This window comes from Macaca nemestrina, chromosome 5, assembly GCF_043159975.1.
Source record: "Macaca nemestrina isolate mMacNem1 chromosome 5, mMacNem.hap1, whole genome shotgun sequence".
In the NCBI taxonomy this organism is placed as follows: domain Eukaryota; kingdom Metazoa; phylum Chordata; class Mammalia; order Primates; family Cercopithecidae; genus Macaca; species Macaca nemestrina.
This window is the reverse complement of record NC_092129.1, coordinates 7196612-7340790: the sequence shown is the minus strand read 5'-3', so window position 1 is coordinate 7340790 and position 144179 is coordinate 7196612. Positions and strand designations below refer to the sequence as shown.

The following is a 144179-nucleotide window of genomic DNA, read 5'->3' as shown; positions in this document are numbered from 1 at the left end:
AAAAATGAATTAAAAATATGGATAATTGTTCAACCTTTTTAGTAATCAGAGAAACGCAAATTAAAACTCTAAGAAGATAACGTTTTGCACTTACCATATTGGCAGGCCCTCCCCATGCTTCATTTTCCTCTCTCTTTCTCACAAAAGCCTTGCTAATTTCAACCATTTGTTCAGCTTATTGCCTTACACAAAATCCCCTGTTGAAATTTTTGTTGGAGTGATGGATCAAGTTGAGGAGAACTGCAGTTTTTTATGATAGGCTTCATATTCAATAACATTGTATGTCTCTATTTAATTCGGTATTTTTAAATGAATTTCAATGAAGTATCATAATTTCATTAAAAAAAGACTTGCAGTTAATAAAATTATTTCAAGATATTTTAAAATGTTTATAGCTATTGTAAATGGCATCATTCTAATTATTAATTTTTCTATTCATTGTTGGTCTGTAGAAAGACTATATACATATTACTTATAGCTGGCAATATTACTCAATTCATTTACTAATTCTTAAAATTTCTGTTTTTATCAGGGGGTTTGTTTCTTACTACTTATATGTTGAATTTCTAATTCCCAAAGTGATAGTATTAGGAGGCAGGTCACCTAAGAGGTGATTGATTATAAACCTGTAGGGTAGCCACGGGTTTGGACCAACTGTGTGTGGTCCAAATTGAGATGTGCTGTAAGTGCAAAATACACAATGAATTTCAAAGACTTAGTGTGAGAAAATGGAAACTGCTTCATTGATAATTTGTATATTGAATGTATGCTGAAATAATAATATTTTGGACCCAAGAAGAGCCAGGCAGAACAAGCCAGGGCTGGCCCAAAGCCAGGATGACTTGATGGCGGTTCCTAGACTTGCATTAAGGCTCCATCTTGGGACCATTTCAGTTTCAGGAGGGGTGAGGATTTATTCAGGGGCTCATCTGTGGGAAGAGCTAAATTACAGGACTGTGATTCAAGAAGGGCCTGGAATGAGCTCATTGAAATATCCCAACATGATTCAACTACTTTTGTTTTTAATTAGAGATTTACAATCTGAGTCTCCATGCAAATGGAAGTTTTACAGAATACAAAAATCTCCCATTCCCGAGAATTGTCTGAGGTTTCCCCCGAATTCTCAGTGAATTATTCCTTCCTTTGCTCAGTTCCTGTCACCATCCTGTTGGAACGGACGCCTGCCCACCTGGATCCGCGGATTCTGGACGGAGACTCAGGAGAGGAAGCGGAGACAACGAAGCCACAGTGAGGAACGGGCCCCCCTCTTCAGGGCTGCAGATCTCAGCCATTCAGCTGCATCCAGGAGCGGCCCGGGAGCTTCCCTCACAGTGAACACGGACCCAGGGCTCCTTCCTGAATGAGGAAGTGAACAAGCCACTTCCGGTAAGACTAGGTGGACCCGCCTCTCTCCCACTGCCCGGTGGGCGCCGCGTTTTCTCCTCCTGAGCTGTAGCCCCCCAGCCGCGCTCTCCAGGAGCTCCCGTCATGGAAGCAGCTCGGCGTCCCACAGTTCACTCCCTGCTCACTCCTGAAACCTTTCCTCCCTATATCTCCTCAGGGAGCCCACGGGGTTTTCTCCGCTTCAGCGCCCGGTGGAGGCCTCAGCTCTTCAGGCGCCTGTCCCCTTGGCTACCAGGGAGTGAGCACCAGCAGGAGCCCGACCCTCGCTGGCTTTGCTGCCATTACTTGTTTCAGAGGCTTGTCCTGGGCTAACCATGGGCTTCCCCACTCTGCTCAACAGTTGCCCAGGGCTGCTGTGCACCAGGCAGCCACCGCGCCCTGCTCACCAGAGAACAAACCTCCATTACCAGAGGCCTCACCTGGCTCATCAGAGGCCACACCCCCTTCACCAGAGACCTCACCCCGCTCACTAGAGGCCACACCCCGCTCACCAGAGGCCACACCCCGTTCACTAGAGGCCACACCCCGCTCACCAGAGGCCACACCCCGTTCACGAGAGACCTCACCCCACTCAGCAGAGGCCTCACCCGGCTCACCAGAGACCTCATCCCGTTCAACAGAGGCCATCCTTGTCATGCGCGTCCGTGTGAAGAGACCACCAAACAGGCTTTGTGTGAGCAGTAAAGCTTTTTAATCACCTGGGTGCAGGCGGGCTGAGTCCGAAAAGAGAGTCAGCGGGGGCCGTTTTGTAGGATTTGGGTAGGAAAAGGAAAATTATAGTCAAAGGGGGGTTGTTCTCTGGCGGGCAGGAGTGGGGGTCACAAGGTGCTCAGTGGGGGAGATTTTTGAGCCAGGATGAGCCAGGAAAAGGAATTTCACTAGATAATATCATTGCTTAAGGCAAGGACCGGCCGTTTTCACTTCTTTTGTGGTGGAATGTCATCGGTGAAGGTGAGGCAGGGCATTTGCACTTCTTTTGTGATTCTTCAGTTACTTCAGGCCATCTGGGCGTATATGTGCGTGCAAGTCACAGGGGATGCGATGGCTTGGCTTGGGCTCAGAGGCCTAACATTCCTGCCTTCTTATATTAATAAGAAAAATAAAAAAAATAGTGTGACGTGTTGGGGCGGCGAAAATTTTTTGGGGGGTGATATGGAGAGAGAATGGGCGATGTTTCTCGGTGCTGCTTTAAGCGGGATTAGGGGCGGCGTGGGAACCTAAAGTGGGAGAGACTAGGCTGAAGGAAGATTTTGTGGTAAGGGGTGATATTGTGGGGTCGTTAGAAGAAACATTTGTCGTATTGAATGATTGGTGATGGCCTGCATGCGGTTTTGTATGAATTAAAAAACTAAACGGAAGACACAAGGTGTGAATAAGAAAAGGAGAGAAAACAGGTATTAAAGGACTAAGAATTGGGACTAAGAATTAAAGGACTAAGAACTAGGACATCTAATTAGAGAGTGCTTAAGGAGGTTCAGCATAGCCTTGCTAGCAAAGATTATTTATTTACTTTAAGAGGGAATTTACAGTGGTGGTTTGGGATCGCACCAGGAGATATCAGCTGTGATGGCTTGGAGAAACAGTGTAAACTAGCAGTGTAAACACGAGCAGGGCGTTTATGAGTAGTTGAGAATGTGGTGAAAAGGAGTATGACTAGACAGAAGACAGTAGGGATGAAAGTTTTTTGGGGTGCAGTCTAAGTTGGTCTGGTGTCTGGAATGAGACTGGGACCTAATAAAAAGGAGTGTCCACACAGGAGCTCAAATGGGCTGTAACCTGTAGCATTCCGAGGACAGGCCTGAATTCTGAGAAGGGAAAGTGGTGAAAGTATTGTCTAGTCCTTTTTAAGCTGGTGACTGAGCTTGGTGTGTTTTTAAAAGACCATTAGTCCATTCTACTTTTCCTGAAGATTGAGGACGGTAAAGGATATAAAGGTTTCACTGAATACCAAGAGCCTGAGAAACTGCTTGGGTGATTTGACTATTAAAGGCTGGTCCGTTATCAGGCTGTATAGAGGTAGGAAGGCCAAACTGAGGAATTACATCTGACAGAAGGTAAGAAATGACCGCGGTGGCCTTCTCAGACCCTGTGGGAAAGGCCTCTACCCATCCAGTGAAAGAGCCCAGACTAAGATATATTTTAGTTTTCTGACTCGGGGCATGTGAGTAAAGTCAATTTGCCAGTCCTGGGCAGGGGCAAATCCTCGAGCTTGATGTGTAGGAAAGGGAAGGGGCCTGAACAATCCCTGAGGGGTAGTAGAATAGCAGGTGGAACACTGAGAAGTGATCTCCTTGAGGATAGGTTTCCATGATGGAAAGGAAATGAGAGGTTCTCAGAGGTGGGCTAGCGGCTTGTAACCTACATGGAAGAGGTTGTGAAATGATGACAGAATAGAATGGGCCTGTGAGACTGGAAGGAGATATTTTCCTAGGTCTAGGAAAATAAATTTACCTTGTGTGGGAAGAGATTGATAGGTGGAAGTTTCAGCGGGGGAGTAGGTGGGAGTGGCTGATGTGAAGGAGGAAAACTGCTGTGAGGGATAGAAGTTGCAACGCTAGCGGTTTTTTTAGCTAACTTATCAGCATAAGCATTGTCCTGAGCAATGATTGGGGGAAGAAAATAGATTTTGGAAGTTATGAGAACTGTAGAGAGTTGAGCATAGTTTTTGATTTTTAGGGCCTCTAACCGTATTAAAGCAGTGGCAGCCGCTACACACAGACATGAAAGCTAGGCTAAAACAGTAAGGTCAAGTTGTTTGGACAGAAAGGCTACAGGATGCGGTCCTGGCTCTTGTGTAAGAATTCTGTCTATGCTAACCATGCCTAGGAAGGAAAGAAGTTGTTGTTTTGTAGAAGGGATTGGGGTTTGGGAGATTAGCCGGACACAATCAGCAGGGAGCGCACATGTGTTTTTATGAGAATTATGCTGAGATAGGTAACAGATGAGGAAGAAATTTGGGCTTGACTGAAGTAATGGAGGCTGTCCGTGAGGCCTTGCAGCAGTACAGCGCAGGTAATTTGCTGAGCCTGATGGGTGTCAGGGTCAGTCCAAGTGAAAGCGAAGAGAGGCTGGGATGAAGGGTATAAAGAAATAGTAAAGAAAGTATCTTTGAGATCCAGAACAGAATAATGGGTTGTGGAGGGAGGTATTCAGGATAGGAGAGGATATGGGTTTGGCACCATGGGGTGGATAGACAAGACAATTTGGTTGATAAGGCGCAGAGATCTTGAATTAACCTGTAAGGCTTGTCTGGTTTTAGGGCAGGTAAAACGGGGGAATTGTAAGGGGAGTTTACAGGCTTTAAAAGGCCATGTTGTAGCAGACGAGTGATAACAGGCTTTAATCCTTTTAAAGTGTGCTTTGGGGATGGGATATTGGCGTCGAGTGGGGTAAGGGTGATTAGGTTTTAATGGGATGGTAAGGGGTGCATGATCAGTCACCAAGGAGAGGTATCCTATACTTGTGGGTTAAGGTGGGGGGATACTAGGGGAGGATGTGAAGGAGGCTTTGAACTGGGGGAAAAGGCAGCAATGAGGTGTGGCTGTAGCCTAGGAATAGTCAGGGAAGCAGACAATTTAGTTAAAATGTCTTGGCGTATTAAGGGAACTGGGCAGGTGGGGATAACTAAAAGGAGTGCTTAAAAGAATGTTGTCCAAGTTGGCACTAGAGTTGGGGAGTTTTAAGAGGTTTAGAAGCCTGGCCGTCAATACCCACAACAGTTTTGGAGGCAAGGGAAACAGGCCCTTGAAAAGAAGGTAATGTGGAGTGGGTAGCCTCCATATTGATTAAGAAGGGGACGGACTTACCCTCCACTGTAAGAGTTACCCAGAATGTCTGTGATGGTCCAGGAGGCTTCTGAGGCGATGGGGCAGCGTCAGTCTTCAGCCGCTAAGCCGAGAAGATCTGGGAAGGAGTCAGTCAGAGAGCCCTGGGCCAGAGCTCCAGGGGCTCTGGGAGTGGCTGCTGGGAGAACTGGACAGTCCGATTTCCAGTGGGGTCCCGCACAGATGGGACACGGCTGAGGAGGAATCCCGGGCTGCGGGCATTCCTTGGCCCAGTGGCCAGATTTCCGGCACTTGTAGCAAGCTCCTGGGGGAGGAGGTTCTGGAGGAACCCGTGGCAGCTGCGGTTCAGGCGTTTGGAGTTGTGTGCTGGAGATGTGGCTGGGGTTTCTCTCACAGTGGAGGCAAGGAATTGCAACTGAGAAATAAGTTGCTACTTGGCTGCCTCTACTCTATTATTGTACACCTTGAAGGCAAGGTTCATTAAGTCCTGTTGTGGGGTTTAAGGGCCAGAATTTAATTTTTGGAGCTTTATTTAATGTCAGGAGCAGACTGGGTAATAAAATAAAATGCATATTGAGAATAAGACTGCTTTCTGACCCTTCAGGGTCTAGGGCTGAAAAGCGTCTCAGGGTTGCTTCTAAACGGGCCATGAACTGGGCTGAGTTTTTCATATTTGATGAAAAAGAGCCTAAAGGCTAGTGATTTGGGAGAGGTCGGATAAAGAAAAAGGAACATTAACCTTGACTATGCCTTTAGCTCTAGCCACTTTTTTAAGAGGAAATTGCTGGGCAGGTGGGGGAGGCCTAGTCGAGGAACGAAACTGTGAGCCAGACCGGGTGTGAGGAGGGGAGGTGATAAAAGGATTATAGGATGGGGGAGCGGAGGCTGAGGAAAAATTGGGACCTAGCTCGGCCTGGCAAAGGGGAGAGGTCAGATGTGTCTGTAGAAAAGGAAGACTGGAAAGACTCAGTGATGCTTGGGGTTGGGACTGAGGGGACAGCTGGGAGGGAAGGAAGGAAGATTTGGGACAAGTTGCATTGGGAACAGAGACTAGGGAGGGACCGATGTGTAAAAGAATGCCTGGACGTCAGGCATCTCAGACTGTTTGCCCATTTTACAACAATAATTATTTAGATCTTATAGGATGGAAAAATCTAAAGTGCCGTTTTCTGGCTATTTGGAACTACTGTCGAGTTTGTATTGGAGTTAAGCAGCATTGTAGAAGAAAATAAGGCATTTAGGTTTTAGATCAGGCGTGAGTTGAAGAGGTTTTAAGTTCTTGAGAACACAGGCTAAGGGAGAAGGAGGAATGCAGGGTGGAAGATTGCCCACAGTGAAGGAGGCAAGCCCAGAGAAAAGAGAGTAGATACACAGAGAGTTTACAAATGCCATGAAAACATCAGGAAGTTACCCTATATGGTCTAAAAAGGGGAGGAACCCTCAGTTCCAGGGAATTTCCCACCCTTTCCCAGAAAACTCATGAATAATCCACCCCTCGTTTAGCACATAATCAAGAAATAATTATAAAAGTAGGTAATCAACAGCCCATGCATCTGCTCTGTCTATGGAGTAGCCATTCGTTATTCCTCTACTTTCTTAAGAAACTTACTTTCACTTTATGGATTCGCCTTGAATTCTTTCTTTTTCCAGATCCAAGAACTCTCTCTTGGGGTCTGGATTGGGACCCCTTTGGGGTAACATCTGGACTAAGAAACTCTTTCAGTGAGGGATTTGGGAACAAAGTTCTTAGTGTCTCTAGAGACAGGAAGTTGGTTCCCTCCCTCCCCAGTTATCCCACAGCTAAGAGGGAGCAGGATTCCAGAAGGCAGGATGAGGGAGCAGCCCAGGAGCCCCACATCGCCAGGAGGAAGCCCTTCCTTCTCCTCTGGTAGTAGGGTGGGACTCTGCTTCTTCAGGTTCCCTGCTCCTCTCTCCCCTTCCTTCCTTCTTTACTCCCGGTTCCCATCCCAGTCTGTCAGACAGGAAGCAAGGCTTACCCACAGGCCTTTTTGGTTCCTTGTTCTATCTGAACATCTAATATAAATGTTCCTAAAATTTTCTATTCCTTTTGGAGCAATCTGGGTCAGTTTGGAGGTTTTCTGGCTAAGGCATTGGATGAGTCTACACATTGGCCTTTCTGTGCTTCTGCTCTGGCTGGTTCAGAAGTCTGCTTCGGAGCGGGTTTATTGCCAAACAGAATGGAATCCTTCTCCTGGGGCTTTTTTCTTGGCATCCATTGAAATGTAAATGCTACTACCCTCGTGTTTTCCAAATTGAGTGTCACAGAACACAAATATCTAATGGGATGCTAATAGAAGTTCTGCAAAGAAAAAAAAAAGTATTCTGAAGTTAAATGAGTTTGGAAAACCCCACATACCCAGAGAATTATCATGCATATTAGCACATTAAGAACCTGAGACGTTCTTTAGTGAATGATTCCATTATTTTGTGTAGCCAGAACTTGTCAAACCTATTTGATCACAGAACCTTCTTTTCTGATTAATACTTATTAACATTTTGCAGGACACTAGTATTCTGTTTTTCTCAGTTTGGGAGACACAGGAAGATTGCTTTCTCATGGTTCTTTTCCTAATCCCCTACTTAGACAGTCAAAAGAAGACTTTTTTGTTATTGTTGCTGCTGTTTAGTTATTGTCTTGTAATTCAACACAATATAATAATATTAAGGTTCAGTTTTACTAGTGAGACTCAAACTGCAGATCTATTGCCAAACCTCTGCAGGTCTCCTAAAGGTCCCAGTCACTTTGAGCAGCTACTCCCTGGCCGTTCCTTTCATAGCATGCTCTCTGAAATTGGCCTGGGAAGTTCCTCTTCAGATTTCATATCAGTTTTCATTAGCTTTCTACTTCTTTCTCGTTCCCACCCTGGAAATTGTGATGGCTGTAGGCTTTTGTATGGCTATCTTCACGGCCCATTTTTTATTCATTTATACTGATATTTCCTCCTTTATCCTCACAGAAACAGGTTTGACTTTAAACAAATACTGTTACCAGAAAGAGGTCCTGATCCAGACCCCAAGAGAGAGTTCTTGGATCTCACACTAGAAAGAATTCAAGGCGAATCCACAGAGTAAATTGAAAGCAAGTTTATTAAAAAAGTAAAGGAATGAAAGAAAGGCTACTCCATAGGCAGAGCAGCAGCATGGGCTGCTCTTATGGTTATTTCTTGATTATATGCTAAACGAGGGGTGGATTATTCATGAGTTTTCTGGGAAAGGAGTGGGGGGCAATTCCTGGAATTGAGGGTTCCTCCCCATTGTAGAGCATGTAGGGTAACTTTCAGATGTTGCCGTGGCGTTTGTACACTGTCATGGCACTGGTGGGGATGTCTTACCATGCTAATATATTATAATGAGTGTATAATAAACAGTGAGGATGACCAGAGGTCTCTTTCCTTGCCTTCTTGGTTTTGGTGGGATTTGGCCAGCTCCTTTACCGCAAGCTGTTTTATCAGCAAGGTCTTTGTGACCTGTATCTTGTGCCAACCTCCTATCTCAAGGTTGCACAGAATGTCAGCAACAGGACTTGTCAATAGCTTGGAATTTATGTCAATCAACCCTTTATCTTGTGTCAAGAATATCTGGGCCGGTGCAATGTAAAAACACTCAGGGACAGAGATGCAACACAACTCTTGCCCCTTCCTTCTGTCCTGTCTGAACACATCTTCACAAAATAGGCTTCTCCAAATATTGGAAATAATGCTTTATTCAGATTAGAACACATATCCTGACATGAATTCTGAGGCTGTCATGTGTAAATTCATGGCTTTTGCTGTAAATTGGGGATGAGGACATCCTTTTCCTCTGGGTTCTAAGAAATTCATAAGTTAGAGATAAACAGAGTCACAGCAGTTGCTTCATCATTGCCTGGAGCAAATTCAAATTTATTGAAACCTTTAGGGCTTCTAGTAACTTGTAAGATAATTTAGCTACTCAGACCTGAAGTCCACTCAGGTCTCCTACTCCTACTTCAAGTTAGCTGTTGGGACCTGCCTGTGGGGACAGCTGTGTCTGCAATGCAGAGTCACAGTCCATTTATCTGGCCAGGTGGGGGAGCACAGGGCTGCATCCTTGGATAGGACGGATGGAAGGTTGCTTAAAGGGGCTGGAGCTGCATGATTGTGCTTATTCCAGAAGTAGCAGAGAGTCCCACGGCTCAACATTCCAGAGCATATATCAAAAGACCAGGGATTCTGAACCCACTAAGAAACAGTACTGTCATGGCAGTTGTTAAAATGCTAAAATATTTCTAGAGTGGTTTATTAAGGTCTGTTACCCCCAGGTTTCACCATGATCCAGAAACTAAGGGGTTAATTAAAGCCAGGTAAGGCAGGGGCTTCTAGGCTCTGATGACCTCTAAGGCTACCAAGAACCTCACACTTCAATTCACTTCTGACTGCAGAGAGGGTTTACGGACACCTTCTTCTACGTTTCTACCTCAACCTGTTGAGGAAGGACTTCCTGCCAATCTTCTTCTAGAATATTCTCCAACAATGCCCCAGCTTTTTGCCTCTTTCTCCACACCTTATGTTTTCTTCCTGGAGCACCTGAGTATTCTGATTGTGGAACATTGGTCATATTGCATCCCTAGTCACTGCTGGTTCCCGTTAACTCCACAGAGAACAGCCCAGAGAGTGCCCCTCACCCACATTCTTTCTTTTTCCCCATCTCCCTAGGCCATAGGGAACTTCTGGGGAACATCTATGGAAGTCCCAGCATGCTAGCCCTAGGCCCTGCATTTCAACCCTTGCCTGGTAGAGAGGACAGGGGTCCCAGTAGGGAAGAATGTGCTCCTGGCAATAGACAAATGCCTGGGGTTCACATGGCCCACTGGCCACGGCTGTCTACCAGGGGCCAGTGTTAACTGGAGCTGCCTTGCTTAGCCATTCATAGAAATAGCCACCCCTGCAGGATGCTAGCTGTTATGAGCCAGGGAAATACAAAGAGCTCAGATGGCACAGGTGGATAATATTTTCAAGGTTACCTTTGGTGCAATACATATCAGATGCTTGCCTGCCCCAGGGACTAGTGCCCAATCCCTTAAAGAGGAGGAGATATTCACCAGATTTCCACAGGGAACAGCAGAAATTCATGGGGCACTTAGGGAACTGTGAGTCGTAAAACAAATTGTCAGATTGTGGGGTGCATAAGGAGGAGTGCAGAACAGAGAAGATGAAGGCAGTAGACAAAATCCTCACGTGAGGGGCCTTGCCTGATGTTCTCAGGGGTTTTCATTGTTTATTGCAGCTCAGGAGTTGTGTAGCTAGGAAAGGTTTAATTCAGACGATTGACACATGAGATACGTGTTTTGGAAAAAATCACCTTGTTGCAGAAACTAAAAGAAGGATACAGTAGGCATTGCAGTAACAATCTACACACACACACACACACACACACACACACACACACACAGACACACACATATTCAAAGGTGATGAGTCCCGTGGGGCATGGTAAGGGGGTGCCACATTTGCAGATAAATTTAGTGAGTAGAATCAACATACCTGAAAGCAGGTAAACTGTATGGATGTGGAGTAAAAGGGTAAAGAAGGCATTTAAGACTCTTCTGGGCCCTGATTTAAGCAGCTGGAGTGATGTGCCATTCAAAGAAACAAGAACTATGCTCACATAGTTCTTGTGAAGTTCTACAGGACTATGACGTTTTGGGTGCAAACCAATTCAGCATGAAGTGCTTAGGGGCCTCCAGGTTTTCTCATCCTTTTAGGAATATGGAGCTAGAGTTCAAGACATTGGAGCTGGAGATGGAGGTTGGAGAACATTCAGTATAGGAGGCACTTAAAACTGATCACAGCAAGATTCCTCGGAGAGCGCATGGAGAGAGGCTGGAGTGCTGGAATTACATAGGGTGCAGTTACGGGTTTCACATGACCCCTAGAGACTTAACATATCTCACCTGTAGCTCTGCATCCTAAAGTAATTATCTAGTAGCGCTAACTGCTTACAGCTGGAGATACTATTGTACCCACTAGGTCGACTCCTCCAGTGAAATATTAACACATAAAGGCTAGTTGAGCATTCAGATCTCTTAATTATTTCATAGAGCCATGCTTCCACCTCCCCAGGATATGTATGTGTTCTGGTCCTGGTTTTTGGAACATTCCAGCCATCCCCATTTAGCTTAAACCCTCCTAGTGTTTCCTCTCCATTCAAAGCTCAACTCCAGCTCTCTCCTTCCCAGCCTAGGTCATTTTCCTTTCCTTCACAGTGCTCTTCCTAAATTGTAGGTTTTCCTTATTTTTTTTTTTTTTGTTGGAGAACATGACAAAGTAGTAAAAGTGATGGATTAAACTCCCCTTTACCAGCTGCTAGCGAGAGCAGTCGTCAACTTGTTGCCGATTTTGATCTGTGTCCCTACCTCATTTGGTGTGAATATTTTAAAACATATTACATCAATTCCTGTCCCTTCTCCTCTAGAACTTCATTATACACTATATGTTTCTAAGAAACATCTATAATCTCTATTGTGACATCACTTCCTAACAAAATTAACAAAATATGGAGTGCCTAGTCCCTATTTAATGTCATCTGACTGCTTTGAATGTCTATTTATAGCTGGTTTGCTCAAATCAGGATCCAAACCGGTGCATCTAGTTGTTAAAATCCCTTATGTTTCTTTTATTTTATGTTTCAACTCTCTTTTTTATATTTTGTTTTTTTTTTTAGAAAAACCAAATTATTTTTCTGATAGACTTGATCACTTCCTTATGATACTTTTAAAAATCTGTTTCAAATGTTTAGGCAAAACTGATTCTGAAACATTTCCCATTGCATCTGATCATCCAGCTCATAGTATTTGGTTGATCCACTTTTTGAGATTATTGAGTTCAGGTGGTATCAGTTTGATCTGTTCTTTTAAAAGTTGCTCATCAAACTTTAGTTGGTGGTTTTTATATCCAATGAAATTGCTGCCCAGAGCCAGATTGTCATTAGAGGTGACAAAAATGATTTCCTAATCCTATCAATACTTCTATGTTTATTAGGTATAATTTTTCTTTTTTTCTTTTTTTTTTTTTTTTCTGAGACGGAGTCTCGCTCTGTCGCCCAGGCTGGAGTGCAGTGGCGCAATCTCGGCTCACTGCAAGCTCCGCCTCCCGGGTTCACGCCATTCTCCTGCCTCAGCCTCCTGAGTAGCTGGGACTACAGGTGCCCACCACCACGCCCGGCTAATTTTTTGTATTTTTAGTAGAGACGGGGTTTCACCGTGTTGACCAGGATGGTCTCGATCTCCTGACCTCGTGATCCTCCCGCCTCAGCCTCCCAAAGTGCTGGGATTACAGGCGTGAGCCACCGCGCCTGGCCAGGTATAATTTTTCTATAAGAAAAACATCCTTATATAAAAGCTGATTATACTAAAAATAGCTTGTATCAGAAAGACAGATTAAATACTCAAGTCTTTCTCTTTGTAAGTTTTCTGAATAATGACTTGTTGCCCTAACAACCTGCAACAGTGACCATTTTTAATGGTCACGTTGTCTTAACTTCAGTCACTTGTAGTCAGCGTTTCTATATTTTGCTCTGTTTGTTCTTCGACATTATTCCATTGATAATTCATTGTTTCCTTGCTTTGAAAAACTATGATGTTCAGGATCATCTTTTATTTGCCTTAGACAAGAAATTAGAGATTCCTTCAAATATCTCTCATCCCTTTTAAAGGAAAATGTTATTTAGAGACCATTATCTAAGTGCTAGGAGTGTTTGTTGCATTGTCATTTCTTCTATCTCTTTTTAGTACACGTTTTAATAGCAAAAACTTCATGAGCTCATACCAGTTCTTCCAATTCATTTTTAAGCTTATTAATTCTTTGCTTTTGTATTTTTATCTATTTTCTCTTGTCTGATAAATCTTTATTTCTCCCAGTATTAGTAAATTATGTATTTTTCTCTTACAATAGTCATTTCAAGATCACAATACTACTATTCCTGAAAAAATAAAGACTACTGAATGCAATTTCAGATTTACATACCTTGTGCCCTTCAGTGTGTATTTTATCAGAACAAAAACATTTTTATATAACTGCAATTCGATTATCAACTTTTTAAATCAGTTCTGTATCTAGTTTTCAGCTCATATTAAAATTTCGATAATATTCTTTTAGAGCTATTTCTCTCATTGGAAGCATAAAAAAAGCACTTGATGAAATTCAACACCTACCCTTGATAAAACCTCTCAAAAATTTGGAACAGAAGGGAACTTTCTCCACTTAATACATGCCATATTTGAAAAACCTACAGTTAACATTATACTTTTTGGTGACTCATTAAATAATTTCACTCAAAATTTTTCTGGCAAAATGTATCAAATGACAAGGCTATTCACTTCAGCATTTTTGTTGTTATAGCAAACACTGAGAACAAATTTAAAAATTATTTATAAAGAGAAGATTGTGGAATACCAATGGCCAACACAGTGGTACACTCCCTAGGTACAAAAAGTAATGAGAAAAAATGCTATGGGAGATCCAATATCTGGCTACTTCTGGTAATCCTACGGTCTTTTCAAATATTTATTAAAATTTTTATCCATGAATTGTAGGATTTTGTGGCAAGATGTTAGTTCCATCTTTATATTCCATTTTCTCTAGTGAGACTCCTCCATTAAGCTGTTAAAGTGCTAATAGGTTTCTCCAGACATTGCTATTATTAACAAATTAACATGAGCAACACTTAAGAAGGAGGAGTGGGAGGGTTAATGTGGGGAATCTTCTCCCTTCATATTTCTTTTATCATGTACATTTTGAAGAAAAGAATAGATTTCAATTTTATGAAATATTAATCGAACATGTTTCCCTCCTACTCACCAGCATCAAAGTTATTAATAAAATGTTCAAGAATAAGGAAGTAGGTGCTGCAGTTGCAATTCACTGTTATATCTGAACAGAAGAAAGAGTGTCAAGTGATAGGAAAACTTTACAGAAAAAATTGAGCAGGCGGTTTCAAAAGTATGGATGGTCTATCAAGACAGAAACAGAATGAAACAGAATGAAAGTAAACATAAAAAAATCATGTGCAAATTAATAGAAGATTGTAAATATTCAAATTTAAAATACAAACTGCAATTTCTTGTACTAGATTAACTAGAAGGAAACCAAAGTAAAAAGATAAATTTGGTCTAATAAATAGAATTATACATGTAAATATTACTGGTTGTGTTGGGAGCGGGGAAATGGTTATTCTGCTGGCTATTTTTCAGGTGTCTTACATGCACACATTTCTAAATAAATCTCAGTCCAGCCAAACAGATATGGTAGCCATTTTACAGACATAGTATTAAAATCTAGAGAATTTAAATAAGTTGCCCAAATTCAAAGGATTGTTAAGTATCAGAACCAAGACTCTAACTTAACATTTTATTGTTTGATTGTATCATACTTACGGATAAAGCTATGGTTCATGGGTATTTGAGTTATTTCTACTTTTTTGTTATTATAATGTGTTGCCAGGAACATAGCAAACATATGTACTAATTTAGGGGGGACCCTAACACAGAAGTGGAATTGGTGAGTAATTAAGAAAATAAATATTCACTTTAGTAGATGTTCCCAAACCTTTATGCAAAGCAGCTAAAGTATTACACTCCTCTATCAGAGCATGAGGGTTCCAGTTGCTCCACATTCTAGAGAATGTTTGATGTTTTTGTCTTTTTTCTATTTAACAATCCTGGGTTTTTTTCATTTAGTTCTTGCACAATATTAACTTTCATTATTGTCATGACAAATAAGGTCAATAACTTATTGGTCATTTAATATTCTTTTTCATGAAGTGTCTGTTTAATATTATTTACATTTATTATTTATTTATTACTATCCTCTTTTTAAATTAATGGTAGGATTCATATGTATATTCTGGGTGCATGTTCTTTCGTGAATAAATGTATTGCAGATATCTTCTCACAGAAGATAACTTCTGTGGTAGGAAGTATTAAGAGTGCCTTATCACTCTTTTATGAGTGTCTTTTTGTCGTTGTTGTTGTATTAAATTACTATAGTCGTATGAAGAATAGGTGCTGAGTAAATTTTAAATGAGATGTATGTGAAGGAAAAACAATGGTCAACTCCAAAAATCAACAGTGTAATTTTTAAAATTCTGAGCAAAGGAATATTTATATCAGTTACTACATTGGAGACCATGAATGGAGGCTAATATCAGGAGCCTTTGTTCTTATTTATGCACAAATCTTAGCTTTTCTTTGTTTTTGTTGTTGCTTACTATCATTACCAAGGGTTTTTTTGTTTGGTTTGTTTTTTTACTTTTATTTTAGGTTCAGAGGGTCACTTGCAGGTTTGTTACATAGGTAAATTTCATGTTGCTGAGGTTCGGTGTACAGACGATCCCATCATCCAGTAGTGAGCATAATACCCACAATACGTGATAGTTTTTCAACCTACATCCCCATCCCACCTTCATCCCTCTGGTAGTCCCTAGTGTTTTATGGTTGCCAGTTTTATGTTCATGTTTACCTAAAGTTTAGCTTCTGCTTGTAAGTAAGGACAGGTATTTGGATTTCTGTCCCTGAGTTAATTCACTTAGGATAATCACTTCCAGCTCCATCCATATTGCTGCAAAAGACATGACTTCATTCCTTTTTATGGCTGTGTAGTATTTCCTGGTGTATATGTATCACATTTTCTTTATTCAGTCTACTGTTGATGGACATTTAGTTTGATTCTTTGTTTTTGTTATTGTGAGTAGTGCTGTGATAAACACGAGTGCGTGTGTCTTTTTTTTTTTTTTTTTTTTTTTTTTTTGCAGAATGATTCATTTTTTTCTGTGAGTATATACCCAGTAGTAGGATTGCTGGGTCTAATGGTTGTTCTGTTTGAAGTTCTTCAAGAAGTCTCCACACTGCTTTCCACAGTGCCTGAACTAATTTACATTTTCATCAGTACTTATTTTTGACTTTTCAATAATAGCCATTCTGACTGGTGTGAGATGGTATGTAATTGTGATTTTCATTTGCATTTCTCTAATCATTAGTGATGTTGAGCATTTGAAAAATATATTTGTTGGCCACATGTTTATCTTTTTTGGAGAAGTGTATATTCGGGTACTTTACCCATTTTTAAATTGTTTTTTTGTATGTTGAATTGTTTAAGTTGTTTATAGATTATTAAACCTTTGTTGGATGCATGGTTGTGAACAATTTCTCCCATTCTGTAGCTTGTTTGTTTACCATTTTGATAGTTTATTTTGCTGTGCAGAAGCTCTTTCGTTACTTTGGTCCCAGATGTCTATTTTTGGTTTTGTAGTAATTGCTATTGGGGATTTGGTCATAAATTTCTTGCCAACACTGATATCCAGAATGTTATTTCCTAGGTTTTCTTCAAGGATTTTTATAGTTTCAGGTTTTACATTCAAATTTGTAGCCTATCTTGGCCTAATTTTTGTGTATGGTATAAGGAAGATGTTCAGTTTCAACCTTTTGCATATAGCTAGCCAGTTATCTCAGCACCATTTATTGAATAGGGAGTCCTTTCTCCATTGCTGGTTATTGTCAACTTCGTTGAAGATCAGATGGTTGCAGGTGTGCGGCTTTATATCTGAATTCTCTATCCCGTTCCATTGGTCTATGTCTGTTTTTGTACAGTACCATGCTGTTTTGGGTACTGTAGCCTTGTAGTGTAGCTTGAAATCAGGTAGGGTAATGTTTCTGGCTTTATTCTTTTTGCTTAGGATTACTTTGGTGATTCAGGCTCTTTTTTGGTTTCATGTGGACTTTAGAACAGTTTTGTTCTAATTCTGTGAATAACATTTTACTAATCTAATAGGAATGCACTGAATCTGTACATTGCTTTGGGCAGTATGGCCATTTTAACCATATTGATTCCTCCTATCCATGAGCATAGAATAATTTTCCATTTGTTTGTGTTATCTCTGATTTCTTTCAGCAGTATTCCATACTTTTTTTTTGAGACAGACAAATCAAGAATGCAATTCTATTTAAAAAATCACACACACACAAAATACCTAGAAATACAACTAACAAAGGAGGTGAAAAGACTTTACAATAAAAATTACAGGCTGGGCTCAGTGGCTCACACCTGTAATCCCAGTACTTTGGGACGCGAAGGCAGGTGGATCACTGTCATCCAGGCTGGTGTGCAGTGGTGTGATTTTGGCTCACTGCAACCTCTGCCTTCTGGGTTCAAGAGATTCTCTTGCCTCAGTCTCCCAAGTAGCTGGAACTAGAGGTACCTGCCACCACACCCAGCTAATTTTTGTATTTTAATAGAGATGGAGTTTCACCATGTTGGCCAGGCTGGCCTCGAACTCCTGACCTCAATTGAACCACCTGTCTTGGCATCCCAGAGTACTGGGATTACAGGTGTGAGCCACTGAGCCCAGCCTCTAATTTTTATTGTAAAGTCTTTTCACCTCCTTTGTTAGCTTTATTTCTAGGTATTTTTGTGTGTGTCTGTGTGATTTTTAAAATAGGATTGCATTCTTGATTTGGCTCTCTGCTTGGATGTTATTGGTGTATGGAAATGCTAGATTTCTGTACATTGAATTTGCAATCTGAAACTTCACTGATGTTGTGTATCAATTCTTTGGGCAGTGACTATGGGGTTAGGTATAGAATCATATCATTTGCAAAGAGAGATAGTTTGACTTTCTCTCTTCCTATTTGGATGGTTTTTCTTTCTTTCTCTTGCCTGATTGCTCTGGCTAGGACTTCCAGTACTATGTTGAATAGGAATGGTGAGAGTGGGCATCTTTGTCTTGTTCCAGTTCTCAAAGGGAATGCTTCTAGCTCTTGCCCATTCAGCATGATGTGGTCTATGGGTTTGTCATAGATGGCTCTTATTAGTTTGAGCACTGTGAGCAGGCAGAGCAGGGCAGGGTCCCTGGAAGGGGCTGGCAGAAAGGGAGGTGCACAGATCAGACTTGCCTCAGTATGTTTTTTTATGCCTAGTTCGTTGAGGGTTGTTAATATGAAGCAATGTTGAATTTTATTAGAAAGACTTTTCTGCATCTGTTAAGATGATCATGTGGTTGTTGTTTTTAATTCTGTTTATGTAGTAAAGCATATTTACTGATTTGCATATGTTAAACCAGCCTTGCGTCCCAGGAATAACATTTACTTGATCATGGTGAATTATATTTTTGATGTGTTGCTGGATTTGGTTTGTGAAGATTTTTGCATCTATGTTCATAAGGGACATTGGTCTGCTATTTTCTTTTCTAGTTGCTTCTCTGCCAGGTTTGAGTATCAGAGTGACACTGACTTCACAGAATGAGTTAGGGAGGAATCCTTACTCCTCAATTTTTTGGAATAATTTTAGTAGGATTGGTATTAGCTCTTCTTTGTAAGTCTGGTAGGATTTGACTGTAAATCTGCCTGGTCCAGGGCATTTTTTTATTGGAAAGGTTTTGTTACTGATTCAACGTTGGAACTTGTTAGTCATCTGTTCAGAATTTTCATTTCTTTCTGGCTTAATATTAGAATATCGTGTATTTCCAGGAATTTATCCATTTTTTCTAGGTTTTCTAGTTTGTGTGCATAGAAGTGTTTGCGACAGTCTCTGAGAAATTTTTAGATATCTTTGGGGTTGGTTATAATGCCACCTTTTTCATTTCTGATTGCACTTCTTTGGATCTTCTCTCTTTTTTCATTGTTAATCTGGATAGCAGTCTATCAGTGACATTTATTCTTTTGAAAAAACAAATTTTGATTTTGTTGGTCTTTTGCATGGCTTTTTGTGGTCTCAGTTTTCTTCAGTTCACCTATGATTTTGGATGTTTATTTTCTTCCACTATACTTGGGGTTGGTTCACTCTTGTATTTCTGTTCCTCTAAGTGCAATGTTAGGTTGTTAATTTTAGATTTTTATGACTTCTTGATGTAAGCATTTCACACTATAAACGTTCTGTTATCACTGCTTTCACTGTGCCCCCAAAATTCTGGTACATTGGTGTCTTTGTTTTCATTAGATTCAAAGAATTTTTTGACTTCTGCCTTAATTGTTTTCTTTACCCAAAAATTATTTAGAGGCAGGCTGATTAATGTGCATGTAACTGAATGGTTTTGAGAGATCTTTTTGGTGTTGATTTCTATTTTTATTGTGCTGTGGTCCAAGAGTATGGTTGGGATAGTGTTATTTTTTTGAAGTTGTTGACACTAGCTTTATGTTCAAGCATATAGTCAATCTTAGAGTATGTGCTGTGTGCAGATGAGAACACTGCATATTCCATTGTTGTTGAGTGGAGTTTCCTTGACTGTCAATTAGGTCTAGTTGTTTAAGTGTTGGATTTAGGTCCTGAATGTCTTTTTCTGCCTCAGTGATCTGTCTAATGCTGTCAATTGGGTGTTGAAGTCGTTATTATCGTATGGTTATCCAAGTCTCTTTATAGGTCTGTAAGAACTTGTTGGGTGCAAATATATTTGGAATAGTTAAGTCTTTTTGCTGAATTGACTTATCATTTTGTAATGACCTCTTTGATTATTGTTGGTTTAAAGTCTGTTTTTTCTGATATAAATAGCAACCCTGCTCTCTTTCTTTTTCCATTTGCCTGATAGATCTTTCTCCATTCCTTTATTTTGAGCCTATGGTTGTTGTTAATGCATGAGGTGTGTCTCTTGAAGACAGTAGACAGTTGAGTCTTACTTTGTTTTTAAATCTAACTTGCTATTCTGTGCCTTTTAACTGGGGTGGTTAGCCCATTTGCATTCAAGGTCAATATTAATATGCAAGGACTTGATCCTGTCATATTGTTATCTGATTGTTACGTAGACTTGATTGTACAGTTGCTTTCTAGTGTCAGTGGGCTGTGTACTTAAGTGTGTTTTTGCATTGACAGGTACTGTTCTTTTATTTCCATGTTTAGCATAACCTATAGACCTTTTGTAAGGTCCAGCGATAACAAATTCCTTTAGTGGTTGCTTGTCTAAGAAGGATTTTCTTTCTCCTTCGCTTATGAAGCTTACTTTGGCAAGATAAAGAAAAACTTGGTTGAACTTACTTTTGTTTAATGATACTGAAAATAGGCCTCTCAATTTCTTCTGACTTCTAAGGTTTCTGCTTAAAGGTCTGTTATTAGCCTGCTGGGGTTCCCTTTTTAAGTTACCTACCCCTTCCCTGTAGCTGCCCTCAGATTTTTTTCTTTCATATTGACCTTGAAGAATCTAATTATTATGTATCTTGGGAATAGTCATCTTTAATAGTATCTTGCAGGGGTTCTCTGAATTTCTTGAATTTGCATGTTGACCTCTCTAGCAAGATTGGGGAAATTTTTGGACTAAGCCCTCACATGTGTTTTCCAAGCTGTTTACTTTCTGTTTCATGAATGCTAATGACTTGTAGGTTTTGTTTTTACATAATGTCATATTTTTGGAGGTTTTGTTCCTTCTTGAAATTATTTTTAATTTTTGTCTGCCTGTGTTTACTTGAAGAAGTGGTCTTTAAGTTCTAAGATTCTTTCCTCAGGTTGATCCATTTCGTTGTTAATGCTTCCAATTGTATTATGAAATTCCTGGAGTAAGTTTTTCAATTGTAGAACATCAGTTTTGTTCTGTTATGTCATCTTCCAACTTTGGAATTGTTTTACTGTTTCCCTTGGATTGGGTTTCAACATTTTCCTGCATTTCATTGAGTTTCCTTGCCCTCCAGATTCTGAATTCTATATCTATCATTTCAGCTATTTCAGTCTGGTTAAGACCATTGTTGTAGAGCTAGTGCAATCATGTGGAGGTAAGAAGGCATTCTGCCTCTTAGTTTTGCCAGAATTCTTACACTGATTCTTTCTCATTTGTGAGGGCTGATGTTTCTATAACCTTTGAAGTTCTTGTGCTTTGATTGGAGGTTTTGTTTTTATTTTCTTTATTGTCTTTGAGAATTTGACTGTGGTGTAAGTTGGATTTAGTCTATTGGCTTTGTTTCTAGATGTTTTAAGAGTGACAAGACTCATCTTGACTCTCCTGGGCTGCATGTTCTAACCCTAAGAGGTTAGTACTGGGTCCTAGCTTTGTCCTCTGGCCTCTCAAAGTCGAGTACCAGCTGTGCTGGGGAGACTGAGATGCTTCTAGGCCACTGGCAACAGCACTCTGGTAGGGCAGCAGTGCTCCAGGAGGGTGGCAGGGGTGCTACAAGTGAAAGAGCTCCAGCAGGGGTCATCATAAATAGTGCTCTGGTGGAGTAGTGGGGTCACCAGCAAAAGCACTTTGGTGGTGGCCGTTGGCAAAGGCACTCTGCCAGGGCAGCTAAGGCTGCTCTGTGAGCAGGCAGAGCTGGGCAGGGACCCTGGAAGGGGCTGGCAGAAAGGGAGGTGCACAGATCAGACTTTCCTCAGTCCTCTGGGATAGACAGCCTTGCCGTCTCCAGGTCCAGCATTTGGCAAAAGTCAGAGACACCTAGAGGAGTATGGAGAGTCTTGGGGTATGGGAAACCATGGCTGTATTCCACTACAGCCATCGTCATACTAAATCCTGTAGGCAGACACAAGCTCTGACTCTGTCAACCTTCCAGGCAGCGCCCCCTGCCAATTGAAAGGTCCATAGAGATAGTGAGGTTTCCTGAAGGCTTGTGACAAGGATTCTGGAGGCTTGTGACAAGAAAGGGCTGTTCCGCACTTATTTCACATACAGTTTTCTTAGGAGCCATTTAGTGCCAAGAACAACTCCAGGCACTTAGCAACCCTGTGCAGCGTCCTCCCACTTCAGCCCTGGTGTCTGTGTCATCTCTCTGTCCTCTCTCAATGCATTTTCTCAAAATATCTGTTAGGAATATGCCAATCTACTAGATAGTCTGGTTTCTGTTCATGTGAGAACCTCTTCCTGATTGCATCTAGTTGACTTCTTAAGAGTATCTTTTGATAAATAATCATTTTTCATTTTAATATAGTTTACATCATCCATTTTACTCCTTTTGTGCTAGGTATACTTGTATTCTGTTTAATAAGTTTTTGCCTATTTCACATTCATATAAATATACTAACATTCTAGAAGAAACCTTTAGGAGCTTTAATGCTATCCTTTTCATATTTATATGTATAAATATGCTGGGAATGGTTTTGGTGCATAATGTAAGATAGGGATTAGACTCATTTTGCGGTCATATAATTATATCAGTGATCCAGAATAGCTTATTATTAAAAAGCCATACTGTCCATAATTTAGTTTCACATTTGATTAAATTAAAAAGTATGAGCCGTTTCTGGATTTCCTCTTATATCATATTAGTTTATTTATCTGTCATTGCATCAATAGAGCACTGTCTTAGTTATTGCCTTAATAATTAATACAAGATATCATGTGTTGTATCTCGTTACCAGCTTTGTTTTCCCTTTTCACAGTTATCTTATATGTTATTGGCACTTTGCATTTCATGTAAACATTTGAATCAGCAAGAGAGAATTTGTATGATTGCTAACCTGGTGTGAGCTTTGAGAAGTGTTATCCTTAGAGCTTCCTGGTAATATTTTCCCCTCGGAAGTAATTCTTGTCAGAAGTAATAGATAGGATTTTATCCTATATATATATACAAACTGATATTCAGCCAAAGACTCAGTTGGGCCAATATTGAAATTACTGGATGTCTTCCTCTGTGTAACCTCTGAAATTTCCCTCACAAGTTCTAGACTTTCCAGCCCCCTCAAACTCCTTCTTCTATCTCCTTACTTCAGTGGGATTGCCAAGCCCTGTTTGGGATCCTTCTCTGTCTGATGCATCTTGAAAATTGATTCTTGGCCCAAAGCCTAAGCAATGGCACAGCTTACTTACATCATGTGTTTCCTTTCTCACAAGGATCACAGTCAGAGCTGCCTGTTTCCTAATGTGGGAAAATAGTTGTTTTTATATTTCACCTATTTCTAGATGTTAATGATGACAGATTAATTCTGGACCAGCTCATTACTTCTGAGCCAAAAGTAGAATTCTAAATGTATTTATATTAAGTTTGTGCAATACATATTTATTATCTGTTGTCTTATCTGATTCATGTTTTTAGAAGTGCACTAACAGTCAACAGAGAATTACATTCTTTTGTGGTTTTAGTAAATTTGTTCCAGAGCACGGTAAGTTTAAAGTGTAAAAGGCAGAAGTGCAGTGTTTACAATTCGAAACACCAGTATGAATTCAGTCCATCTTGGTGATTGTGCATTTGACAATAATCAATGTATCAATTCTTAATTCCCCTTCAGGTGAAAGAGAATTTTCCTTTTTCTAAATAAATTTCTAAATGAACCTGTATCCTTCAATGCAGAATAGTAAATTGGGTAGATTGTTGTAACCATAAAGCCTGTAAAGTATTTATATTAGAAATCAAACCCAAACATCTTATAGAAACACAACATAATTCTATAATGTATGTCCCATGTTAATCAGTTTACCTAAATTTGAAATTTTACTAAGATATTAAAGTTGAATGTGTGTTTTTCATGCATGTACCTAGTGAATGTTTGCATTTATAGTAAGTTAAAAAATCAACTACCCTTTGATATTGAATAATTGTCACAGCAATAGATTAGCCTTTTGTATATGTCCATAAATTCAAAGTTTCAGTATTAGAGTTTAAAAAAACCCTTTATTTTACTTATTTTGTGAGTTTACTCAATGAATATAATAATTAATGTATAGACTAACAACTTTGAATAGATTATTTCTAAAAAAGATTTCCCCATGAGAAAAATTTCCTTAATTGTATGAGTTCTAGCTAATTTCATGTGTGAATGCTGATGTAAAATGCATTGTTTTAAAAATTAGATATGTGTAAAAACAGGATGTATTGAAACAAGCCAAGGGATTTATATGTTGACTTTTTATTTTCCAAGTTGCATGAACATTTAAAGACATTGCAGACTGGTTTAAGAAAAATCTACAGTTTAAATAATATTATTAAATAGCTTAGCTAAAAGAACTAGAGCTTTTTGACCAGTCCTTTAAAAATACATTGTTCATATGTTGTGCTTATATATGGCAAGAATGTTGTGCTATTTTGAAGAGATTCCAAAATGGGGAAAATGGGAGCTATATTTATTATCCACTTTCTCCGGCAAAACAATGAAGGCTTCTCCAGCAAAACAATGAAGGCTTCTTTCACATCTTTGAGTATTTGCTATTACACTGAAATATATATATATATACACACACACACACACATATATTCTTTAATCTACTGTATGCTTAAATACAATATTAGAGATAATTTAATAAATGTTTAATTAGATCACAAAGTGTAAAACTATTAAAACAATATTAACAGACTTGCTTAACCATCTTTTAGATTTGTATGATCATTTGAGAAATTTTATTTGCCACTATTAAATAACCAATTCGCCTAAATAATGTAAGTTACATGAAGAAGCTACTCATGTTTCTCATATTGTTGATAATCTATATTCTCCATATATGTCTAAATTATTTGTACCAATAAGAAATAAACCTGATTCTTATTATATATAATTTGGCAGAACTCAATAGCATATGGAGGTATCTTGTGAAACATAGGCATTTAACACAGAGGCTTACAGCTCAAAAACTGCACTGTGCAAACATTAATACAGCCTGCCATTTGCCAAGGGAAATACTTTTGTGAGCCTCATTAATTTAATTGGTCCCTGCCATCTAGTTAAAAAGGAGAAAAGAAGAGCTTTTTCTGACAAAACCAAAGATGGTTAAAAGTCCTATTAGATTGTGTAGCACTTCAGAAATTTTCGAGTTAGGAAGGAAATTGAATTGAGAACATTTAATTCAGCATTTTGTAACAGCTGCCTCCCCGTTTTCACTCCCCCCAATCTCTCATATGGCGAATCATAAAATTTCTAACTCAAAAGGAGTCAGAACTCTTAAATATTAAGAGCTTGCACTAATTAATCTCTTCTTTTTAATTGCATATAAATGTATTTTATCTCATGAGGTATAATTGCAAGATTGTATCAATTCCACTGGGAATGTTCTAACATCTCTCCAAGCTCCTAGCCTGAAAATCAACGTGGACATCCGTCTGCCTCCCAGAGCTGGATGTTTTGCAGATTCAAAATTGTTTCCTTCTTCACTCAGTCTCTATTCCCACCAGCATAGTTCTAAATTTCACCTTGCACCCCTTCTCCATCTTGATATGGAAAAGGCAAGAAAACCTAATCAACCAGTTATTTCCCTGCTCCTGGCTCCCAGTTGGTAATGCCACAGTCTTTTGGAGATGAGACGGGATTGTTTCCTTGACCTTAACCCCTTTTGTGGGCAGGAACTGGAGTGACTCGTTTCACTCAGCCCACTGCTGGCCTCTCCTTGTAAGAGGGAGCATGCGAGTAAGCAAGTATGTGAACTGGAGGAAATGAATTCTGGAACCAGTTGGTCACTCCTCTCTGGTGGAAGCAGGCTCTTTGTGGGTCCTGCAGCAGGGTCCAAGCCCCTGCCCTCCTGGCACCTGGGTTCTTGTCTAGTGTCCAGGAAGAATCAGGTCACATGAACGGATTGAAGTGTAATGTATGCAGAGGATTTTATTGGGCAGTGGAAGTGGTTCTCAGTGAGAAGGGAGTTGGAAAGGGGATGGTGTGGGAAGAAGGTGATCTTTCCCCAAAGCTGCACCATCTAAAGTTGGCCGCATCTATCCATTGTCTCTGACGCTCAGCTTCTTCTGTTCCCACCACTCAGCTCCTTGTATTCCTGACACTCAGATGCTTTTATCCCCAATGCTCAGCTGCTTGTGTTACTTTGCCAGCTGAAGTCTTTTTATGGGCACAGGATAGGGGTGTGGCAGGCCAGAAAGGCCACATTTGGATGGAAAAATGGGGTCAGTTCTTTTCACTTAGGGCTATGGTTCCAGGCTGAAGGGTGGGGTTGAGCCAGGAGCTCAGCTGTTCTGTATCAGAAACAGTTGTTTGGATGCTTCCAGGAAGGGCCTTCCAGGTTTTGTTCCTGGGAAAGAGCCACAATGAACGTTCTGCTTAGTGTTTGCCCCTCTACTTGTAGAGCATAAAAATCCTTCCAAGGGAATACGGGACTACTTTTGCTTCATCTCTCCTCCAGACCCTAGCTTCCTGAAAGACACTGAAGGCTATGTCCAGTGCGTGAGAGTGTTCTTTTTAGGCTCTCTTCTAATCTGATTTTGAATCATCATCCTTCTTGGTTTTTTTCAACATGCCTGCCACTAACTCCTGGAGTAGGGGTCAGCAAACTACAGCCTTTGGCCCAAATTCTGACTTCTGTCTATCTTTGTATAGCCCACAAGCTAAGCATGATTTTTGCATTTGCTAATGGTTAACGCAAAATTAAATGGTGAATAATGTATCACACATGAAAATGATATAAAATTCAAATTTCAGAGTCCATCCACAAAATTCTGTGGAAGCACAGCCACGCTCATCTGTTTAGGCTTTGTCTGTGGCTCCTTACCTGTTGTAATGGCAGTCGAGTAATTATCAATGAGATGATGTGGCCCATAGTAGCTAACATCCTTCCTATCAGGCCCTTTCAGAAAAAGTTTGCCAAACTCTGTCCTAGAATATTACCTGAACACAGGTTTGGGGACTTTATATTATTTCAGGCAAGTCCATTAGGACATTAAAGGTTTGGCCTTTAGAACCAAGAGTTCCCTAATGAGCCAACTAGAGATTGTGTTTGCACACAGATCTAGACCTCCAAATTCTCCTAATAGAAGTACCTCTACTGTAATGTCCTCACACACCACTGCACCGCTCCCCTTAACCTCATCAGGTAGGTGGTTGTGGCTCAGCAGCCAGAACCAGCCAAAAAGTGTATTCAGCACTAACAGTTGTGTCTTCTTGTGATAGCTTATTAAACCTTCAGTGCTTTGGTTTCTCCATCCATAAAATGAATTCTTGAAATAAATGGTGTCTGTGTTTTTTCTTCTTCCAATATTCAAATTTTATGATTGTACTGACCATGAAAAACAACTTTTAAAATTAAAAATTTCAAACCAGTTGTTGAGTTCAAGTTGGAAACATTTGATAGAAAAAGATAATTTTGTCTCAGTTAGGCATCTCATACTGTGATAATTGTGTTTTATTTCTAAAATACCCCTTTCATTCCAAACTGCCTGGAGCACTTTGGCATGAAACATTAGTCTCTGGGAAAGTCCACCAGCCTGAAACCCAACATAGCTTATATCAGAGCCTCATAAGCTTGTCCCTCAATTATTTTATACCTCCCTCACTGATAATGCTTTCTATAGAGGATAAGTGATACAATTGAACTTGTTCACATACACAGTCTGCCCCCTAACTCCATTAAGCCAAAATTTGTATTCTACTTTCTAACTTAGTTAAAATATGTAGCAAATTTAGCAATGCTATTTTGGTTAATTGCCCTAATCCAGGGAACACTGGCAGCTCCTCTGGGTCACCAGAGAAGTCTCCTTTGCATTGTAAATGTTTTTTTCCTAACTGAAAATGCACAGTTTCATTGGACGTTCAAGTTGTACCAGGCTACCTGTGGATTTTAAATGTAGTAAACTACTGCTGCTGTATTTTAAAGGACAGTGTTGAGTCATCCTTTAACACATTGTCACCTGCAAGTTGTTCCTTTGCTTTGCTTAAGAGCCCTTGCTGAAAATATACTTGTATGAGCAATTATCAGGGTCTTTTTTGGTTCAGCAAGTGGTCTTTCTACTGTAGATTATACTTTCCAATAGACTGGCTGTGCCTTATTTTCTCTCTTGTTTGTAACCAAAAGTTGGCTTAGTCATTCAGATCTTCCTTTGTTCATTAGCTGTAGATGTATTGATTCCTCTTGAATTATTCAAATGGGTTTTCTTTTTTGTATAAGGCACACCAGTAGTAGGAAAGTTCAGTTCAACATCAAAGACCTACTGCTGCCCCTTTAAGGACACTCTTTAGGATCCCTGTATTCACTCTTCTCTGCAGGTGTGGCTGCACCTGCACCTTAATTGTTCAGAGTACTTGGGTGACTATTTTCAATGTGCGCTCTAGGAAAAGCAATTGCACCACCAACCTTGATAATGTCTCCCATGATTTTATAATCCTTGCAACAAGGGAAAGTTTAGTTTTTTCTACACATTTAGTTAAAGACAACATTTTGTTTTCTTACTCTATACAAATTGTATCTAGAAAACTGGGCAACATCATGGTTTTTATAAGACAGATATGACTTGAACCGCTCCCAATCAAAGTTATTTACTCAGTTAAGCAACAAATGCAGAATAAATATTGATTGTTTCTATGCATTTCTCTTAGGCATTATTTGAAGAACAGTTATACTTGATAGTCATTATAGAAAATCTAAAAACGCATACAACCTTTCTCACTGTTGACAATTAAGCAGAATGGCTTTGAATGGCCAGACATCTGCTTTGTGCTGTTTTTACTTTACTTTCATTTCCTGGAAATTCACTTACAACATCTCTGTTAAATCCCTAAGAAATGGTCCCTTAGTCGGCCGGGCGCGGTGGCTCAAGCCTGTAATCCCAGCACTTTGGGAGGCCGAGACGGGCGGATCACGAGGTCAGGAGATCGAGACCATCCCGGCCTACACGGTGAAACCCCGTCTCTACTAAAAAATACAAAAAACTAGCCGGGCGAGGTGGCGGGCTCCTGTAGTCCCAGCTACTTGGGAGGCTGAGGCAGGAGAATGGCGTAAACCTGGGAGGCGGAGCTTGCAGTGAGCTGAGATCTGGCCACTGCACTCCAGCCTGGGCGACAGAGTGAGACTCCGTCTCAAAAAAAAAAAAAAAAAAAAAAAAAAAAAAAAAAAAAAGAAATGGTCCCTTAGTCATAAGTATGGCTCCTTTGTAAACAAGACGCAGGTGGAATTGATGAAGAATTCCTGTTTTCCCATCTGCTGTATAAATTTAAGATTTTAAAGGTTTGATATGGAGAATGCAGAGCTCTCTATGGGCCACTTGGAATTAAAATGGTATTATAAGGAATTCAGACAAAGAACTAGGGCTCAAATCTTTCCTGTTAAAAGTATCTCAACTGAAATCTACTTGTTCACTTACTGCTGTCTCCTTACATTTATCATGTGAGTTGTTAGGAACTTGGAATGGGATTACTGTGGAAAGAGTGGAGGAAACTGACTTGAAACTTTTTCTGAAATTCTTTCTTCCATTTAGATGTGTACCTGGTAGCCTGTGGAGCTAATGACATTATTTAAAGTCCACTAAAGAAAGCTCTATACTTGCCCCAGATTACAAAAATTTCTATGGCATAATGCAGGGAAGGGAGCCCACACAGAACCCAGTAAACTTCCTACGTCAAGGAGAGGGAACCAAGATCCAGAGAGACCAAGAAGGCTAGAGTTTTCAGAACAAGATACAGGAAAGAAAAGGGTTGTACAGAGAAGGAATCAGCACATGTGTGGGATAAAACTGCTCAAGGCCCAATAAAAATCTGTAAAAGGATTAGCGGGAATAGTAACTGGTGCCTACACAAGGCTGGGAATAGTGCCTCTTTCCACCTGCCATGGAAAATTCATCATTTACATGGCTTGAATAAAGTGCTAGGGTCTTGTGTTAGAAGAGGGATGTGACTAGCCCTAGACTAAACTTTGCTCTGATCTTACTAAACAAATCTTAAAGGCAAGATCCAAAAGAAGAAAACAATTCTTAGAGTTATATTTCATATGTTCAAAAAGCTAGAGACATAGTAGATACAAAGATACAAAGACATAGTAGATACAAAGATCAAAATTGAAGCTCCAGAAATAAAAACTACAAGGTGTAAGGTGAAAAACACACTGAATGAGATTAACTGGAGATTAGATGAAAAATAATTTTCAAAATATATGCAAAGCATCAGTGAGCTGTGGGACAATTTTGAAGAAAATATGTAAGTGAAATTTGACTCTTCAAAGGGAAAGGAGACAGAAAAATTATTTAAAGAATTAATAGTGGTAAAAATTTCAAAATTTGAGCCACAAAGTTACACATAAAAGACAAAAAAAAAAAAAATCATGGTAATACTATCACTAAGCAAAGTAAAACTTGAGAGATGACATTAACACCAGAAAAATATTTAATAACAAAAAATTACCAATGAGAAAGAAGTATTTCAAAATGATACAAGGATCAATTCATTAAGAATATGTAACAATCCGAAACTTCTTAGCCTCTATTTAATCTACTTTTGCATCTTCAAAATACATGAAGAAAAATATGGTAGAACTGTGAGGGAAATGTTCAAATTGATGATTCTATTTAGGGACTGCAGTATATCTCTCAATAATTGATAGAACATGTAGACAAAACATCAGAAAGAATACAGAAGAAATGAACAATACTATCAACCTAATAATTGATAATTAATATTTATAGAACTCAACTGAAAAACAGTAGAATACACATTTTTTTTCAAGTGCTTGTTCACCAAGATATATAATATTCTTGGCCATAAATCAGATTACAATACAATTTAAAAGAATTCAAGTGATACAGATTATTTTCTCTGACTGCAATGGAGTTAAATTAGAAATAAATCACCAAGGAATCTCTCAAAAATGATCAAATATTTGGAAATTAAAAAATACACTTTTAAATGACTTATGATCTAAGAAGAAATCAAAAAGGAAATAAAAAATAGTTTATATTGAATGAAAATATAAACATGGTATAAGAAAATTTGTGGCATTCCAGTAAAGCTGGGCTTATGCTAAAAGTTATAGCATGAGATAACTATATTAGAAAAAAAGCAGTGTCAGATCAATAACTTCAGCTCCCACTCTCAAAAACTAGAAAAAAGGGCAGATTAAATACAACATAAGCAGAGGAAAGGAAGTAATAAAGATAACAGCAATGATAAATGAAATACCAAACAGAAACATAATAGAGAAAATCAATGAAACCTAAAGGTGGTTCTTTGAGAAAATCAATACAATTGATAAACCTCTAGCCAGAGTGGTCACCAGAAAAAAAAGAGAAGACACAAATTGCCAATACCAGGAATAAGAGAGATTCTAAAAATACTAAATGGATAGTAAAATATCATAAACACATTTATTTCAATAAATTTGAAAATTTGGATGTAATAAATTTCAAGTACATACATTACCCAATTTCACCCCTTAAGAAATAAATTGTTCAGATAGCTATATAGATTGAAGAAATTAAATCTGTAGTTAAAACCATTTTCCCAAGGAAACTTACAGGCACAGATGGCTTCATGGGTAAATTCAATCAAATATTTAAAGAAGAAATAATACCAAATCTGCATACATTTTTCCAGAAAATTGATGAGGAAAGAATATTTCCAACTTATTCTATGCAACCTGCAGTGTCCTAATATGAAAACTAGGACAAAAATATTACAAAAGAAGAAAAATATAGACCCGTCTTTCTTATGAACATATGATGTAAACGTTTGAACAGCATTTTGGTGAATTAAGTCATGCAATATTTACAAAGAATGACATATTATCACCAAGTGGGATTCATTCCAGAATGCAAGGATACTTTACCATTCCAAAATCAACCAATTTAATTTCACCATATGTATCAGTTTTCGAATGTTGCATAACACATTACCACACATTTAGCCATTTAAAGCAACACCCATTTATTAGTATATATTCTGTAGGTCAGAAGTTCAGTGTGATGTAGCTGAGTCCCTTGGTCGGTATATTACAAGGATGAAATAAAGGTGTTGGGTGGTTTGAGTGTTTTTTTGGAGGGTCTGGGGAAAAATCTGCTTTCATGTTCATTTTCATCGGCAGAATTCAGTGTGTTGTGGCTGTAGGTCAGAGGTCCCCATTTTACTGTGGCTGTCAATTGGGGGGCTACCATCAGCTTCTAGAGGTGATTCATACTTCTTAATATGTGGCTCCTTCTATCTTCGAGCCAGCAACAGTGCATGAAATCCTTCTCATGCTTCAAATCTCTGATTTGCTCTTCTGCAATTAGTTGGAAGAAACTCTCTGCTTTTAATGAGCTCATGTGATAATCTCTCTTTTTTGTGTGTGTGTGAGATGGAGTCTCACTCTGTCACCAGGCTGGATAGCAGTGGTGTGATCTTGGCTCACTGCAACCTCCCCTTCCCAGGTTCAAGCGATTCTGCTGCTTCAGCCTCCCAAGTAGCTGGGATTACAGGCCTGTACAACAATGCCCAGCTAATTTTTGTAATTTTAGTAGAGACGAGGTTTCACCATGTTGGCCAGGATGGTCTCGATCCCCTGACCTCTTGATTGGCCCACCTTGGCCTCCCAAAGTGCTGGGATTACAGGCATGAGTCACCATGCCCAGATGCCCAGCCCTCTCTTTCCTTTTTTTTTCTGAGACGGAGTCTCGTTCTGTCGCCCAGGCTGGAGTTCAGTGGCACAATCGCGGCTCACTGTAAGCTCCGCCTCCCGGGTTCACGCCATTCTCCTGCCTCAGCCTCTCGAGTAGCTGGGACTACAGGCGCCCACTACCACGCCTGGCTAATTTTTTGTATTTTTTTTTGTAGTAGAGACGGGGTTTCACCCTGTTAGCCAGGATGGTCTTGATCTCCTGACCTCGTGATCTGCCCGTCTCGGCCTCCCAAAGTGCTGGGATTACCGGCGTGAGCCACTGTGCCCGGCCCGAGCCCTCTCTTTCTTAAAGTCAAAAGTGCCATGTAAAAATCAGGGCAGTAAAATCCATCACACTCACCATATTCCCAGTTCTACAGATTATGCAGGGCCTATATCCTGGGAAGGCAGGGGGAATCTTGGGGAACATAATCAAATCCTGCCATTATCACCATATTAATAAACTGTAACAGAAAAATCATGATTCCTACAATAGATGGAGAAAATACTTTTTTCCAAATCAAACATCCATTGCTGATAAAAATTCTTAAATAAAAATAAAAGAGAATTTACTCGAACGGATAGAAGGCATCTATAGCATTCTATTTAATATTAAAGGAGCGAAAGCTTTTCTTCTGTTATGGACTGAACTGTGTTCTCCCGCTCTAATCCCCAGTAGCTCAAAATGTGGCTGTATTTTGACGTAGGGGCTTTAAAGAGGTAATCAAGTTAAAAAGAGGCTGTTAAGGTGTGCCCTAATCCAGCTGGACTGGCGTCCTTATAAGACGAGGAGATTAGGACATGGAAGGGACACCAGGGATGCATGCAGACAAAGAAAAGACCATATGAGAATGCAATGAGAAGGTGGCTGTCTGCACACTGAGGCAAGAGGCCTCAGGGGAAATCAAGCCTCTAGCTTGGACTTTTGGCCTCCAAAACTGTGAGAAATAAGTTTCTGTTGTTTATGCTACCCAGTTTGTGGTATTTTGTTATGGTGGTCCTAGCAAACTATTATACCCCTTAAGACAGGAACAAGATAAGCATGTCTGTTCTTGCCATTTCTAGTCAACCTATACTGGCAGTTCTAGCCAACATGACCATGCAAGAAAAATTAAAAAAAAAAAAAAAAAAGAAAAAAAAGTGTGACCAATTCTATCCAATGTTACCAAAAATGAGAGAAAGAAGTAAAATCCTATTTATTTATGTACAATTTTATTTATGTGACATCTAGATAAACTGAAAAAAAACCTATAAAAATCTGGAACTAATAAGTGATTTTAGCAAAATTGCAATAAACAAGATTAATATACTGAAACTAATTATATTTCTTTATACTAGCAATACAAACTTGGTAAAAAATTTAAAATGCCATTTATAATAGCATGAAAAAATATGAACTACTTTAGGAATAAATCTGACAAAAGTTTTAAAGGAATGTATACACTGGAAACTATATTATTGGAAAAAATTATAAAACACACCAAAAAATAGTGTGTGTATGTGTGTGTGTGTTTGTGTTTTCTTTTTCCTTATGTCAGGAGACAATATTGTTAGGATGCCATTTTTTTTTTCCAGTTTGAGCTATAGATGCTATGCAATTTCAATCAAATATCCACAGAAAATTTTGTAGAAATGCACAAGGAGATTCTAAAGTTTTTATAGAAATACCAATAAACTAGAATGGCAAAAACTACTTTGAAAAAGCAAATAAACAAGTATAAAGTTGGAAGATACAAACTATCTGACCTACCTTGTTCCCTGTCCCAAGGCCAGTGTCACTTGTCTTAAAATTTTGTTATGGAAATACCCCATTTCTGGTAGCAATTTTTGTTTCAGGTATCTATTAGCATAAAATAAACTGTCTCAAAGCTTAGTGGCTTAAAACAATAATATTTTATTATTTCTCATGATTCTGTGGGTGAATCAGTATAGTGGTTGTTTGAGGCCGCTGTAGTGGCTGGAAGCTTGGTTTGGGCTGGAGCATTAAAAAGAACCTCCCTAGGTGTCTGGGTTGTGGCACGGACTGTTGGCTGGGGAACCCTGATTCTCTTCCATGTTGCTTTTCTCCTTTCCAAGTGGTCTCACTTTTCAGTTGTCTAGCCTCAGCTTTATACCATGGTGGCTGGTTTCCAAAAAAACAAATATGTTTCCAGGACTCTTATGGACCAATCACTTTACATGGATCAAAACTAGTCAACAGGTTAGTCTAAGACAAGAAGTGGACTTCATTGATGGAAGTAGCAGGCATATGCAAGAATGGGAGGAATCAGCCTTCTCTGGAGACCATCTATTCCTAACCCTTCATCAACATGATCCAAATAGAACACCTATTTTCTACTTCACCTTACCACTGCATGACCGTGGTGGTATTTTTTATTTATTCTCAGCCCAAACTGTACCTCCTCTTCTGTAATTGCTATTTGCTATCTTATTGTGTTACTATAATCACTTTCCTGTTTGAAGAATTTCCCACCTTCTTTATTGTGACCCTGTTCTTTCAGCTTCCCTTGCAACTAAGGTATGACTACATAGCTTAGAGTCTGTCAAGTGGATGAACTTACCTCAAACTTTAAAGACAGAGTTGGTATAGCTCTGACCAACTTTCCCTACAAGGAGTGGATGATGAATCAATATTAATTGTCTTGGAAGGTAACGTTGGTGATGCTAGGTGCAGCATACATGAACATCTAAATATATGAGTGTTACAAGCTGCTTGCCAGTATTGGCAATATGTCCTCATCAGACCAACCCTTTGGTGTGTCTGGGCATTATGTCTGGCTGGATGGCCATAAACCTGATTTTCCAGTCGTCCCAGTGACTCTGGACTCGCCTGATAGAATTCTCATAGTTTTATTCTTCTTGAATGAGTCAATGGTACCTCCGAACATGGCTCCCCTCCATCCTATTCAAAGGTGCTCCCATAACCCAGTTTGCTAGGACAGAAAAACAAGTTAATCAGTATGTTTCCTTTTTCTTCTCCCTCCATATCTAATTTTTCAATGTCTTAGGTTGAGTTACCTAGAAATAGAACTAGAGACAGGGATTCAAGTGCACATGCTTTACTGAGGGAATCTTTAAGGGTGGGCGTGAAGCAGGATCGGAAAGAGGGAAAAAGCTGAGTAAGGTTGTGCTCTTAGGTCAAGCTTGTCATTGGTCTGATCTAGGAGTGAGCTATGAATATAAATCTCAGTTCAGGATTGTTCTCCATGCAGCCAAAGGTAGGGTGGCCAACCATCCTGGTTTTCCCAGTCCTTTCTGGGTATTAACCCTGAAATTTCCATGTTGCAGAAAACTTTCCAGTCCTGGGAAAGCTGGGATAATTGGTCATCCCAGCACACATTTGTACCCCTGTACCACTCAGCTATTGACTATGGGCAACCACCTATCCAAGGATGGGGCATATCACTTCCTGGGAGAAGCAGATCCCATCAGTTAAGGGCAATTCTCAGGATAGGGGTTACAGCTGTGAGCCATTAGCAGAAAATGCCAACAGCAGCTGGAAGATGGGTCTTGGCCCTATGAGAGAAATTCAGGCAGGGAACCAACATAGCATCTACAGCAATCAATGGTGATATTAACCCTTTTCCTGTCTGCTGCGAGAATACTTGCTGGCAGTGCTTGCAGCTGCCACATTTACCCCAAGATAACTTTGCCACGAAATATCTTGCTTTTATTATTATTTTTGTGTTGCTTTAGTATGTTGACTTTGGAAACAAAAGATATCATTCTATTTACACCATTCTGGTTTTAGTAGTAGTACTTCCATTTACAAAATATAGTCATTCCTGATTGCCGAAAATGTTAAATCCTAGAAAACGTGGCATTCCTATGCAAGATGTTAACATGGTTCTCAGTTGTTGGCCAAATATTCATTTGATGAATTTAATTTTTCTGAAATAGACAATTCTGATGATTCAGGTGATTCTGATGTTAGTTCTCTTTAGAAATAACTCCAAGAACAGGTTTTACATTTTATTTTCACATTGAAAATCCATCAGGGCCGGGTGCATTGGTTCACGCCTGCAATCCCAGCACTTTGGGAAGCTGAGGTGGGTGGATTACTAGAGGTCAGGAGTTCAAGACCAGCCTGGCTGGCATGGCAAAACCCTGTTTCTACTAAAAATACAAAATTAGCCGGGTGTGGTGGCGGTTGCCTGTAGTCCCAGCTACTTGGGAGGCTGAGGCTAGAGAATAGCTTGAACCCAGGAGGCAGAGTTGCAGTGAGTGAGATTGTGCCATTGTACTCCAGCCTGGGCAACAGAGTAGTGAGACTCTTCATCCAAGTGTGGAAATGGTGGAAGTACCTACATTATATGGATTCTGTGAAGTTTAAATGAGTTTCTCTATTTGAAAAGTTAAGGACAACATCTGTCATATAATAAGTCACATCCAGCGAAATATAATGTCATACCATATCATACTGATAAATGTTAGTTGTTATCAAAGCCATGATTAAAACATTAAGCAATCTGCAATGGCAAAGCTGCCCACAAAGAAGCTTCCAGATGATGCTGACTACTTAGTGCCCTTCTTCACTGAGGTTATAAACAGGGAAATGATATCGTGAAACTTCAGTATAATTCAATAAAAGAATGTACTGTGAGTGGGGTGATGAGGTGCAGGAAATGCGACTATATGGCATCTTGGCATTCTGAGTATTTTAAGAAGGAAATAGACAACATCACGTAAACAGAGAGGTTACCTTCTGGCCTTTCTCCTCTGAAGCAGGCCATAAAAGAATGATCTGATCTACCTTCCGTGATAGTAGGTCCTAAGACCCTTGCGTTCTCTGTACATGGAGGAAAGGAATGAAGACTCAGAGAAGAGATGCCAAGAAGACTCTGAACAAACTGGTCCTCTAAGCCCACCCCCCAAGTTTATTGCTTTCAGAGTCTACTCTTTGGCAGTCAACCAAACTTCTGCATGACTGTTCACAGACATAAGATGTTTCCCTCGTCTTCATTTCTGAAAGATCCTTTGCCACATAAAACTTTTATTAAATAGATTTGTTATGCTTTTCTCTCATTAATCTGTATTTTTGCTATAGGGGTCTAGGTCATGAACCTAGAAATGGTTAAAGATATGTATGTTTTTCTTCTCTATAGAGGCATGCTAAATAATAAAGAAGTTTATAAGAGTTTTCTTCCCAGGAAATAAATTTCTTTTTGAAAAGAGTATTAACTTTTAATAAAACAATTATGAAAATAACTCAGCCAACATAGAAGAGTTAAGTTAAAAATAGAAAAAGAAAAGGAAATATCTTTCTAAATCATTTCACTCAGAAAATGAAATTGCCAATATCTGGTGAACTTGATTTCAGATATAGCTCTAAGCTTACTTACAGTTGAAGGCTTGATAGATGAAATACTTTTACAAAAATTACACATAATATACATGATTCTTAAAATAACATTTTAAATGTAATTCTACTTGAATTTAAAGTGGATAATAGACTAAATAGGCACTGACTAAAAGAACTTACTGAAATGAAAGAGATCATTAGCCTCTGAGAGAGCTCTCAGAAGTTAAGGTGATAAATTAAAAGCTTGACGTTATCATGTTATTGTAGCCATATGAATCCAGTTTGTTCAATAAGTATTGATCTAAAATGGGGTAAGAAGAGGAAATGTGCACACTGCATTTTCCTCTCATCACTGATCGTGAATGCTGTCTGGCTTTTGTTTAGTCTTTTTGTTTTGTTTTTATTTTAATGCATTGAATTTTCAGTATCAGTCCCTTTTATGATATTTCTTAAAAAAAGATTATTAATTTGTATTTCATGTTTTCTTTGGCTGAATATCATATTCAAGATTATATTCTCCAAAATTGCTCATCGGTACAGTATACTTTGAATTTTTAAATGTTGCCTTTTATTTTTAAATATAATTTGGTTGATGTAAATTTCTCAAATCTCTTTGTTTATGAGCCATTTTTGTACAGTGATTCATATAATTCTTGATTAATGGCGTTCAGAACTTTTATAGATTATATTGGTGTGAATTTTTTTTGCGTCATTCCCTCCCCAGTACTGACTATACAAATTTGTACAGATTTTTCTCTTTCTGTACCAGAAAAGTTCCCTACTTTTACATTCACAATACTTCTATGTATTACTTGTAAACTTGTCTTCTTAATGTTCAATCACCTTATTGAAAATTATATTTATGTTCATTTCCATTTCAAATCAACTACTTCTCACTTTACTGTATTCTTGACACATTCATTATATATTTTTTCTTCTACAGCAGCTCTTACTTCTGTAATAATTTAATGTATCTTGCATCTATTATTTTCTTATTTCTGCTGGTTTGCTTTTCATTCTCATACCATTATCTTACTTTCTTGAAGTCATTTTTTAATGATGAACATCACATTTTAAAATAATTTATTTAAAATAAATCTATTTGCTCAATTCTCTGTTAATTCTTTTCATGATATATGTTCTTCAAACTTTTCTTAAATCACCTTCTCACGTCAATATTTTTTATTATACTCTGTTATATTAAAACCCATTGCTCTCACATTTTCAAAGGACAATGTACCTGAGGATAATTTTGCAACATCATGCAATGGTAATTTGGAAATTATTGGTTTACTGAGTTATGCAGATCTTCTAAAAGTTTCCAAATTTCATAATCCAGTATCAAAGAGATCACATTCATTCATATCACCACAACCTTATCAAGAAAGTCTTTAAATGATGGGAAGTTATTGGTCTCAGAATGGTGGATATGATTTTTCCAAAATTTGAATTTTTCACGTGAACCCTTGAATTTTATCATTAGCAACTAATGTCAGTTGTTTTCCTGTATGTGACAGGTTCTCTTTACTTATTTTTTTTTGACAAAATACCTGCCAAACTCTTAAGTCAAAATAATCAGTTTGTCAGTTTCTCAAGTAAAAATGACATTAAATGAAAGAAGCAGTTTGCAAATGTAACAATGACACATGATTTTCCTGGAGACAACCATCCCACTTTGGTAGGTACCAGAAATCCTTTATGTACTTCACATTCCATCAAATGGGATATTAAAAACAACATGTACCCAAGGGTTGATTTTAATAAAATTAACACTTTTTATTGCTTCAGTGAGGATATTCTTAAGTGAAACTGGCATCTTTCCCCACTGCAATTGCTATGAAAAATACAATGACTGCTCGTTCAGATTGCTGACATTGTCTTGATTTGTCCTAAGCCCCCAGCTGTTTTACTCATTGCTTTTGTATCATCATTTGCAAATGTCAGCACAACAACTAATATCTCAATATTGTTGTACAAACAGTTTTGACTTTATGTACTTTGGAGATGGTCTCAGGGAACCTCAGGGGTCTACGGATCCTTTTAATTACTAGCTTTAGCAAAAGCTGTGGAAGAAACTGCTATCCCCTCATGGTGGTGGAATTAGTAGTAAGAAGGAATCAAACTATTCACCTATCTCTTTGTATTTTTAATTGCTTCCACTCATATGTTACTTTTATAAATTATTTTGTAAAACTCAATAAAGAGAAATAATTTAAAACATTACCATCATAATCAGCAACAGCAATTTAGCCCAGGTCAAAACATAATTTTATCTCAACTATTCTGATATCTGCCTTAATGTGACCTCTATTTTTAAGATAGATGTCTAATACTCACTCAACTGATGCTTAGAAAAATGCTAAGGAATCTATAACTGTGCTTTCCAATTATATATTTTGTACTTTGGATACATGCTTCATTGATTTATATAATCTAAAGTTTAACAAATAACCCCATTCAACTTATTGGCAAAATCAAAAATATAGTTTGACTCTGTGATCATCAGTATGTAAATAAATAGGCAGGTGAAATCTTAATTTAATCTTTTAGAAAGAAATATATTTAAAATTGCTTGCTGCATAGATAAGTTAATAAGCTTCACCAAAGCATGCAATAATGTGAAAAAAATTTAAGTCCCCTAAGAGTGCCAAATATATGCCATTATTCAACAGCCAGCTCCATTTTTAATGATTTCCCTGAGCTACAAAGGCAAGTTGAATTGAATGATTTAATCAGCACACTATTTCCTATTTTCACATTTATGTATATCAAACTGAGAATATAATCACCCACATTATATAGAAATTCTTTTATGTCCTGAATAGGTCAAGTGTATTATTATGAGCTTATTTGGCTGGAAGAAACCCGGATTGTATCTGTTCTACATGAACTGATTACATTTTAATTGCATTTACCATATTCCTTATAGATTTTGTTTGGTATAATTAAACCAATTAAACTTATAACACACTTACTCACAGAAGGTACTAAGAAAAAAAGAGTAAAGAAAAGGTATATTTTTCACTACCTGATAGTGGTTTGAGCTTTTTTAGTACTAGATTAGACATCATTGCAATTAATTGAGTGTAATTAAAAAGTGAAGTGATGTTGCTACTGTGGTCACTCATCAAGTAGCGTGATAGCAAGTGCTGAGGCACTGTTGACTAAACGCTATTAAGGAGATGTTTTGATGTCATTTATCTCAATAGATACTCATCTGACTTAGGGTTCCATGGACAAAGCTGTAGACACAATGGGTATTCAAATGTTAATTGAAAATTCTAATAATATTATAAGGATGTGAAATTTAAAAAATTATCTCAGCTGTGCAGAAGTTGGCAAACGTTTCATTAAAGAGCTATGTAGTTTCTGTTGCAACTATTCAACTTCACCAAGGTGGTGTGAAAAGAGCCATACAAGATGGCAATAAAACTTTACTCACTGCAACAGGTAGACAACCAGCAGTCATAGTTCACGCAACAGCGTGTCCTCGAGAAGTAACCTCTAACCTAGTGATTGTTATAAACTGCATTCATTCTTAGAAGAAAACATGTCAGAAGTGAAAAGCAGGTATAAGGGTGGAATAATCCATTTCTCAATCCGTCTTAGGTTGTCCAGCTGGGGCCCCATAAATGAAATGAGACTGGCAAAAGACAAATTGACAAGAGAACAAACGTTTGTTAACAGGGGATAAGTGACTTGAATGTTTGGTTATATCTTGGACTTATATAATATTTTAGCAAAGGATCAGCAAAGAGAAGGGACAAGACAAAGGAAAAAGGCCTTGAGTCTCCAGGGGTATTAAATTGTCAGAAGGCAAATATATGAGAAAGGAATGAAACATAAGGGCTAGCTAGTAAAGCTTGTTATATAGAGTCTTCTGGTGCAGATTCCAGGCTAATAAGGGTCTAGAATGATCTCTGCTGATTGACTCTTGTCCTTCCTGGTAGAGAAGGATAACTTTGTAAATTTATGTCCTGTTTTTGGCAAATGGGAGGAGAGCAGAGAGCTTTTCCAGAGGTTTCTGCTTCTTAATTGCCTTCAGCTCAAAATAATTCTTATGCCAAAGAGGCATATTTGGGGTCAATATATTCTGGTTACCTTTATTGGTTTGCATTTTATTTTGGCAGAGGCATATGAAGCATCACCAACAGTCCCTGATATATAACACTATTCTAAAAGCAAGCAAAAGTTGGACTTAGTGTGGGAACAAAATGAAAGGCACTATTCCATTTGGTCTTTCTTTGAGTTTGTCCATACAAAATAGATTCACCCAAAATTTCAAAGAAACAAGGCAGGAGTTAATGAATACTGCTTTGTTTTTCCTCCTTTTACAAACTGATATAAAGCAAGAGTTAATCAAGACCTTTCAAGGAGGCTCTGCTTAAAAGTCAGCAGTTTCTCTGCTCATTATCTCCTGAGTGAGATGCACACAAGTAAGTCACCCTGCCTATATTTTAAGGGATTAGTGTGGGAAGCTCCTGAGATGCAAACAGAAACTTCAAAGTGACATTATTTTATGACTATGGTTTAGGGGAAAGGATGTAGAAACTAAGACATCTGTGAAAGCATTTGCCACACTGATAATGGAAACCCCTTCCACATCTGTTTTGAAATCTGGGAGATAATTGTCCAAGCAGAAGCTCTGTTTCAAGTAACCGTCCAGCCTCCAAACTGAAGAAAGCTCTTCTAATTCAGATTCTAAGCCATTAGCTTTCTTCTGGAAGGTCATGTGCCCATCATTGATATGAATACATTTCCTGTCCTCGTGGCCTCACAGCCCTGGGCTAATCCAAACTGCTCTTTCATTCCTTGCGTAAAACCTTAAAATCACTTTCTTCTTATCCATGAAATGCAGTTTCTAGGGCAATGCCTTTTCTCCACTTTGAGAGGGGTAACATCTTTGAGAGGGCTACAGATACAGACATCATTTGAGTTTTTTTCTCCATACACGAAAAGTTTCCTTTCCATGCTGGCAACCACGGTGATGCCCTTTGTGTTTGGAGAAGACTCCTGTTTGAATCAAATCTTTAAAAAATATTATTTACACATTAAATGAAGTAAAACACTCTCCAGCTTCTCTCCTTTGCCCTTGCAACTGTGAACACAACACTATGCTCACAGAGCTCCTATATCTCACCTTACAAGTCATTAAAATGTAATAACTAAGCCTGTACAGCTATTGTCCTCAGGAACACACACACACACACACACACACACACACACACACACACACACACATGCACACACCCCAACATAAGCACAGTGTACTCAGCTTTGAGGCTATAAGTGCTCCTTGCAAATGTTTAAACATCTCCATTCCTTAGAATAGATACACAAAGCAATTGTAGATGCCTTCATTCTTGTTCACACAATTTACTAATTCACATAACAGGTCATCCAAAATGGGTCATTCAGTTATTGGCATAATTATCCAGGTTCAGTTGTTAATATAATTAGGGATAATGTAAATGTGAGCAATTTTCCAAACCATAATTAATAGGGCACAACAATACACAGAGAAATAAAAGCCACAATTTTCCTAAATTGCTAGTCTAGTGCTCATTAGAGTAAGCTGTGTGGGAGCATTTGCCATGCACCAGGCCCTAGGCAGGGGATTTAAACAGATCATATCATTCCGTCCTGGACAGTCCCCACTGTACACATCAGAAACTGGAGCTGATAGAGGTTGAGCCCTTTGTTCACATAATCGGTAAGTGGTAAATTAAACATTTGTAGTTGGGTCTGTCTGATTTCGATCACTGTGCCATAGTACCTACTCCTAGATTAAACTTTTGAAAATAAATAAATGGTTTGGAGTTCCAGGGCCATCCTTTCTGAGACTATTCATTTGGATATGTTCTTGGGGGAAAATGAAAAGAGGAAAGGAAGTTGAGGGAAACACCCCTGCCTCCTGGATGCTCTTTCTACCACCTCTGCGGGCTTCACCACCTCTTCTCACTCATCCCTTCCACGGAGAATGGTCAACCTGATCCATTACACTGCAGAACAGATTGCTCCACATCTGCTAGGGAGTAGTGCCGCCGTATGCTAAGAGTTTGTTGATAGAGCACAGTCAGCCTTCCCTCTCACTTATCCCGGGGTCACTTTGTAAAATGTGGCTGCCCTCTCATCACTCCCTCTTCACTAGCAGGACTTCTGCCAAGAGGGGGCAGCCCATTAGGACTGAGGCGAACTGCACACCACATTCAGACATCTGTAATCACACCTAAAGCAGTGTTTTTATGTGACTCGGGCTGTCTTTAGTATACTTAGGGTTACAAATGGCCGCACAGACTGGGGAACAGTGAGAGAAAAAGGAGCAGGTGCAAAGAGAAGTAGAATTGAGATAAGGAGAAAGAATAGCTGAGTCCATACATTTTCTACTTTCCTGAACTCGCAAGACATTCTTTCCTTGGTTTCCGAGAGACACAGGGTAACCTCACAATAAAATCCCCATGTGGGTATAAATGAACTTTAATAGGGTTTTATTTATTTCAACAGAAGTGTTCTAAGGCATATACTAATCAATGTTCAAAATGTCCCCACTAATAAACTCGAGTGAACTCGAATCTCTGCGAGGTCCTTAGCACAGATCTGCAAACTGTTCACTTGTTCTCGGGTCCATTCTTTTGAAGGCACCTTCCACGGCTTCACGATGCTTCTCAAACATTTTTGAGACAGTCAAACAATCTGAGAAATATTTTTTAAATAGTTTAAAACTTATGGGAATTCTGATTAATATACATTCCCGGCAAGAGTTATAGTTCTTAGATGCAGCAGAGTCAGGATATTTTTTTCCTATAATAAGATCCCTAACAATAATTTTTTATACAAGTAACTGCTTCTTTAGTGTAAATAATGATACGGAATTTACATGGAAAGCTTCATTTAATAAATCATCTTTGTGAATGGATATTTTCAACACTAGTGTTATATTTTACAATGCAAAATGTAAACACTTTTTATGCTTTCTTTTAGTGTTATGAATTATCTGAAAGAATATTTTGTTGATTGTTCCGCCATGGCTTATGCCCTTTTATTCCTGGAAAGATAAATCAAATTTTATCTGCATTAGTCATCTCCTTCTTGGAAATATTTAATAATGAGTAATGACAGAGTATGACTCTATGAACCAAGCCCTAAATGATGGTTCTTCAATATGGAAAAAATCTACAAGCATGTGGTAAAATGTGAGGGACTCTGGAAGGAACATATCACATGGTAAGATGAGGAGAAAAGCTTGAAGATGTTAAATTTTGGAGTTTCACAGCTCATTAATCTATCAGATGTGTTCTATGAGCCAGACACTATACTAGGTGCTGAGATACAAATATTAACAGAGGAAGAGCTCATAGTCTATGAAAGAAGACTTAAAAATAGAGTACAGATTTAAAAGCCTCTCCTGTAGCTCATTGCAGCCTCAGATTTCCGGGATAAAGTAATCCTCTCACCTCAGCCTCCCAGGTAGCTAGAATGACAGGCATGCACCACCATGCTGGGCTGATTTTATTTATTTATTTTTTTGAGACAGTCTTACTCTGTTGCCCAGGCTGGTGTGTAGTGGCATAATCTCAGCTCACTGCCACCTCTGCCTTCCAGGTTCAAGCGATTCTTCCACCTCAGCCTCCGGAGTAGCTGCAATTACAGGCATGTGCCACCAGGCCCAGATAATTTTTGTATTTTTAGTAGAGATGGAGTTTAACCATGTTGGCCAGGCTGGTCTCGAACTCCTGACCTCAACTGATGTGCCCGCCTCAGTCTCCCAAAGTGCAGAGATTACAGGTCTTGAATTTCTTGTCTCAAGGGAGCTTCCTGTCTTGGCTTCCTAAAGTGCTGGAATTATAGGTGTGGGTCACTGTGCCTGGCCTGACAGCCAATAATTTTTTATAGCTATTTACAAGAAGGAAAAAAATTGTATATACCTTTATCGTTTGTGGGAATATCTCTTTGTAGATCAAACTTTGGTATTATCCTTCTGTTTCAAGAAATTTCTTTAATTTGTCTTGTAATGAATGTTTAATTGATGAATTTTCTTTGACTTTGCTTGTCTGAAAAATTTTTTCCTTATTCTTAATTTTTAAAATACAATTTGTGACTGTAGAATTTTGGAATAATAATTATTTTTTTCTTTTCGTAATTTAAAGATGCCACACCATTGTCTTCTAGGTTGCATAATTTCTGATGAAAAGTCTCCTCTAATTCTTACCTTTATTCTTTTGTAATGCTTTCTGCTTTTGGCAAATGTAGGAATTTGAATGTAAAGTATCCCAGTGTTGTTCTTTCTTTTTCTTTGTATTTATCTGGCTTGATGTTTGCTAAACTTTTTGAATTCGTGCTTTTATATTTTCATTTTATCTGAAAAATTCTCAGCTATTATCTCTTCAAATATTTGTTTTGGCCCATGTTCTCTCTATTCGCCTTCTAGAATTGTAATTCCATATAAATTACACCTTTGGGTGATGTTTCACAGCTTGTGGACGCTCTGTGTCTCCAACCACTTTATTTTTTACATTGTGTTTCAATTTGGGTAATTTCTTGTTTTTATTTCAATAGCTTTGGGGACACAAGTGGTTTTTGGTTACATGCATGAATTCTATAATGCTGAATTCAGAGATTTTAGTGTACTTATCACCTGACTATTATACATTGCACCCAATATGTAGTTTTTATTCTTTACCTCCCTCCTATACCCCTGCTTCTGAGTCTCCAAAGTCTGTTATATCACTCAGTTTCGGTAATTTCTATTCAACAGTTTTAAAGTTCACTGATTCCTCAGTTGTGTCATGTTGACTGATGAAGTTGTTAGAGGCATTCTTCATCTCTCTTAACATATTTTTTATTTCCTATGTGGTAGGCAAAACGATGACCCCTAAAGATATCCATATCCTAATCTCTGGAGCCTTCAAATATGTTATACCGTTAATAGGAATTAAGTTTGCAGATGGAATTAAGGCAGCTAAACCACTGAATTAAAAATAGGAAGATTATCCTGGATTATCTGGGTGGGCCCAGTGTAAGGGTTCTTCATTGTGAAAGCGGGAGGTAAAAGAGTTGGAGCACTATAAGCCAAGTCATTCCTGGCTTCCATGATACAAAGAAGGCATGGAGCAAAAGAATGAAGTCAATCTCTAGAAGTTGGAAAAGGCAAGAACAGTTATTCTTCCCTGAGAGCCCCTAGAAAGCACTATTATCCTGCCAATACCTTGATTTTAGCCCAGAAAGATACATTTTGGATCTCACATGTGGAACTATAAGAGAACGCATTTGTGTTCTTACCAATTTTGTGGTAATTTATTAGAGTTACATGTTGTTCATAGTTATTTTGTATTCTCTTACAGATAGTTTCAATATCTATATCATTTCTGTGTCTAATTCTGTTGATTGCTTTTTTCTATTGGAAGTATTTTTTGTCTTTTTTAATTTTATAATTTTTGATTGATGTTCATAGTGTACATGACAATGTAGTAAGTAGCATTTATGTCTGGAATTGGGCATGCTTATTTTCTGCTATGCTATTAGTGATGAGGTAGGGAGGATTAAGTCAATCTAGTTAAAAGTCAGTCTGGGTTTGCAATTAGCTGTTTCCATGTCTGCCTTCAGTATACTGCTATCTTCAAATTCCTCCAGCATTACCTTGTGCTTGGATTCTGGATAACTTTCCTAAGCATTTTTCTCAATGTTCCTCCTCAACCACAACTCCAAGTTTGCCTTTGTATCTAGACCTAAGAGAGGATCTAGTTTCAGGTTCCTTTTTTTCCCCCAAAGTAGAAATTCCTTGTTACTTGGTGCTTGGTAGCCTGGGCGACAGAGGCAAGGGGATTCTGTTTTCCTTGTTTAGTCACTATCTTAGGCTCTGTGTCATGGTTTCCGAGGCAGAGTTTCCAAGTGACCCAGCTCCTCTCAATTACTCCAAGTGACCCAGCAGTAGGGGAGCTCAATTTCCTGGGTCTAGGATGGTTTTCTGCAACTCTCTGAGGAGTAGAGAACATTTACTTTTACCCTCCCACCAATCATTGTGAGTCTTCATCAACTCTCTGGTTGATGGTGCTTGTTGCCTTTCTTCAGAGGCAGAAGGTTTTGTTCCTTATGGGAGAAGTAACTGGGTGCCGTTTCATTCTCTCCTACAGCAGCTTCACCATCTTCCAGGACTCAACAACAAGTGTTCTCCTCTCTTTGATGCTGCTCCTTCTCATGGGCACACAGTAGGTTGTTGGAGAAAAACCTACAATGGACTATCAACTTTCCTTGGGTCTATAGCTCGGTGGTGTTCCATACAATTGCTTTATCTGACTCTCAGTCCTTAAGCAATTGGATACAATTTTTAGCTGAATTATTTCTACCCACATATATTGAGACCTTCTTCCATAGGTGAGTATTCTGTTTCTCCCTGGAGGTACATATCTTTCCTTAGATGTGGGTGGCTACCCTATTACATCAGCTTTCTGATAAGTTGAGAAAAGTTATCGTTCTGTAGATTGTACAGCTTTTTATTTTGGTTTGTGTGGGAGTATAATCTAGTACACTATTATATAATATAGCATACTATATAAGACATATGTACATGTAGTGTATAATATATAATAATATATGTAATAATATATGTAAATATACAATATACTATACTGCAGTCTATTCTGGTGGTGCATTTATTGTATTTTTTTGTGATCTGTTGATGTGCTCTTTTAACGTGTATTTCTTTATTGTCTCAGTGTTGTAGTTTTTTCTTCTATGGCTTGCATGTGTTCCTTAGCTTTGCTCACTGATCCCTTTTATCTCTTGTTATTTCTGTTTCATTTTTACTTTATTTAGGTGTTTTACAGATGAATTTGCTGACTCTCACTTGTAGGAAAATCTAATTGCTCTTTTCTCATATATTTTCTTATAATATCCGTGTATGAATGCCACACAACCCTTTTCATTTATTTTAGAAAAAATGATCTATAGAAATTAGTAGGCAATTCCAATGTTGGAAGAGGCAGATTAGCTTTGTTGATTTTTTAGTTCAAGTGCTCTCCTCTTAGTTGCTATAGAGATAAACCATTGTTTTTAAAGATGTGAAACCTCTGTGCATAATTGTGTATTTCATGTTTCAGACCTTTACACATTTCAGAGCCTTCTCAATCAGCCTTGTGTGCTTATTCTTTCACTGGTCACTGTTACCAAGTAGAGTGACTCCTGCCTTCCAGAGTGATCCATTTGCTTCAGAAGCAGTGTTTTTGTTCGCCCTTTGAGATCTGTCACCTGTGAGATGCTGAACGTTTTATTACTTTTCTTCTTGTGTCTCTAAGTATTTTACCTTTTTTCAATCTCAGCCCAACTCATAGCAGTTCTAAATAAAGTGGAGCACTCTTATTTTAGAGTGTACATTTTCTGGGAACTTATGACATCTTCCTCTACTAGACCCTTCCTCTTCTTCAAATTCTTCTCTGACTCAATATCACGGCTTTGGTTTATTGCTTTATGAGTTCTTACCCAGCCCTGATGGTCTTAATAGCTTTATACAGCATTTTCATATAGTTCAAATTTTTTGTTTTTTTCTGTTCCCTAATTTGGCCAATCAAGTGTTTTGTAGTTTATTATTGCATTGTTTTCCCTCATTATCATACATGGTTTCCTGGTGAAAAGGCAGAAAAATTCTTAAATAACTTATAAGTTGATCTTACTGGAAGCTGGTAATATTTTTTAAATTGTTTTGATCATTACATAATTAAGAATGCAGTTGCATATGATGATTGATGGTTCAGTGATTCTCAAAACGGTTATTAGCAAGCACAATTTTAGTTAATATTCTTTTCTGGACCTTTTGATATAAAATATACTGATTACTAAACAGACTGCATTTACAAAGTAATCATTCATTGTCAAACACATATTTATAAATTTTCAGTTAAAGTTCCTAATTAGCATGAACATCATGAGTTACTCTCATTGAATTGATACGGAAATAGACAAAAGAAAGAAATAAAGAATTTTAATTAGTCTATGCAACCTTAATGTTGATAAATTTGCATTCTCTGTTGCGGGAAGTCAGGGACTCCAAATGGAGGGACCACCTGGAGCCATAGCAGAGGAACATACATTGTGAAGATTTCATTTTAATATGGACATTTACCAGTTCCCAAATAATACTTTCATAATTTCTTACATCGTCTTTAATCTCTTAATCCTATTATCTTTGTAAGCTGGGGATGTACGTCACCTCAGGACCACTGTGATAAGTGTGTTAACTGTACAAATTGATTGTAAAACATGTGTGTTTGAACAATATGAAATCAGTGCACCCTGAAAAAGAACAGAATAACAGCGATTTTTAGGGAAGACAACCATAAGGTCTGACTGCCTGCAGGCTTGGGCAAAAAGAGCCATATTTTTCTTCTTGCAGAGAGCCTATAAATGGATGTGCAAGTAGGGAAGATATTGCTAAATTCTTTTCCTAGTAAGGAATAAATTATATTAACACCCTGGGAAAGGAATGCATTCCTGGGGGGAGGTCTATAAACAGCCGCTCTGGGAGTGTCTGTCTTATGCAGTGGAGATATGGACTGAGATACGCCCTGGTCTCCTGCAATACCCTCAGGCTTACTAGGGTGGGGAAAGACTCTGCCCTGGTAAATTTGTGGTCAGACCAGATCTCTGCTCTTGAAACCTGTTTTCTGTTGTTTAAGATGTTTATCAAGACAATATGTGCACCACTGAACATCGACCCTTATCAGTAGTTCTACTTTTGCCCTTTGCCTTGTGATCTTTGTTGGACCCTTGTTAGTAGTTCTGCTTTTTGTCCTTTGAAGCATGTGATCTTTGTATCTACTGCCTGTGCTTACACCCCTCCCCTTTTCAAACCCATAATAAAAACTTGCTGGTTTTGAGGCTTGGGTGGGCATCACAGTCCTACCAATATGTGATGTCACCCCTGGTGGTCCAGCTGTAAAATTCCTCTCTTTATACCAAATATCTTTATTTCTCAGCTGGCTGACTCTTAGGGAAAATAGAAAGAACCTATGCCAAAATATTTGGGGTGGGTTCCCCTAATATTCTCCTCTTGGTTTTTTAAAATAACACAAAAAAATTTAAGACATCAATTATAATCAATATGGATAAATTCTGAAGGAATCAGAATCTATGTTGGGAACCATGGAGAAATAACATTTAAATTTTCTGGTTTTTTGAACTTTAATTGCTTTGTAGTTTTTTTTTAAATCCAATTTGATTAAAATAAAACTGCATAAATTTATACATGGTGATATTGCAATTAGGGAATTAAAATGACAAATATAAATGTTTAAATATCTTACTGATTAAATAAGAAACTTCTGACAAGAAAAGCAGTTACCACATTGACCAAGTTCATCATCTAGATTTCCGTATCACCAGAAATGTCCAGGCTTTTGGAAGCTGATAGTTTGTTTTCCCTTTGACAAAATTTCTCCAAAATAAGTAGTAGCTATGAGTAAATAAATAAGTTTTGTGTTTATAATTTACATAACATAATTAAAATCTTAATGTATGAAAATACTAATGTACAAACAATGTAGTAAGTATGATATAGTCCCTATCCATACTAATAAAACATTACCGATACAATTGAAAACACTTAAGCACTTTACCAACAATAAATCTTTCTGTTTGTTCTGGGTTAAACAGTACCTTAAATTTAGACTTTATTATTTTCACATATTTCTGTCTATACTTACTATGTATGTGGGTTTCTTTGATGAATATATAGTATTATTTTTAATGTTTCAATTACATGCAAATAAACTGTGCGTATTCTTTTGAATCTAGATTTTTTTTATTATACTAGGATTATGAGATCGATTTTTGTTGAAAAAAATGTAGTGTTGCACTAGTTCATTACTTTTTAATGCAACATGCTATTTTAATATATGAATACAACACAATATAGTCCTACACTCAGTTCATGATCAATATTTGTGTAGTTTGCAGTTATTGTTATTACAGTCAATATTATTATGAATGTTCTTTTTTTAAAAATTCTTTACCTATTTTAGATAGTAGCTATTGTCTATTTTATGTGTTGCAAACATTTTCTGGTTCCTGTCTTAGTTTTGCATTTTCTTGAGGAGTGCATTTCTTGGTGAATGTATATTATTAGTTTTGATGTGGTGAAAATAATCATTCTTATTTGTTACGTTTTGCACTTTTATTTACTTGTTGAAGGAAATTTTCCCTATTCTGAAGATGTGTAGGTGTAATTCTGTATTTTTCATTAAAAGTTAATTTTGTGCTTATGTTGGTAATGTGCACAGAATTGATTTTTATATCTTGAATATGTCAATATATTTTTATTTCTTTCCATATTGATACAAATCATCCCAATATAATTTGTTGAATAGTCCATCCTCTCCCCACTGATCTGCAATACTACTATTTTGTTGTATATAGAGTTTCCATCCATGCATGAGCCTGTTCCTGGGCGTTTAAATCTTAAACCTAAAATAATCAATTCAAAAGTGTTTGGATTTTGTATGTGAACAATAGGCAATCATATTGACTACTCCTAATGGTATTTTCTTTTTTCCTCTGTAATACCAATACTTTTCATTTCATTCTTTTGTTTCTCTGTAGTTGCTAATACTGCCAACATTTTGTTAAACATGAGCAGGAATTCAATTTGGTAGTAATATATTTTTTAACACCTGATTTTTTCCAGAAATTATTGTTTTAAATATTTATATCTATGTGAAAATAAAATTTGTGTGTAATATTATTTTTAACTGCCATTGTCCAATTATGGTACTAAAACTAGTCGTGATTTTTAAAGTTATTTAGAAAGTATTCTTTTTCCCCTGTTTTCCTGGGTAATTTTTGTAATATTGATATTTTGTTTCTCATGGGATTTGAGTAGAACCTGTAAAACCATCTAAATTCGGTGTTGGTTTGCATTTTCAATGAGTGAGCTTTTGGATAATACATTTCTTTAATGATTATACGAACAGTCAGTGTTATTTTTCTAATATATCAGTTTCATTGTTATCTTTTTCAGAAATATGTCTGTATTGATCAAATTTCAAATTTATCACAAATATTTTGATGTTATTTACTTGTGCTTAAAAAATAACTCATGTTATTGATTACTTCTGTCAACTTAAATTTTAAAGACATTACTTTTGTCTTTTTAAAAAAAGTAATCATGCTAGATACTACGTATTTACTAAATTTTGTTATGTTGTTCTTTTAAAAATATTTTGGGTTGGATGTTTAGCTCATGTATTATTTCTTTATTTTCTAATATAAACATTTAGGAAAACAGCTATTTATCTATGTTACATATATATGTATAATTTTAAGGATTTTTTAAGTGCTGCTAAAATTTTCTTTTACCAACCTTGAATTTAATATCATTTTTATCACTATTGCTTTCTCTCTCTATTTTTAAAATTTCTATTAATGTTACATCTCAATCTACGAGCTATTTAGCATTCTAAAAAGTATTTCCCATATATGGAAGTTTTCCTTAATTCAGTATTAAATTTACTATGTTGAGAAAATGTGTTTTGTTCCTTTTACATTTATAGTCATTAATACTATTTTTAAAAATAACTTCTATAATTTTATGTGTGGAGTTTTTGCTACTTTTCCGGTGTTTCTTTTTGTTTTTTTTCTGCCTTAATTTTATTTTATTCTTCATTTTATTTTGTTTTCTCTCCTAATCTTTGACAATTACATTGCTAATTCAATTTCGTCAGTGTTTGTTCTTAAGTTTTTGTTATGTGTACGTAAAATCAAACATTAATCATTGTATCTTTCTCCTCCCAAGCAATCAAAACACTTAGACCACTGTAACTCTATGCTCATCTATCTCACAAGTTTTCTGACATTTCAGGCCAATATGTCTTTTAATTCCAGAATTCAGATATTATGATTGCTATAAAGAGTCAATTATTTTTATTCTAAAACCTATTTGCTAATTTGTTTCTTTTCATTTTTTATCCCATTTCAGATCATTATTCTAATATCATTTTCCTTCTTTTTGAAGCATATCTCTTAAGTTTCCTGAACGTCCATCTGTTAGGAGTAAACCTGAAGTTTTTATTCAAAAATTTATTTATTTTTACTTGGTTTTAAATGATTATTTAGTATTGTATACAATTTTATGTTTATAGTTATTTTCTTTAAGTAATTGGGACGTGTTATTTCTTATCTTCTGGCTTCTTCGCTTCTGCTGGTAAATCTGCTGTTAGGCCAACTACCCTTTTTGTGGCTTATCACTTTCCTTCTCTCTGTGGCTCAATTTTTTTTCTACTCTTAAGATTTTCGACTTTGATGTCTTGCAGTTTCATTACACCATGGTTTAGTATAGAATTCTTTTTAAATTTATATTGCTTGGATTCTTTTTATGTCTCTTTTTCAAGTCCTGTTTCTGTTTCTCTAATATTCTTTCAATTCTAATTTTATGTTCAACTTAAAGACAGATTTTATTTCAATAGGGTTATGTATTGTAACATTTTCTAAGCAGTCATTTTTCAAATCAGTATGTTTATTAATTTTTATTGAATCTTATTACTTATTTATCTTGCTAATGTTCTCATGTATTTCTTTATATTTTAAAACCCAATTTAGTTTATAATCCAGATCTGTGGCTGTTCATTGTTTCATCTGACCCTTATTCATGGTGAGTTTTTATGTATTTATAATTTTAAAAAACTTTGAATACATCTTCCAGATTACCCAGGCTTGTAGTACATTTGAAGAATGTGTACATCGACTTTCTTGAGGAAACTTTTCTCTAGAAAAGATTTGCTTTTGCTTCTACCATGTGCTTAAGATGCCAGGAATATGTGATCACTTTAAATGATTTTATTGAATTTTTGTGTAAATTTGAACCCCATGGCCCAGTGATGTGAGGTTTAGGGCTATAATTTCTCAAGAAAACATTGTATTTCTTTTCTTCTCACTTGAATGTAATGCCTGTGGCTTGTAAGGTACACTGTAGAGTCCTTTTCCAGTGGGAAGACATTTGCTAACTTACTTTTTCACTGAAGAGTCCTGGCTTTGGTCAGCAGAACCTCTTTTATTTCACTGTTTGGAGTGAGCCCAGCATCTTGTCTCAGTGCTGTCAAGTATTCTGATCATGGTCCTCTCTTTAGCCAAAGGTCTTTAGATAACAAACGAGGGTGTCATTGACAGCTTGTCACTGTGGATATCAGTTTCCAGTGCTTTTGGTTTTAGCCCCTGGAATTTATTTTCTTTCTTGTGAGCACTGATATACATGAGTTTTATTGAATTATATACAAAATTTTCAGTAGGTTGGAGGGAAAAATGCCTGAATCTAAGGTTTGTTATGTTGTTGCGAGTGGAAGGCCATTCTGAAACTTTAGAATTATCAACACTATTTCAGGAATAAAACTGATAACATTTAAAAACCAGCACAGACCAATCAGAATGGAAGCAGGCCTTAAACAACTTGATGCCATAGAGTTTAATACCAGGTAAATATCCTCCCTACCTGTCCTTTAAGTCCTTTTTATAAGATTAAGTGAGTGATAGATGTAGTCACTTTACATCATCTTCATCAAAATGATACTAATGCTTTCAGTCTTAAAAACAGTTATAAATTTAATTTTCAGCTGCAAATTAAACATTCACTTCTTTATAAAGATTAAAATTATTTTTATTCACTTAAAACAAAGATTGGTTGTAAACTATTTCTCAAATGCTGTTTTTAATCCATGTAATTTGTTGAACAATTTCATTCTATACTCATAGGGGGCATGTCCTCATTCATAACATGAATCATTTATGGAGTTTTGTTTTGTGCCAGTAGTTATGCTACACAGTTTATATGTATTTTCTGTAACACTCACAAGAACCTTGGATGGTAAGTTCTTAACATCTCCACTTAGAAGTAAACTTGAGCCAAAAGACATTAAGGAACTGGCCTAATGAAACAGTTCATGAGTTCAAGCCCAGCTCTTCTAAGGTTGTATCAGGCAATGTCACTTATTGAAAATGACTGGAATCAAGAGACTGGACTTTCAATTCTACCACTGTTCATTTCTAGCAAAGTCACCATACTAAGAATACTCATTGCACAATATTGCTACTTATGGTTATTTCATATTTGTGACTTTTGTTAAGTAAGCTTTTTACAATAGAGTCTTCAGATTTAAAACAATTTGTTAAAGTGTTGAGACTAATATACATATTCATTTCTGCTTAAATACAAAACATGACAGACATGACCATAATACTGGATTAGACAGCACTCTAACATAGGGTTATCAGGGTTCCTATATTAGTTTTAAGTGTACAAGGCAAAATATTATTCTAATGATATTTTAATTTTTCTCCAATGTCTGATTTCATGCAGTTTTTTTAGTCTCAATTTAAATAATTATTTTCAGAAGTGCCTAAGAAGTTTTAGAAATTGCTAAAGATAGTCACTTTACATGGAAAATCATTTGTTTTTCATTCCGTTACTAAGTTGAGTAGATACATTAATGGGGACTAATGGTAAACTTAAAAATCAAGCTTTACAATATATTTAGGACATTAAATAACAATTTCCAAATATACTCAAATATTTATACATTTTTGTAGTCCCATCATTTTAAAGTCATGTTTATTGGGATATACTTTAAACTCAATAAAGGTCAGCAATTTTGAGTGTGTCATGGAATCACTGACAAATATATGCAGTCATGGGACCATCCCCACAATGAAGAAATAGAACATTTCCATCATTATAAAAAGTTATCTTGTGCCTTTATGAAGTCAATTCCTTCTTACTACTAATAGTCACTGGCCAACACTGATGTTTTCTGCCCTTATAATTTTGCCTTTTCCAATGTCATATACATAAAGATCATATTTATGTTCATAACGTTGTCTTCTGTGTCCAGCATCTTTCATGTGATCTTGAGACTCATTCATATTGTTGCATATATCAATGGTTCAGCACTTTAAGTGTCTAGATAGTATTTTATTGTACAGATTTACTCAATTTGCTTATCTGTTCACCTATTGAACATTTGTGTTATTTCTAGATTTGGGACAGTGTTAACAAAGCTACTACAAATATTTGTGTGTAGATTATTTTGTAGGGAAATGTGTTTTTATTTCCCTTGGGAAATCCTATATCAAGGAATAAAACTGGTGGGTCATATGGTAAGTGTATGTTGATTTTCACAAAAATCTGCTAATCTGTTTTTTAAAAAAACAGCTGCACCATTTTGCATCCCCAATTCCTACACATCCCTGCCAACATGTGGTACTCACAGAATTTTAATTTTAGCCTTTCTAGTGTCTGTGTAGTGGTATCTTCCTCTGATCCTAATGGCGTTTCACTTATAACTAAAGATGTTGAGCATATTTTCATGTGCAAATTCCCATTCATATATCTTCTTTGGTGAAGTAGCAATTCAAATATTTTGCCATTTCTTTATCAGATTGTTTGTCTTATTGTTGACTTATGAGTTTTTAAATGTAAAATAGATAAAACTTCTGTGCTAGGTATGTATTTTGAAAATATTTTTTCCCAGTCTCTGGTTTGTTTCATTTTCTTAACCGTTTTTAGATGAGTAGTATTTTTAAATTCTGAAGCCAGCCAACTTATGAATGACATAACAAACCTTTACTTACCATATTGTCACAAATATTTCTTCCCATGCTTACTTTTATACAATTTGTAGTTACATCTTGTAACTTCAAATATCTAACCCATTTTAAGATAATTTTAGTATGGTATGAGATAAAGGTCCGGATGTTTTGTTTTTGCATATAACCATCTAATTTTCCAACTAAACGCAAGTGTTTGCATATTGCAACATTTGTGGAAAAGGTTATCATTTTCCCTTTGAATTCAGTTGGCATGTTTATAAAAAATCAATTGACCCTGTATAGATGTGCCCGTTCCTGGTACTTCTATTCTATTCCATTGTTACATATGTCTATTCTTAGTCAACACTCTTTTTAATACTGTAGCTTTCTAGTAATTCTCGAAATCATGTAATATAAGTCCTCAAACCTCATTCTTCTCTTTTTTTGAAACAGTCTTGCTCCGTTGCCCAGGCTGGAGTGCAATGGTGCAGTCTCGGCTCGCGGCAACCTCTGCCTCCCGGGTTCAAGTGATTCTTGTGCCTCAGATTCCCTAGTACCTGGGATTACAGGCGTGTGCCACCACGCCCAGCTAATTTTTGTATTTTTATTAGAGACGGGGTTTCACCATGTTGGCCAGGCTGGTCTCAAACTCCTGACCTTAAGTGATCCACCAGACTCGGTTTCCAAAGTGTTGGGATTATAGGCATGAGCTACCATGCCCATCCTTCATTCTTCTTTTTCAAAATGCTTTTGACTGTATTAGTTCCTTAATCTTTCATATAAAATTTTGAAGTCACCTCATTTACTTTCTATTTTAAGAAAACATGCTGTGATTTTGATCAGTGTTATGTTAAATCTATTGATATATTTGAGGCGAGTTGACATCTTAACAATTTTGGTTCTTCTGGTCCCTGGAACACAGGATAGCTCATAATTTATCTACTACTTTAATTTCTCTCAGCAATATTGTATAAAGTTTAGAAGTCTTGTGCATATTTTGTTAAATATATTCCTAAATATTTCTGGGTTTGATGCTATTGTAATTGGTATGTTTTATATTTCTATTTTCAGAATTGCTTTACTAATATATAGGAATATAGTGAAGTTTTATTTATTAAATTTGTTTTTTGTGACCTTGGTAAACATACTTAAAAGTTTTAGCAGGTTGTTTCTAGAAACTCATTTGGGAGTTCTTCATAAATTATCATGTTTCCTGAGAATATATAGATTTTTATTTTATTTCCAAACTGCATACCCATTATTTCTTATAATTTAATATTTCTTACTTTACAAAGCACTGGCTAAGTCTAGTACAATGTTAAATCGGTGTAATGAGGACAGCCATTCTTGCCTTGTTCACACTCTTAGGTGGAAAATATTCAGTCTTTTATCATGAAGTATAATGTTAGATATTGGTTCCTTATAGAAGACTTTCCTCAGGATGGAGAGGTTGTCTCCATTCCTAGTTTGCAAAAACTGGTGTTGAATTTTGCAAAATGCTTTTTCTGCCCCCATTAAGAAGATTTTTAAAAATTCTTGATTAACTTGTTGTATGTTATGGTTTATTATGCTAATTGACATTTGGATATTGAAATTAACTTTCATTCATGGCATATATCCAGTATGGGCATGGTATATTATCCTTTTTACATATGGCTTTTTATTTCCTAATATGATAATTCTTACGTGCATGAGACATATTAGTCAATACTTTTTTTGCAAACACATTTTTGCTTCAGTATTAGGGTAATTGAAGGACCCCTAAAATTTATAAGGAAGATTTTTTTCCTCCTTTTTTTAATTTTTGGAAGAGTTTATGTAGGGTTGGTATTATTCCTTTCTTAAATATTTGATAGAACTAATCAGTGAAGTAACCTTGGCCAAGATACTTGTCAGAGGATTTTAACTAAGAAATTAATTTCTTACAGGATATAAAGTTTTATATTCTTTTCTGAGTAAGGTTTGATGATTTGTGTTTTTCAAGTATTTGTTCATTTCATCAAAATTATTAAGTTTACTGGCAAAGAGTTCAACATAGCATTCCTTTATTCTTGTAATGTCTATAGCACATGTAGTCAGCTGCCTCCTTCATTCCTCTCACATTTACTGAGGAGATTGATGTTCTCATCTATAATTGTAGATTTTTCTGTTTCTCTTTTTAGTTCTATCAGTTTTTACTTTGTATATTTTGAATTTTGAATTTTTGCTGCATTCATATTTAGAATTGTTATGTCTTCTTGGGAAATTGATGTCTGGACATGTAAAATTTCCTTCTTCATCCCTGGTAATATTTCTCATTCTGATATTTAGCTTGTCTAATACTAATAGAGCCTCTGCAAATTTCTTTTGCTTAGGATTTGCACAATGTAACTTTTTCTGTCCTTTAACTTTTAACTCACGTATACCTTTCTATGTAAAGTATATTTCTTATAGAAAAATATAGTTGGATAGCTTCTATATCCAATATTACTATCTTGTCTTCTAGATTGGGCATTTAGACATTTTGTATTAATCTAATTCTTCATGATGGTTGAGAATTGGTCTTCCATCTTGCTATTCATTTTCTATTTTCTCTAAATGTAATTTATTCCTTTTGTCCTTTCTCCTGCCTCATTTTGAAATAATTAAATATATTTTATTATTCATTTTTATTTTATTGGCTTATTGTTAGAACTTTGTGATTTATTATTTTTCAATTGTTTACCTCTAGGGCTTATATATATATATATATATATATATATATATATATATATATAATTATTTTTTGAGACGGAGTCTCGCTCTGTAGCCCAGGCTGGAGTGCAGTGGCGCCATCTCGGCTCACTGCAAGCTCCGCCTCCCGCGTTCACTCCATTCTCCTGCCTCAGCCTCCCCAGTAGCTGGGACTACAGGCGCCGCCACCACGCCTGGCTAATTTTTTGTATTTTTAGTAGAGACGGGGTTTCACCGTGTTAGCCAGGATGGTCTGGATCTCTTGACCTCATGATCCGCCCCCCTGGGCCTCCCAAAGTACTAGGATTACAGGCGTGAACCACCGCACCCGGCCAGGCTTATATACATTTTTAAATGATCACAGTCACATATTTAAAAAAACCTCTTCACATAATTTCTAAGAAACTTCCCAATATATAATTTCATTTCCTCCCCACTTCCTTGTTTTTGTCATACATTTGAATTCTACATAGTGTAAATCCTGCAAAGCATTGTTATTAATCTTTAGACATTTAGTTTTCTTTAAGAGATATTGTGAATAAGAAAAAAAAAATCATATTTGCTCACATTTTTCTTATTTCTGCTTCTCTTTATTTCTATGTTTCCAAATTTCCATCTTATATTATCGTCTTATGAACTTCATTAAAATATTTTTTAGTTTAGATATGCTGGCCACAGTATCACTCATGATTTGATTTTCTGAAAGAAAACTCTGTGCTTTAACTTTTAGAAGATATTTTCACATGTTATATAAATTTAGATTTTCAGGTTTTTCATTTGGTACTTTAAACATGTGGCTCTATTCTCTCGTGATTTTCATAGGTTCTGATGACAGCCTGATGTCTTCTCATCTTTGTCTCTGTGTACTTTTTTATTCTTCTTTGATCTGTGGATGCTTTCAAAATGTTTCTCTTCTTTGATTTCTAATAGTCTGATTATGATAAATTTAGAGTTTTTCTTTAATCCTGCTAGGGGTTACTTGAGATTTTTGGATCTGTGGTTGGTTTCCTTTCATTTCATTTGTCTATTTCTTGGTCACTATATCTTCAACGTTTCTTTTGTCCCACTTTCTCTTCTTTTGAAATTCCAATTACACGTATATAATACCTTTTGACAGGGCTCTTGGATTTTTGTTCCATTTTATTCCTTCTTTCTCTCTGAGTTTCAATTTGAAAAATTTCTATTGACCTGTCTTCAGCTTCCTCCATTTTCTTCCTCTAGGCAGATCAATTTTGTGTCTAGCTTTCTGGCATGTCTGTCAAAGGAATTCTTTATCTCTGACATTGTCTTTTCTTTCTTAGCATATTCAATGGACACATCTTAATCGCCTTTCTCTCAATGCTCAGAGTGCCTATTTGTTCCTAATTATTTCCCCACAGTAGACTGCTGTTGTTTGTTACTCAGTGCGAGGCTTCTGGGGCAAGTCTTTTGGGGGAAGGGTGGGGTACCATTTTCCGGTCCATCCTTAGTCATTGTCAGGCCTTGTGCGTCTGAACTTCAGAGGTGGGGATTTCTTGCCATCCTCCCTCCCTGACAAGGTGCCAGTCTCTGTGGCGTGTCAGTGGGGGTGCTTGAACACAAGTGTCTTTTTGTTCCTGTCTAGTGTCAGCTGAGCTCTCCTTTGTTTCAGAGCAGGGCTGTGTCCATGAGTGTGTTTTCCCCACACCTCTCATATTAGTAGATCAGTGTTACATTGTGAATGACAGATGGAGACGTGCAGGTTTTCCACCCTCCCCTCAAGCTCCTGGCCTTGGCCTAAGACTAGATGGCAGCAGCACTTCCTGGCTGTCCCCAAGCAGCACATGGCATTTGCTTCCTATGAGAGAAGAGTTCACGGTGTTGACAGTTCGGTGCCTGTCTCCTGCAGTAGCTGCTCACCATCTGTATGTCTGGGATGTGTCTGGGATGGCTCTGGGCTTCAGTCTTCCCCATAAGCATCCAGTGGTAGCTGCAGGCACAAAGGAGCTGGCGAATGGTTGCTGATTCCTTCAGGAGCACACTCTTCCTTTAACCATTTGCTGAAGACATTTTTCTTGCCTGTATCATGGTTGCTGCTACCACTTCCTCTCCTGCTCCAAAAGAGGAAACAATTCATGTGCCCCTGTACTCTCTGAGGGGCATGTCACATACTGGAATTCAGTTCACTTGATTGCTTTGGCTCTCTGATGGGCTGAAACAGTTATAATTTTATAGTTTTTCTGGCTGCTACTCATTGTTAGAGTGGGAGCAAAGTTCTACTGCAGTTTTCTACATCCAAAGTGAAAGTAAAACCGTGCAGTCTCACTTTTAGAATGTATAAGCACAAGAATGCCTCAATAGCACTATTCTAAGGAAACTGATTTACATTAAAAGTGATGACTTTGACTCAGTTCCACATTTTTTGTCTCTTCAGAATAAATCAGGCCAAAGAATTGTTCTCTGCGATGCACCTCAAGTTAAATTTCTTTTGAGTTGAATATGACCAACTTTTTAAAACTTCCTTTACTTTGATTCATTACATACGTGGAGTTTTTGATTTTTAAATCTGTTCTCTTAACTTCTCTACTAGTCTTCTTTCTTTTTGTCTAAATTTCAACTTTCAGCCACTCATTCACGTCAGTATATTACTATGTATTTTCTAATTGTATTGAATCAAATCCTGGTATCCTGTAGCATGTACAAATTATTGTAGGTGAATGCCACAGCTACTCATGGAAACAAACTCAAAGTAAATATAAAGAGACATAATGTATTATGTTCCACTTAAATCTCCTGATTGATTTTGAAAATGTTGTGGGCATGAGATCCAATGATGATTTTCATTGTTAGTGCCATATGTTAAAAATGGTATAGAAATATTCATTTTGGAAAGAGTACACAAAAACTGATTGGCTGGGCTCAGTGGTACACACATATAGTCCCAGCTACTTACGAGGCTGAGAAATTGGGAGGCTGAGATGGGAGGACTGCTTGAGCCTGGGATTTAAGGCCAGCCTGGGCAACATAGTGAGAACCTGTTTCTAAAATACAAAAGAAAACATTGATATTTCTATACTATAAATTACCATTTGGTAACTAAAACAAGATTAAAAAATAAAAGTTACTGTGTAACATCAAAGGGAGAAATGGAGTGAACTAATGTTGTTAGATTCAAAGGCAATATATACACTCTCTCACATGCAATGCAAAAGATGCGTGGAGTTTGTGAGGAAATGCATAATAATTAATACCACATATTTTCAAAATTTACCACTGGGTTTGCAATTTCTTGATAACAAGAAGCATTGGAATCTGCAACTTGCAGGGCAATTTTTTTGTGTTTTTCTTAATTTCGAAAAGCAGGTGAGAATTTTTAAAAATAAAGTGACATCTTGTCATTATTACTCTAACTTTGTGTGTATTTAGTATTTAGTCATGCCTAAATTGATGTCAGCCAAAGGTTATTTGTAAAAACACAATTCTTGACTGTTTTTTTCATTTTGTTCCATTAGCATACCATTAGAAACATAATTTATAAATGCATTCACTGGTACTTTTAAATAATACATGAAGATCCAACAACAGTACTTAAATTTTTAAGAGTTGAGCTGAATTTTAAGTGCTTTTCTTTTTTTTTTTAAAAAAAACTTATGATATAGTAAATTTTTCTTGTTTTTTAGGTGTTTATAAACTTGATTACAAAAATAAAGCACGGAATATTAGGAACTATCTTGGAAGTTTTATAAAAGCAATCATTTATTTTATTTTTTAAATTTTTATTTACTTTCATTTTTTCCGGGAGTGTGGATTTGAAAACAATAAGGATATTTTTATTAACACTATTTTTTAAAATAATGAGCACTCACAGAGAAAATTATTGTGAATATTAATTTAATTTTCTTATATATTTGCGTGGAAGCATTCTATTTTGGAAAATTTCCTTATTGTTTTAGATGACAAAGTAAATTTTTGTGAGATATATGAATTAAAGCAGTTTAGACAATTCAACATTTTGTGAGATTTAATTAAACATAAAGATCTCTGAATTATATCTCATTTGGGCCATGATGATTTATAAAACCTTAATACCATATTTGGTAAATCATGTGAACTTGAATTATTTGTGACACAACTCTTTGGATAAAGACTTGAATCATAAAGTTAACAAAAGCACGTAAACTGACACTATTGAAAGAGATGCTTTTTTTGGCTCATAATCTCAACTCTATTTTATTTACACGTACATAAAGTGACTATCACTGTTTCCTCTACAATCAATGTATTCTCTACCCTGAGTGAGAGTTTGTATGCAAGCAAGAATGTACTAAAAAAATCCTGCTTTTGAGCACTGAAGACATTTTTCTGACCTTTCTTTCTATGTTAAAGGGGATATCATTTTGAAGCAGTTTGGTTTTCTGTTTGAATTTGTTTTATTATCATTAGCCAGGCTTTACTCCTTAAAATTTACAACATGGCAATCCTTTCCATATCAGCTATTAATTAAGCAAATTTTCTTTCCCTGTTTTAAAAGTTTATATTGAAATACATTTAACAAAAATTTGCCAAAATAGTACAGTGACTTCTCATATACTATTAGCAATGTATTCCATTTTCCGTTGCTCTGTATCCTCTCCAGTGAATTGGTGTGGCAGCTTCTTTTGTTTTAATTTGTTTTGCTTTTTGTTTTTAAATTAAACATTCTAATCAATGCTTAGTGATATTTTATTTTGACTTTGAATTGCATATCCTTAGTGACTAATGATGTGGGACATCTTTTTATATTATTGGTTACAATTAATATACTTTATTTGGTTAAGTATTTTTTAATTGGGTTGTTTGGTCTTCTCTTGTTGAGTTTTGAGAGTTCAGTACAGATTTTAGATATAAATTCTAGATTAGAGATGTGATTTTCAAATGTTTTCTTAGTCTGTGGCTAGTTTACTCATGCTATTATGCCTCTTTTGCAAAACTAACACTTTAAATTTTGTTAAGAAACAGCTAATAAGTTTTTTAAAAAGTTATGCCAAGCACTTATGCAGTCATATTTGAAACCCCTTTCCCTTGCCCAAGGTTATCTAATATTTCTGCTGTATTTTTTTTCTAAAAATTTTGTAGTTTTATGTTTTACATTTAGGCTTATAATTCATTTAAACAATTGCCTTGATATGAGGCAAAAATTAAGAGGCTTTGTTTGTTTGCTTGCTTTCTGTTTTTTGGACTTCTGAAATTCTAATTTTCCAGCATTACTTTTTGAAAGAGTTATTACTTCTCCATGGAACTGTCTTTAGACATTGTAAAAATCAATTGAGTATTTCTGTATCTTTTTTTGTGGACTCTCCGTTCTGTCTAAATTTACAGAGATCTTAGAATTTGCTTGTTGATATATTCAACTCAGGCTGCTGAGGATTTCCTGATATTGCATTGAAGCTGATCAATCTATGTCTCAATTGACAATGAAGAAAATTTACTCTTTCAATACATGGACACTTAGTATCTAGCTCCGTTTATTTAGTTAAAAAATTTTTTTTCTGCAGTTTCCGATTTTACAGTATAAATACTGCTGATATTTTTTACCTCAAATATTTATTTTATTTTTAAAGTTCTTTTAAATAGTTGTTTGAAATTCGAATTTCTATTATTCATTACTAGTCTCTAGCAATTTCTTTTTGTATACTGACCATGCCTCCTAAATCCTTGAAAAACTTCAGCTTCTTTTGTAGCTATTACATTGAATTTGAAATAGGCAGTTATAATCTAGAAACAGAAATAGTTTTGTTTTCCCCTTTCTAATTGATATGCCTTTTATTTATTTGTTTCTTTTTTTTTTTTTTTTTTTACTTGCCTTAGGGCACTGACCCTGATTTGCAGTCTGTTGAATAGGAGTGGTGAGATTAGTAGCCTTGTGTTGTCTTAGGAAACAATCTTTCACCTGAGTGTGATGTCAACTATAGTTTTTGGAGATGCCTGTCAGATTAAGCAAGTCTCCTTTTAATTTTTGTTTGCTGAGATTTTGTTTTTTAAATATTAAAGGAGAATAAATTTTGTCAAATGCTTTTCATATCTAAATTGAGATGATCATTTGTTTTCCCTTTATGCTGTATTCTCTTACCATGGTGAATTTCATTGATTGGTTTTTTTAAAATATGAGTTAAGCCTTGCACACCTGGGATAAATGCAGTTGGTTATGGTTAATATTCTTATATATTGCTGAATTCAATTGCTAATATTTTGTTGAATTTTTGCATATCTACATTTATGAGTGTTATTGGTTTGCAGTGATCTTTCCTTATAATGTCTTTGCTTTTAGTTTTGCTATGATCTAAAAAATCACTTGGGAAGTATTCTCTCCCTTCTTACACACTGATAGAAATTGTGTAAATTTGGATTTAAAATATTTGAGAGAATTAAACAGTGAAACAATCTGGGCCTAGGGCTTTCTTTATTGGAATGTTCTAAGGTATAATTTGTAATTCCTTAGAATATTTAGGACTGTCAGAGTAATGTATTTCTTTTTGAGTGAGTTTTGGTCATTTGCCTTCGCCCTGTTAAAATTTTTTTTATTATTCTTTTGATATCTATGGTGTCTGTAGTTATGTTTCCACTTTTGTTTTTGTTAATGGTAATTTGTATCTACCTTTATTTCATAGTCAATCTGGCTAGTTTTCCCAATTTGTACATAATTTCAAATTCAGCTTTTGCTTTCATTCTTTTTTATTGTGTTTCTGTTTTCCTTTTATTAATTTCCAGTTACCGTTAGACTTTCCTTTTTTCCACTTGCTTTGGATTTGATTTGACTTTTTGTTTCTAGTGTCATATAGTAGAAGCAAAGATTACTTATTGGAGGCCTTTGTTTCTAACGTAAGCAATTAATGCTACACATTTCTCTTTAAGGACTGCTTTAGCTGTGTATCACACATTTCAGTGTGTTGCGTTCAGTGTGTTAAGTTCAAAATATTTCAAAATTTTTTTGCATACTTCCTTTTTAATTTAAATTTCACTTAGAAGTATTCGAGTATGTTTTACTTTAATTACCAGCATTTGGGGATTTTTTTTGCTATCTCTTGTTATTAATTTTTTTGTTTAATTCTCTAATGATCCAAGAAGACACTTTGCATTGTTTCTAGACTTTTAAATTTTCTGTGGCTTGTTTTATGGCACTGCACAGAGTGCAGACCCAAAACCCAACACACCCAAAAGCTGCTAACCATGATCAGACATAATGCTCAACACCAAGATTATGTAAATCAATTTCCTCCTTCATTAATGTTTTCTTTAAACTACCCAATTCACAACTCTTGCTGGAAAGCCTGAGGGAAAACACCCATGGACCTTAATACAGCCATAGTCCCATAGGTCCTCTCTCTCTCTGACTCTCTCTCATTTTCTCTCTCCTCACTCACTGGCTGAGCTCTCTGCCAGCCTCAGCCTTTCTATTGGCCTCCTGTCAGTACTCCTACCTCTCTGAGACCCATGAGTAATAAATTTTGTCTGCTTCATGCATTTTGATTTTACTTTCTCATTGTGTCTCATGTGACACACACTCTGAACCTAAATCTCTCATCAGAGCTCTCTTAGAGAGTGCCTGTCTTGGCTTATGGTTGTCTTCAAGAGAATGCTTCATAGATCCTCAGAAAGTATGCGCATCATTCATTTTGAGGTAGTGAGTTCTATAAGTATCATAGTTAATTTTGTTGACAGTATTTTTTTTTTCTTTTCTATAATACTTACTGAGTTTTTATTTGTTCTATTAATTATTGAGAGATGAGTATTCAAATCTCTAACTATAATTGAAGGCTTGCCTATTTCTTTTATTTTCTTTTTCTTTTTTGAGACAGAATCTCACTCTGTCATCCAGGCTGGAGTGCAGTAGTGCAATCCAGCTGACTGCAGCCTTGACCGCAGGCCTCAGCAATCCTCCCACCTCAGTCTCCCAGGTAGCTGGGACTACAGGTACATGCCACCATGCGTGGCTAATCTTTTTGATTTTTTGTGGAAACAGAGTTTTATCATGCTGCTCTGGCTAGTCACCAGCTCCTAGGCTCAAGCCATCTGCTGACCTCAGCCTCCTGAAGTGCTGGGATTACGGGAGTGAGCTATTGCACCCGGCCTTGCCTATTTCTTTAATCAATTTTTTCATGAATCATGAAACTTTGTTTTTAGGTGCATACACATTCAGGATTATAATAAAGTCTACATTTTTAAAATCACGCAATGGTAATTTTTTTCCTGCTGATATTTCTTGCTCTGATGTCAACTTAAAGCTACATTTATTAGGTTAGTATTCGCATGGTACGCCTTTTCCCAGACTTTTAATTTTAGCTTATGTCTTTATATTTAAAGTAAGTTTCTTTTAGACACATGAGTGTTGCTTTTTAATCCAATTTGACAATCATTATCTATTAGTTGTGTTTAAATTATTCACAAATGAATATTTATATATTTCTATTAAGATATATTACCTTACTGTTTTCTATGTTCCTTGTTTTGTTTTTATATTTCTGTCTTATTTTGATTCAATTGATCATCTTTTATAATTACTGTTTTCTTCTGTATTAACTTATTTTGTATATCCTTTTGTAAAATGTTTCTCATGATTGCCTTGAGGTTGATAATACATATTTTTAACTAATTAAATTATACCTTCAAATCGTATTTTACTATTTTATATTTAGTGTGTGGACCTTGCCTCATTGTATAGTTTTCTCTCATCTTTTGTGTTATGATTGTCTTATATTTTAGTTTTAAATCTGCTTTAAATACACAATACATAATGATAGCTATGTATTTAGTTTGGATAGCGAAATACCTTTTAGAACAAATGAAAGTAGGAAAAACATTAAAATAATAAAATAACAAAAAATTAACCTCTGTTTATTACATTTTCATGACTTTTTATTACTTTGCATAAATCCAAAGTTCACTCTGGTATTATAGCGTTTCTTGAAAACATTCTTTTAATATATTAGCAGTGTACATCGGCGGGAAATTCATTATCTTGATTTCTGAATTCTGAGAAAGTCTTCATTTTCCTTTATTGTTGAGGAACATTTTTGCTGAGTATAGAATTATATGTTGACTTGTTTTTCTTTTACTACTTGCAAATTATCACTCAATTACTTTCTGGATTTCATGGTTTCAATTTTTTTTTTTTTTTTTTTTTTTTTGAGACGGAGTCTCGCTCTGTCACCCAGGCTGGAGTGCAGTGGCCAGATCTCAGCTCACTGCAAGCTCCGCCTCCCGGGTTCACGCCATTCTCCCGCCTCAGCCTCCGAGTAGCTGGGACTACAGGCGCCGCCACCTCGCCCGGCTAGTTTTTTGTATTTTTAGTAGAGACGGGATTTCACCGTGTTAGACAGGATGGTCTCGATCTCCTGACCTCGTGATCCTCCCGCCTCGGCCTCCCAAAGTGCTGGAATTACAGGCGTGAGCTACTGCGCCCGGCCTTCATGGTTTCTTTTAAGGAGTATGCTATGATTTGTTTGTTCCTCTTTATATAATATGTCTCTTTTGTCATTTTTGCCTTCAGAAATTTTTCTTTGTGCTTTATTTTCAGAAACAAAATATTCACAAAATATAATATTTCTGAATGTATCGTACCTAGGTGGGATATTATTTTGTTCATTTATTTGTTCGTTTTTTTTTTTATTTGGTGTTTATCTTATTTTGTGTTCTCTGGTATTCATGGTTCTATAGACTGATGCCTGCCATTAATCTAGGTGCTTTCAGATAGATAGATAGATAGATAGATAGATAGATAGATAGATAGATAGATTTGTATTGAGATATATTAGTTTGCTTACTGTTTTCTATTTTCTATGTTCTTTGTTTTATTTTTATATTTCTGTCTTTTTCAATTATTTATAATTACGTTTTTCTTCTATAAGAACTTAATTTTTATACCTTATTAAAATATATTTCCTGGTTTCCTTGAGGTGGTTAACATACTTTTTTAACTAATAAAATTCTATCTTCAAATTATATTTTACTACTTCCTATATAGTGTGTAGACTGTCTATCCATCCATCTATCGATCATCTATCTGTTCTATTTTAAGATTTCAGTTAACCATTTATTGAGTTGAAACTAGGCCTCATAAAACTTAGAAACTAGGCCTCATATAGAAAAAATTAACACCAGGTGGCTCTGGATAGGGTCCCACCCTGCCTCGATAGGGTCCCACCTTGATAGGGTCCCACCCTGCCAATTCCGGGAAACAACCTCATGGGGTCCCACCCTGCCAATTCCGGGGGTCCCACCCTGCCTCGAAGTTCCCGGAATCAGCAACTCCAGGAAAAAACCTCATAAGGTCCTGCTCTAACCAATTAGAACAAGACACCTTGCTCAGGCCATAGCTAGACCCAATTACCACGCGCCTAAAGCTTTGTTTGAATTTCGCGCCTTAAGCTGTGTTTGAACTTGTGTTTGCCTATATAAACAACCTGTAACAAGCACTCGGGGTCCCAGGGCCAACTTAGAGCTTGGGACCCTAGCGCGCTAGTAATAAATAACTCTCTGCCGTGAATCTCGTGTCGGTGATCCTTCGCGGCGACCCCTGCCCAGGAGGGAATCGACAGTTCGGTTCCAACAGAGTCATTCCATATTGTCTCGCAATTTTTATATGCTATGTACTTTTTTCTATCCTTTCTAACCTTTAAAATTGAGTTTGGGTAATTGTATTGATCTATTTCAAGTTCACTGGCTATTTTTTCTCATTTTTACTGATGTCATAAATTTATTTAATATAGTTGTTGCCTTAGCATCCATTTGAGGCCTGACGTATGTTACTTGAAACGCAGTCATACCCCATCACCTTTGGCCTAGTTTAAACTTCCCTCCCTTTGTTTACTTGTTCCTTATCTCACCGACACAAAACCCAACACACCCCAAAGCTGCTGACCATGATCAAACATAATGCTCAACACCAGGGTTATGTAAATTAGTTTCCTCCTTCATTAATGTTTTCTTTAAACTACCCAATTCACAACTCTTGCTGGAAAGCCTAAGAGAAAACACCCATGGACCTTAATACAGCCACAGTCCCATAGGTCCTCTCTCTCTCTGACTCTCTCTCATTTTCTCTCTCCTCACTCACTGGCTGAGCTGTCTGCCAGCCTCAGCCTTTCTATTGGCCTCCTGTCAGTACTCCTACCTCTCTGAGACCCATGAGTAATAAATTTTGTCTGCTTCATGCATTTTGATTTTACTTTCTCATTGTGTCTCATGTGACACACACTCTGAACCTAAATCTCTCATCAGAGCTCTCTTAAGAGAGTGCCTGTCTTGGCTCATGGTTGTCTTCAAGAGAGAGACCTCAAGACAAAATACTGCTACAGTTCCTAAGACACTATAAAAATTATAACATTATAGTCTACTTATGATCTTATCAAAGATATTCTTCCTTTATGTTACTGTTTTTCTCTCCAACATTTCCATTCAGTTTCTTTTAATAATATTCATATCTCTGCTGAAATTTTTCATCTGATCTTGCATTTTATTCACCTTTTCCACTAGAGACTGTAAGACATTAATTATGGTTATTTTAAAGTACCTATCAAATAGTTCCAACATGATTGTATTATTTGAGGCTGGCTTTGTTGATTGCTTTGTCTTTTGGACTTTTTTGTTCATTTGTTTGCCTTTTAACATTTTAATGACTCATTTTATTGTTACTGCTTTTAGAAGGTGAACATTCCTGTGTAGAAACAGATAAATATACTTTGTATTTAAAAACGGGTGCTCTTTTTCTTCTTTTTCAGTGTGTGGAATTTGGATTAATATAATTGGACATTTGGTGGAGTTTGAGAATTTTTATTGTTTTGTTTACTCTCAGTACATCACAGGTATCTAAATTAAATAGCTATCATTTAAACTAAATGCAGGAGCCTGGGAGTACTCTTGGCTTGCCTCTCTTGGCGTGGGTACATTACAAGATGAACTTGGGTAAGAGTGATCAGGATCCCTGTAGTTGTAGCATTTGATGGCCAAGGGAGGGCTTCCATTCCGTAAGTAGAAACTGTGTGAAAGAAAAGACTAAACTTTCCCAGGACTTAGACTCAACAACAGGATGTGGGGACAGGATAAGAGATGCTACTGTCCTGCTCTTCCTAGGAAGAAAACCCTTCATGTGAGTACTGGGAGGGCAGGCAACCCTGTATCTTTGGGTCTAGCATTCTGGAGTGGAGTCTTTGCCTTGTGGGGCTGGGAGTGAGGAGCAATGAAGCTATCTTTGTTCACATATCACAGTCTCTTATCTTTTTTTACCAAAATCTCACAAACATTCTTGAGTAGATATTTGCCCTTAGGACCACTTCTAGAGGCATTAAGTGGTTGTGTGCGTGTGTGTGTGTGCATGTGTTGTATGCTTTTTACCAGCTTCACTAGGGAGTTAGTCATTGTGGCTCCTTAATGCTGTTATACCAGGAGTTGATACCCCCAGACTTTCTTCTTGGGCTGGTCATAATTTCTGATATGAGTCTTTTGACTTACTGTCAGAAAATTAGTGTTCTGGCTCTTAACATTCTGGGATCTGAGAGGAAGAAGACAAAAAGGATTGTTGTCATCATTTAAAATGGTCGGCATTCCAAATGTGAACATTCATGAGCTGTCCTTCTTGCAGTGTGACACTTCTGTCTCCAGCCGTCCCAGAGACACTCTGTTTTGCTGTCACCCATACGCGGTGGTTTCTTAGTTGTGTGGGATTTGGAAAAGGTTTTGAACAAGTTCTTAAGAGCATTTCCAAAAAATTCAACTTTTATCTCTGAAATTCACTTTTAACTCCCAAGGCACTTGAGCCCACTAATTTGTGTGTTTTTATGGGGTGGGGCGTATTCATTTACAGTGTAAGTTAGATGACTTTTTAGCTTTTCCCAAGGCCAGTTTTTATTTTCCTTCCTGGCTCTGCCATTTCAGTTGCAACTTATAAACTTGTGTTCCAGGTTTCAAAACTAGGTTCTTTCTGTTTTTATAGATTAATGGTTTAAAATATATATTTCTTGTTATTTTAGAGGTTTTGAGAAATATATAAATATATGTTTTAAGCCCATAATCTTTAATATAAAATCTACAATTTATTTAGCTGCTGTCACTGTGCTTATTTTTAAATTTAACCAAATAAAATAAACAAATATAAAACAGACATAAAGTTGTTTAAAATATTATTAAAACTATATAAAAATATGATTTACTTTTCTCTTCAAACTGCATTATTTTCTTAATGGACATCTGTATTTTGTTTATATAAATTAAACACTTTCTGTTTAATTAACATGGACCAGGTCAAAATATTCTAAAAATGCTCTAATTAATAAGGTTAATTAAGTGTAATGCTCTGTAATTAAAAGGACCAGGTCAAAATATTCTAAAAATGCTCTAATTAATAAGGTTAATTAAGTGTAATGCTCTGGACCTTCAGAGTTTTAAAGCTAGAAAACTGAAAATTTCTTGAGTAGTTTCTGCCTTCGGGTTCATAGGTTGGCATTTTACTTTAAGGAGGAGAGTCTTTTTGTTCTGGAAAGACTGAACTGAGTGGTCCATTTTGGCTGTGACAATTTAAGGATGTTAAATTTGTCAGGAGCCTGAGGCTTATAAACTATCAGGGCATAGGGTAAGTAGACCTCCAGCCCAATGTTCTTATTTCCTTTCACATACCTGGGAGCAATGAGCTCTTGTAGGGTCAGAGTGATGTTCACAGTGATGTCATCCACTTGTGGTTAAAAGTTATCAGGACAAGTCTGAGGGCTGGATACCTCTAACTGAGGCCATATCACAGAGAAGGACAATTGAGAACCCTAGAGGAAAGACACTCTAAGGGAAAGGGGAGTCTGAATGTGGACTTCCATCTCAGGCAAGTAGAAACTGGATCTTTGCACTTCTGTCTTGTTGGTGCCAGACCCCAGGTTTTCTCAGCCACCTCTTTGTGGTGTTGGGGCATGTCCCGGAGAAAATACTGTATGCAAGTGTGCTGAAGTCACCTGTGAGCACCAAACATGGTGGAACTGATTCCTGTCGCTTGCTGTGGGGTGCTCTTGACTGAACATGAACTTGAAAGGAACATGATCTACTAAGTGAATGGTCAGCTTCTGCAGCAGTGGTCAAAGAACAGGGAGGTCTTGTCAGCAAGACCCATTAGCTGGCCAGACCCTGTCTAAGGAAAACACAGGACATCATGGCTGTCCTGGCACCAGAGCCCACAGTCAGGGTCCTGAGAGTGCTATAAGTGATTGAGGAGGCCGGCGCTGGGCTTGCTGAGTCAGCCATGTGGGAGTTCACCACCAGTCCACTTCACTGAGAGCCTTCAACTGGTGCTTAGAAATGAATTCTTGAACACATAGAGGCAGTCCTTGGAATTTCAGGGAGGAGAAGCCCAGAAAAGAAAAGAAAAAAAAATTGGCTTCTAGTTCATTTATAAGATGGAAACTATTATCAGAATATGTTGTGTTTTCAGAAAGAAGTGACTGTTTCTTTTCTCCCCCTGGCTGGATGAAGCTTGGGATGCATGTTCTGCAACACAATGAAACCTCTTCCATCATAGCTTTTCCATGGCAGCATTCCCACAGCAAGCTCACATGCTGCCCCAGAGGACATGAAACACGGTGTGCTTTGGCACTGATCGCTGTAAAAACTGGAAATTTGGAAGAAAATTGGAAAACAAACCAATTACTGAGCACCTGCCTCATGCTAGTTGTTGTTCTGTGTGCTTGGGAGACATGAGTGCAGGACAGACAGCAGAGCCCCGTGGTGGGGTAGATTGCGGTTCTTCCTCATCCATGTTGGCCATCCTTCCCTAAGGACGAACCATCCGTTTTCCTTCAGTCTCTTCAAGGAGTGGTTCATGTGACCTTTGCTCCATAGTATCTAAAGTCACAGTAGCATATGTCAAGATTGAGCCCCCACTAGCTTGGATCTCAGAGTGACTTTGATGAGCAAAGTCTTGTTCGATTCCTGCAGGGAAAGGAACCCCGAGTAGGAAGCTGCTGAGGTGTCCGTGCTAGTCTGCACAGCCGCTCTGGACTGATACACTCCCAAAGCAGAGATGACATTTTAGTGAGAACAGACACAAGTAAGAAAATCGAAAGGCAGAAATGAATTTAAAAGAAGTCGATGAAGGTAAGGGGCTTAGGAATGAGACAAGACGCGAGAGGGGAGTACAATTTCAAATAAGGTGGTAATTATGGTAGATCTCCATGAGGAAGTCATATTCAAGAGAAACAGTATTTCTTTTAGGCTTTAAATAGAACTTTTGTTTTCCCTCCAAAATTGTGATGAACAACATCACATTTTAGTACACTAGGTAGTCTATATTTTTTCTTATATTTGGCTATTCTTTTTGTCCAAGTCAAACACACATTGAACATGTTTAACTACTCTGAAGGTGCAAGACACTGGTGATACCACGATGGATGAGACAGACTGGAATTCTGGGCTCATAGCTTACGATCAGATGTTGGTACAGCTTCCTTCACGGGGGTGTCCCCCAGCTGGCTGGCTGGGTCCTATTTCTAATCTCTACTCACTTAGGGAGACACTTCTGGCAGGCTATGTCCCCATCAGCATCTGGTTCTCAGGAATTAGTTTTTAATTGCATAAAACCACCCCATAGTGGCTACACAGCCTTTGTCCGGTCTTGCTCTAGCGCTGGTGCACTGGGGTACAGGACCCGCTTTGTCTTTTGGTTCTGTCTCAATCAGCCAAATATTTAAAAGTAGGTCTTTGACATCTGCTCTGTAATTTGTGACTACTCACTTTCATATTCGTAGCTAACTGAGCCTACCCCAAACTATATGGAAATAGCATTCAATTCTTCTAGAACTAAACTTCATTCTTATTTGAAGTATGCATTCAGCTTGGTGGCTGGAGCATAATTTTGATTTGTTCCCTTTTCCTGGGGTTTTATCTAATCTCTGGAGACTGAAGGAGTCGTTTTCCTGTTTCCCAGGCACACTGGGACCCCAGGAATCACCCAGGGATCTTTCAGGCCTGATCACTTAGTCATGGGATGCAAACACAGCAATCTTCCAGACAGGGAGAGAGAAAGGCCGAGACAACGTGTGAGAAAGTAGGAGCAGGTAAAAATGGGTTGTGGACAGGTCAGAGTCACCCAGAAAGTGCAGACTGAAGGGATTGAAATCCAACATTTCTATAAACCCTACTGGTTATGGAAAACATCCCCTCAGACTAGATTTGTACCCAGAATGAAGCCAGGCATGCTAGGACCTTGTGACAACAGAGCCATTTCTATTCTGGGGTCTCTACCTGAGGAAGGACCCCCAGGCTCCCTCTGTTCTAGGATTTTTTACCTGCTCCAGGGCTTCCCTCACTGCCCTCCCTCCCCGCAACGTGGGCAGGAGCACCAGGTGCTGAGCCCACTTCTCAGGGAATGCAGTGTCCACACATTTCTCACCTCCCCCTTCCCAGTCCCGAGGACCCCATGTCATTTCTCTTGTGTGTGTAACTCTGGCCACTGCGAGTGGGGCAGCCTTGCTCTGAGCTGCACACCTGCTCCTAAGGCCTGCTTCTGCAGCACCAAACCTGAGCTCCAGTCACGTCTCCATTATGCACTCTGCATTTTCTCTGCATCTTCCTTTTCCCAAGGAAATGAATGTAGAATCCCCTACCCCAGTTTTCCCAGATTGTAAGACAAGCATCACAGGTGATGCTGAGTGGCTTTAGGAGGAAGTCAGGCTCAATGAATTAAATGATGTTGAGTCACATTGTGATAAAGTCATTCTCTTTTTAACTCTCTATCACTCCTGATTAGACCAAAGAGAGAAATATTCTGCTAGGATACCCACGTTCATAAAATCACCCAAGTATACTCACTATCTCTCTTTTTAACATAGAGTAGGGGCACAGACTCAGACTTTCACTGAGAATAGTATTTAGGTAGAAATTAATAGCCGTCTTTTAAAAATTTCATGTAGTTTATGCTTACCTTCTACTTAAAATAGAGTGAGATGCACCTTCCCTTTTAGTTTTGTGTTGTTAAGTTTACGTTTCGAAATAATTTTTCATGAAATAAATGAATTAAGAGAAAAAAAAGAAAGCAATGAAAGCATACAGGTTCTTCACTGAGATGGCGAAAATCATGTAGGAGGGGAGGAAGTAACTAAAGTTTACGAAATATTGCCTTGGCTGCCTGCCTTGGGAAGGGAATTGGTACAAGGAAATTCAGGAGACCACCATTAACATTTCCAAATAGTTTATTTCCATGGGAATGAAAGCAAATTTTCTTTCTTTGGAAAGAAAATATTTCAAATTGTTTGTTAAGGCTTTTTCAAAAAATCCATTCTTGGCATTCAAAAATATTTCTACTTCTTCTTAGCCAGGACTCACCCAATTACTTTCAGAGACTTAATATTTGCTTCAAATGCACCTCATGAACCCACCCATAATCCTCTTCTAACTCCTTCATCACTGAGTAAACCAACCAGGTTGCACGTGGGCTCCCCAAACCTGAAATTCGGCTGTCCCATGCTTATGAGTAAGTACATCTCAGTGAGAGTGCCCTGTGGGCATTTGGATATATGATCTCAAACTAAGTAATTACCATAAAGGCATAATTAACATCACCTTGTTCATGGAGGGCATGGTGAAAGGGAACAATGAAGGAAAGAATATAAAACCCTATGGTTAAAAAAATAGTATGAAGGGACAGCTGAAGGCTGGGTTAATGAAATATTGCCTTGGCTGCCTGCCTTGGGAAGGGAGGCGGTACAAGTTTCTAGACAAAAGGAAAGGGAAAGGATCCCTTTCCTCCATTATTTTGATTCCACTTTTGCCAGAACATTGTTTCATGAATTATTCTCCTTTTAGTTGAGATCCTCATCCTTTCTTGGTCTCCTGGCTATGTTCCAGCAGCCAAGAATGAAAACACCTCTTCAGATTCCTATTGTCCTTGGTGGGCGTGGGGATCTCCGGTGGTGGTCATCCCCTCAGGATAATGACCAGTTTCCCCACTGTCCTGCTCAGCCAAATGTCTTAGAAGATTGGTTTGCATCTACTCTCCCCTCTTCCTGCAACTGGGATTCTCTCCTCCCCTCTCCACTGAAATTTCTTTTTCTACAGCCACCTGTGATCTCCTAATTACAAGTTGAAGGCACGTTTTTATTTCTCCCTTCTTGATCTCATTGATTTTCTGTTCCTCTGGCGCTGGTCACGCCTCTTCTTTCTCACGTCTGCGGCTCCATGCTATCCTGCTCCCGCTTTCTCCTCATCCCTTCCATGGAAGCCCTCAGCTATCTCTTCACACTATTTTTTTTTTTTTACCATAGGGTTTTATCTTCTTTCCTTCACTGTTCTCTTTCACCATGCTCTCCATGACCAAGGTGATGTTAATTATACCTTTATGGTAATTACTTAGTTTCAGATTATACATCCAAATGCACACGGGGCACATTCACTTAGATGTACTTACTCGTAAGCATGGCAAACACAACATATTTAAATAGGTCTCTTCATCATTCCCTTTATGACAGATTCTTCTAACCCATTTTTTATTTACTTTGGTCACACTAGAACCCTCAATATCCACAGCAAAAAAACAAAGACATTTTTTGCTCAGGAAGCACAGGGGATGGGACAATCCCCAGTCTCTTCCTCTGGTAAAAACATCACATTCCTCCCTCTAATGGTAGTTTTTGTTTTTAAATAATGATAAGGTGCTTGCCCTCTTGTTATTTTTTAGACATGATTTCCTTCACACGCAACACAGCATCCTTTACGTTGAACCATATATTACATTATGTGGCTATAATATTTTCCCAATGTACTCTCCTTTTCCCATTCTTATTGTCTCCCTTCCTAGCTCAGTCACAAATAATCTTTCTCCTAACTGCATTAATAGTGTCTGACTCAGTCTTCTCTTCCATCCTCCTTTGTACATACCCTTCATATACTAACAGCAAAAGAGGGCCCTCCATTCTGTTGCTCCCTGATGCTAGAAGCATCAGTTAATCACAAGTCAAAGCCTAAATCCCAGGTACAACACAGAAGATGCCACTACTCATCTCTTCCTTCCATGCCAGCCTCATTTTGAGACTCTCTGGTTTACCAATATGCTCCCCAATACCAAACTGATTTTCGATCCCTGCATCCCTATGCCCACCACTGTCATCATCGGCATTTCCCTCTACTGCCTCAATCACTTTTCCTTGTTCTTGAAGAATAAACTTTGCTCTTACTCCTCCAAGAACACTCCCCAAACCCCACCACAACAGACCCTAGCAGGCAGGGCTTCCAGTCTTTGAGGTCCCACTGGATCTTGTGCCTAGTTTCATCAGAGCACTCCTGCATGCTGCGGAAAATCACCTGTGTACACTCCTGTTTCTGCATCAGACTGTGTCCTCCTCAGGGAGAAGTACTCTTTTATCCCGAGTCCTTAGCAAGTTGCTTCCTACATGCTAGGCGCTCAATGACTTCGTAAATATTCCTTCATACTATTGTATTATTTGATAACAATGAGGCATTGTTACATAATTAGGGATGTTGAGATAATATTTCTCAGAATTCTTAATAATATTAACATAATAATAAGGCCATATGGCCACTATCATAATTATTCCATTTTGTCATTGTGCAAACCCAGCCGGGGGGTAAATGAATGGGCATGGATGTGTTGTACACAAAACTTTATCCAGGCTAGGAGCTGGATTTGGCCCACAGGCCATAGTTTGCAAACTCCCCATTTAGTAGATCAGAAGCTACAAATATGAATCCTTGCCTTGCTTTACTGAGGTATAATTGACAAATAAAATTTGCACATATTTAAGATGTATAATATAATGTTTCAGTGAGTTAGACTTTTTGGAAGAGAAATTCATACATTTCTTTTTTTGTTGATTTAACATAAGCCAACATCTTATTTTTAATTTTTTCAAATTGGTTAACTTCTGTATTTTCGAAATAAGGTCACATGCTCTTTTAGTATAGTTCTAGACAGAACTATGAGTTTAAGAGATGACTCTAAAAAGATCACTGTCTTTTGTTTTAAGGGAAATCACTATGTGGAACTTATTAAAAATGAATAAAAATTAAAGTCATGTATGTTAGGAAAATACTATTCCAGTTTTGACTGATAATCACTTTTTCTCTGGGAACCTAATGGCTGAAAAGAAAATGAGAGATAAGCAAATTCCAGTGTTTTCATAACTTGGAAAAGCAGATACTTCACATGGATCAACTGCTGCTAAATTTAATAAGAAACATCCAGTAACCCTCCCTGTTAATTTAGTAGAACATCACCTTCCACAAAAAAACACTAAGTCTGTTCTGTGTGTTTTTTTCCTGCTTACTTTGCCATCAAAAGGAAAAGAAAACAATAATAATAGTTCAAAAAACTTTAATCTCTAGACATGCTACCCTATTCTGCTACTTATGTGTATCATTTTTCATTTAATGTCTTTTCTGTTTTCCTTTCTGTCTGAGAAAAGATTGTTTACCTGCCAGACTCTGGGGTTGGAGACCTGTGCTTCTTCAACTATTTCAGAGAATATATGTGATAAGACACAGCACTTTTCCAGATCAAAAAGCAGCCCACGGGGACTTTCCTATAGAGTGTTAGAAGCCACTTAATAACTCCTCTTAGAGCAGTCCTCACACACTCTTCAAACAATCTCCTTTCATTTTTCCAAGAAGATACCATCTACGACATTTCTTTTTCCATCTGCAGTGTTTAGAGGCATTGTGCATATTGTTCACCATCAACGACCTTCCAATTAGAATTTGTCACTCTCTTTCCCCTGGAATCTGCCAGTTTAAGAATATCTTCTTTCTCAAGAGTGAAAGTCTCATGCTGACAGACAATAGAGCCGCCCAACATGCATTTTTGTTCCTCTCTGAGCCTGGACATTTAGGTCATCTATTTTTTCCTGTCTCTAGGGCTTTTTTTTTCCTTCCTAATCTGCTAACAATAACTATATTCATATTTTCTCTAGCATGTGCTGCAATATCTTTCCCTACAAAGTTTCGAGATCTTGAACAAAGATCAATTTATTAAATTAATCCACATGAGGAAAAGAGGACAGAGAATTACCATGTCACTCATATGACTAAATATAAAAATATTTGATGTTTATGAGGGGGGACAGGAAGCACGGGGGATGGAACAATCCCAGTCTCTTCCTCTGGTAAAAACATGAAACTCCTCCCTCTAATAGTAGTTTTTATTTTTAAATAGTAAGGTGCTTGCCCTCTTTCTTGTTACATTTTAGGCTAGGGAATCAGGGAAAAAACCTCTTTAATTCCAAATCCAGGAAATACACTAACAAAAATTTCCCATAGGCCCTAATATTTTCCTTTTGGATCCCTTTTTAGAGGCAAGTTTTTGTTCAAAGCATGTTTCATAAATTAAGGAAAGAAATAAACTAGGAATATGAGTTACAAAAGTGTAAATCGCATTTTTGCTTTTTTCAATATGGTTTCTTCAACATGTTACTTACCTCTTTAATTTCCCTTTCACTGACTTCTCCAGTCTAACTTAAAAGATAACTTGAAAAGTATTTGTCTGACCCTAATATTTCTTAATTTTTTGCTGTTGTTTTTCTGAGTGAAGCAAGATGCAGAAGTTGGTTGTGACACAGAATAGCTCACCTGATTACAATGATCATTTCTTTTAACTTTTCAACAATGTCTTTATGAAGATTAAAATGTCAAATCAGACGCAAATTTTAGTAGTATAGCTAACTGACTTAGTTAACTTACTATTTACTGCATAAGGACAAAATATAAAATAAGTTTACAAGATTCTTGGACATAAACTTTTGAAAATTCTAGGGGCACGGTAGGAAGAGGCAGGATCCAGTGACTATTTCAACATCTCTGAGGCAGTGAGTCGAATTACCTTTGTTGATGAAGACATAAATGGGTAAGACTGTTTATGTGGGTAAAATGCTTACTCTCAGGAGAGAAGATGGAATTCTGAAAGCTTTTCCTACTTTCTTTTTATGTTACTGTGAGTTCAATATATGGTGAATATTACTTTAGATGTGAGAAATTTTGCACATTTTTAGACAGGAGTAGCAAGTGCAACTCCTTTTTATTACAGAATTATTAGATCAAAATACGGGGAACTTGGATTGTGTTATAGGAAATATACAAGTCAATTTTAAGTTGAAGTCATGCTAAAATTGAGAAATGTGCAAAATAGTTTAATCCAGTGTCAGTGTTTTAAAATACAAAGGTATTAGTATCAAATTGGGAAAATACACTATGAGAAAAAAGCTATTATAAATTTTCCATTTTACCTGGAAAGTTGATGTCTTCTTACATTTTAAAAAATAGCCCTACGTTCATCTGGAAAATACATTATTCAGTTTGCACAGAGTCTGACACAGTATTCAGCAAATAGTATGCCCTTCATAAGTGTTTGTGGATTGAATGCACAGAACACTTTGTGGATTTAAATCATCTCCTCTCTCCTCACCAAATTAAATCTTAACTAACAACAGCATCCCCCAGGCTCAGCAGCTGGAATTCATCCTTTGGGGAGAGTGGCATCAGGAAGCAAAGTGAAGGAAGCCTTCAGAAGTGCACTTCAAGTGCCAAAGCAACATTGCAAGGGGAAGGGCTGCAAATCCTTGCTGTGTGCTTTCCAGGAGGTGCCATTCTGTAGCTGAAGTGGCATCCCTCTCCTCGTGCTAATTTTCCGGATCTCTAGTCTTTCACATTATGGTTGATCCGATATCAACACATTTCTATAACTAGATTGCTTGAAACTTGCTCAAGTTTGACCTATGACCTTCATTTATGAAAAATGGATATGCTTGCTTGCTCTGCACTGACACTGAGCATGTTCAATTAATGCTTACATTATAAAGAATGTGCAAACAACACAAATGGAAATTAAATCCTTTTCACTCTCTGTCTGCGTCTGAGCATTCATAAATTGAAATAAGTGTGAAAGAGCTGTCCTCAATCAATTTCAGCTCCAGTCCCTGACCCGATTATGCTATGCGTATCAATATATGTTCCCTTAATTAAATGTGGTTCAGCGAGCATTAATGGTATTTAAAAAAGAGAGAGAATTGGAGCCTCCTATTACTACCCATCATGTTGTTGGGAAAAACAATAGAGAGATTGATGAAAAGGATCATTGGCGGAAGGAAAGATGTTGTATACATTATCATAATGATCTCCTATGCTGAGTGATTTCAAAGTAAGACACTAAGGGTGTCGCTATTTTTTCCTCAGCAATTTCTTGCAAGGTCTAACGATTACAGGAAGAGGCAGAGCGGCTACATGAATTTCAGAAATTCAGTCCTGTTCTTGGTATTCCCACTATTCACTGCTTATTTTGACACTGCTACAAACATTTTCAAGCCTTTTCTGACACTCCATTTAAGCAATACAAGCAAGTTACTTCATAAGTTTCCGCTTTATTCCTGACAAATATTTTTTTTAAATGTTCTCTCAGTGTGCTTTTTAAAAAATCATTTTACTTGAAGTTCCAGGATACACGTGCAGGACGTGCAGGTTTGTTCCATAGGTATACATGTACCATGGTGGTTAGCTGGACCTTTCAACCCATCATCTAGGTTTTAAGCTCTGCATACATCAGGTATTGGTCCTAATGCTCTCCCTCCCCTTGCCCTCCACCCCCAACAGGCCCCGGTGTGTGATGTTCACCTCCCTTTGTCCATGTGTTCTCACAGCTCGACTCCCACTTATGAGTGAGAACATGAGGTGTTTGCTGGAAGCCATCATCCTCGGTGTGCTTTTAAGCAGAGCGAATGTCTCTCTTCTTTCTCCTTGCTATCTAATTTCCTTCTTTCTTTTCTACTTTGTTGTCTGCAGAGCCAGCAGAATGACTTCTGCAGAAGAAAACAGTTGTTGATGATGCTAGAGCCCACGGGGAATCCGTGGCTTCCACAGGGTTTCTTTCCCATCCGTACTCCTGATTACTGCGGGCCCTACACTGAGTGCTGCTTTCATCGGTGATGTGCTGCTAGTGGGGTTAGAAACTGCTCATTAGAGGGTCTCACAGGGATAGCTTTTTAGTCACGTTACTTTGGAGCCTGGAAGATTAAGATCTGACAGACAGGAAGAGCCACATATTGACTCAGAGGGAGATAGGAGGAGAAAAGTAGAATAGAATTTCTTTGGCTGGATTATAGTCCTTTTGCAAAAAGATGTAGCTGCAGCACCCACTGGTGTAATTACCAGTGCATGGTATTACCTTTGGTAGCCGTATGCGGTAAAGAGCTGCCATGTATGACAAGGCAAATCTTGAAGGGGAGGTAAGAAAAGTAAGAATTGATTACACCTGAAAGGACTGGCTTCAGAAAATGAGCCAGACTCCCTATGAATACAAGAAAAATGACAGACACCTGCTTCTTCTCACCCCTGGGGGCTAATTCAGTCGTGAGGTAGAGAATTGTATTATAGGAAAGCTCAAAATTGATGTCAGGGATCTGTTGGCCTTGGCTGGTTCTAAATGTGTCCTGAGCAAAAAGATCTGTGGGAGGTGGAGCAGAAAGAACAAGGCACCTGGTTGCTCACCACAGATGTCATTTAGAGGAATAATTTGGCACTTCTGGGAGTCCCAGAATTGCATATTTTCTTTTCTTTTTTTAAGGATACTCTAAAGAAAACTTAGATTTTTGGTGACTTAAGGAACTAAATTTGATTAAATTAGTTTTAATTGTCATGAGGAAAGCTATGGACAGTTTATGTCGTATTTTTTCTTAGTTTTTGACAACCAAATATATACCAGCTTAGAGGAAGGACATGATGGATGCATCGCTGTTGTCTTCCCTGAATCAACTTACTTCTTTTCAGTATTTTTTATCTTCAATTCTCTCTGTTAGCTGTTTCTTGTCAACATTTAAATATGTTTGTAACTCTGCAGCTTAATAAAAACCAAAAACATAAACTATATATGTCCAAAAGCAAAAGAGAGACAGGAAGAAAGAAAATGCCCCATGAGTTGATCTAAATGCCAATCTTTCCTCTTTAGCTGCCCGTAGGCTTCTCCTCCTCCTCTTCACAGCCAAGCTTCTTAAGAGACATGTCTAGTTGTTCCCTCTACATCTTTACAAGCCACTCACCCTGAAATTTGTTTCCAATGCCTACAATTCCATCAAAAATGTGCTCAACAAAACTGCTAATGACCCTGTTGTTAAATGCAAAGGGCGGTGTTTAATCTGTTTCCTCCTTATCCTTAGCAGCAGCCAACACTCAGTTTTTCCCGCTAAACCTTGGTTTCCACATGCCTCACTCTTCTGGCTGGCTTCACTCATCTCTGGCCACACCTTCAGTTTCCTTTGCGGGATTCTTGCCCTGGATCTTTTGCTGAACATCAGCATTCAGCTCTGAGAGTTCTCTTTTTCCTCTCTGCTTCATCATATTCACATCCATGGTTTCAATTATCAGTATTATGCTGATGATTTTTAAATCTTCATATGGCCAGCCATGATCTCTTTTCTAAGATCCCAGCTCATATGCTGAAAAGCCTCACTGGGTAACTGAAAAACATATCTTACCTGAAGGTAAATGTGAACATGTCAGAGAAAAAACACAATCTTCTTCTACAAGAAGGTCATTCCCCCTCCCAATGGCTGAACAGAACTTCAAATCAGTTATACAAATCTAAATTCTGGGTCTCAGTATTTACTTCACTCTCTCCTCAACTCTCCACTCATCAACAGTTTTTATCATTGTATGTCTCTGAACTGTGTATATTCTTTTTGTCTCCATTGCAGCTTTATTTCTTTGGACAAAGCCAACATTATTCTGCGTCAGCATTTCGGTGATGATCTCCTCTTTCACTTTTCCATAAGCAGGCTTGCCCACATTTTACCCTCTGCATCCATTACTTCTCTAAAATGGTCACCTGCCTGTGGCTGCATGGTTCCTCTGCTCTCTCCTGCCATTCTAGACCAATCTCTGGCCACTTCTCTATGATTTCAGCTTTACACCCATAGTGGATACTCTTTAAAAATTAGGCCTTTGCATTCTGCCTTAAAGATATTTTTCCTTTACTTTGCCAGCATTATTTCTACTTAATGTGTTTTGTCTCTGTGTCCCCATCTAAATCTCAGGTTGATTTGTGATTCTGGGTGTTGGAGGGACCTAGTGGGAGGTGATTGGATCACTGGGGCAGATTTCTCCCTTACTATTCTCATGACAGTGAGTTCTCATGAGATCTGGTTGTTTAAAAGTGTGTAGCACTTCCCCACCCTGCACTCTCTATATATCTGTTGCCAACATGTGAAGATGTGCCTGCTTCCCCTTCATCTTCCAACATGATTATAAGTTTCCTCAGGCCTCCCCAGCCATGCCACCTGTACAGCCTGTGAAACTATCAGTCAATTACACCTCTTTATAAATTACTCAGTCTTGGGTAGTTCTTTATAGCAGTGTAAGAATGGATTAATACAGAAAATTGGTACTAGAGTAGTGAGGCATTGCTATAAAGATACCTGAAAATGTGGAAGTGACTTTGGAACTGGGTAATGGGCAGAGATTGGAACAGTTCAGAGGACTCAAAAGAAGACAGGAAGATGAGAAAAAGTTTGGAATTTTCTAGAGACTTTTGGAATGGTTGTGGTCAAAGTGCTGATAGTGATATGGACAGTGAAGTGTCTGAGGAGGTCTCAGGTGGAGATGAGAAACTTACTGAGAACTTGAGTAATGGTCACTATTGCTGTGCTTTAGCAAGGAGACTGGTGGCATTTTGTCCATGCTCTAGAGATTTGTAGAAATTTGAAGTTGAGAGAGGTGATTTAGGATACCTGTTGGAAGAAATTTCTAAGCAGCAAAGCATTCAAGAATTGACCTGGCTGCTTCTAACAGTGTATGCTTTTAAGAATTCACAAGGAGATGGTCTAAAATTGAAACATATTTAAAGAGGAAGCAGGAGATAAACGTTTTGAAAATTTGCAACCTAACCATGCAGTAGAAAAGAAAAACCCATTTTCTGGGGAGGAATTCAAGGCTGCAGAAATTTGCATAAGTAAAGAGGAGCTGAATGTTAATAGCCAAGACAATGGGGAAATGCCTCCAGGGCATTTCAGAGACCTTCGCAGCAGCCCCTCCTATCACAGGCCTGGAGGCCTAGGAGGGAAAAATGATTTTGTGGGTCAGGTCCTGGGCCCAGATGCTCTGTGCATCCTTGGGACATGGTGCCCTGCATCCCAGCTGCTTTAGCTCTAGCCATGGTTAAAAGAGGCTAAGCTATAGCTTGGGCGATTGCTTCAGAGGGTGTAAGCACCAGGCCTTGGTGGCTTCCATGTGGTGTTGGGCCTGTGAGTGTGTAGAATGCAAGAGTTGAGGTTTAGGAATATTTGTCTTGTTTTCAGAGATGTATGAAAATGCCTGGGTTTCCAGGCAGAAGTCTGCTGCAGGGGCGGGGCCCTTATAGAGAACCTCTACTAGGGCAGTGCAGAAGGAAAATGTGGGGTTGGAACCCCCAAACAGAATCACCACTGGGGCACTGCCTAGTGGAACTGTGAGAAGATGGCCACCGTCTTCCAGACCCCAGAATAGTAGATCTACCAACAACGTGCACCGTATATCTGGAAAAGCTGCAGGCAATGCCTGTGAACGCAGCTGCCAGAATTGTATCCTGAAGTGCCCCAGGGACAGAGCTGCCCAAGGCCTTGGCAACCCACCCATTGTGTTGGTGTGACCTGAATGTGAGACATGGAGTCAAAGGAGATTATTTTGGATCTTTAAGATTTAATGACTGTCCTGCTGTGATTTGCAGACTTGCACAGGGCCTGGAGCCCCTTTCTGTTAGCTGATTTCTCACTTTTGGAATGGGGGCATTTACCCAATGCATGTATCCCCATTGTGTATTGGAAATAACTAACTTGATTTTTACTTCACAGACTCATAGGCAGAAGGGACTTGTGTCTCAGATGTAACTTTGGACTTGGACTTTTGTGTTAGTGCTGGAATGAGTTAAGACTCTAGGAGACTGTTGGGAAGGCATGATTGTGTTTTGAAATGTGAGAAGAACATGAGATTTTAGAGGGGCTAGGGGAAAAATGAGATGGTTTGGTTCTGTGTCCCTACCCATATCTCATGTTGAATTGTATTCTGGAGTGTTGGAAGGACCTGGTGGGAAGTGATTGGATCACTGGGGTGGACTTCTCCCTTACTGTTCTCATGATAGTGAGTTCTCACAAGGTCTGGGGTTTGAAAGTGTATAGCACTTCCCCATTCATGCTCTCTCTCTGTTACCATCATAAGAGACATTCTTGCTTCCCCTTCTCCTTCCACCATGATTGTAAGTTTCAAAGATCTAGATTTTGAAAGTATGTGGCACTTACCCCTTCATGTTCTCTCTTTCACCACCATAAGAAGACATGCTTGCTTCCCCTTCTCCTTCCACTATGATTGTAAACTTCCTGAAGCTTCCTCAGCCATGCCTCCTGTATAGCTTGTGAAACTATGAGTCAATTAAACCTCTTTTCTTTATAAATTACCCAGACTCAGGTAGTTCTTTATAGCAGTGTGAAAATAGACTAATATAGTACTTATTCTTCAAAATTTGTTTAAATGACATTTTTTATAAGCAAAGCATAACATCTCTTTATCCGAACCCTAATATGTTCCCTAAAAATGTTCCTTGCTATGTATTGATATGATTCCTTTAAACTTCCTAATGTTTTATCATCAATTTTTGCTTAATTGCCTATTAACCTATAGTGCTTATAAAAGAAAGAAATCTTAGCAGTTATTAACAGACAGCGCTATGATTATAGTTGAATATGACATTCACTCAAAGGAAAAACCATGTAAAATTATCATTTGTGTTTATATTTATTGATATGGAAAATATTTTTAATAACTTTCTATAACATTCTGTCAAGTGAAAAAAAATAAGGTTCAGTATTGCAAGTGCACTATGTTCCATTGATTAATAAATAAATTTGCTTTAAAACCAGGAAGGAAAGCAACACTTCCAGAATAGTGGAGTGAGGACCTTCACAGATAATACTCCCCAGCAAAGGCAACAAACACACTGGCAATGCTATGCTAAAGGTGTGTTTTTAGAACTCTGGAAGTTAACTAAAGACTTAAAACAGTATAAGAGTGTTTATTCAAGAAAATCTGCTGAACCTTGGTAAGAACAGCACAGTCTGTGACAATTCATCTCCATTGACTCCCAGCCCTGTTTCCCCCAACTGGTCTCACTAGTGTTGAAGGCCAGCAACCTACAGCAACCTACAGCAACCAAACGGGACAAGTGGCGTTTGAAGTTCCCCAGAAAATCTCATACAAAGTGCAGTTTTACTATTTGACCTGTCTCACAGTTCCCTGGAAAAATTCTGTTGTTTTACACAACTTGACTCAGTGCTCTTTTTTCAGGGAAACCTTTATCCTCAAAGCTTTGGGGGAAACAATCAGTAGTGATCATTCATCATCCTGCTGCCTGGGACCGCAGTGCCAGTCAGGGCAAACAAGAGCCAAAAACCTGGCCAAAAACTTGAAAAAGGGAGACCTCTGGAATGACAGACAAATTTAACCAAAAAAAGTCATCCTTGTGCACTAACGACTACAAAACATGGTGGAAAGAAAGAAAAAGACTTAAATAAAATGAATAAAAAGACATCACCTGTTCATGAATCAGAAGACTTAGTATTATTAAATAGCAGTTCTCCCCAAAATGACCCATAATCCCATAATTCAGTGCTGTTCCTGTTGAAATCCTAGTCTGTCTTTCTTTTTTAATTTTTTTACAGAATTTGACACACTGATCTTTTATGGAAGTGCAGTGACCCAGAATAGCCAAAACAACCTTGAAAAAGACAAAATTGGAAGACTCATACTTCCCAGTTTCAAAATGTACTACAGAGAATCTGATTATTTCTCCAGTTTCTGAGTTTAATTGCAGTAAATACACTAAGCAACTGGTAGAAAGCCCATATTGGATCCTTGACCTAGGTAGTAAAGATGATTTAAAAAGAAATGTCAAGTGAGCATCTCTATAGGTCCTCTACCATCAAGATAATACACTGAAAGCAATATTTCTTTACTCACCAAACTGTGTCTTTTTTTTTTTTTTTTTTTTTTTTGAGACGGCTCCGTTGCCCAGGCTGGAGTGCAGTTGCGCAATCTCGGCTCACTGCAAGCTCCACCTCCCAGGTTCACGTCATTCTCCTGCCTCAGCCTCCTGAGTAGCTGGGACTACAGGCACCCGCCACCACGCCCAGATAATTTTTTTGTATTTTTAGTAGAGACGGGGTTTCACCGTGTTAGCCAGGATGGTCTCGATCTCCTGACCTCATGGTCTGCCTGCCTCGGCTTCCCAAAGTGCTGGGATTACAGGCGTGAGCCACCATGCCCAGTCACTGTCTTATTTTTATAAAGCTTTGCTTAAACTACCTATAGTGGATTATGCTGTCAACAACTGAGACTCCTATTTATAAACGTCTATCTCTGCATTGTAGAATCAAAATAAGATTTTTTATATGTTTTATTTTCTATTTTATTGTCTAATAAATATATGTTCATTATATGGGCAAGAGAGTAAGATTTTAAGAGAGGTTTTGCTGCATGGGCTTTGATGGACTGGACCCTCAAATAATTCCCTTTACCCTGGATCTCACCTCTCATACCTCTCATCGTTGAGGGGGGATTAACTTTTTTTTTTTTTTTTAGATGGAGTCTCGCTCTGTCACCCAGGCTGGAGTGCGGTGGCGTGATCTCGGCTCACTGTAAGCTCCACCTCCCAGGTTCAAGTGATTCTCCTGCCTCGGCCTCCAGAGTAGCTAGGATTGCTGGCATGTGCCACCATGCCTGGCTAACTTTTGTATTTTTAGTAAAGATGGGGTTTCACCATTTTGGTCAGACTGGTCTTGAACTCCTGACCTTGTGATCCGCCCACCTCAGCCCTCCAAAATACTGGGATTACAGGTATAAGCCACCATGCCCAGCCAAGTGGGCACTAACTTTAGAGATTATCCTAGCCCTCTGTTTTCTTGCAGGGAAAGGCAACAGAGTAAAGACCAAATTCTGTGACTGAAGCATTGGTCAGTGGATTGAGTTTTGGCACAAAGTTATCTTATACGGTTTGTAGAGTTGATTAGGGTCCATTACTGCGCTCTGGGTTTGGTTCTCTGGGCCTTTGGTTTCTCCTTCTGGGTCTTCCTTCTTTTTTGTGAAAGTAACAGTGGTTTTCTCACCTTGCTTCTAACATATAGTGATCTGGGTTCTTTCATGTGGTTACCGTCTGACAAAGGGGAGCTAGAATAGCTGCGAGCTGGCCAGACATCTTTCTTTTCAGGAGCCTTAGGACTTTTTCTTCTGGTTTCTCCGCATAAGCATGTTTGGGTTACCTCGTAGCATAGTAACCTCACAGCAGTAGGACTAGTTACCATTTGGTTCAAGGTACCATAATGAGTACTCCAAACATCTAGGTAGATGGTGCAGCCCCTTTTCTGACATAGCCTAAGATTCAGACAGCAACATTTTGGATATTTCCTATTAGTTCAAATAAGTCAGAAGCCAAGATTCAAGGAGAAGGGACATAGATACCACCTCTGAATGGGAGGAGATCATGTTTGAATTGTTGAATAGTTTATGGGATGGGATTTATTGTTGGCTGCCTTTAGAAAAAACAACCTTCCACATGAAGTAATATAATATTGATTAACTTGTTAACATAGGGCTCACAAGCACCATTGCTGGTGGCTAAAGAGTTGCTCCTTTGGGGCTTAGAACTGATTCTCCCAAACAAATTGAATTTAGCAGAGGCGCAACTGTTGCTTTTAGTAGAATGTCTTTCAGCATATAATACAATTCCAGTTTCATATTGGAGAGTGCAAACCCTCTGAATTGAGGCATTCATAAAAAGACAAAGATGTTTACAAATATCCTAGGCAAATGGCTCAAAAAGATGTGTTAGAATGCTTAAAGCAAGGTCAAGGCTCATGAACTCCAGGGCACTGGAGATATGGAGGCATATGCAAACATCTTTTCAGGTCATTTCCTTAAACTATAATTTAACCTCTGCTCCTATCTCAGAAAAATGATATCTTATTAGTTATTGCTACCTATGATTTAAAATATCATAACCTATTTTGGAGAATCTATGGAGAAAAAGAAAGCACCAACCCTAGAAATACTGAGGAAATATAAGAAGCTATTGAAAATCTTTAAACACACAGCAAATTCTTAAAGGGAGCTTACCAAAGGAGACTAGGGATATAGCAGTTCTCTTATAACATCTAAGATCAGGGTGGTAAGGAGCGTAAGTGGCATGTGAATTGTTTATAAAAAGCATAATAATAATAAATAATAATTGTTACAAAAATTTTAAAATAGTATAAATATTATTATTATTTCACTGCCACCGCAATATTTTTGTTTTACTTTGCTAATGAAAGAATTGCTAGATGGTGGTTAGTGCATATTCTAACCTATTGTTGTATTTGTTATTGGATCTCAGGTGAACTTGGTGATTGCAATGAGAATTCAATACTTTGATTTTAAAATATTCCTATTTGCAGAATGACCACTCTCCAAAGGTACAGAGTAAGATTGTTATTGATTAAACAATGCACGTTTGACCTTTCTGGCTGGGATTGTAGGATTGGAACTCACAGGATCTTGCAGTAGCAAGGAAGTACACAGTTTTTTCATTCTAGACCCCCCTAATGCAGTGCTGAGGGAATTACCAGACTATAATGAAATGTAAATTAATTCCACACTCTTTGAGGTTCAAATAAAGTTCAGTGTGACAAGTCTTCTTGGTACTTGTTATACTGGAATAAGCCCTACTCTAATATAACAGATTCAAGCATTTTCACATTTCTTTTTCATTATTTAAAATAAATAACACTCCCTACTCTCTCCTATGTGATCACTGGCTTAAAACACATTCCCAAAATAAACTAAGATGACAAACAAAATCAATAATCCAATAAGGCTGAAGAAGGGCCGTTGCGTTCAAGGCTTTTTATGTACCCACTTCCCATTTGGTTTCAGTCATAATTCAAGGTGGTTCCTATGAGTTATGAACTTCCGTCAGTAGAGAGGCTGGTTGATTCATCCCGAGTTTTCCTGCCTGCATGCCTTTCACTCTGATTGAGAGCAGATCAGAGGATGGCAGATGAATTTCAGGGATGTACCTAGCCCTGGCCTTACCCAGTCATATGCATGCCACTGATTGTGATGCGGAATGTGGCAGAAAAAAAGTTTAAACACAAAAATGTCAGGTTGAAAATAAATACAGGGTAAAGGAAAAAATGTAATATCTAGATGTTAAAATTATCGTTTCTTCCAAAAAATGCTTTAAACATTCTTATTGTTCCTATTTCACTCTTCTAACTCCTTATCTATCTCTAGCCTGAAAACCCCCAGACATAGGTCTTCAGGGGATTCACTTAGAGCCCACTGTAGATATATTCTTCCCCATTTGATTGTAATAACATCGACATCTTCTCCTGTGGTTTTTAGTTATTTTATACCTATAGCTTTATTTCTCTGAAGAACAGCTAATGTGAGGACTTAATCATTTGTAAAGGCTATTAAAACAATATATACCTATGAATCTAGTGTTTTCATTTATACACCCTATGTAAAATGAGGAATGTGATTTTGAGTTTATATAACTACTATACACATACCTGCATTCATAAACATTGTACTCACATCTTAAGTTTCAAAGCCAAAGGGAATTCAGAAAAAATGTAATGGATCCCCAACAATAAAAGAAGAGATGCACATTTTAAACAGAGTACAAAATCAGCATATTTTTATAAAGAATCTGAATTTCATAAATGGCAGTTCCAGATATACTAAAATTGGCAATCTGTTATTACTTGAGTACATTTCTCTAACTCCTTTCCTAACAGAAAGATGCATACAGAAAGTACCTCTTTCAACTTACATTTGGATTATCATGAGGTACATATTTAAGACTTCTTGTTTTTGTTTGGTTTGCATTTAAAGTTTTGCTTTTAAAATGTAAGCAAACAGCCATTGAATAAAATGAGTGCTTTGGTGTCCAGCTACCTACTATGCACCCATAGTTATATTTAGATGCCTTTTTTGATGCTCTCAGAAAACTTGAAACATTTTACTAATCATTTGTCTATTTATTCTACTGTGCTTGACATGGTAAAAGGCAAATTTTAGACAATGAAACATACCTGGATGTGACCCATACATGTAGCCATAAATTTATTCCACTCTGCTTATCATAGGAACAGCACATTCCAGACCACAAAGGTTACCTGGGTAGTTCAGTTGCTGATATTCTGTTTAGAAAAATATTTTCCGTGAAGCGATTTGTTTTTTCTTTTGTACCTTCAAGGATTAAAAGTTTTTTGCTTACACATCTATTAAGGTGGCTTTCTGTTTTCCACATCTCTCTCTTCCAGCCCATCAGTCATATATATAATTGGTACAACAATGATTATTTTTCTGCTCAAAGACATTCAATGTCTCACTATTGCTTACAGTAATATTATAATAACACCCAGCATGATTTTCAGGCATTCTGCCATGTGACTCTCTGAACTTTTGTTTCTTAACTATTAATTATTTTTATATAATAATTCACTGATGTTGCATTTATTAAAACCAATATATTCATGTGAAAAATTTACAAAATCAATTAGTGAGCATAAGAGCTCACAATCAATAAGGAATAGTGGCATGCAAATAAATATCTCAATACAATGAAATGGGTACCATCATAGAGGAAAAAGTTACATGGATGCATTAAGAAAGAGAACGTCTACATGAGTTCAAGATAACTTCCTAGGGAACACCTATTAGTTGAACTGTTAGCAATGGGTAGGAATTTATCAAGTCAACAATGGGCAAAAGGGTATGGAAGAAGAAAAGAAAAAGGTGAACACAATATGAAACCATTAATTATATACCAAGTTCCAAAAATGGTCCCAAGTATGGCTATTTTTTCAAGTGTGTCAAGGAGAGGAGTGGTCAGAAATACAACTGTAGGAGAACATTAAAATTAGACAGAGAAAAATCCCATACTGAGAGCTGTCAAAAGTGTTTTAGTTGAGAAATGTCATAGTCCGATGACATTCGTGTTTTATGAAATAAAATATCGAGTAAAATAGAAACTGACCAGAAAAAGCATTAACTAAAAATCCAAAAGATTAACTAAAGGTGATTAAAATTACTCAGGCAAGAGATGAAACAGTTAATAATTGGAATTGATAATTCATTAGAGAAGAAGAAAATACTTTGAAATAATTCTGAAGTATTTTATGGGACTTAATGATTGCTGAAATATGAAAACTGAGGAAGAAGATGGGTTGATTAATAATGACTCTATCAACCACTTTTCCTAAGAAACAAAGTGAAAGATAATGCCATTGTAGAAGATAAGAACAGCAAGAGATAAAGTCAGTTTTGAATTCAAGAAGGAAATAAAATAATTCGGTGCTGTTTTCAGTGCTTCCTCCAAAATTAATGTGTTGGAACCTTAATCCCCAATGCAACAGTGTTGACTGGTGGGACCTTTGAGAGGTGATAAAAATCATGAGGGCTCTGCCATCATGAATAGATTAATGCCTTTATTGTGGAGGTGGTTTGTTATAAAAAGTAAGTTAATCCCCCTCCTCTTATGCATGTTCACCCTCTTGACTTTCCCTTATGGGATGATGCAGCAAGAAGGCCCTTCGCCAAATGACCTTGGACTTCCCAGCCTCCAGAACCATAAGAAATCAATCTCTGTTCTTCATAAATTACCCTGTCTCAGGGATTTTGTTATAGCAGCACAAAGTAAGACATTTTGTTTGGGACATTTGGGGTTTGTGATGTCTTTGTAACTATTGGATAGTTTAGCAAGACATTAAAATTATTGGGTTTAATGTTCAATAGACTCTCACAACTAGAGACGAAGATTTTTCAAGGCATTGCATGATGATGGTTGAAACTGAGGGAGGTAATAGTATTTCAGACAAACTGTGAGGTATTAGAAAAAGGAAAGGGCAAAGACCAACACTTAGGATACATGTAGTTGTCCTAGAAGAGGGTAAAACCCTTGAGATAATCATACTTAAGACAAACATGGAAGATGGAATAGAAAAAATAATGCATTTTCAATAGGACTGAATAATTCAAATTCATTAACTATGAGAGTAAATGAAATGTATCTAATGAATTTATCAAGAAAAAATTTACTGGTGATATTTACCAGAATTTTTCATACAATGTTTATAGAATGGCAAAGATATAAATTTGATTGTAATATATTAGAAGAAAATGAAAAGCAAGGAATTTGATACTGGAATGCTAGAACATTTTTCAAAATATTTAGCGATAAATTTAGAAACAGATGCATAAACTCAAGGGTGCTCAGCATGTGAGACCAGGTGAGTGGCCAAGACCCAAAAGGCACTGTTTACCATTCATAAGAGAAGAATGAAAAGTGAATGGCACCCCTGGAGAGGTGTAACACAGTGGCTTGTGTAACTCAATATATTGTAATAAAATGTACTGAGATAATAAAAATTGGGGAAGAAAAAGATTTGAATAGGTACAATTGAACATATTAAGTCCATAGTACCTCTGGGTTGGAAATAAAGGAATGTAAAGAATTAAGTTGCTTTTCCTGGTTTATGGACATCAATTTGGGCGTTATTATCATGTAGACTTTATTTTAAATGATTGAGGTAGATAAGGTCACTCAGGAAAGGATGCATACAGGAGAGATAAGTCGTCCCATGATTTGACTCAGAAGATTTCCAACATTTAGAAATCAGATAGAGAAGACTCCAGAAAAAAAGATGAGAAGGAATAGCAAGTGATATGAAAGGACAAAAAGTATATATCACCATAAAAGCCCAAAGATGAAAAGATTTTGAAGAGGCAATGTTTAACTGAGTGTAAATATGTTGAGTTGGATGAAGAGAGCAAGTAGCCACTATGCTTGGTCAAATGATGATCTCAACAAAGGCAATTATGATGAGAATTTAAACCTTCTACATAGCTGATTGGCTGCATTTACATGATCTTAATAATCCACTCACTTCAACAACATAACTTTCCTATTCCAGGAAACTTCCCAGAAAGATAAAAGTTGCAAGTAACTGTATTGTTTATTTCATAAATTTCTTAAAACATAGAATGAATTACACACCAAGACCCTTGATCCCCTTACTCCCAAGCCTTGCCTTGTGTTCACAAATCTTATTATATCATGACACTTACTCAATGCTAACAAAGCTTTCACATTGAAAGACTAAAATATACCACTCTGCGAAGCGTCAATAAATATCCCAACTTTGATTTTTGTGTGTGTGTGTGTGAGAAGCTATTAAGACTGTGAGTCAGATCTCTTACCATGGTTAAAAATAAATGCAGCTTCGTTTGATCAACAGGTTGTTTTGGTAACATGCTGGCAAAAAATGATAAACAGAACTTTTATGGAATGAGTTGCAGAATAATAGGAAGTAAAATACCAGAATCAGTTTGTATATATAACAAACGTGGATAGTTAAGTTGTAAGAAGGAGGTAGGTAGGTTGACAGATGTTAGACTCAAGGGAGAGATTGTTTATTTAATGTTTTTAAGATGGAAAATTAAAGCCTATATGATGTACACTGAGGAACATACATCTAGAGGAGAGACAGAAATTGATGATACATAAAACAGAGTGCAAAACCAAAGAAAGACGTTAATCAGGTGAGGGGGATGGGATCTACTGGGCATTTGCAAAGATAAGCTTTAATGGAAAGAATTCCTTCATGGCTCCAAGAAGAAGGGAAGAAAAAATAGTTTCAGATGCAGATGAATTCATGATTTGTTGATTTAAAGATGAAGGGATGTGTTGCAGTCTATTTAAGCCACTGTAGGAAAATATCATAAACTGTGTAGCTCATGAACAACAGAAATGTACATCTCCTAGTTCTGGAGGCTGTAAAGTTCAAGATCAAGGCATTGGTGAATTTGATGTCTAGTGAGGACCTGCTTAGTGGTCGATGTATGGCTTTTTACTCGGTCTTTGCATGGTTGAAGAGACAAGGGGTCTCCTTCAGGCCTCTTTTGTAAGGGCACCAATTCCATTCATGAAGCCTCTGCTTTCATGACCTAATTATTTCCTGAAGGCCCTACCTCCTAATACCACCACCTTGAGGGTTAAGATTTTTGTTTTTATTATTATTATTATTATTTGAGACAGGGTTTTGCTCTGTCACCCAGGCTGGAGTGCAGTGGCGCCATCTCGGCTCACTGCAACATCCGCTTTCTGGGCTCAAGCGATTCTTGTGCCTCAGCCTCCCAAGTAGCTGGGACTACAGGCAGGTGCCACCATAGCCAGCTAATTTTTGTGTTTTTAGTAGAGACAGGGTTTTGCCATGTTGGTCAGTCTGGTCTCAAACTCCTGGGCTCAAGTGATCCACTTGCCTTGGCCTCCCAAAATGCTGGGATTACAGGTGTGAGCCCCTGCATCCGGCCAGGGTTAGGATTTTACCAACCGAATTTTGAGGGGACACAAATATTCAGACCAATGCAAAATATTGTGTTTTCTATTTTTTCAAGTAAGTGTAAGTCAAAATGTAGTAATGGAGGGCTTGGAGTGGGAGAAATTTGAAAAGCCAAGAAGTATGAAAAAAAGTCACTCTGAAAGTATAAAGGCAAACCAGGCACCATGGAGAACATATATGTGGTCTACGATCAGTATTATGAGATAAATGAAGGCTGATAAGTCTGATAAATGCTTTTGAAATATAGAAGGGGAACATTATCATTGTTTATAGGAATAGAAAGCCTTCAGAGGGTAGCAGAATATCTTGACCACAGTGTCAGGGAGAATCTGGCCAGAGGACCATCCACAGATTCCTTGGAAAGCAGTGGTAGCACCAGGCCCCTGATTAACCTGGAAGCAGCAGAAACAAACCACATTTTGTTCATCTCTAAAGCTTTACAAATGATGAATAACAGTATTTCTTCAAGCGTTTTTTTTTGTTGTTGTTGTATTGCTTGCTTGTTTGATTTTTTGAGGACTCAGCACTCAGAAAGTCTTCAAGCATGTGTTTGTGTAATGACACCAGCATTTCTCTTTCCTGCCATATACTGACCTGTATCTTCTATTGATGGTAGGGAGTTAATCTCTGAAATCTAGCAGGGAAATATTAGATAGCAAATATTTCAAGATTTTAAAAATACTTTCCACGGACTGCTTAAGTTAGATGCTGCAGCTGTTAGGTGAAATGTAGTCAAAACTTGGCCAAGGCTGAATGTTGATGAGGAATGCCTTGGTTCTTTTGTGATATACTTCCATTTCTAGCTCTAAATATAATATTTACTTTCAGAGGAAGCAATAAAGCAATAACCTGATTGTTTTAAGGTCTCATACCACATACACTGCAATTGAAGTAAAAGATCTCAATATTAAGAAGCCATGTTGGTTTCATTCCCACATTTGTTAAATGTGGAGCAGAAGCACTGACTTGAAGCAATGATTTGAGGAACACGCTAAATTTAGATTTTTCAGTCATCCTTTCTGACGTCCTTTTCCTATAATTTACTATCAATTAGATGATTCACTTCCATCTGCATCATGCCACCTCCCTTTAGAACCTTCTATAAAGAGCTTGATGTTTCCTAAATATGTTATACAAGCTGCCTTATATTTGTGAGGCCTCTTTTGGCAGTGTCTAAGCTGTGAGGCTATGGTCATTTTAATTCTATATTTCAAATATTTAATTCAGTTTGAACTAATTATGAATGACTCAAATATTGTCATATCCTCTTCTCCTAGTTATTTAAAATACTATATACATAAAATAATTTTGGATATTTCATGTTTATAGTTATTTAAGAAATTCTATTTTAACTCTCCCCGCCATATCTTCTATATGAGAAAAAGGTTGGTTATTACACATGATGTGTGGATGTCATCAGTCAACCAAACTAACACAGTCAAGAAACTCATATAAGATACAGAATTGAAGAGAATTAACACGTGCTGATAGAATGTCTCCTAGCAGAGAAAGAATTATTAAAATTATATTTTAAAATCAGAGTGCATATGGAAAATAAAGGAAAGCAAAATTTTTAGTTATTTAGGATCATAAATATTAATTATAGCAAACTCTGTACTTAGCTGTGGAAAGAATATTGCTAACATTTATTAATATACTGCCTGAGGTTTTTGAGTTTGTTTTAAACTCTCAGACACAAGATTTAGTTCAGTAAGATTTTAACATCCCATGAATTAAGCCTATGTGCATAACATTTCAAGCATAATATTATGCAGGATATTTATTCAGTTCTAGTGCACTACAATTAAGACTCATAGATACAGTAATTTTCATCACAATCACCATGAGACATTCCATTAACTTATGAAAGCTGAGTTCTGCTAAACATTCTGATTGTTAACATGAAACAGAAGGTCCAAAATGATTGGATTCATCCTCTCAATTTTCTAAGTTTTACTCTTTCCTGTATTTTTTTGTGTGGCAACTGTTGAACTTTGTGCAAAAGTTTGCAAAGTTTTCCTTTATAGCATATGCCATGTTTAGCTCACAGTACTGGTTTGGAGAGTTTGGCTGAACTTACCCTTGCAACTTTTTGAGAATTTATGAAGTTCCAGTCATATTTTATGTAAAGTGTTTTCCCTCAGATCTACCAGAAAAAATACAAAATGACCTTACCCTTTCTTATGATGCACTGAAAATGTAAGTCTGAAAAGCAAAAGCCTGTAGAAATGTCAATATCAAGAAATGACTTAACATGTTGATATCTCACTCAAGATACGTCACTTAAGATAGTTTCCTTTAAAATCGCTTTTTTTTTTTTTTTTGCAAGCAACTGTAGTTTTTGCTATTATTTTTCCTGTTGAGACTTAAGCTCCAGTCTTAATTGTATATTACAAAGGGTAACTCCTGTGGCCTCTCAAAATATGAGCATGATTTTAAAATTTATCTTGTGCATTACATTCTGTGAAAGTTATAAAACTGCAATTACTAGTTAGTTCAAAATCTAGTTTAAAAAGCTGTACATATAATGAAAATTAATAAAAGCATAAGATGAGAAAATATTATATGAAAGAAACATATTATATCTGCTACAAAAAATCAGAGGCAGAATAGACCCTATTGACTGTAGTGTTCAGAAAAGGTCTCACGTAGGAGTTGGAACTTGAGTCTAGCCTTAAGTGTTGGGTAAGATTTGAGTCAACAGGGAAGACCAGGAGAGGAAATTCTGCCAGGAGAAAGGCATTACTATGAAAGTGAAAAAGCATACAGCATGTTCTATGGATAGGAAAACAGGTCTGGCCTGATCAGAATATTCTTTTTGGAGATAGCAGAATGCCAGTTTGGAAATAGAAGTAGAGGAGACCTTACTAGTTTAATAATAACTAGACCTTATTCTAGTTTAAGAAAATTCAATTCTACCCTGTGTAGTTGGGGATATCCTGAGGGTTTTTGAGACACACGAGTAGCATGATGAAATGAAAAATAATGGCAGTATTGCCATCTATGTAGGATAGAATGGAGAGAACTGGATGATTAAGCAGACATGAATTAAAAGTTTTTCTGTAGGAAGAATAAAGAAATGGTGAATGTTAAGCAAAAAAGACATAGAAAGAAGTAATGTGATATTAAGTGAATCCCCTGGGGAAGTGGTGTTGGATACAATGGCTAACGTTTGAAAGTTGCACATTTGGGAGACTTGGAGAAAGGTGGTACTGATGACAGTAAGTGTGAAATTAAGGAGCACCTGGAAGTAGGGAGTGGGGTGTGAAGGGGAAGGTATCACATGTGTCTGTAGACTCATTCCTGAGTGGGAACACGGCATTTAAGAGGGAAGGTCCATTAGGCACATGTAAGGCTTGAGTTGAGTAGATTCAACTCTGCACAGCCTGAGGATTTTCCTCTCAGTTCACAGCACAGTACAAATAATTATTCCACTCTCTGTTCCTGCTGATTAGTCAGTGGGTCAAGTCAGTCACTGTAGCCATTCCTAATCAGTTAACTTTAGGCCTCATATCTAAAAGCCGCAGACTTACTCTGCCTTCTCCTGAAGTAGAATTTAGAAGCATAAAAATCTGAGTAGACTTCAGCTCCAGAGATACTTAGAATAAACATGGTGCATAAAATCTCTCTGAATCTCTTCTGTTCATCCAGTGGAAAAAAACTATCAAACTTTGCACCCCACTGCTATTCCAGCTATTGCTATTTCAGCTCAATTTATAAGGGAAAAGATGAATTTACATGAGACCTGTCTGGGGGGAGGGGGGGAAATTTTCAGCTATGTGCTAGTCCAGTCTATAGAAAGGGCTCCTTTCTTAACTTACTTCAATCGTCTTAAGAATCAGCTTCTTTTTGACTCATTCATTTAGTTTTATGAGAAAATGCCTCAAGTTTTCCACTTATTTTCCTGTGTCTCCATCCAATTTTTACTGTCTTTTTCCACCTACAACTAAGTATGACTGATATTGTTTCCCTGTTTCTCTCCCATTCCTTTGTAGATAAGACCCTCTCCCTGTCCCCGAAATGAACAGTGCACCCAAGGCAAGAATGAAGCCGGGTTCTAGATGCACTTCTGCCATTCATTGGATGTACAAACTTCTGCAAAATACTGATTTTATTCTTTGTCTGCAAAAGGTATTTTGAATTTTCAGTTAATTGCAAGATTCCTGTCAGTCATTTTTTATTTTTTACTATTTTGTCTTTTAAGATAAAATATCTCTTTTTTATTCTTGTCTGTAAAATGTAGATTTTGACTTTTCGGTTAATTGCAAGATTCCTGTCAATCCTTTTTTTTATTTTTCACTTTTTTGTCTTGTAAAGATTTTCTCCTACTGATAAGAGCAAACATTCACTTTTTTGGCATCTATATCATTGTGAAGAAAACTCGGCATTTATGCAAATTAATATGGCTGTAATTTATGACCCCTAATCTGAAGTGGGAACTCAACTCCGCTCACCAAACATCCAATAAACTTCAACTTTTCTGTGCCCCCACCGGCTGCAATGACTGTCTCTCACTACATCTTCAAGTCTCAAAACTTAGTCCAACAGAACCCAACAAGCTCAGTAGACAAATAGCAGCCACCAGATGAAAACTCTCTCCTATTCTCACCTAGAAATTGGCACAGCCCCAGCCTCTGCAGCAAGCTTTTCCTTTCAGCCACTCCTTAAGTGAGAAGCATCACTCCTCTTACATGAGATCCAACCCTGCAGCTGTGCCGCACCCTCATCTCCGCAAACTCCCAAAGGGCTTTCCAGCTTCAGTGCACCCCTGTGTTTCTGACATCATCAGTTTCTACATCTCGGTGGAATCATTACTATCATGCAGATATGTTCTGGCATGTTCCATCTTAAATAATGCTTTTTCCCTCTGACCAAGTCCACATGCAGCCACGATCCATTGTTTTGTACTTTTTCAGAAGCATCCAGAAATGGCTTTCTATGCTTACTTTCTGTACTCAACGCTCACCCCATCAACTCCCACACACACACATACACACACACACACACACACACGCGCACACACACACACACACATACACTGACACCATTCTTGTTAGGATCACTGCAACGTCATGTGACCCAATCAAATGGTGTGGTCTGACCGGCTTTAATTTGTTCTCTTGGCCCAATTGATCTGAGCAGTCCTTCTGCTCAGAAACCCAATCTTATCTTGGCTTTCATGAAATCACAGTCCCCTGTTTTTACTCTTACTTTTCTCGGTGTTCTTTTCTCATTCTTGCCTGGCAATTCTAATTTCTCTACCTATCGTATACTGATAAAATTTCATAGAGCTTAATCATGGTCCTATTCTCTGCCATCTTTATTTTTTAATCTCTTGGTGGTCCTGTCCACATGACTTTATGTTAATATTTATATGTTGAGGATTCCAAAGTTGTGTGTTCGATTCTTGACATCTCCCTTTGATTGTCTCACAGACAACTCATGCTTTATAAAGAGTCACTTTCTGGAGAAGCTTGCCCAAACCACTAAATTCCTTCCCTTCTGCATATCCATTGTGTTCCTTTGTTAACACTTATCAGAATGTGTGCTAATGTATTAATTGGGCTATATTTTTATTTTTGTCTGCCTGCTTCTTTTGGTCTGTCTCCACTACAACACCAAAAGTGTTGCAAGTGGCCAGGGATCATCTTTTTGGTTAAAACTGATGTACACCCAGCGCTTAGCAGATTGTATAATACACATTGCATATCACACATTCAGTAAATATTTGTATGTCCTATGGATTTCAGCAATGAGAGGCTTTCCATTTAGCAACCCTTTTATGTGTCCTAGATTGCTAGTAAAAGTGTTGAAGTTTAGGATATGACTGTTTCCCATTGCAGAGAGCTTTCCCATGTGGTCACTACAGATGAATGCAGGGAAAATAATTCGAAAAGAATCAGTATCAAAACAAGTAAATTACATGCAATGACAGCTTCCATTCTTCCTTTAGCAGCACTTGTGAGGAAGCCTTTGGTCCGTATCACATGTGGAATGATAAACAGTGTCAGCTAGGGAGGGTCACAGGGTGGGAGGGCAGTGGCTCTGGGCAATTCCTGGCTACCCTGGTGCTGACTTTACCTGTTTTCTCCCATTTCAGAAAGTTTCTCAGCATGTATGTGAGATAATTTTAAAATCTGAATATGCTCTAATGTATAGGAAAATGCATCAATTATTCCCAAATATTTGTCTTTATAAGTTAATTACTTGTTATGAGTTGGAGGCACATCACGGTGGATCCAGACACACTGATATTCTGCGTCAGAGGAGAATTTTTTGTAAATACCCAGAAAAATTATATCTTTACTTCTCAATAGTAATTTCTAAAAAATATAGAAATACTTAAATGCAGCAATTGGTAGCAAGCTGATTACAGCTGTAAAGACTCCTTGTCTGGATGTAACCCCTGAGCTGATACTGTCACAATGTTTAGAAAAAATAACTTTTTCTTTTTTATTCTTCTATTTTTAGTCTTTTTTTTTTTTGTCTCTCTGTGAGGCTAAATTTCACTGAAACAGCCTCATTTTTCATCTCAGAAACTCTATTTTTAGGTAATTAACTAGTGAATGCAACATTTGATTGAATTTTCTTAGAAACTTTTTTCCTGACTTAGCTGGCCCCTGAGTAATAAGAGCTGGCAGGGCTCTCTCTCTCTGTCTCTGATTATATTAATTAACTCACTCTTACTCTGCAAATTTAATATAGAACAAGTATTTTATCTAAACTTAAAAAAATTACTAGAGGTTAAAATGTTACATAAGTTTAATAAAATAAGAATAACAAAATTTGTCTCCCTATTCCCTATCGAGAAAATTAATCTTATAACCATTCTCAGATACCGTTTCTATTATCATGGAAAGGATTGCTTCATCGATGCCATTTTCTCTTCTTAATGAAGGAAGCAGAGTAATAGATGATGTGCCCATAAACCAGTCGAGAGTACCCTTTGCTGCTCGGCACTTCTGCACACTGTACTATTTTTTAATGAAAAGAGACTTTCCATTTGAAGTAGGCCTCCTTATCCTTACAATCAGTCTCCTTCCATTTGAAACCTGCCACAGGGTTGACAGCTGCAATCAAATAGGCTAAGTGTTACTGCTGCCCTGAATACTCAGTGTCCTCCCCTTCTCTCCAGAGACCCCAGATGATGCATCCTCTGAGCTAGGTGCCCAGGAGAGCCTGAGGTGGCTCCTCAGCTCCAGCCTCCCTGAAGTCAGCCCTGACAATGAGCTCCACAGAACCTTGGTGGAGAGGAGGATGTAATTTGCATCTGTAGCGTACAGGGAATGTGTAAAAGAGCTCCCAACTCCAGCTTGTATAAGGGAAAATTAAAGAATAGACTGATATTTCTAGCAGAAATTCAGCATGTGAGCAAATTACCAGAAGTGGCGAAAAGAAATCTAAATTGAGAGAAAGGTGTAGGTAACCTTAAAAAAAGAAATTACATTTTAAGACTTTCAAGAAATACATTCTGAAGTAAGCTCATGTAACTGGTACTCTGCTGCATTTAAAACACTTTTGTTCCTGTTTCCAGGTGGGTAGTACTACAGATTTGCCTCTGCAACTAAAAAGCCATTCTTTATAGGTGAAAGCAGAGCACTTCAATGTGTTCTAATCATTTTAAGAATGTAATATTTATTGGCTTTGCTAGTCTGTAAGTAACTTGTTCAGAGAAAATGTTTTACACTTCCCTTTCGTGACTGCAGTCCTTGGCACAAGACCTAATTCATAGTTGGTGCTGAGGATATATATATAAGAGCTGTTTGTGACATATCAATTTCTTGATGGTCTCCAAATCCATTTTTCAGGGTCAGTGCATACTTTAAAAGGTAGGTAAGCCCCATGCCTATTCCTTACAAGTAGCCTGCCACTATCCTCTGATGGAGAGAGGAAAATCCTTCTCATATTTGCATGATTACAGGCAGGGGCTGACAGTGGATGGGGGAGTGGAAGAACTTGAATTTCTCCTAGCCATCTGTGTTTCTGATTTTCTGTGTCTATGGAATTTTCCTCTTTGCATTTCATCTCCTGTATATACTGACCATTTTTCATGAGTTGTCAGCAGCAGAACACCATTGCAGTGGCTGAAGTGCCAACAATGCCATTGTGAGAGGTGAGCTGGCTGGGGATGGGCTGGTATGCACTGCAGCTCAGCACAACCATGGCAAGTAATAATGGGCCCTGCATCCCAGATGTCTTTTTTTGCTTCATGCTTGAAGTAAGTTGCTCATTGCTCCTCACTACAGACCCAGCCACCCACCATGTGGCTAATTCCCATTTCTTCCTTTTTGGATCTCCTCCTGTTACTTCCCAAGACCTGTGAACTCCCAAATCTACCAGGTCCTGGCCACTTACTATGCAGAGCAGTTTCAATTTCTCTTCCTCTCAATCCCAGTGCATCCAGCTCATGGCCAATTCTGATATTTAACTAAACAAAAATAGTTCACTCCCTTAACCGGTTCCCTTGGGCAAGTTCTTAAGCATATTATTTGTATCCTTTGCATTTTATTAACTATAAGATATAGAGAAAGACTATAAGAACTATATTATTGATTATAAAAAATGCAAATTTATTCAAAGAAATATAGAAAATAAAGAGAAGAATGAATAGAAAGATAAAGATGCCAGTATCCCATCACCTACGACTAATCCATTTTAATAGTTTGTCAGGTTCTATAGCTGAATGTTTTTGTCCCCCTAAAACTCATATGTTGGAACCTGATACTCCATGCAATAGTATTAAGAGATGGGGCGTTTGGTAATTAGGTAATGAGGGCTCTGCCCTCACAAATGGAATTAGCATTCCTTACAAAAACTTGAGGGAATCTGCTTGTTCCTTCCTCTTCCTTTCATTAGATGACACAGCCTTCATACCCCTCTTCTCTACCATTCATGTGAGGATGCAGAAGCAAGGTGCTGGTGAGGAAGAGGCCCTCACCAGACACCAAATCAGCTAGTGCCTTAATCTTGAACTCACTAGCCTCCAGAACAGTGAGCAATAAATTTCTGTTGTTTATAAATTATACAGTCTAAGGTATTTTGTTACAGCAGCAGGAACAGACTCTGATAGAAATTGGTACCAAGAGTGGGGTGCTGCTGTAATATGTTCCTAAAAATGTGGAAGTGGCTTTAGAGTTGGGTAATAGGTAGATACTGGAAGAGTTTTGAAGTGCATGCTGGGACAAGCCCATACTGTTGTGAAGAAACTGTAAAGGGTGATTCTAGTGGGAGCTCAGAAGAAGATGAGGGTGTAGAACAAGCTTGTTGAATGCACGGCCTGCTGGCCACATGTGGCCCAGGATGGCTTTGAATGTGGTCCAAGATAAATTTGTAAACTTTCTTAAAACATTATGAGATTTTTTTGGAATTTATTTTTAGCTAATCAGCTATCGTTAGTGTTAGTGTATTTTATGCGTGGCCCAAGAGAATTCTTTTTCTTCCAAGGTGGCCTAGGGAAGCCAAAAGATTGGACTCCCTGGTGTAAAGACAGGTTCAGTCTTCTTAGGGATTACCAAAGTGGTCCTGATCAGGATGTTGGTAAAGATATGGATGGTAAAGGCCATTCTGATGAGATAAATAAGAAACATGTTATAGGAAACTGGAAGGAAGGTCCTCTTTATACAGTGGCAAAATACTTGGCTTAATTGTGTTTGTGTTCTAGTGTTTTGTGGAAGGAGGAACTGATGAGCATGAAATCAGTTATTTGGTGGACGAAATATTTAGGCAGAATGTTGACAGTGCAGTATAGCTTCTCTTGATGCTGATGGTAAAATGTGAGAAGACAGAAATAAAGGTGAAATTTATAATCATAAGATTACTCTTTAAATCTTAATTTAAACATTAAAAAAATTCTTAGCCTGGCCATGTAATAAAGGATGAAAAAGTGTGTTTGGTGGAGAACACCAAAGGTGTGGCCAAGCAATTATTTGACAAGGAGATTAGAATGAATCATTGGAAGCCAGGTGTTATTCATCAATAAATTGGGGAAGAATGACCCCAAAGGCATTTTGGAGATTATCAGCACTACTATTTCCATCACAGGCCCAGAGGGTCAAGGTCTAGGGAACAGGGCAATGTCAAAAGGGAACCTTCAGCCCTGGAGACCTCACCCAAGCCTCTGCTTGTGGAATTCCAGGGCAGCACTTCTCTCTTGCCCTACATGTGGCTGCCATGAGCCCAGGTGCAGCACGGTGTGCAGTGGCAGCCCTTCGAGAGAGCATAGGTGATAAACCTTGGCAGTGGCTGCAAGATGCCTTCTCCACTGGTGTGTAGAGTGCACAGCTGTGGGGGCGCAGCTGCCTCCACTTAAATTTCAAAGGATATCCCGCAGAGCCTCAGGGCCCAGGCGGAGAAAGACCACAGCACCTGGACTACTACAGAGATTCCCTGCTAGGATATTTCCCACTGGAGGCCTGGGGCAAGACCACTGCAGAGAGTTCACTCTAGGACAGTGCTCAGTGGAGCCATGGGGTGTGACTTCCTACCGCCTTGGGGGCCTAACCCCTTCTGCAATAAGTCCTAAAGGAGGCACATCATTAAAGAAAGTTATTCTCAAGCTTTAAGATTTAATGTTGTTCGCTATATTAGATTTGGGAATTACTTAGGGTTAGTTATCCCTTTCTTGCTTCCTACTTTTTCCCTTTGGAATGAAAATATTTATTCTATGCCTGCCCCACCATTTTGGAAGTACATAATGTACTTGCTTTCACAGATGCACAGTTGAGGGAGGATTTGCCTCAGAGTGCATTATATCATGAATTTCACCCATATCTGATTTAGATGAGATTTTGAACTTTAAACTTGTGGTTGGTGCTGGAACAGGTTAAGACTTTTGGGGCTAATGGGATAAAATGAATGTATTTTGCATGTGAGAAGAACATGAATTTTGGGGGTCCAGAGAGAGAATGCTATGGTCTGAAAGTTGGTGTTCCCTGGAAATTCATATGTTGTAACCTAATACTCAATGCCATAGTATTAAAAAATGGGACATTTGGGAAGTGATTAGGTCATGAGGGCTCTGCACAGCTTTATAACCACCTTACAAATACCTTAGTAGCTTACAAAAGGCTTGAGGGAGCCTACTTGCCCCGTCTTCATTTCTGCCATGCAAGGGACACACCAAGAAGGCAGCACCTATGAGGAGCTGGCCTTCACCAGATACCACATCTGCTGGCAGCTCGATTTTGGAATTTCCAGCCTCCAGAACTCTAAGCAACACATTTATATTGTTTATAAATAATACAGTTTAAGGTATTTTGTTATAGCAGTAGGCATAGACTCAGACAGTAGATTATCTTCCAATCTTATAAATCATTTGTAAAGTGCATGTATAATTCTTTTATAAAGTATGGCTTATAATGAGTACAGTAAGTCCTCATTTAATGTTGACTATAGGTTCTTAGAAACGGTGACTTTAAGTGAAAGATGTACAGCAGGTCCGCAAATAACATTGTTTCCTTCAACATTGTTTTATTCTAACAACCATGAGAAAAAAAATTGGTTTTGTTGTACATCAGTTTGTGTAAAGTCCCAGTTTCCAAGAACCTTTGAGCAAGGTTCAATGAGAACTTAATCGTGTACAGTTTTATTTGAATTACCTTTTATATTATGTTGAGCATTTATCTATGTAATTATGTGTTCAATGTTAAAAATCTCAACTTGTTAACATTTTATTATATAGGAACAATGCAATTTTTAACTGTTCTTTTATTATTTGATTCAACTTTCCCAGTTCCCCAAATTTTACTATTATACTAATGCTGTCGTCAATACTTTTAATTATTTTTTTTCTTTCAATATATTCTTCAACCTGCAAGGAAGTTGCATTAGTTAGGGTATTGATTAAATTTATGTAAAAAATGCACACAATACAAGTGACTTAAATGAATTAAACATTCATTTCTGTCTCAGATAATAGGGCAGTCTCAGGGAGACTAAGGGAGGTGAGATAATCCAAGTTTTCCTTCTCAATGTCCGTGTTGGCTGCTTTATTTGTCATCAAGCTACAGGGAAAGAGAGAATGAAGGACACAGATCTTTCTTTTCAAGGAGTTTGTTCCTTAAATTTCTTATGCCATTTCCATTCCCAGCCAACTGACCAGCATTTAGTTTTATGGTCTCATGCAGTCATAGGAATACAGTTTCTGGATGGGTGGCCACAGTTTAAACTGGGATGCTAGTGGTTTTTGGGCAAGTGAAGGACAGAATAGAACCTGGGGAGCAAGTAGCATACCCTAATGTCACAGGGTTGTTGGATCAAAGTATTGGATAATTTCTCTAATTCTTGAAACGTATTTCCAAATTATACTCTAAGAGTGTTAATTTTATGTGTCAACTTGACTGGGCTAAGGAATGCACAGATGTCTTGTAAAACATTATTTCTGTGTGATTCTGTGGGGGTTTTTCTGGAAGAGATGAGCATTTGAATGAGGAGGCTGAGTAAAGAAGATTCGCCCTCACCAGTGTGGGTGGAAAGCATCCAATCCATTGAGGGCCCAAATAGAATAAAAAAGCAGAGGGAGGAGGGGCAACTTCTTTCTCCCTGAGCTTCTGCTCCTCTGCTTCTGGGTTCAGACACTGAAGCTCCTACTAGCAATATCAGAATCACAGACTTAAACCACAGGTACCCCTCAGTTCTTAGGCCTTTGGCCTCAGACTGAATTACATCACCGGCTTTACTGGGTCTCCAGCTTGCAGACAACATGTTATAGTACCACTTGGCCTCCAAAATCATATAAATATATGATCATGTGAGTCAGTTTTTATAACATAGGTCTCACTGTCTGTTTCTCTAGAGACCCCCGACTAATACAACTCTGCAATATTTGCGTTTCTCTGGACCCTGACTGTTTTGTTTCAGATTTATTTTTATTAAGAAGATTAAACATATTTTCACATTTATTAGTTGATTTTATTTCTTCTTTAGCTCATATCACTTGCTCAACAATAAATATATATTTTTATATACATTTCTTTGAATATCTCTAATTTAATCTACTAGGTTTCTATTTCTTTTGGCTTACTGCCTTGTCTTGAACCAGCTATCCCACTGCACTTTATTTTCTTTCTCCTATGACGCTTAGTATTGCCTTTATTTTAATAATTGACCTAGCTGTCTCCCTTTTCTATTTATACACCAGCAGAGGACAAGTCATAGTAGTCAGAGTTTAAAAAATGATCTTTTTAAACTTCATAGCACTATATTACATGGCAAGTTTGATTTTTAAAATTATTTAATTTACAGATGCTTAAATCATCGCAGGTTGTTTACTATTGAGAAAATTACAACATTTCCTTACACTATGCTAATATCATCTTCGCATGTGGGAAGAAGTGAGTGAATTGCTCAGTCACAAGAGATTAAAATGTTTTTTTCATGCATTTATTATTAAGAAATTATTTCATTGGATTCACTGGTTGAGGATTACCTGAATAATCATAATCCAAGTCCCCTAAATTTGAATTAGAGAAACACAAACAGTGGTCAATCTGCTTCCAATTAAATTTCTCAGTTGCTTTGTCATATGCTATTTTGTTTTCTTTCCTACTATATCTCCAGATAATGTAATAACACCTGGAAGAAAATTGGTATAAAATACATATGTGTTAAACTCGTTGTCTAATGAATGAATTATTGTGCATTTCTTTGAAAGGTCTCAATAATAAAAGAAGTTCATAAAAAAATCAGTTGGTCATTCTGATTAAGTGCTGCCCAAGGTGCATTGCGATGGGTCACATGATACAAGGAGACTTTAGATTCAAAACTATTTGGAAAACATCATAAATGTTCAATTTTTTGGAGCGCTGTAAATGGTGTTAGCATATTATAGACCCTAAAATGTCACGTAGTAAAATTATCTTTTTCATTAAAATTCTAAATGATTTTTTGCCATACATATATGTGTGTATATATATTTGCATATTTAGGCACACGTATGTGCACACGTGTGCACACATGTGTATGCATAAAAATCCACAAACATAATTTTTTGAAAATCATTTTAGAAAATATGTCCTAGGTATTTTCTGATTAAACATCAAGTAATGAATTTCTTGTTATGGAACACATATGGATATCTTTCCTGTGTCAATCACTAAATATGGACAGCTTCTGAATTACCATAGTTAGACTTAAGATTTTTGGGCTTCATGATGATGTAGAAGAGACATGTGTTTAGTAGAAATTGTATTTTGAGTACCCACACAACCATCCTGTTTTTCACTTCCAGTGAAGAATTCTGTAAATTACTCAAGTAATTTATTCAACACTTTATTATAAAGCAGGCTTTGTGTTAGATGATTTTGCCCACCTGCAGGCTAACATAAGTGGCACGAGCATGTTAATAAGGTAGGCTCGGCTAAGCTGTAATGTTCAGTGGGTTAAGTGTACTAAGCACACTTTTAACTTATAATACTTTCACCTTATGACTTTTTTTTTTTTGGAAACAAGGTCTTGCTCTGTCACCCAGGCTACAATACAGTGGCCCCATCTCAGCTCACTGTAGCCTCCACCTGCTGACCTCAAGTGATCGTTCCATCTCAGCCTCCTGAGTAGCTGGGACTATAGGCACACACCACCACACCTGGCTAATTTTTGTATTTTTTATAGAGACAGGGTTTCACCATGTCATCCAGGCTAATCTTGAACTCCTGAGGTCAAGCAATCTACTCATCCCAAACTGCTGAGATTACAGGCGTGAGCCACTGCACTCGGTCAATATGATGCGTTTATTGGGACATAGCCCAACTGTAATTTGGGGAGCATCTGTAGCCATATGAATGAACAAAATGTAGGGTCACCTCCATTATTGACAACCAAACACTTTCAGTCTATTCCCCTACAATGTAAGCCAACAAAAGTCACCATCTGTCTTATTCTAACAGGTAAACTTTTCTCTCCATTTCTATTGCTACCAAGCTAACCTAAGCTCTAAATGACTTCCACCCGATCTGCCCCAATCTACTCCTGATGGAACTCACAAATTTCAGTGCACTCTCCACATTCACACATTCAAATGAGTACTTTTTAAAAACTATATTTTGTGCACAATTTTAGTTCTGAAAGATTTATTATGACACCCTCCTGCTTTTGGATAGAACTCCAATCTTCCCAAGATGGTATCAAGAGTCATTCAAAACTAATTTTGATTTATCTTCCTATTTCTTTATCCATTGTGGTTCCCACATGCCTCATGCTTTTTGGAGCAAGATGTATTTATTATCCATAAGAATCAGATGAGTTGTTTCATAAAAATGCAGATTTCCAGATTGCCTCCCCTGATACCTGGAACCATTAAGGCTGAGCACAGTTTCTCCAAAACGGATCTATGTCTCCAAAGCGGATTGCATTTGCACAGATCCCAGAATGTGCCATAAGCTCTCTTATCTTCCTATCCTGCCATGAGCTCTCATATCCTCAAGCCTTGCTCAGAACTCGTACATCTACTTGTATCCCTCCCTATTGTTATACTGAACTTATACTGACACTTGCAATATTTCTTTCAGTGTGATACAGTTGATAATTTACTCTGCCGTTTTTCTGGTACTACACGTTTTTTCTCTCAGTAAACGTATTTGTTTCCTTTTTGAAGTATATTACATTGGAATCACTTATTCGGGATCCACAGTGCCAAACTAAACTTTCCAGTAGAAAACAGACATGCAATGGCTATTTACTAAATTACTAATAGCACGAACTATAAATATATTTTGTTCCTGATTAAAAAAAAAAAACCAAACATAATGAGGTATTTATGCATCTGTGCTTTAGTGTGGTGAAGAAAAATGACAGTTACAGATCAGCATTTATGTTATTTGTATATAATGTTGCTTAGATTTTCTGCCTCTCCAATTGTTTTCCATAAAATATTTTTCATAAAATCTTGTCTCTAAAGTGGAAAAAGTTGTAAAAGAGGACACAAAGAAAAAACCTAATTCAACATGATTCCATGTAACTATTTGTTTGAAAAATGTTTTTATTCTTCAGTCTTTGCTAACTTGCTTTTCTCATACAATTGATAAGAATAAAACATAATTGCTCTTCACCTGAAGAGCCCACATGCCACACAGATTTGCAAAGGCCATCTACTTATGTCACTAGAATCTAAGCGGCCTAAGTCTTTGTGTTCTGTCTGGTTTAGTCAACTGGATATGACCAGTTTCTGGCACAATGCCTTATGCATAGTAAATGCTCAGCAAATTAAAATCCTGTATTTTAGAGGAAAAGTGGAGCACACACAACCAAACCATGTATTATTTTAAGCATTTAACTCATTATTTCTCACAGCAATCCTATAATAAGAGCTATAGCTATCTTCTCCATTGTACAGTTCAGTAAATTGAGTCACTGAAAGGAAAGAAAAAATTTGTCTGAAGTCACACTTGGGAAGTATCAAGAAGTGGGAGTTTTACCTGGTCATTGATGCTAGTCTGTGTTCTGGGTCTCTGTTGCCTCCTGGTGCTAGCAGAAAATTATGGGAGATCCTCAAATTATACTTGGGCTGAAGTTATGACACAACCTCAAGTAACAGTTTACTTCTTGAGAGTATTGCTCTGTGAGTGCACATTTTCTTTGTGAGTTCATGGTTTCCCCAATGTATAAGTAGAAGTACACTTCTTATTCTGCCATATCCTAAACCCAGCCTTATTTCTGAGTCACTTCTGACCAACTTGGCATTATATCATGAGGATAAATCCACCTTTGGTGGAGTAATGTGAACTCATCTTTCATCTGAGAAACAAATCTGATGTGCCTGAGTAATTCTGGGAACCGCGTGTCTCCAGAAATGCCATCCCCTCTTCTAGCTACCTTTGGCTTTCTCTGGATATTTGTGTGGCTGAATTTCTTTCTTTTCTTTTTTTTTGAAATGGAATTTTGCTCTTGTTGCCCAGGCTGGAGTGCAATGGCTGATCTTGGCTCACTGCAACCTCTGCCTCCCGGATTCAAGCAATTCTCCTGCCTCAGCCTCCCAAGTAGCTGGGATTACATGCATGTACCACCATGCCTGCCAATTTTTTATTTTTAGTGGAGACAAGATTTCACCATGTTGGTCAGGCTGATCTTGAACTTCTGACCTCAGGTGATGCACCCGCCTCAGCCTCCCAAAGTGCTGGGATTACGGGCATGAGTCATCGCTCGTGGTTGTGTGAGTGAATTTCTGACTAGCACTGTTAGGACTCACCACAAAATAGGAGACCTGCTTTGTAGTGATGCACCTGAGCATGGCTCCAACACTCTGTGATTTCCCTTTATCTTTCACATAGGCACGAAGTGGAGTCTACTCCAGAGAGATAGATCACTCAAGATCACAATGCCATATTTCTTCTCCTTGGAGAGGCCTATTTAGTGAAAAGGATCAGGCATTTTGAGGAAGAAATTCTAAAACAAATCAAGAAGCACTTTCCAGGTCCAGTGGAAAGTCAAGTGGTACTGTTAACTAACTGCTTTGTGAGTCAGTACCCTGGTGAGTCCTGCAGTATTGTCTAGAGCCAGGTCTACCTGTTTCCAGCTTTCTCTTCTGCATCACTGTTCCTTATTATTTGTGATTCAACACACTAGAGGCATGCTGGAAACCCTTTGAGATAGGCAGGGCAGATAATATTAATTATTTAAAGAAAAATCATGCTCAGACAGGTTAAGGGACTATACAGATGGGAGACACTGACTTGAAACCAGTTCTGCTTTCTTACCATTCATTGCATTATGTAGAGGATAGGACTGAAGATAAAAAAAAGTATGCAGCAGTCCTCCACCCCCTTATCTACAGTTTTGTTTTGCAGTTTCAGTACCCATACTTAACCATGGTCCAAAAACATTACATGAAAAATGTAAGAAATAAAAACATTCATAAGTTTTAAATGGCACACCGTGCTGAGGAGCATGATGAAATTTCACTGTGTGTATTATTGTGTAGAAAAATCATAGTGTATCTAGGGTTTGGTACTATCTGCAGTTTCAGGCATACACTGGGGTCTTGGAATATATTACCCTCAAATAAGTGGGAGGGGGACTACTGTATCTCCAATGGTAAAAATTTGATACAATTAATTTATAATTAAATAAGATGGGAGTTGGGTCCATTCTTTCCTACATAATAAAATGTACTATCAGTGCTGTATAATATTACTTTATTTATTTATTTATTTTTGAGATGGAGTTTTGCTCTTGTTGCCCAGGCTGGAGTGCAATGGCATGATCTTGGCTCACTGCAACCTCTGCTTCTTGAGTTCAAGCGATTCTCCTACCTCAGCCTCCCAAGTAGCTGGGATTATAAGCATGTGCCACCACGCCTGGCTAATTTTTGTGTTTTTAGTAGAGACGGGGTTTCACCATGTTGGCCAGGCTGGTCTTGAACTCCTGACCTTACACGATTCACCTGCCTCACCCTCCCAAAGTGCTGGGATTACAGGCATGAACCACCACGCCTGGCCTATAATATTACTTTCTATGTTAATGTAAATATTATCTTCAATATAGTAGCTACTATTCACATATGACTAGTACAACTGAGAGACTGAATTTTTAAATTTAGTTAATCTTAACTAGTTTAAATTTAAATATTCAATTGTAACTAGTTTAAATTTAACTAGTTTAAATGACCACCATTTTGGACAGTATGGTTCTAGATTCTTATGGTTATGAAAATGTAGCTGATGAATACGAAAAACAAGAATCAATCTTAGGACTCAACAATACATTGAAGCAATTTATTTGAAGTAAAGGACTTTAAATTGCTATTTAAAAACAAACTCAGGCCCAAAGTATAAAAGTGTTGACACTTTCCAATAAAACCAGAAATGACTTCAGACCCAGACTCTATTGAAATTAACAGAAAAAGAGTTTGGAAAAAGAGGCAAAACAAAGATGAACTAGTATCAAGGTTTACCACAGAGCAGTTAACATATCCCTGGAAGGTATTAAAGGCAGCTATTTAAATTTCGTAACAAAATTAAAACCTAAAACCTTTCAGTATTTGTTTAATATGCATACAATTGAACACAGATGAATTTCAGCTCATTCCAAGTTACATAATTAGAAAATTCTAGTATCTTTGGACAGTTCTGTAACTAGTCAGGGAAACTACCCAAAGTTTTCAAAATCTAGGCAAATTGAAACACTTTTAATATTTATAATATGAATTTCACTATGGAAATCCCATAACTATTAGAAGATGCAGTATTTTCAGCATGAATTATTTATGTGACTTACACTTCCATACTGCTGCTGCTATGATTTATCTTAATTTTACTAAGTCATTCAGCACCATGCCTCATGATGTCCTTGTGTACCAAATGAAAAATACATACATACAGGTTGCTAAAAGAGCAGATTGAACAAATATATGCAAAAAGTGTAGATTGAAGGGTCATTTTTTACTTAGAGGAAAAACGCTTGTGTAAGCAGGGGATTCTGTTTTAATCCTTGAACTGCTTTCCATTTTTGTCAAAACTTGTAATATGATACATAAACTACACGAAGTTGGTAGGAAGCACTACCATGGATGCTAGAATATAATCCCGTACAGTACAGACAAAATTTAATAGGCTCTGAGTTTCAAAAAGTCATCATAAAATCTCTTTCCATTGAAGATGTCCTGGCTTAAAAAGAAGACCTAAAAGTTACTTTGAAATTAAAATGGAATGATAAGAAAAACAAAATGATTGGCTAAAACTGCTAATACACACTTACCAAAGAGGATCAATCCAAGTTGTGGAGACTGTTCCTTTCCTGTTTGTCCCTGCTGGAATTATGGTGTTCAGCTCATGTCCAGGAGAAAGTGACCAAGACCATGAATATTCTAGAACTAAAGGCTTTTGAGTAGTAGCTTTTCTCTCAACAGATTTCAAGTGTTGAACAGTTATAGAGGAACAATGCAAAGGACTAAAATAGTCAAGTTGTATGGATGAGAAGAAATGTAATTAAGGGAGTTCATCAAAATTTAGTCTTCTAACCCACATTGGTTTGCTAGATAGCATTTAAATTTGAGAGCTTGACGTTGAGGTTGAATATTTGATTTTGGCTGAAGAGGTACATTTTAGTGCTCTATCCAACTTCCTTTGGTGTATCAAGGATAGAATCTAGGTTTTAATGTCAGGTGGCTCTTGTTTTATTTCAGTTTCATTCCTTTTTTTTTTTTCTTGTATTCTCCTAACAATTCACAATACATATTCTACTATCTTTTTATATTTAAGTCTCTGTTGGTTACCTACATTTACCAAATAGAGTTTGTATTTTCCCCATATAGATTTCCAGTTGGTACAACACTGTTTGTTGAGAAGACTATCCTTACTCCATTAAATGAGCTTGGCACTGAAAAAAAATCTGCTGATCATGCATATGTGGATCTATTTTAAGACTCATTTTGTTTATTAGTTTATACGAATTTACCACAAGGCCTTAATTACTAAAACTTTATAATTATTTTGAAATTCAAGTATTTTAAATTCTCCAACTTTGTTTTATTTTTCTCAAAACTGCTTTATTTTGGGTTATTTTTTCATTCCACATACTTTAAAAATAATAAATTTGATAATTTCTACAAATAAGTCTAATGGAGTTTTGATTGGGAGTGCAATGAATAAACAATATAAGATGTTAAAATTATTGAGGGTTTCAAGCCATGAACATGGTATTTATCTGCCTTTATTTAGGCTTTTAAAATTTTTCTTAGCAGTTTAATTTCATTTTCAGTGTATAGCCTTTACATATTTTGATTTTTAAAAAATCCTTGAATATTTTATGTTTTTTGCAGGTATTTTAAATAGTTTTTATAAAATAAAATTTTTGTTAATTTATGGGAACACAATTGGTTATTGAATGTTTACCTCATATCTTGCAGCCCTGCTAAATTTACTTATTAGTTCTAACAGCTTTTTTTTGCAGATTAGTTAAAATTATCTATATACAAGAACATATTACCTGTAAATAAAGATCTTTTTTTCTTTATGGTTACTAAATAAAACAAAATATTAGATATGACAAAAAAGACAAAAATTTTTCAAAATAAATAAAAGGCAATGTACCACAAATCCAAGAAGCCCAGAAATCCCCAAGCCAAAGGAATACTAGGAAAAAATTTACAAAAAGAAAAAAACTAGACATCGTTAAAAAATTTAGAAATCAAAAGTAAAGTAAAAATAACCATGTTGAGCGTGTTTTTATGTGTTCATTTCAATTCTTCTTAGAAGTGTCTCTGCAAATAATATAAAGGAAGTTTTCACCAAGTAAAGAATTACAGGTTGCTAGTTTTATTTTCAATACTTTCAAGATATCAGCTCTATTGTCTTCTTGGCATAATCTGAAATGAGCATCAAGCTGTGATTGTTTTATTTTTAATCTGTATGTTGTGTTTTCTTTTTCTTTGGCTGCATTTCTGATTGTTTTTACTTTATCTTTGTTGTCTTTTATTTATTTTGGAAATTTTCTGCTATTACTTCTTTATTCATTACCCATGCTCCATTCCATTTCTTTCCCTTGGTTGGGGGAGCATGTCCTAATTATATGTCTGTCACATTCTTTGTCATTTTCTCTGAGCTGTTTGATACTGTTTTCTTCTATTTTTTCATTAAATAAAATCTTGCCTTAACTTTTTTTGTTTCAATTTGAATAATATTTATTGACCTGTCTTTAAATTGACTAATTCATATTTAGCTGTATCTCATCTGCTACTAAGTTGACAGAAATATTTGTGGTATCCTAGTTTTTCCATTTTACTCTTTTCCTTAAACATTTTTTTCCTCTGATAATATTTTTCCATCTCTTTAGGCACATGGTTCACTTTTCCTATGAGATTTTTAAGTTATATTAATCATAGTGATTTTAATATGGGGAAACACAATACAATCCATAACGCACCCCTTGCTTTCTATAGACGTGAAAAGGGGCCACAGACGTCGTTCCTACCAATAAAGTCACAAAGTCATTTGGACACACATTTTGCCTGCTCAGTACTGCCCCACCCCTAAACCAGGAGACTGCAGGGCTCAGAACCATCAGAGGATTGCTTTGCCTCTTGGTGTCTTCGAGTTCCAGCATGGTCTGGACCAGTCAGGGATGCTGCTCGTGCCTCCTCTGCTGCGCTGCCTCTGACATCATCTCCCGTGGCTCCGCTTGGTGGATGCTCACACTGTAGCACTTGCTGTACCCTGCCTCTCAGTGCGCTGCCGGCCTGCTACGCCCCTCGGATCAATGCATCTGCCCTCATTCCTGGACTTTGCCTTTTTATTTCAAAGAAGATAGAGAAACCGATCTCCCTGCACTATGTTCTGCTTCCTTAGAAGGGAACCACAGCCAGATTGCATGAGTCCTGAGTTAGTACATTATTCAGGAAGATGAGTTCTTTTCTTGTTTCATGTCTACTGACACATAGAGATGTTGGACCCAGAGCCATGGACCACTTCCATTCCTCAGATCCTTAGTTGAGTCTCATTCTTCATTCCAGGCTCCTTATTCATTCAGCTCCTATTCACTGAGTATGCAATGTGCTAAAGAGAGCCTAATAATAACTGGGTTTGTTAGTTTTCTATTGCTGCTATGTAACAAATTACACTATTCTTAGTGAACCCTGAATTACAGTATATTTGCCTTCCAAGCCACTGGAAACTCTCAGCTCTCATGTTCTCTGGACAGCTTCTCATCCTAACAGCATCTGATTTCAGAAATGGTGATTTAGGGGGAAATCTGCCTCAAAGGCCATGCTCACTCCTATTGGATTCTCCTGTTTTGGGTCATGTATCTACAAACTCTCACTGCCTTGAAAACGTTCAAATTCCTTCAATCACTGATATCTATATTTATAGCTATAGCTATATATGATAGCTCTATATATTGGTATCCATATATAGATAGAACTACATATGGTATCTTGCTCTGTGTATATGTATATACATATATGTATACATGATATACATCTCTGTCTAGATAATATATAGATCTATTTCTCGATATAGATGTATATATAGATATAGATTCTACTTTGATTTTAAAAAGAATTTATATTTGGAGCAGCAAGGGCATGTGCTAAATGATGCAAGTGTTCACTTCAAAGGGCTGAACTTTGATACTTCATAGAATAAATAAAAATTCTGATTATGAATGATAAATCTATTTAAATATTTAATATTCTAACAAATATTCTTTACAGAACAAAATGAATTAAAAAGTCCTTCTGGAAGAAAAAGATAATGGATATGTAAAGGCATACTTCATTTACTATTATGAGAAAACAACTAGATATGCATAACTATCTCCAGTTAGCATCCTATTTTCACAGTTTGAGGAGTGAGGCGCAATTAGGATTGATGGTTCTCAATAGTTTTCCAAGAAAAAGTGATGCTCCACTGTTTTCCTTCAGTTTACTGATGTACAAAGACATTATTATACTGATGCTGTGTTGCAGAATAAATGAAAACAAATATACAATAACCAAAACACAAGAGATGCTTAAGTTTCTCTCTTATTAGAGATTATTTGAAACACACACTTTCCTACATAATGTGTTAAATTACAGGCATCTGAGACAGTGTGATATCCAGAGGCTACACTTTGCTGTTACAAATTATTTCTTTAAGTACTTTCTATATAGAATTACAAAACACTGTCTCATATTTCTTGGAATATGAGTTTTATTGAAGCTACTTGACTGTAATCTCTTTTGTAGCTGGATAATAACTTATTCAAAATTCTCTCAGCAACTCTACTTGCTAAAGAGCCTTGAACATAGGACTAGCTTGATTTGCATTTGGTAGATTACATTAATTTTGTTCACAAACTAGAACTAGCATGATAAACCAGTTTTAACACCTTTTCCAAGCTGTTGTAGTAACCATTCTTTTTTTTAACATACCATTGCTTGCCTAATATATAATGCATTCCATCCTTTGAACAGCTGGCATGATACCTAGAATAGATGCAGTGCATTGATTCTTGGCCAGTGGGAATTACAAGCTGGCACAGCACATAACTGGATAAGCAATAACAATAGCAGATGAAGATATCTCTGCCTGATTCCAACGGAGACCCTCAAGGAAGCCAAAAACTCATAAATTTTAAAAATTTATCCAGATCCTAAAATATGACTGAATGAAAGAATGCCTGGAATATCTCTCCACAACTAATAGAAGAACTGATAATTTATCTTTTGGTGTCTTACTGTTTATGCCTCTCAAAAAATCTGTGGACTGTAGATAAATAATGAGAGATTGGATAATATTGACTGCTTTCAAATCAACTTATACAATATCTTTCCAAATTCTGCAATGTGTCAGACTTGTGAGCTGGGTGGATTCTGATGCAAAAGGGAGCACCCTGAGTGCTGCTCACAGGATTCATGAATTTCAGCCATCACCTGCTTGAGAACAGACAGTGGAGGTGGCAGGGCAAGCTGTGACTTTGACAAGATTAAGTACTATATTTGATAAGACGCACTAACCTTATTTCCAGGAAGGGTTACGTTTATATAGAGTATACTCTAGTAAGCCAACAGCCTATAGTACTTTAGAAATATAAGAGCACTTTGAATGTAAAGATAATGAATCTCAATCTCTATTATGTATTTTTGAATACATTTATATATTTGAATAAGTAATATTATGTCCCAGTTCAATCATAACAGTGCCTCTGTAAAGAAAATTATAGGTAATCTAGCACAACAGAAAGCCATCTGCAAATAATTATTTTAAAAAGAGAGAAAAAATTAATGATTAGCTCTGTGAAACACATTCATAGAATAATGTAATTTTAGGAATCCTTTAGTCTAATACCTTTAATTTACATATGAAATGGTCAAGGCCTAAGCTCATAAACAGAATTTAATGACAGGGCTACGAGTGTTAGTCCTCTACTTTTCTGATCATATATCTTTTCTTTGAAATGATCTTGGAAGATCCACTGTAAACTGACATTCATGGACCCCTCCTAGGAGGACTGCATTTCAAACTGGGAGTAAGGATACATGTGGCTCTTTAGTTTTATGCATCGACATAATTGCAGAATTAAAGCCATTCCATTTGAACTAAAAGACTGTCTATACTGAAATTATGTAAAGAACAAAACATAAAGGTAATTGGTGACCAAATATCAATAGTAAAGGAAATAAGTCTGAAGAAAACATAACTCAAAATGTATTGTAGTGATCTCTAAATAAAATGTAATATTCATATGTGAGTATTCACTAATATATGTCCAAACCTTGTTTTGAAGTGAAACAAAACACAAAAGCTACAACATACCATCCACCCTTAAAACACCAACAAAACAAAATGGATTGCAGTACAGCCTCTATCCCATTTATGCACAAAATGTTGGATGAATAGAATAGCATGAAGTCCAGAAAGATATACACAAAGAATTGTCCTGTAATTGCCACTGTGGAGTGGAATTAATGGAAGGAGGGGACATTTTTCTTTCCTGTCTTAAAAAAAAAAACTTTACATTTCTGTTTTATACTTATGAATGTCTATACATTACTTTGTAATAATATTTTATTCTAAAATGCTACCGTTTTTGAAATGTGTAATCTAAAGAAGTTAATTCAGTGAATCACCAAATAAGGATATACTTTTGCATACAATTGCGAGCACTACCTGAATGACAGAGAATATGTCAGAAAGATTAGGAAATGTGATAAGACTCCTATGCAGAAGAATACACTAACAGTTATTCCAAAAGAAGCACAGATTCAAAGTAATTATTTTAGAATGAAAGAACATTGTTATCCTGGGTTATTGGCAAACTGCTTTAAAATCTCTAATGTTAAACTAATGGTTATATGCTATCATTGATCTATAAGAATCTCACCAAGCAGTTTGCCCTAGACAACTATAAATTCCCCCAAATGCATGTGTCTAAATCGCTGAGAAGACACTGTCTTATTGTATGTACATTGTGAAAACATTCATACATAAGCACAATTCTCTGATCTTCTTTCTGACAAATTCATTGTCTCCCTCAGTCTTAAGTGGGCACTAAATTTTGAGATTGAGTTAACCTTGCTATCATAGGTTGCACAGCTGGAAATGTTAATGTCTTCTTATCTGTTCTCAAAATGAAGCTGTAGTATGAACCTCAATTATCCCCTGGATAAAAGAAGCACCGTATATTTCCTAAAGTAACAATAATTGTTATTACTTCAATATTCTTTCTCTTCAATTAGATAAGAAATCCCCCAGGAACTGATGACTGCATTAAGAGCACTTAAGAATCAACCAATCCATTTTTATCCCCAGTATTTATAAAACGTGAGCATGGGCCAGGCGCCGTGGCTCACGCCTGTAATCCCAACTCTTTGGGAAGCCGAGGTGGGTGGATCAGTTGAGGTCAGGAGTTCGAGACCAGCCTGGCTAGTATGGTGAAACCCCGTCTGAACTAAAAATACAAAAATTAGCTGGGCGTGGTGGCAGGTGCCTGTTTTAATCCCAGCTACTTGGGTGGCTGAGGCATAAGAATCACTTGAACCCTGGAGATGGAGGTTGCAGTGAGCTGAGATCACACCACTGCACTCCTGCCTGGTGACAGAGTGAGACCCTGTCTCAAGAACAAAACAGAACAAAAAAAGAAAAAAAAGAAAAAAAAAAAAGAGCATGATTAGTCATTATTTGTTTGCCTCAGTATCTGCTTCAGAAGAAGACATAAGAAACCCAGACTTAAATAAATTTAGCTTTCAACTTTTTATTTTTTTATTTTTATTTTTATTTTTGAGATGCAGTCACACTCTGTCACCCAAATAAATTTAGCTTTCAACTTTTTTTTTTTTTTTGATATGGAGTCTCACTCTGTTGCCCAGGCTGGAGTGCAGTGGCGCGATCTCGGCTCACTGCAAGCTCCGCCTCCCAGGTTCTGGCCATTCTCCTGCCTCAGCCTCCCGAGTAGCTGGGAATACAGGCACCTGCCACCATCCCCAGCTAATTTTTTTGTATTTTTAGTAGAGACGGGGTTTCACCTAGTTAGCCAGGGTAATCTCGATCTTCTGACCTCGTGATCCGCCCGCGTCGGCCTCCCAAAGTGTTGGGATTACAGGCGTGAGCCACTGCGTCTGGCCCAGCTTTCAACTTCTATTAATATTTCCCGCATAACCTTTCCTGAATTTCATATATTCAAAGATTGATTTTGAGCAATTGGGCTGCATAGTTATAGAAATTATTAAATATGATTAAAATATTAGATAATATGACTAGAATCTAATGAAAGCAGTTATCTGGATCTAACTTTTTCAGAAATATCTACCGTCTGAATCTACTTTTAGATTGTAGAAGTCTATGACAGGAGCATTTAAATGAGAAAAACAATAATGAATTTCTAGCCCATACGAAAGCCCAACTTCTTTTAATATTGCCTAAATACTTTGACACCTATATAATTGTTAGCCATAAGATTTCTTTCTTTTTAAAAAATAAAATGTAAAAAATCCAAATGATAATTTCCCAATAAGTATTTGTGATCTTTCTTTTTCTTATTTCCTGAACAACAAAAAACAAAACAAAAAAACCCCTCAAGTTGAAATAGCTACTAGCGAGTAAATTATTTGCTATATAATGCTTAAAATTGTTCATCATTTTTACTGTTCATTTCAATATAGTCAAAATGTAAAGATTATGTTTTTGTCCTTCATTTCCTTGAAAGTTTAGAAGTCAGGAAATAATTGAGGTCCAATGTGTTCCAGTTTTTCTATTTTTATAATGGTTTTCTTTTTTAAAACTGATAAAGGAATAATTTTTGGATGCCAAAAATTTATTTATTTATTTATTACAAATCCTTCATCAAAAGGGTATAATCTGCATCGGCACATCACAGCAGACAACTGCAGATATAACAGCCAGAAGTATTTGGTAAATCCTTGGTTTTACAGTGTATTGATCAGGGATCTGCAGAGAAAAAGAACAAGTTGGATATATATACGTGTATATATATAGACACACACACACATATAAGAAATTGGCTTGTGCAATTATGAAGGCTTACAAGACCGACAAGCTGCCATCATCTGCAACCAGAAGCTGGAGACCCGAAAAGCGGGTAGTGCAATTCAGCCCAAGTCTGAAGGCCTCAAGACCAGAAGAGTCAATACTGTAAATTCCTGTTCAAAGAACAGGGAAGAAATCAAAGGTCCAGCTCAAGCAGTAAGGCAGGAATAAATGGGGCAAATTCTTCCTTCTACTACCTCTTGGCTCTGTTCAAACTCTCAACAGATTGGATGATGCCCACCACATTGGGGATGACAATCTACTTATTACACCAATTCAAATGTTCATCTTATGCAGAAACACCCTCACAGACACACCCAGAAATAATGTTAATCTGAGCCCCTGTGACCAGTTAAGTTGACACATACAAATTAATCATCATAAGCCAATGCCCTGTCAACTAGGCACCCATATGCATCTTTTTAAGACACATTTAATCTTACATTAGGACAAAACAAAGTCATGCAACTATCTTTCACATAACAGAAAATATTAACTTCTTTTCCAGGAGAAGAGGTAAAACACTTGAGTGATGTTTACTGTTCTTCTTGATAACCCATAAATTAAATATTATAATGCAAAATTTAAAATACCTAAATACTATGAAACAATTAATATATCCATGTTACAAGGTTAGGAAATAAAATGGGAAAGAAAACATTACATATATACATACACAAATAGACATTTATAACAAAATAATGTAGACATATTTATGACAATTCCAGTCCTCATTTCTGTGGCTGTTCAAGGTCATAGCTGGTATTTATAACTACCCAGTCTGTATCCTCATTGCTTTTTCACCTACCCATTCTGTACTACCTTTGTTTTCAGCAAGCACCTCAGCTGGTCTTGATTTTTTCACCTGACTAGGTGACCCAAACCTTCAATTTTGAAGGATCTGGGTCATTATTAGTAATTTATGGATTGCGTTGTTGCAGTTATCTTAATCACAGGGCATGGTAGTACTAAGAGACACCTTAAGGGATCTCCTATATTCCAGACATACTGTTCCTTAGTTCCTCTGTGGATAATTACTCCAGTTTCCTAATGGAAGTTAGAAGCAATCACCCCAGCCAAAACTGTAACTCCTCTTTTGGTCTGTTGAGTCAGGGTCTTGTGGAGCCCAAAGTGGCTGTGTGGCAGTCTTTATTTCCAGTTCAATGGAATTAAAACCATTGTGTTTTCTGAAGAAAGCATTTCTTTCCTCTGGAATTATTACCTCTAGGCCAACAGAGCATAAAGTCATGGGAACAGGAAGCAAAAATTTTGCTGGTGGATCATTAAGAATAATAGTAAGTGGTGTCACTGAAATGTCTATCCCTTGATTCCTGGACCCATGAGTCTTGGCTGTGAGAGAAATAGCACGATATATTGGACACTGATTAAGAACACATATAGACTTCTGGAAAAGGTGGCCCCAGCCCTACAAAATATTGCCAGCTAGCTGAGTCTTCAAATGGTCATTCCACCGTTCTACATAGCAAGCTGCTTCAGGATGGTTGGCAGCATCGTAATACCAATGAATTTCATAGTGTGGGCCCATTGACACACTTCTTTTGCTGTGTAGTCTGTGTAGTGAGTTCCTTGATCAGAAGCAACACTGTGTGGAATACTATGTCAATGGATAGTGATTCTGCAAATTCATAGATGATAGTTTTGACTGAAGCACCATTGCATGTAGGAAAAGGCTAATAGTAGCATACCAGACACCAGGAGATGTAATAGTTTGCTCAAGCAATGAAATCACATCTAGTATAGCAGTTGCAATTGGACCCATCCCCTAGTTAAGTTTATAATACTCCATTGTCATTCTCCAGGATTCAGCTATCTTCTGTGCAGGCCAAATAGAAAAGTTTAATGGAGATGTGGTGGAAATCATCAACTCTGCATCTTTTGAGTCCTTGATGGTGACACTAATCTCTGCAGTCCTTCTAGGGATGCAGTATTCTCCTTATTTACTATTTTCCTGGGCAGAGGTAGTTCTCATGACTTCTACTTGGCCTTTCCTACCATATTAGCCCCATTTCACAGGTCACTGTATTAACATGAAGATTCTGCAAGTTACTAAATATTTTTATTCTAATTATGCATTTCAAAACTGGAGAAATAACCACAGAATGGGCTCTGGGATACACTGGACCCACTGTGAGACAGACCACAGATAAAACTTCATTGATCACCTGACTTCCATACGTCTCTACTCTGACTGGTGGGTCACAGGACATTTTTCATGTCCTAGAATCAGTATCAGTTCACAGCCAGGGTCAAGTAGTCCCTGAGAGGTCTGATTATTTTCTGTTCCCCAGTGTACAATTACTCTTCTAAAAGGCCATAGGTCCTTTTGGTGAAGGCTAGGAAAAAGATTAACCTGGAATTTTGAGGGCCACTTCTTCTGGGCATGGGGAGGCCAATTACACAGAAGGTGAGAGGCCACCTGCATTGGCAAAGAAAAATCATCAGAATTTAGAGATCAGTGACCACAACTCTAGCAGAATCTTCCCACATGTCCCCATTTTGACTTATACAATCTATATCATTGATGGACTTTTTTTTCCCCAATCAATGCTTTTACTTTAACAATAGACATGCTATGAATTTGGAAGTTCCATTTGTGTTGTAATTCAGACACTAACAAGATGAAGTTCTGCATTTTATTTTTAGGGATTTCTGCCCTGCTGCTAGAAAAGAAAAAAATTTCCTTCAGGGTGCACATAAAAGCTCTTAGGTTATTTACGTGGCACTTGAGATGGGAATGGAAAATCTCTGATTTTATCTTTTTCTTTCACCATGTTGTCCAGCAACATTAAGAGCAACCATTGAGCATAATTATATCCCCTATTTTCCCCAAAATATTTGAAATTATAATATATAGCCATCCCTCGTTACCTAAAATGAATCAGTTCCAAGATTTCTGTAGCTATCAAAATCTGTAACTGCTCAAATCCCTTATATAAAATGGCATAGTATTTGCATTAAGCTATGCACATCTTTCTGTATACTTTATCTCCAGGTTACTTAAATACCTAATACAATGCAAATGTTACGTAAATAGTTGTTACACTCTGTTGTTTATTAAATTTGTATTATTTGATATTGTTATATTATTGCTTTATTAGTTTCTGAAAAATGCCTTTCATTCATGTTGGTTAAATCTGCAGATGTAAAATATGGGGTTACAGAGGGCCAACTGTATAGAGTCACCTAGCTCCTTACTTCTTCTTAGTGGTTGATTTAAAGTGTCGAATGCAAGCATTTTTAGTGTCTTTATAAGTAGTTTATACTCCAGGACTACCAGTGCACTCTTTATCACTGGAGATAGAGTCATTAGCATCTTTAGATTTTAGTATGAGAAATTGACTCAGGTAATTATTGAGACAGAAATCTCAGGATCTGCCTTCTTTCTTTTCTTTCTTTCTTTTTCTTTCTTTTTTTTTTTTCTGACAGGGTCTTGCTCTGCTGCCCAGGTTGGAGTACAGTGGCATGATCTTGGCTCACTGCAACCTCTGCCTTCCAGGTTCAAGTGATTCTCCTACCTCAGCCTCCCAAGTGCCTGGGATTCCAGGTGCCTGCTACCACGCCTGGGTAATTTTTGTGTATTTAGTAGAGACAGGGTTTCACCATGTTGGTCAGGCTGCTCTCGAACTCCTGACCGTGAGTGATCCACCCTCCTTGGCCTCCCAAAATGCTAGGATAACAGGCATGAGCCACTGTACCCAGCCAGGATCTGCCTTCTCTAAGCTGGAGACCACCAAGGAAAGCCAGTGGTATAATTCACTCTGACTCTGAAGTTCTGAAACCCAGAAGAGCTGATGGTGCAGATTCTACTCTGAGGGTTCAAGATGATGAGATGCCCCAGCTCAACCAGTGAGGCAGGAAAAAAACAAAACAAAAACAAATTTATTCTTCCTCTGCTTTGGCTCTATCCAGGCCCTCAACAAATTGAATGTTACTCATCTATACTGGGAAAGGCAATTTACTTAAAAAAAATTTCCATCTCACCCAGAAACACCCTCACAGATATACCCAGAAAAAAAAGTTAATTTGGGCATCCTATCACTTGACTTTCATTTTTGGGTATGGTATGCCAAGAAAGATTTTAACTTAATCACCATCCCCATAGTTTCCACCTAAACACAAAGTTAGCCTGGTTTTTTTTTGAGTGTTTTATGTCCTGGCTCTTCCTCCTACTCCTCCTTCTTCTTTGTCTTCTGAAATAAATGTAGTAGACAGTGCTCGTTTATAAAAAGGTCTGAATAACATTTCATTCAGATTAAAATGTGCTTTGCAGAAAAATCATTTTGTCAATAGTTTACTGCGAATCGTTGAGAAAGACTGCTGCAAATTCATCATGAGATCTTCAAATGATGCATTTTTGCAGTTTTAAATTTTTTCCACACATCGTAGACATACTTAAAACACAATTCATTTAGCAAATCATCTCCTTTTTTTTCATTCACTTCTCATCAGTTTTTTGACAATGATCATTGTTTCCTATTGTGTCAATATGGTCTCAATGATATCTGTGTTTATCGTATTCACCATTTCATAATGAAAGGTATTTTTCAGTCATTATAATGTTACCTGCTGTCTTAAAGCTTTCTAGAAACCTCAAAACTTATGTAGTTTATTTCAATTTTATGCTTAAAATTATCTGGATGAAGTATGGTGCTATATGCATGGCAAGACTCTTAATTTCTCAGCCTTCATCTCTTTCAATACACTTATAATTTCAAATTGTCTTTTGATGTATATAGACTTTGCTAGGCCTCTTACGTTGCTTGGTTTTGTAACAAAGTATTTCATTATTCTAAAAGTTATTTTAATAATGAGAGGAAGACATTACGAATGATGCACACACAACGTGTTCGAATATCAGGAGAATAAGCTGTATTTTTTTCAAAGTGGAAGTAGATTTGACTGTGATTCCTGTATCTCATGTTCCCAACAAGGCTTGCATACAACTGAAAGGCCGAGTGGAGAAATTTTATCCAAACGGCCCCTCACCAACATGGTTTGACTTATGATTCAACTTCACTATGGTGAATGTGCACAAGTAATACACATTCAGTGGAAATAGTACTTCGAATTTTTCACTGGGAGTGGTGGCTCATGCCTGTAATCCCAGCAATTTAGGAGGCTAAGGCTGGCGGATTGCTTGAGCTCAGGAATCCAAGACCAACTTGGGCAACATGGCAAAACCCCATCTCTACTAAAAATACAAAAAAATTAGCCAGGTGCGGTGGCTCATGCCTGTAATCCCAGCTACTCGGGAGGCTGAGGCAGGAGAATCGCTTAAACCCAGGAGGTGGAGGTTGCAGTGTGCCAAGATCATGCCACTGTACTCCAGCTTGGGCAACAGAGTGAGACCTTGTCTCAAAAACAAAACAAAATGAAACAAAAGTTGTTCTTTTCCTGGTCTAATGATAGGCAGTAGATGCTCAGCCTCCAGTCAGCCACAGAATCACATGGGTCAACAACGAATATTCAATAATGAGCTGTGTTGACAGGTGATTTTTGCCCAACTGTAGGTTCGTGTAAGTGTTCTGATCATGTTTAAGTTAGGCTAGGTGAAATTATGATGTTTGACAGGTTAGGTGTATTAACTGCATTTTTGATTTACAATATTTTCAATGTATGATGGGTCTGTTGGGACATCACCCGATCATAAGTTGAGCAGCATCTGTATGATAAGTTCTGGTTCCATGCCCATCATAGTCTTTATACTAACTACAAGCTCACTTCACTCACTTCATATATCTCTTTTTAATAGTACTTGACTAGAAATCACAAAAGTTATTAGAACAGAGTTAATCCTACATCTTAAAAATTACCTACAGCATAATAAACAGGTATCCAAGAGATACATACATATGTATACACATATATTATTTGAATTACATATTCTTGATTATAGCAATCTAAATAAAGAGTAATTTTATAGAGTTGGCACCCTATTTAAAAAATACTAATAGAAAGCATAATTCATATAGATATTTAGCTAGCATAATTCTGCAAGATAGGTACTTTCTTAATTAAAAGTACCAAAGATAAATGAAGTTTTCCTTGTCCTCATTCATATCAGGCTCTTTGATCACTCAATTCAATTATCTGCACCATACTGAAATAGATCTCACACTGTTTCATGCCCTATTGACCTACTTTCTAGGTTCAGGGTTGATAAATAATTGAAATTCAGGGTGCAAATTATAGCATCTTTATTATCTGTTTATATAACTCAAGATATTTGTTCCTATTTGAGAAGCAGTATACAATAATGATTGAAAGCAAATATTTGAATCTCAGCCCCTTGACTTACTACTGGCATGACTTTGAGCAAGTAAACTAATGTCACTTTATTTCAGGATTACCACGTTAAAATGGGCTTCATGCCTACTCACAAGGTCAAATGAGGTATGTATTGTATTAAATGTTTTGCACAAATACTGCCTCATCGAAAGCACCAAATAGTTACTAGAGTTGCTATATTCTGCTGTAAGATTTGCCTACTCTTTTGTTTGATTTGCATTCCATATCAATGCACACATTTCAAAATTATCCAATGTATCTGCCGCTAAGATTCTGGTGTGGCTCATCCTTTCTGCTCCCTGAGAAAGTGTTTTATTTAAAATATTGACTTTTGGCTGGGCGCGGTGGCTCACGCCTGTAATCCCAACACTTCGGGAGGCTGAGGCTGGCGGATCATGAGGCAGGAAATCGAGACCATCCTGACTAACACGGTGAAACCCCGTCTCTACTAAAAATACAAAAAATTAGCCGGGCGTGGTGGTGGGTGCCTGTAGTCCCAGCTACTCGGGAGGCTGAGGCAGGAGAATGGTGTGAACCCGGGAGGCGGAGCTTGCAGTGAGCCGAGATCGCACCACTGCACTCCAGCCTGGGCGACAGAGCGAGACTCCATCTCAAAAAAAAAAAAAAAAAAAAAGTGACTATTAAGGCAGAAAAACCTTCAAAATATCTCTACAGTGTACTATAGTTGCTTTCCGTATCATGCAGAGAAACATACTTTTGCTTTTTAAAAAAATGTTCATGGTGCCTGCAGTCCCAGCTACTCGGGAGGCTGAGGCAGGAGAATGGCGTGAACCCGGGAGGCGGAGCTTGCAGTGAGCTGAGATCCGGCCACTGCACTCCACCCGGGCACAGAGCAAGACTCCGTCTCAAAAAAAAAAAAAAAAAAAAAAGTTCATGGTGACTTTATGCATCTGAAATAAAATATATAGGTTAGTTGATTAAGAGGAGGCTCTTAAAGTGGACAATTGACATTAAGATCATACAATTGAAAACATAAGCTTTCTGTTACATAAAACATACAAAATTCGTAAAAAATAATATAAGCTTTTCACCAGATATTAAGGTGAATTTGATACGGGAATTCCACCGTATAAGACAGGCACAAAAATATAAACACTGCAAAGAGTTTTTACTTTGATGTAATTTTTTCATAATATGCTATGACAATATTCAATAATAATTTTAAAAGAATATTTCTATGCATATATGTTTTTTTATTTTAAACTATGCTGGCCATATGGATAAGATGGTTTTGAAATCTAAGTGGGACAGCAACTCGACCAGATCTCACTTCACTCTCAGGAGAATTTTAAGGCTGCACTGGCACAATATAGCAGAGGTCAATACTTCTACATCTCTAAGAATGTTGGTGTGGCCACGAAGAACAGCAAGCACCAATAAAAAGCCTGCAGGGACAAAAGTTGAGCTTCCAAATCTTTTTATTTTTTTTTTAATTTTACCTTGAAAATATGACATTTCAGAAGCTTCAGACCACTTTTCTCAATTAGGCTTCTAAAGAATGCATGATCCGAAGATGTTTATGTACATTGATATTGAGGATGGAAATTTCAAGTTATTTTTGGAGTGAGTGATGATTCACCATTATCATCTGGAAAGAGCTCACATCCTAGTGATCCCTAGGGAGAAAATGAATGGGCTGTGGAAAGCAGAGTTATAACCACACCAAGGCAGTGTCTAAGTGTACTGAGACTGGTTTGCTTCCTTTCTCATCTGTGCAACTAAAAACTTCTATTCTCATGAGATTTAAACAGGCAACTTGGAGTGTTAAATAATTTCTAAGAAATTACATAAAAACACTCAGTTCTACAATTTGAAAGAAAGTCAAACTACCGTTCTAATTCCTCATGTTATACATGTAAAAAAAATTTTCATTTAGAAAAAAAATCTCTCAAGTGATTGTTTATTGACAATTTCAGCTATTTACTGTTTCATTAAGCTATTGTATTGAATTTATCATATTGATTACAATTTTAACTTAATTATAAATTGATTAGTAGAAATATTCCTTGTGTGTCCTTGTTCCTTTGTGTTGAAATATAGTAACAATTCAGACAAAAATTATTTCTAAAGCAATTCTGTTGTTTAAATTAGGCAATAAAATTGGATTATTTAATAACAATACAATAAATTTTGACTTTTTTATAATCTTCCAAGTACTCTCACATATTATATTGCATCTGATTCCTATGTTAACTTTGTAGCATACGTATGTCAGTGCCACAGGTCTACAACAGTAGTGTTAAAAGAAAACTTTAGCCAAATTAAATTTAGCAGTGTATTTGAACAAAGAACAATTCATGAATTGGACAGCACTCAGAACCCGGAGTGGTATAGAGAGCTCCACCAAGTAATGTGGATAGGCAGTGTATATAGAGAAAAAGAAACTGACATACAGAACTATCCTGATTTGGTTACAGCTGGACATTTGCCATATTTGGGCATGGTATGACAAGATGTTTGTTTTATATGGACGTATTTTGATTAGTTGACAACCTGTCAAGCAATTGGCTGAAGCTTACCTGCAATAATCTGCTGAGATGCAGCTATTTGTTACATCGTGTTAGGTTGCAGTTTGCTTACGTACTAAATTATGTTAAAGTTTGCTACATATGAATGCAAGATACAGAGGCAGCATGAAGACAAATTTAATTTAATTTAACAATTCTCCCCTTTTGGTCAGCCTTCTAATTTTGAGAGATTCACCAAAACTTTGGCTGTTGATGCCACTCTCTGTCACCATCATAATGGACTTGTTTACTCTCAGTATGGAATTCAAAATTCTTGATGTCAGCTCAGCTGAGTCTTCCTTCCTTCCTTCCTTCCTTCCTTCCTTCCTTCTTTTCTTTTCTTTTTTTTTTCTTTCTTTCTTTCTTTCTTTCTTTCTTTCTTTCTTTCTTTCTTTCTTTTCTTTCTTTCTCCTTTTTCCTTCCTTCCTTCCTTCCTTCCTTCCTTCCTTCCTTCCTTCCTTCCTTCCTTCCTTCCTTCCTTCCTTCCTTCCTTTCTTTCTTTCTTTCTTTCTTTCTTTCTTTCTTTCTTTCTTTCTTTCTTTCTTTCTTTCTTTCTTTCTTTCTTTCTTTCTTTCTTTCTTTCTCCTTCCTTCCTTCCGTCCGTCCGTCCTTCCTCCCTTCCTTTCTCTTTCTTCTTTCTTTTCGAGACAGGGTTGGCTTTATCAGTCTGACTGCTGCAGTACAATGGTGTGATCACGGCCACTGCAACCTCTAATTCCTGGGCTCAAGTGATCCTCCTGACTCAGCATCCTAAATAGCTGGTACTAAAGGCACACATCATCATTCCCAACTATTCTTTAATTTTTTTTTTTTTTTTTTTTTTTTTTGCATAGAATAGGTTTTGCTATGTTGCCCAGGCTGGTCTTGAACTCCTGGCCACAAGCAATCCTTCCACCTCCCAAAGTGCTGAGGTTATAGGTGTGAGCCATTGGTGAATGTTTCTTTATGTTCTCTTCATGTTTTTGTTATTCTAACTATAGTGAGAACATTTGACTTATAAGGAATGGCTGCAAGCAAGCACTTAAGACTCTTGAAAGGATAAAGCTCATCAGAAAAGCTATTATGATGGCTATTGGGAGGATGATACTAAAAGACTGACCTATACTCCTTAACCAGGAGTCTCCACAAACTGAACTAGTTAAAATCAAATATATATATAAATGAGCCAGAAGAGAAATCTACCTGCTTTAGCCAAATAGCTTTTTTGTTGATTTATTATAGCTTAGTTACAACTATCTAACTATCCAACATATTTATCAAATGCAGTAGGAGGTATTTCCTATCACACATACTCCCTGTGTTCAGACAACAGATAGTTCAAAGCAATACAATTATCTAAAGCAACTTTAGCAAGGGATTTTAAAGAAGTCTGCTGGGCAACTATAACCTCTGCAGTGGAGCCAGCTATAGTAGCTGATATTTGAGAGATTTCTAATTATAAACCCATCTACATTTATGTCAAGTCAAGGTAGTAACATGATACAGTTTGACTGTGTCCTCACCCAAATCTCATCTTGAATTGTAGTGCCCATAATCCACACATGTCATGGGAGAGACCCAGTGGAAAGCGATTGGATCATGGGGGCAGTTTTCCCTATGCCGTTCTCGTGATAGTGAGTGAATTCTCATGAGATCTGATGATTTATAAGTGGCTGCTCCTTTCACTTGGCACTCATGCTGAATCCTGCCACCCTGTGAAGAGTTGCCTTCTGTCATGTTTGTAAGTCTCCTGAGGCCTCCTCAGTCCTCCAGAACTGTGAGTCAATTAAAGCTCTTTTATTGAAAGAGTACCCAGTCTCAAGTATTCCTTCATAGCAATATGAGAATGGATTAACATAGAATATTTTATTTAAAAAAATACCCATTTAGAAAGATTCATACCTGTTGGCAAATTGCTCTTTATTCCACAGCGCAAATTAATAGGTTTAGACTAATGTTCAGTTTCCATTTGGTTATGGAGTAACAGTGGATGGAGTAACAGCAGCACTGTTAGAATTTCTAATACACATTGGCTCCTTCCTTTCCACTTATGAGACTTGGGGTTGCCCACATGTATGGTTAAATGATCATTATGTTCTTAAATCCTCCACAAATAAAAACATGTCCTGGAGGGGCACAACAGACCGTTCCTTGTGGATTACCTTGTGCATTAGGAGTCACCAGTAGAAAAGCATTAGTCATGTTTATCTAAGGCTCTATTATTGAATCATTGCATGATTGGAGGATACTGACAATTAAGAGATTAAGATTATAAACCTGTCTACAAACTGTTCAATTATCTTTCTTTTGGTTTTCTTATTTAATTTATGGTAAAATCTAACTGCAAAACTTTCACTAAAGGTTTTTTCTAGTGTCAGATTTAAAGAAATCTGAATACAAAAATCTTATAGCCTAATCCTATGGAAAGATCAGATATACTTGGAATATCTGTAAAATTTGCTACAGTGTGAACCACTGAATCTCTAAGATCATGTAAGAATTTAGGTTTAACATGACATAACCAACATTCATTGAAGCTCCCTGTGGAAGCTATCAGTTGTGATATTAGTCATCATATTATCCTGCCATGAATAAATAGAAAATAAGCATACAGAAAATAGGAAAGGGGACAAAGGTTTTATAGTGACAGACAGAAGTCTTAAATCATGATTTTAGGAAAGCCGTCTATCTACTAACAGGATGCCATTTGCTTCTAGGGGAAAATTTCTGCTAACCAGCTTTACCTTGAGTCTTCAGAGTCTGGAGGAGTCCTCTTGAGTTAAGTTGATTGACATTGATGGCATAAGATCAGTCAACTCAATTTGAGCCAATACTTGAGGCCCTGAAGTTTTGCTGCAGAGATGAACTTGGTATGCTCTTTTCCAAAGGGATTCAAGGGAAGTCCTTTTATAATGCTGTATCTGCAAGACCTAATCTACAGGTTCTCGATCATGAAAGGTCTGGTGTTCATTAGTTGGGGGATCACAAAGGGCTTATTTTACATGGGAAAAGTCTACTTTGGCATAATGCGTTAAATACTTAAAATATTGAGTCTTGTCAGATTTTATAAGAGCAGGAGATACATACGTTTCCATTACGAGAGGACCAGGTCTTCCAGTAACTATTTTATTAGAGGTCAGTCTATGGTCCCTACTGGGAGTAGATCTCATTGCCATCAAGGTCAATGGCAATACCCTTGACCAAGGCAATTCAGTTGATTCAGTTAGTATTGCCTGATGCCATTGTGTTTGTTGTAATACCTTATTTAATTGTTGTATAAAATTGTCCAATAAAATGGGTTATTTTATTTCTGGAGATTTATCCAGGGATACTCCAAAAACAAAACACATTTTCTAATAACCTTTTTAGCTACTGATATAGCGTTAGTCTATCTGCATGGAAAGGCTTCTATGCAACCAGAAAACATGCAGGTTAGGGCAGGGGCAATTGAATAAAATCCAACTATACATGTTCAAATGATCCAGCAGATACTGGAAATGTGAAACTTGAGATTTTTTATTGTCTTATCAGAATATGGGTTTGATACATGAAACATCAGTTATAAATCATCTCAGCAATTTTAGAACAGTCTCACTGCACCCATTTTTAAAAATAATTTACATCATTTTATCCACCCCACAATGAGTCATAGAGTGCAGAACTCTTAGTAATGAAATCTTTAAGGACTCAGCAAGGGCCAGGCAGCAATCCAGGCTTTCCATGAGTCTGTGCTTAAAATTGATTTGCATCTTCTTAAATACCAATTTTGTTTCTCCAATTTAGCTGCATAGCATTATGAAAAAATAGGTTATCATAGGTAATTTGAATGGGATGAATACTATGGAGTTTATTCATATGGCATATTTAAATAATTTCACTATTGGCTGACTTAGCCTGAGAATCTGCTAAAGCATTTCCTTGGTATTCTTTTTCTGCTTGACATTGGTTAACAGTTTTATGAAACCAATCAGAGTTCTGAAAATTCCTACCCAGTGTAATGGTATGGTCATATTTCTAGGAATTTCACGTAATTTCTGGAGCACATATTAATAGAACGTCTATACAAATACAACTCAAAGAGAGTTTCGCATTATGTATTATTTCACAATGCTTCTCATATAATTTAATATATCAAATAAGTTTAATTAGTTTAATATCTGTCTTTTTATAAGGAAAAATATCCTTTTGAGAAATTTTGAGTGCCCATCAAGAAAAACTCAAAGTTAATTAAAGATATAAAAAAAGTTTTAATACTGAATCTGATTTTGGGGAGTTTGTAAAACATGCCAAGGGTTTAAGCACTCTATGAAAAGAGGAACACAGGCCACTATGAAAAACAGTCATTCATGTAACCACAGTGATTATTTAAAGGCATGAGAAGCAAATTGAGAGAGTTACAGAGTTGTAGAAAAACCTTAGCTTTTTCAATAGAGAGGACTCGGTCTTCTTAAGAAACAAGAACTTAATAACGGCGACATAGAGCACAGAAAGTTATCTTGGTAAAACACAGAAACTTTATTTTCTAGGCCAGTTACCTAACAGGTAAATAAAAACATTTTACAGTTTTCTATTAAAAGACAACCCATACTTCAAAAAAATTCTGGTTTTGACAGAGGATCATTTTCTAGTTTTGTATCAGCGTGTCAAAATAGTAATGCTCAAGTTTTAGAAAAACTTATAAATAATTCCTTTTTAATCTTAATCAGCTTGATCACACTAAAATTCCTTTCAAAACAGTTATCTTCCGCAAATGTTCTGCAACTTTCTTATCCATTCAGTTTTTGTCCTATACCTTTCCTCTTCTCACTTTGGAACAAATTGAGATTGTTCTTCTCACTTCTCACTTTGGAACAAGTCATTCTACTTTAGAACAGAAATTACTCTTTTTTCCTTATACAAAACATCCTAATACCTTATAGCTTTTTCTTACCAAAAGCACAACTTATGGTTCTTGTATATTTGCATATAAAGTTATTTCCTTTATTATTCTTAGTGATATTATCTACATGCATTAATTAGAATTCTTAACCCTTACTCACCTTAATTGCCAGGGAACACCAGGAAGCAAGCAATTGTGAACTACATGTTACATCAGCATTCTGCAGGCTGGCAAATCTATGAATGACAATTTATGGAAGTATGTGCTTTCTGTTAGTACAATTTATGAATATGGCAAGAACATTCTCCCTGGTAGTCCCAAATAACTTTAGTCTTTCTCTAATAAGAATCTGTAGAAACAGCACATTTTTATCTTTATCCTCTTAGGTTTTCTGGCTAAGTTTGAAAATTAAACTGTTGTTTGTACAGAATTCTCTCAGCCTCAACTTTCCATTCCTGATAATAAGAATTTTAGAAGCTTCTAGTATAGGAAATACATCTTTCCCATGCAAATTTTCTCTGACCTCTACCTATTTAAAACTCACTTGTTAACGATTTTGCTTGCATTATTCATGATGATAGGCATGAAACAGATAGCCATCAACTGAATTTATTTTTCTCGCTGAATTTTGTAACATAGAGAAAACATAAACTGTTTTACCAGTAAACTTAGGTAAAAATTGTACATCTGTATTATATTTAATGCTGACCACTTTGAAGACACATCTGTTTTAATCAAACCAACAATATTCTTAATTACAAAATATTACCCAAGATATGTAAATTTAAAAAAGATTTGGGTTAGTTCTATTTTTTCTGAGAGAATATTTAATTAATATAAGCACCTTTTTTCTTCAAGCCAATTAAGTAGAACCCTTTTACAGTTTAATTTTGGCAATATTAAAAAGAGATTTAAAAATCACATATATATTATACATACATATATGTAAACAAATAGGCAGAAACAGATCTATCTGCCTATCAAATTTTGCAATGAGAACAATGGGCCCTGGTGGACACCTTCACTGGGTCACTCAGTGATCCTGGAGTTACTGGAGGTCCCTTTATATCTCACTTCTGACACCAAACTGTTAAGAAGAAAAACTTTAGACAAATGAGGTTCAGTGGATTTTATCTGAGGAAAGAGTAAAGCATGAATTGAGAACTTCTCCTCAGAACCAGGAGAAGTTCAGAGAGCTCCACCCAGAAACATTGGCAGGCAGTGTGCATAAGAGAAAAGGAGGGGACATACAGAAATAACCTGATGGGTGGGAAATAGACATTTGGCTTATTTGGACATGATATGGTGAAGCATTTGCCTTATATGAACTTGGTCTGATCAGTTGTGGTCAGCCTGTGATTAAATGAAGTTTGGCTGTTATGAAGGACAAACTCAGCTATTTGTAACAAGAATACACTCTTAAGTTAGGTTGTAATTTGCTATTTGTGGACTCAAGATATAGAAGCATCTTTGGGCCACGTTTAACTTAATTTAACAATAGACAATAAAGAAGAAAAAGTAACCATTTTCATTATGAAGTTAATGACATACCAATGGCTACAACCTAAGTTTTGAGATTCTTGGTAAGAAAAGGGCTCATTCTGGCCAGGCACGGTGGCTCATGCTTATAATCCTAGCACTTTGGGAGACTGGGATGCTGAGGTGGCAGGATCACTTGAGCCCAGGATTTCAAGACCAGCCCGGGCAACATAATGAGATCCCATCTCTAAGGAAAATTAAAAAAAAAAAAAAAAAAAAAAGAAGGGCTCATTTTATACCAGTGCTGAGGTTTGCTTTGGTTACATCACATTTGGTAACAAATGCTCTATCACTGTTTCTTTTCTTTTTTCTTTTTTTTTTTTTGTGACGGAGTCTCACTCTGCTGTCACCCAGGCTGGAGTGCAGAGGCACGATCTCGGCTCACTGCAGCCTCCGCCTCTGGGGTTCAAGTGATCCTTCTACCTCAGCCTCCCGAGTAGCTGGGATTACAGGCGTGCACTACCATGCCCAGCTAACTTTTGTGTTTTTAGCAGAGACGGAGTTTTGCCATATTGGCCAGGTTGACTTCGTGATCCGACTGCCTCAGCCTCCTAAAGTGCTGGGATTATAGGCGTGAGCCATGGGGCCCGGCCCAGGGCAGCTTTTAAATAATACTTAGGCAACCCATACACACATAAACACACACACACACACACACACACAGAGTTTTCTCAACATTGGAACATCATCATAAATAAATATTTACACAAATTGAAAAATCAAAAGAATCCAGTATAAAAATAGAGTAGTCCAAACTCTGATTTTGCAAGGCTTTTTTTATTTTCCCTCTCTCTATGTATGTATACACATAGGGAGAGAAAGAATAAATGTATATGCGTGTATATGTGTATAGAATATATGCACACAGGCTTAACTCATTCTTTTCACTTTCCGTTTTTAAATTTAAAAATTTGTATATGCTTTTTTGTAACAGATGAAATTTTAAAAGTTTCACAGTGAAATGTTATAATGCCCACTTTGCAGAGATAACCCATGTTATCGATAAGATATATGAGTATAAAAGCCAAATGTAGACATTTCTGTTCCTTTCCCTGTGTTCTTACAAATGTATATAGAATTAAATTTGCGATCATGAAATTCAAGTTTGTCCTCTATATTTTGCCTTTCCGTGCCTTTTCTGATAATTTCTGAGAGATCTGTGTCATAAATTTACAAAGCAACTAAGGGATTCATTTGACCTTGAACTCTATTGGTTTTTGTATCACATGTAAAAAGCTGTATTTTAGGTGCATAAAACTTATGATTGTTGATCTTGAAGAAATGTTTATTTCATCAAAGTCAATTTCCCTCACTTTTCAAAGCTGTGTGTGTGTGTGTGTGTGTGTGTGTGTGTATGTGAGAGAGAGAGAGAGAGAAAAAGAGAGAGAGAGAGAGTCTCGCTGTGTTGCCCAGGCTGGGGTCCAGTGGCACAATCTTGGCATTGCCTCTTGGGTTCAAGCTATTCTCGTGCCTTAGCCTCTGGAGTAGTTGGACTATAGGCATGCCACAACACCCAGCTAATTTTTGTATTTTTTTTGTACACGTGGGGTTTCGCCATGTTGGCAAGGCTGGTCTGGAACTCCTGCCCTCAAGAGATCTGTCCTCCTCAGTCTCCCAAAGCACTGGGATTACAGGTGTGAGCCACCCATGTGGCGAGCTTTTCAAATCTTTTTCTTAATCTTGACCCTGAATTATAGTTTATTGCTTTAGTCTGATAGCATTTGTCCACTATATTTTTACATTACTTTATGTTTAGATATTTATGTCATTGAAACTGGTGTGATTTGTTTAAGAAGATTTTTCTGAGATTCTGTCTTTACAAGGTCACTTTAGTTCGTTCATTTTTATTGTTGTTCCTTAAGGATTTGTACTTATTCCTTCCAATTTGTGTATGTTCTACTTATCAAGCTCTCTGGTTGTTTACTTTCCTTATCTGATTTTTCTTGGAGTTATGTTTTCTATGGTCCATTTTTCAGCTTAATATTTATCATTATATTATGTGATTAATTTTCCTCAGTGTTTACTCTGAAACTTTAGCATTTACTTAAAATTTTAAATTTAGAGCTAACCTTATCTAGAGTTAGATAGTAACTAATCAGCAGATATAGCTGGATATATTTTCACTTTTCTAGGTTTCTTCCTCGTGGGATCTTCTAAGATGATATAATATGATTGCGAACATTTTTGACCAAAATTACAGATTACATTATGTTAGAAGATAAAATAAGGAAAAAGCCTAGAAAAATGAAAACACCTTAAGCTACATCTATTGATTAACACTACATATGGTAGGAATTTAATTTTTTAAGTAAATGCTAAAATTGTCAGAGTAAATACTCCCCAAAATAATACAATTACAAATATTTGTACCATAGAAGTTGCTTAAGGAATACAAAAATACAGTTAGATATCAGGAATAAGTTTCAGTATTCAATAGTATAGTAGGGAAATTGAAGTTAACAGTACTTTAGTGCATATTTCAAAATAGCTTGAAGAGATTTGCAAAATTTGCAACACAAAGAAAAGATAAATGTTTGAGGTGATGGCTATTCTGATGACCTGATTTAATCATTAAACATTATACAGGTAAATATTTTGTATATTCATTCATTCTTAGTGACAAGAAATCTGATGTTAAACTGGGTGTCAT

General features: G+C 37.2%; 1 long non-coding RNA gene across 4 annotated transcripts; it reads left to right on the top strand.

Moving 5' to 3' along the window:
* The first annotated feature begins 47584 nt into the window (after window positions 1-47584).
* Window positions 47585-103313, top strand: LOC105487533 (uncharacterized). 4 transcript variants are annotated; one of them, XR_011623261.1, is made up of 5 exons: window positions 47585-47716; window positions 47829-48069; window positions 74878-75036; window positions 81700-81790; window positions 102335-103313. It is a non-coding gene; the product is annotated as an uncharacterized lncRNA (long non-coding RNA). The 4 variants fall into 4 exon arrangements; XR_011623260.1 differs by lacking the exon at window positions 74878-75036; XR_011623262.1 differs by lacking the exon at window positions 81700-81790.
* The last annotated feature ends 40866 nt before the right edge of the window (window positions 103314-144179 follow it).